This window comes from Adiantum capillus-veneris, chromosome 6 (genome assembly GCF_014529385.1).
Source record: "Adiantum capillus-veneris isolate H3 chromosome 6, ASM1452938v2, whole genome shotgun sequence".
In the NCBI taxonomy this organism is placed as follows: Eukaryota; Viridiplantae; Streptophyta; class Polypodiopsida; order Polypodiales; family Pteridaceae; genus Adiantum; species Adiantum capillus-veneris.
This window is the reverse complement of record NC_140936.1, coordinates 171,634,006-171,778,184: the sequence shown is the minus strand read 5'-3', so window position 1 is coordinate 171,778,184 and position 144,179 is coordinate 171,634,006. Positions and strand designations below refer to the sequence as shown.

General features: G+C 43.2%; 1 protein-coding gene and 1 non-coding gene across 3 annotated transcripts; both read right to left on the bottom strand.

The window, feature by feature from the left end:
- Positions 1–41,872: 41,872 nt before the first annotated feature.
- Positions 41,873–136,668, bottom strand: LOC147456708 (callose synthase 5-like). Of its 2 annotated transcripts, none has more exons than XM_086515151.1 (42): positions 136,336–136,668; positions 136,141–136,241; positions 135,842–135,963; positions 135,366–135,453; positions 135,166–135,276; positions 119,605–119,724; positions 119,386–119,478; positions 119,217–119,308; positions 118,974–119,112; positions 117,768–117,905; positions 117,605–117,681; positions 117,416–117,518; positions 117,213–117,332; positions 115,499–115,616; positions 115,066–115,391; positions 114,882–114,934; positions 114,748–114,808; positions 114,519–114,600; positions 114,346–114,395; positions 114,001–114,087; positions 97,985–98,065; positions 97,794–97,885; positions 97,604–97,700; positions 97,366–97,529; positions 97,148–97,271; positions 96,949–97,040; positions 96,708–96,882; positions 96,473–96,624; positions 82,772–82,881; positions 82,499–82,639; positions 82,332–82,400; positions 81,243–81,429; positions 81,047–81,158; positions 80,706–80,825; positions 80,511–80,626; positions 44,715–44,798; positions 44,499–44,611; positions 43,963–44,192; positions 42,905–43,702; positions 42,770–42,820; positions 42,517–42,702; positions 41,873–42,434 (listed from the first exon to the last, which is right to left on the bottom strand). In XM_086515151.1, the coding sequence occupies exons 1-42, from the start codon at positions 136,517–136,519 to the stop codon at positions 42,207–42,209; spliced, it is 5,787 nt and encodes a 1,928-aa protein (XP_086371277.1). In that variant the 5' UTR covers positions 136,520–136,668; the 3' UTR covers positions 41,873–42,206. The 2 variants fall into 2 exon arrangements, with proteins under 2 accessions (XP_086371277.1, XP_086371278.1); XM_086515152.1 differs by having other exon boundaries at positions 117,431–117,518.
- LOC147456709 (small nucleolar RNA J33) lies at positions 82,323–82,403 on the bottom strand. Its single transcript, XR_015188528.1, has one exon. It is a non-coding gene; the product is annotated as a small nucleolar RNA J33 (small nucleolar RNA).
- Positions 136,669–144,179: the final 7,511 nt, after the last annotated feature.

Sequence of the window (144,179 nt, the reverse complement as noted above, 5' to 3'; positions counted from 1 at the left end):
CTCTAGAAGCTGGTCCAAACGGCTCATCAAATGGAGCCCCGGTGCTCAAGATATTGTAGTTCAAAGTTAGAAGGTTTAGCAGATTCCCAACGGACAGGACAGCTGGGGACAGGTGGCCCAAGCTGATTTTAGTGGATGCATGTGTAGAGCTTGAATTATGGAGCATGCCTGTCTTCTTGGATTGCCAATCGGAGCTCTGGTTAGCAAGTAATGGTTATTTGAAGATTTTCCAGGGGCCGGGTCTGAGCCCACTTGGCCGCATCGGAAGATGCACCATCTGGCATTTTCTAGGCCTCGATAGTGTTCAAGCATATAAAGCATGTCGTGTGGAGTCCGCACGACGTCACGATTTGTCGATATGAGCCCCGAACGCCGAGTTACAGCCTGGGAAAAATGGGAGTATTTGGCGATGAAAAGTTTGGAGATGATTTTCTCTGTTTTTATGGCCTTGGATAGCGAGCTCAGAAGGATTAGAAGGCGGCGAGGTTTACACGGCCAGGAACCGACAAAGTGGGGACTCGGCATAGCTTTGCAGCTCGGTGATTGGATCACCGAGTGCCAATTGGCAGGCAAGCCAAGACAAAGGGCTGGAGGGAGTCAGGGACCAAAGCTAGGCCAAAAGGGCAGTGTAAGCTAAGCTCCCCAGAAGGGGTGAAAAATGAGAAAAAATAAAGGATAAAAAGGCATAGGGGCAATAGTGACATCACTAATGCCCCCCCCCCCCCCCCCCCCCCCCCTAAGTGCAAAAGAGAGCAGATGAAGCAAGGTGGTGCCCCCTTCCCAAAGATACCAAATTAGGGTACCAGATGGACCAATGAGAGGGCAATTTCCAAAATTGAAGATCCCCCCCCTATAAGAGTCAAATTTTCATCAAATTAGGGGCTTTTTGGGGTTTTTTTGTGTGTCGTTTGAAGCCTGCAAAGTGGAACTCTTTGACAAAGGAGTGTGCATGTCAAAGCCCTTTGTATTTTCTCGTAAAAATGGCCATGGTGATGGTGTTGCTAGCTTGTGTACATACCTTTTGAAGTCAACCAAGCCACTCTTGCCCTGTCTTGTTTTCGTTTCCCCTTCCCCCCTTCTCTTTCTCCTGCTCTGCTGTTTCCCCTCGGTGCCGGCAGTGTGGAAGTGTGTGCCCCTCGGACCGACGATGTCTTGTGTGAGAGAGTGAGATTGAGCGGCTGTGTGCATGTGTAAGGGTGGAGACAGACTGTGGCAGTAGGTGTGCATTGTGTGGTGGATTTTTGGAGTGTGTGAGTAGTGGAAATTGAGCAGGTGGTGGTCTGCTAGTGTAAAGTGTGTTTTTGAAGGTGTTTTCCGAGAGGATAGGGGTGCTGTGGATACCCTGAGCTATAGAGAGGGCCTTGTGTTGGTGCCGGGTGTGTTCCCCCATTCCCCCTCTCCAACGTGTAGGGTTTGCTTTCTCTTTAGGGGACAAATCCCATGCCACTAATGAGAGACTTGATATCAAAGTTTAGCTGCTCTTATTCCATGTTGATTTTGGAGATTGTAATTGATTGATAGGTCGCTCTTCCCTCCTTTGCAATTTTTATAACCTCCCATAATTCATTTGGCCATGTTTCCTCAATCTCTAGGATGGGTGCTATTTGGTATGACCTAGTACCATCGGTGGTGTTTGCAACCACACATTCATCAATTTGAGTTTTCGATTCAATCACTATTTAAGTTGGTGTGTTAATTTGTTCTTTGGCTCATCATCAATCCAAGGTTGAGTTTCTATCTCCATGGACCTTGTTTGGTTGTGGTTCTGGTTATATGTCTATTTGAAGGGATTTTTTATCATTATTTCCTTTTGGTATCTTGAGCTCAACTCTTTACCTTTTGTAATTGTTTTGTTGTAAGGTCTAGGTTGGGATCATCATGCTTGTACAATTTCTATATTTCTTACACATTTCCCACCTTTGTTTCTCAACGTTTTGATGTACATATGTCATCCATCTTTGCTATAATATTTGGTTGGGTTTGAACTCAGCCTCAAATGCTTCAAATATAGCATCTAGTGGTTTGAAAACTTTGTCTATGACCATTGATTCCTAAGCTAATTGGAGGGACTGTGTTTTTCCCTTTCTTTGTTTTGTCTCAACTGTCTCAAGCTTGTGAGTGATCTATAGCCATGATTGCCTCTTGTTTCTCTCTTGTAGCTTTCTTCTTCTCCCTCTTGGATTTTCAAGGTTTGTGTTCTTATGAACTTGGTGTCTGCTTCAGTGGAGTTTACCTCTACAGTTTTCTTCCCATTGTTCTCATCATCTTTGCATTCATGAGTCTGAGCTTTCATTGCTACATTGACGTGAGCAATCTATTCTGAATTTGATTTGCTTGATTTGGGTTGAATTCCTATTTTGTTTATCGGTGTCTTTCTTGCTTTATCATGATTTTTGGGACAGTGTAAAAGGACGTAAGTATTGTTTATAATTTGGACAAAATCTATGAATCTAAATATCTCTCCTTTGTGTGGATAGTATCTAGCCCAATGATCAACTCCACATCCAAAGAACGGTCCCACAAGATGGGGTCTCTGTGTCGACAACATTGGCTGTCCTTGCCTAGGTGACTAAGCTCTAGGTTTGTAGTTTGGATTGACTATGAATATCAAAGTGCTTTTGTTAAGGGGTAATGATCCATGTCGGTTGGTTGCTGTACATATGAGGGTTGGTGGTAGGTTTTAATGTTTTTCCATGGGGAATATGGTGCTTCTTTGTAGGATAAGGGTTTTGTAAAGATTGCTTGAGACACTCATAGTAAGTTGGACTAGGCACTAGTGCCTCACTTTCTTGGGGTTCATTTGAGACCCTCATAGTAAGTTGGACTAGGCACTAGTGACTCACTTTCTTGGGGTTCATTTGATTGAGCGTATCTCACAAAAAATCTATTGTCATTAGGAAGAGGTGACTATTATCTTAGCACAAGTTGCAATTTCTTGATTCCCAGTGAAATGTTATTTTCTCTGATGGGGTATCTTGATGGTGGTGATCGATTCATGGGTGAAGGATTGCACGATTGTTCCCTCACATAATTTCGATCTTAGTAGCACTCATTGTGCCCGTGACTGCTCCACTTTTGTTCAATGGTAGACCATTCTGGTTGTGTGGTACATTCATCACTACTGGTCTTGGTTTATTGTAGCATTGGGTGGTAGGTTGATCCCCCCATAGAGATCACACTTCCTCATTTGAGGCTATCGCGAATATTCTACGTTTGTTTGAAAGCTTGGTTCATTCTTTTCATCGCTTCTTTTGGGATTTTCTCCATGTTAGTCATCTATTGTACAATGTTTGTTCCTCTAGAAGTGTTTTTGCTTCTAGTAGAGTTTTAGGGGTCAAGACATCAATTTCTTCAGTAACTTTGCCATAGGATTTGTAGTTGTCCATAAGATACAAGGCCTCTTTCCTAACTCCTTCTAAAGAAGAAAATTGTTTTAAATGAAGATCTTGTTTAAGTGTTTCATTTCTAAACCTTCAATGAATATAATTGCTAGTCTATCTTGCTATGGGACCTCTCTCGACAAACATCTCTCAAGATATTGCTTGAATCACAAAGAAGCACTTTTCACCATCTCTGTTACCATAAGTGACGTGTGTGAGCACACTTAGGACTGTCAGGGCATTTTTTCCCTCACTAGGAGGTTTTTCCCACGTGCATTGTATATACGCCCATCACTCTAGGGCTATCTTATCTTTCCATTGCACACTAAGTAATACACTCTCTGTTGTGTGCCTTGAGCTTCATTCATCTTCTCCAAGTTGTGTGTGTTTCTCTACAACCCTAATTCCATAATTAGTATCAGAGCATGTTGCATCCTCCCAGGCTTAGTCATTAGCATCGCCAGCACATGCTTGCTCACTTTCTCAGATTTTAGTGAGCTTTGGTGAGTGTAAGCAGGTTGACAAGTACTTAGGGTAAGCTCTTAGAGCTTACCATGCTCAATCATTTTATTCGGACTCATTTTGACCTCTATTTCCACTATAGGTAGTGCTACATAGGCAATTTTGTCATTTTGTGCATAACTTTTATCAGTGCCGTTTTTTGCATAACACGTGCCTTACAATCTTCTACGGGTTGTGCTATATAGCACATGTTGGCTCCGCTTTGTTTCTCCTCTTTTTGGGTAGTTTTCACATCAGGTGCAGACATTCACTATGGCTGACAACAACACAGATCTTTTCAAGATGTTTGTTGCTGAGGATACATTGGATGGGGACAATTCCCCTACGTGGGCTTACATGATGCAATATGTCCTTCTGTCAAAGGGTGTTTGGAATATTGTTTAGGGCATTGATGTATGTCTTGGTTTTGAGGATGTAGGCGATGTTGAGGATGTTGCAGGTTTTGGTGGTAGGATTACTACTGTTAGAGTTGTTTTGCCTTGGTTAAGCAATCTTGCTAGGATGCAAGAGATGCACATGCTCATGCATTGATTGCATTGTCTATGAAGCGCACTATTACTCCTCACATTCATTCAACAAAATGTGCAAAACATGCTTGAGATATTCTGGCTTGTCTTTATGCAAGTTGCAAAACTGAGGCTAAAATTGCATTGTTGCGTAAAGAGCACTTGAAGATTATGCATGAGGAAGATGAGATGGACACTTTACTTGCTGGTGTCAAGGATATTAATGAGAAATTCATTTCTACAAGCAAAGTCATTTTTGACAGCGCCCTTGTGCAAATTGTTCTTGATGCTTTACTAGATTCTTACCAGAATTTTGCTAGTACTTGGAGACTTATGACCCAAGGAAATTCAAAAATTGTCAAGTTTGATGTATTATGCACATTGTTGTTGCAATAGTCACTTTCCAAAAAAAAAAGGACTAAACAATGTGCAATTGAACGGGCCTTTATTGCTCAAAGAAAAGGTGGTAACAACAATGTAGCCACTTCTCATGGTTCTCCTACAAGTGGTAAATCACATGTTCCTAATGCTTTTGTTGGCATCAATTCATTCAAGAATTTTGATGAAAAGGGCAAAAGGAATATGTGTTGCCATTATTGTAAAGCTAACGATCACTTGATCAAGTAGTGTCCTAAGTTGAAGGCAAAAGAGGCTGGTTCCACTACAAATGTAGCTATTGTTGAGTCTTGCTTCTGGTGCAGGGTGCACTTATGATCCTTCTATCCATGATTCATGTATGTCAGTTGTTGCAAATGCTCATGTGTGGTACTTTGACAGTGGTGCTACAAAGCACATTGTTTACATCTCTCAAGGATGTCCCTCATGGGAATTCATTCACTTGTGCCAACAATCCCTCTTATCCAGTCAAGGGAGTTGGAACTTTGACAGTGATTCATGTATGTCAGTTGTTGCAAATGCTCATGTGTGGTACTTTGACAGTGGTGCTACAAAGCACATTGTTTACATCTCTCAAGGATGTCCCTCATGGGAATTCATTCACTTGTGCCAACAATCCCTCTTATCCAGTCAAGGGAGTTGGAAATATTGTGATGACTGCTATGAATGACAGTTCTTTCACACTTGGTGATGCACTTTACGTACCTGGGATCAAGAAGAACCTTTTGTGTGTATTTGCACTTGCTAGACTTGGACTTGTTGTGAACTTTGTGGATGACAGATGTAGAATTCATGATCTTAGGTTTAGTGATGAGATTGTTGCATCATGCATTTTATGCCGTGGGCTATATAAGATCACTTTGTATGACAAGTGTGGGCAGAATTTTGCAAATACAGTTGTGGATCCTAAGGCTATTTCAAATGCAAAACTTTGTCATGCACATTTTGGGCATTTGAATTTTTTCAATTTTCTGTGTTTGCAAAAATTTGATATGGTTGCTTCTTTTCCGCCTCTTGAAGCACCTATTAAGCATGTTTGTGAAGGCTGTATTTTGGGTAAGATACAGTGCTCAAAGTTTCCAAAGGATGGTTCAATTAGGGCTACATGCTGGTTGCAGCTTGTGCATAGTGATGTTTGTGGGCCCATGCAAACACCGTCCTTGGAAAATTACCTTTACTTTGTGATTTTCATTGATGATTACTCTAGGCATGCATGGGTTATCCGCTTAAGGTGAAGTCCAAAGTGTTTATGTGCTTCAAGCAATTTTTGGCTATGACTGAAAATGTCTCTATATGTACTATGTGCACCTTGCGTTCCAATCCAGGGGGGGAAGTATATGTCTCATGAATTGAATGCATTTCTGGCTAGTCATGGGATAAAACACACCAATGTACTGTGATGTATATACCTCAATAAAATGGTGTTTCTGAAAGGAAGAATAGATCACTTACGAAATGGCAAGATGTATGTTCAAGAGTCAAGCTTTGCCACTTTTTTTTTGGCTTGAGGTCATCATGTGTGCCACTTATATACTCAACAGGTGTCCTACAAAAGCTTTGCAATCTATGACTCCATATGAAGCATGGCATGATAGAAAGCCATCTATTGATCACATGCACATTTTTTGGGTGTTTGGCTTATGCTTTGGTGCCACAAACGAAGCGTAGAAAATTGGATGATAAGGGTTTCAAGTGCATTTTTTTTGGTTATAGTGCTAAAAGTAAAGGTTACAGGTTGTACCATCCACAAACAAAGTGTATCTTGGTTTCACTGGATATTGTGTTTGTGGAAGATTTTGTTCAGCCCTTGTTGTCATATACTAGAGACAATAATGTAAGCTCACAGGACATTTATGACAATTTATTATGTAACATTTACTGGCCTAGTAACTTGTGTGTAGCGGAAAATAGCATGAACATAGTGAGCACTTCATAAAAAAAGATTCCTAATGAGATTAACAAGAGTGCTTGGGTGGAGAGAGCAACAAAAAGCATAACACCTAGTTAGATAGCATGAACAATACTTCAAAAAAGAGAGAAATTAAGCAATTGACAATAGTTGCGGGACGGGGATTTGCATGGAGCCGGTCCCCCCTCCAAAAGGCTTTGTATTACGGTTTCTCCCATCAAGAGAGACATTTTACAATACAATTTCTTGTGTTCCTTCAATACTAGCTAGTGCAATGAAGATGGAAACTTCATGCACTACGAAAAAAACTTATCAAACACAACATCAATTCCCTCACGGTCTCAGACCCAAGACCTCACACACCTTTGAAGATGGTGAGAGCTAGCGGGGTATGAGAGTAGATTGAGAGGAAGAAGGAGGATTCTTACGAGAAAGATATGCATCTCCTCACATAATCACTCATATTAGCATAGCTTAGCTTAGTAATTAGCATGGTAGAGGAGATGAGCATGCATTGAAGCTTGGATCTTGGTTGGATTTGCATCACAAAGCCAAGAGTTGTTTGTGTAGGCCTTCCTTCTCACAAGCTTGGAGTAGGTGATAAGCTTTCCATTAAAGCTTGAGAAGGAGAGAGAGTCTTCTTTACTTCACACATGAGATTATGTGAGTGTGTGAGTGAATAATTCCTTGCAAAAATCAGCCCCCTCTCTCTCTTGGTCGACCTCCCTTGCTAATTACTCATGCTACAGCCCTATTAGACCTCCCCAGGCCTAGCCAATGGAAATTAAGCAGCGTAAGTGATAGCCTTTTGACATGTGTCCCCTTTCCCCTTTTGTGAGAGCTTTGGGTAATTATTTAATCCAACTAAACTCTCATTGGACCCCTTTGCCTCCTGGCCAATAGGAATCAGGCAAACCATTGGGCTGCTGGATGCTCATTAGTCCCCTTGGGAGACTGTCCAATAGTCTTCTAGAGAGCTTAATTCTTATTGGTTCTTTTATTAAGTGTTTTTAAATTAATTAAACTAGATTTACTCTAGCTTAATTCTCATTGGTCCACCGCCAAGGCCATCCAATAGGAATTGGGTACACCTTGTGGGCATCAGGGCTAGGGAGCTGACATGTGTCCCTCATTTCCTTTGTGTAAAGGGAGCTTGTGTGTGTGTGTGTGTGAGAGAGAGTTTCTCTCTCATCCCCTACTTGCAAGGCTCGCCTCCTCCTATGTAGGGATTGACAAAGACTTTTTGTGACACACACTAAGCATCCAATTTCCCTAGTGTTTGGGCTTTGGACACAACCTTTGAATTTTGGAACCTTAGCATTTTGGAAGTCTTAATGGGCTGAACCTTAAGGTCTTTTAAGCCCATTGTTGCACATTGCTCTTTTGCAGATGGCCCCCCCTTTGGATCCCTATTTTCCCTCCTTTGGATCCCTACTGTGGCCCGATCTGCTAGCTTAATTAATATTCTAGCTTTTTCTCCCTTGGCACTTCCCCATATTAAATGATCAGTTCAACATGAGAAAATCATTTAGGAGAATTAGATATTGATTATTATGACATTACCTCTCTCTTCAAATCATAGTCGTCCTCGACTATGGGGTAGAGAAGATAAAGCATATTCATTAGTTCTTTTTCCTAGCAGTTAGAGGATCCCTATGTTACCCTACGACATCATTCCACAATGGATGACTAGTCCATTTGGTGCTTGAGAGCCCGAGGCTGCCACAAGCATGTCTGCACATTAGTCCTGTCATCTTCCATAGCAGAGTGACAAGCTCTACTTGGTGTTCGGGAGACGTCGTCTCCGCAAACTTGATCTAACCATGCATACTACTTCATTTTTGTGCACAATAAAGAAAAAGAGAGTCTTATAAGACAAAAATTTTGTTTATTTTTAACATTTGTACTTTTGCTTACTCTTGGGAAGCATTGTAAGCATTGACAAGGTTTAGGTTATCCTTTAATTGTATGCCTTGCATCCATCTAGCATCTTCAAAAGGATAATTCTTAAACTTAATAAGATATCATCGGATAGTCTAATTGCCTCTTAGTACCTTGTCTTCATGTTGGAGAATGGACTCGGGCTGCAGCACCTCTTCTTGGTCCTCGATCCCCGGTGAGTCTTCAATAGTTGGTTCTTGAGGTGGCTCTCCTTTGTAAGGCTTTAGTAGGCTCACATGGAAAGCATTGTGTATGAGCCAATGGTTGGGCAACTTGAGTTGATAGGCCATCTCATTGATTGGCCTAAGAATCTGGAAGGGACCATAGTACCTTTTTGCTAGCTTAGCATAATACTTTTGGTGTCCCGTAGGATTCTTGCCCATCGTGTGCCTTAATCGAGCCTTGGGAGATTTGAGTAAGACCCAATCATTTTCTTTAAAGGCTTGGGCTCTTTTGTGCTTGTTAGCAGAAGTCTTTTGCCTTTGCTGTGAGATAGAGATAGCATTCTTAATCTTTTGGAAAGATTCTTGTAGGTCTCGGCTATACTCATCTGTAGTGAAGATCTTCCCATGTACCTTAAGTAGCAAGGGACTTTTTGATCTTCTCTCAATTACCTCAAAAGGTGCTTTTCCCGTGGAAGTATGTACAGTGTTCTTGTAAGCATACTCCACTAAGGGTAAGTACTTCTCCCATTGGGATCTTTGATCTACTTCCGCTACATAGGCTTTTAGTAGATCGAGAATTGTTAGGTTAGCTATTTCACTTTGGCCATCCGTTTGCGGGTGATAGGCCGAAGAGAAGTTTAGCCTTGTTCCTAAATTCTCAAAGAGACCCTTCCAAAAATTACTGGTCATTCTAGGATCTCTATCCGACACTATGGACATTGGCAAGCCATGGTATTTGAAGATTTGTGAAATGAAGAGGGTTGCCATTTGATGGGATTTGATAGTTTTTTTGACAGGTATAAAATGAGCTTGTTTACTGAACCTGTCTACTATCGTCCATATTCCCGTATTCCTATGGATATACTTAGGAAATCCAAAGATAAAATCCATGGATATGCTCTCCCATGGTGAATTAGGGATTGGCAAAGGTTGAAGCAATCCAAGTTGCTTCCCTCTATCAAATTTTGTCTTTTGGCATACCGCACATTTAGAAATATACTCTTGTATGTTTGCTTTCATTGTACGCCAATAGAAATATGTTTCAATCCCCTTTAGGGTAGATTGAATCCCTCTATGCCCTGCATAAGGAGGAGCATGAGATTCATACATTACTTTCTCACGTAGTGAGCTAGTAACACATAGTCTATTGCCATAGAGAAGATAACCATTTTGTAAAGTAAATGGTTTCTCTTTCTTCCCTAGTGCAAGGGCTGAAATCAAATCTCTAAAATCGGGATCAATAGCATACTCATCTATCATAGAAGATAGATCATTGTGAGTTGCTATGGAAACCACATTCACTCTCGGCCGTCTGGAGAGTGCATCAGCTACTTGATTATGCTTGCCAGCAATGTGAGCAATATGAAAATGAAATTGCGAAAGGAAATTTTCCCACCTCATTTGTTTGTTGGAGAGCTTGGTCTGCGTCATGAAGTACTTAAGACTTTGGTGATCCGTTTGTAGAATGAAAGGAGTCCCCAATAAATAGTGCTTCCATGAGTCTAAGGCATGTAGAACTGCGAGGAGTTCCTTTTCATATATGCCTAGAGCTTGCTCAACAGGGTCGAGCCTTCGGCTTTCATAGCCTATGGCGTGCCCTTCTTGAAGAAAAATATATCCAAGGCAATCACCACAAGCATCGCATTTCCGTGGCTTTGAGAGATCCGGTAAGGTAAGCACAGGTTGAGAGATAAGCTTTTCTTTAAGCTTTTCAAAAGCATTGTTCTCCTTGGCAGACCATGTGTACCTAACATTTTTCTTTGTTAGGTCATTTAATGGTCATGCTATTAGTGAGAACTTTTCTATGAAGCGTCTATAGTATGCGCACATACCTATAAAGCTTCTTAACTCATGAAGATTCCTTGGTTTAGGCCATCCTTTTATTGCCTCTAACTTTGATGGATCCATTTGGATGCCATCTTGAGAGATAATGTGACCTAAATACTGAATCTCTTGTAAGAAAAATTCACTTTTCTTTCGATTAACATAAAGTTTATTCTCTCTTAGAACTTGAAATATTACCTGGAGGTGTCGCTTGTGTTCGTCTAATGAATTAGAGTAGATGATGATATCATCAAAGAACACTCCAGTAAAGGTTCGCTGAGGCTTGAATAGGTTCTCCATCAAGCGATTGAATGTGGCTGGTGCATTGGTCAAGCCAAAAGGCATGACAATGTATTCATAAAGACCAAACGTAGTGCAAAATGCGGTCTTTACAATGTCTCGAGATCAACTATCCTTATTTGATGATAGCCACTTTTTAGGTCAATCCTACTGAAGTAGGTGGACCCTTGTAGCTTATCAAATAGGTCTTCTACCCGTGGAACGGGAAACCTATTCTTGATAGTGATCCTATTTAGTGCTCTATAGTCGACACACATACGATATGTGCCGTCTCTCTTTTGCACTAGTAGCACAGAAGAACAAAATGGAGATGAGCTAGGCCTAACCATGCCCTTCTCAACTAACTCATACACTTGCCGCATAATCTCCTCTTGTTGAGCTTGAGAGACTCTATAAGAAGGTTTGTTAGGCGGTGAACTTCCTGGAAGAAGTTCAATTGCATGGTTATCATTACCTCGTTTAGAAGGTAGCTCACAAGGGATGTTGTCAATAAAGACACTGTTGAAACCCCTTGAGAAAATTGGATAACTCTAATTCCTTTTGATTGTGTATATTTTCTCTTGCTAAAACATTAGGTTCATTTTGAGAATCTTTAACAAAAATCATGTACACAGAAATAGAGCTCTTTATTGACTTGTTGAAAGCTTGTGTATGTACAATGGGTATAGTGTTACCCATTTCCTTAGCATCTATATACATATCTTTGTCCCCGAACTTAAAAGGAGATTCTCCTTTTAGGGAAATTAACATTGGCAGCCATGCGATCGAACCATGGTGCCCCTAGGATTACATCCTCATGCTTGAGAGGAGAGATAAAGAAGTCCTCTTTGTCCACATAGCTTTGGACATGGAGCCTCAATTTCCTGATTAAGGGAGTGAATGAAGCTTCTTGCCCCTTGAAAGCACCGTCTGCGGGTAGGACATCTCCCATCTTGTAGGCTTGTATGCCTAGCTTGGTGGCCAACTCTATAGATATAAAATTGTGAGTAGAACCAGGGTCAAAGAGAATAAAAGCATCATGTTCTCTTACCTTTCCCCAACCATGGCATAGAGGAGATCCTTTGTGGTGAGTTTCCTCCTCTTGGATTTCGACCAAGGTAGCTCTAGGAGGATCATGGCGGTTGTTCTTTTAGAACAAGCACATACGCATGCCCTTGTTTGCTGCACTTGAAACATCGGTTATCCTTGCCATAACCCTCAAGCTCTTCAGGAGAGAGTTTACTTTTGCCTTTGTAAACTCCCTTCTCCTTAGCTTTGTTGGAATTGCCCTTAGGAGATTTTTGGACATTGTCCTTCCCCTTAGGCTCATTGGAACCCCTGTTTTTAGGGGGCTTAGAATTCGTCTTAGCCCCTGTTTGGAAATTGATTCGAGAGGCCACCATAGTATGATGTATTACCGTCGATATGGTGCGTGGCCTTTGGGAGATGACATACTCCGCCATTTCTTCGGTTAAGCCCGCGAAAAATTGCCTCTTTTTCTCTCCAAATCCAAATTTTTGAAGATAGTGGCTTTGAGTTGTAGGTCCCAAAACTTGTCTACATATTTGTGGATGGATTCATAGGAAGAGAGCTTTAAGCTTTGCCATTCGGTGAGTACTTTATCTTTGGCATCGGTGGCCAAAAACTGCTTCATAATGGAAGCTCTTAAAGCTTTCCATGTTCGTGGAGCTTCAGCGTTGGCCCGTAGGCTAGACCTCTATTACCTGGCGGACTTTTGAAAGTGCATTGCTACATGGCATAGATTAGAGGACTCCGTGAAGCCCTCATCTCCAAACGCCGCATCGAACTGTTGGATAAAGGCCAAGACTTTGTCCATAGCACCAAAAGTGCCATCGTAGGTAAGGAAAGAGATGCTCTTCCCTCCCTCTTTGAACTTCTTGAGCTTGGATGACCTTTTCCACGCGGCATAGGATTTCCTATGACCTCTTCTTTTTGATGGTTCAAAGGTTGCACCATCACTTTCTTCAGAAGATGAAGAATTTGAGGAAGATGGAGAAGAGGGTGACCTCTTTCTTGCCTTTTTTTTTCCCCCTTGATCTTCTTTGTCTTCACCATCACTTTCATAAAAGGACGAGGATGAAGAAGATGGAGAAGAGGGTGACCTCTTTCTCGCCTTTTTCTTCTCTTGATTTTTGTCATCCCTCTTTGAAGTATGGTGTGGAGAAGTATACGATGGTCTTCTCCGTTTTGGAGGTGATGGAGAGCGTTTAGCCTGCCGTCTTTGTGGAGCCATCTCCGCCAAGGTGGCGGGAGACTCACTTCTTTCTCATTCCTTCAGTGGAGGCTCTTGAGTTCTCCTTTGAGAAGGATATGCATCATCAAGGAGCAAATTTCTGAGCCCTTCATAGGGATCCTCTTCTTCTGCCCGAATCCGAGAGAGACCTCTTTTGGAAGTCTCACAAGGAGGCTTCCTAGGTGTTCTCTCGTCATGGTGGGGAGCTTGGAGAATCCCATGAGCACGAAGTTGCCATTGCATTTCACTTTGGAAGAATGGATTGCCATGGCTTGTTGAAGCCTAGAAACAAGATAGTTAACAAGCATCGGGGCATCATTAGTAGCTTGCTCATTAGCAAAATCAAAGTTATCAACATTAATTTCACTCTCTTTACTATTGTCAACCATTCTAACAACTTTTAGGTGTAAACTTTTTTAGGTGTACTTTGGCACTTCAAGCCCTAGTTTCTACTCGTCTTTACCCCTTTAAAAAAAGCACTCAAGCTACTATACCCGTGGCTCGACTACCATTAATTGCAAGGAATAGAAGAGAGGGTCGTTCAACACCAAAAATTGGCTTCAGTTTTAAAATTTGAGCTGATCTTTCTAACATAATTTGGAAGGATTTGTCAGATGAGATGTTCAATAGACTTCCTTCCAAGATTGTTTCTATCTGCTCAGTCCCCTTGGTTTATACTCTCATTGGTGGATACAGTGTTAGCTCTATCTCCTTGGATTGGACTTCTAACGTGATAAAACCTTCCTGGCCTTAGAACCACACAAATTTATGCGGCAAAAATTCAAAGCAAAAATCCCAACCTGTTACTTAGGGTTTGAGATTTTGGTTGCCTTCTTCCTAGGGATACATTTTATTGAGAGCCTTGAATCCCAACTTGAAATGTACCCAACACTCAAGGGTTCTTAAGTTCTTTGTTAGTTACAACAAATTTTGAGTAGATTTGCAAATTTCAATTCCACGCTTTGAAATCTTGTTGTGAGTGGCTCAGACACTTTTATGAATCCAATTTCACTTCTAAAAACTCCTATGGGCTCCTCATGACTAGGCCTACTTCTGGAGAAAATTGGATTGTGATCCATCTTTTGCATTTGGGTTGACTTTTTGCCAGTGACTAACCGATGTAGCAGCTAGAAGATTCCTTTAAAGACTATTCCCCAAGTTTGTAGATGACTTGGATACCAAAACTTCAAACTCCTTTGTATTTTTCACTTTTCAAGTTGCTTTCCCAACTTCCTTGAACTGATGAGGATTTCATGATTTTTTAAGATTCAAAAGGTTGGTTTTTTATTTTAGAAATTTTGATGTGCACTCTTCTTTCCAAATTTTTGGTAAGAGGCACATGAATCATGTTTGAACCTTGGTCACGGTTATTTGTTTTTCCTATAAATGGAAGATTTTCCACAATTATTTGACTTTTTGTTGATGGGTCAAACCAAGAGTTCTATGTCTGCAAGGCACTTTTTGACTCCTAGTTGGTTTTTTGGCTCTTTACGTTGATGTTTGGTCTTTTTTGTTGGTCAATCCATGGAATTTTCTTGATATTACTCTAAATTTGCAGTGGGAAGCTTCTTGGTTCAAAACCCTAAAAAGGTACGTAAATCTCTATTTTATCTTTGTGGGGTTTGGGCACTAGATTTTATTAGCAACTTGGAGATAATGTTTGTAGACTATTTCCATACTTTGCGCTTGGTTTGGATACAAATTTGCATTTCCCTTATGTGTTTTGCAATTTTCAAACAATTTTTCTTCAGTTTTATTGTTTTGATGGGACTTTTGCAAATTTTTAGTGCTTAAAAGGTTGGTTTTGGTCTTGTCAAACCCCTATGATTCAGTATGAACTCAATTTTTCTTTGTTGGGATAAGGTATATGAATCACATTTCATGTTCCTCCATAGTTTGCATTCAGATTTTGTATTTTTGCTTTGTAGTGTATTTAGAAGGTGTAGATTCGTCACTTTTCCTATTGACCATCACTTCTTCAAGTTTCAATGAGCTATGGTAATTTTGGGCCACATGGTTTCTCCATAATTTTTCTTTGCCTTGCATAGCCCAAAGTGATGGTTTTTACTCTACTTAACCTAGTCCTCTGAATTGGAAATGACATTATGCAACAAAATGAATTGAATGTGAAAATATGGCTAGTGGGGGTGGTATGTACAACACTCTGAAAGTATCAAGAAAATTGAAGATTGAAATGCTTAAAAGTCACTCAATTAGAGCACTCTTGATACCAAATGAAAGATCTAGCTAGTCCTCGACTCCTATACTCTATCAAGTGACAAAACCTTGTTTTGCCACTATATTGCTAATGTGAATTGAGGTGTTTTTGAGGTGGTTCTTTTTAGAAAAGAGAATATGGTCACAAGGTCACTTGATCATCATAGGATCAAATCTTAGATAACAACACCAATTTTAGCTGATCACCATGATATAAAGTTATAGCATAGCTAGCTGGCAGTAACACACTCTATGTCAATACTTAGGGAAGCGACCAGGGTGGGGCACGGAGATGCATTGAGTTTGTCAAACCCAACAAATTTACGATGATTAGAGAATCCACTATAGCACAATCACACACTCAACTCAAGCAGTTTACACTACTTACACTCAATCCTTGCTCCTACCAACAAGTTGATAATTTCCTTAGCCAAACGAGCTCAAAACCCATGAAACTTTTGAAGACTATAGACAAGGACTAACATAACCTATTTGGACCATGTAAAATCATTTTTGAGAGGTACATAAATCATGTTTCATGGATTTGTAGGTGTGAAAAAATAAAGAGAAGTGATCTAATAACCACTTATTCCCTAGGACTAAGCTCCCATTGAAAAATCAGCATTTACACTTGATTGTAGTACCAAAAAAAAACGATTTTATGATCACAAAGCATAGTTGTGAACTTAAACAAAATTGAAAATGTATACAATCAAATGAAAGAGCAAGAGGATAGGAGCAAGAAACAATAGTTGGAACTTGATTCTAATTACCAGTGGAAGAGATATGTTGATTACAAGCTTGCACAAGTTTCCCTCTTCTCATACAATGATATCTTCTTCAAAAAATCCTCCTCACTTTTACATAAATGTCCTTTACATCTAAGTTTGCCAAGAAATGACCTTAGGCTCCATTGCCATGGGGTATAGCTTCAAAAAATGAATGTGGGTACAGATTATAAAATCAAAAGTGTGGCTTTGGTGATTTGATATTACATTGTTTTCTACAAGTAATATTAATCTAAAAGGGTTATTTGTGATGGAATCTCCAAACAATGATCTACGTAGTAAAGAAGTTTTGAAGGTATTTAATACTGGCCAATAATTTTACTTTTTTTGTGTATTACCAGGATCTCCTATACTTAGTGAATAAACCCTATAATACAAGACGCATTGTTTGATGGTTTTTAATACTACTGGAGTTTGACTTCATTGTGTAGTCCAAAAAAGTGTCACCCATCAAAGGGCCAACCATCTATCAAGGATGTTTCATGGTGAAGCACCTGAAGGCATATTTGATGATGTACCTAATTCTTGTCTATTCAACATTTAAAATCGCACCAAGATAGATTAAACAACTAGTGACCACAAGAGGTTGAGAAATTGTTACCATATACATGTAGTAGTGATGTGTGTGAACACACTAGGACCGCCGAGGCATTTTTCCCTCTTTAGGAGGTTCTTTCTCTCGTGCATTGTATATACGCCCATCACTCTAGGGCTATCTATCTTTCCATTGCACACTAAGTAATACACTCTCTATTGTGTGCCTTGATCTTCCTTCGTCTTCTCCAAGCTGTGTGCGTTTCCCTATAACCCTAACTCCAACAAGTGGAATCAGAACAGGGTGCATCCTCCCACGCTTAGTCGCTAGTAGCTCCAGCACACATCTCCTCACTTTCTTTGATCTCTGTGGGCTTTGGCAAGCGTTTGCAGGTTGACCAAAATTTCGAGGGAGCTCTTGATCTGAGTCTGCTCAAATTTCTGATTCGGGCTCATTTTTTCCTCCGTTTTCACTTAGGCAGTGCTGCACAGGCCATTTCATCATTTTGTATAGAATTTTTGTCAATGCCGTTTTCTGCATAACAGGTCCCTTACAGTCTTCTACGGTTTGTGCTATTTAGCACGTGTTGTTCCTGCTTCATTTCTCCTCTTTTCAGGTAGTTTTCACATCTAGTGCAGGCATTGTGACAATGGCCAACAACAACACAAATTGGACAGATTGGATGGGGACAATTACCCTATGTGGGCTTACATGATGCAACATGTTCTTGTGTCAAAGGGCGTCTTGAATATTGTGTAGGGCATTGACGTACGTCCTGGTTTTGAGGATGTAGGCGATGTTGAGGATGTTGCAGTCTTGCTCCAAGGATTGCTCCTGTTATAGTTGTTTTGCCTACGGTAGAACAAGCTCGTTGGGATGTAAAGGATGCACAGGCTCATGTGTTGATTGTGTTGTCTGTGAAGCGCACCATTACTCCTCACATTCATTCAACGAAATATGCAAAATAGGCTTGGGATATTTTGGCTGGTCTTTATGCAAGCCGCAATGAGGCAAAAATTGCATTTCTGCGTAAAGAGCTAGAGTCAAAGATTATGCATGAGGAAGCTGATATGGACACTTTCCTTGTTGGTATCAATGATATCAATGAGCAACTTATTTATGCAGGTGAAGTCATTTCAGATAGTTCCCTTGTGCAGACCATTCTTGATGCCTTACCCGATTCTTACTAGACTTTTGCTAGTACTTGGAGACTTATGACCCAAGTAAATCCTGAAGTTGTCAAGTTTGATGCATTATGCACATTGCTGTTGCAAGAATCACTTTCTAGAAAAAACAGGACTAGAGAGTGTGCAGTTGAATAGGCTTTTTCTGTTGCTCAAAGAAAGGTTGGTAACAACAATGCAGTCACTTCTTACGGTTCTCCTACGAGTGGAAAATCACCCGTTCCTAATGCTTCTGCTGGCAGCAATTCGTCTGGAAATTTTGGTGATAAGGGCAAAAAGAAGACGCGTTGCCATCATTGTAAAGCTAATTATCTCTTGATCAAGTAGTGTCCTAAGTTGAAGGCCAAAGAGGCAAAGAAGAAAGAGGGTGGTTCCACTGCAAATGTTGGTTCCACTACAAATGCAACTATTGTTGAGTCTTGTGTGAAAGGAGACTGTGATGCTGATGTTGATGTAGAATGGGCTTTTAGTGTAGAGTGTACATATAATCTGGTTGTCCATGATGCATGCATGTCAGTTGCTGCATATTCACATGTGTGGTATTTTGACAGTGGTTCTACAAAGCACATTACCTCACATCATGATTTGTTCACCTCTCTCAAGTGTGTCCCTCATGGGAATTCAGTCAATTGTGCCAACAATGCCTCTTATCCGGTTCAGGGAGTTGGAAAGATTGTGCTTACTGCTGCAAATGGAAATTCTTTCACACTTGATGATGCACTTTATGTACTTGGGATCAAGAAGAATCTTTTGTCTGTATCTACACTTGCTAGACTTGGACTTGTAGTCAAATTTGTGTATGAAAGATGTACAGTTCAGGATCTTAGTTTTGGTGATGAAATTGTTGCTTCTGGCCTTTTGTCGCATGGCCTGTATAAGCTCACTTTGTATGACAAGCGTGGACAAAATTTTGCAATTGCAATTGCAGATTCAAGGGTTGTTTCAGATGCAAAACTATGGCATGCACATATTGGGCATCTAAATTTTGCAAGTTTGCTGCGTTTGCAAAAATTTGATATGGTTGCTTCTTTGTTGCCTCTTGAAGAACCTGTCAAACATGTTTGTGAAGGCTGTAATTTGGGTAAAATGCAGCATTCTAAGTTTCCAAAGGATGGTTCAGGTAGGGCCACATGCAGGTTGCAGCTTGTGCATAGTGATGTTTGTGGGCCCATGCAAACTCTGTCCTTGGGAAATTACCTTTACTTCGTGACTTTCATTGATGATTACTCCAGGCATGCATGGGTATTTCCACTTAAAGCGAAGTCCAAAATTTTTATGTGCTTCAAAAAATATCTGGATATGGCTAAAAATGTCTCAAAATGTACTATGGACACCCTCCGTTCCGATCAAGGGTGGCAGTGTATGTCTCATGAATTTAATGCATTTCTGGCTACTCGTGGGATAAAACACCAATGTACAGTGCCTTATACACCTCAAAAAAATGGTGTTGCTGAGAGGAAAAACAAGTCACTTACGGTAATGACACGATGTATGGTCAAAATTCAAGCTTTGCCGCATTATTTTTGGCTTGAGGCCATCATGTGTGCCACTTATGTACTAAATAGGTGTCCCATGAAAGCCTTATAGTCTATAACTCCATATGAAGCATAGTATGATAGAAAACCTTCTATTGAGAACATGCTTGTTTTTGGTTGTTTGGCATATGCTTTGGTGCCACAAACACAGTGCAGAAAATTGGATGATAAGGCTGTCAAATGTAATTTTGTTGGTTATAGTGCTGAAAGCAAAAGTTACAGGTTGTATCATCCACAAACAAAGCGTATTCTGGTTTCATGGGATGTTGTGTTTGTGGAAGATTCTGTTCAGCCCTTGCTGTCATGTAGTACTAGAGACAGTAATGTAAGCTCACATGACATTTATGACACTTTGTTGCCTCTTTTTAGTGGTGCAAATACAAATTTAAATTCCAATATGGAAAATGTACAGTCTATGGGGGTTTCTGAAAATGTTATAGATCATCCTACTGATGCAGATGTACATGATGTACATGATGTACTTGATGAGGAAAGGGTTGAAAATGAGCAGGCTAGAGGTATGCCAAAATGGTTGGTGCATACTTTGTGTGGCAGTAAATTGGATGCACCTTTGTCTAGTCGTACTTGTTCAGGTTCCTGCCATACATCTTATGCATCGGATTGTTATGCTTTGGCTATGTCTAGCCTACATGAAGTTGATGAACCTTTGTCTTTTGAAGAAGCACAGAATTCAAAAAATTGGATGACTGCCATGCAATCAAAATATGATGCACTTATAGAAAATGACACATGGAATTTATGTGATTTGCCTCCTAGAAAAAAGGCCGGTACAAAGTGGGTTTACAAGTTGAAACGCAAGCCAGATGGTGAGGTTGATTGCCATAAGGCATGACTTGTTGCAAAAGGATATGCTCAACAAAAATGACATAGATTATGAAGAAACTTTTGCTCCCACTTGTCATATGACTACTGTTCGTTTTCTATGTGCATTGGCAGCTCATTTTGGTTGGGACGTACATCAATCAGACATTGTTACTGCTTTCTTGAATGGTGACATATTTGAGGAAGTTTATGTAACACAGCCTCGCGGTTTTGTCAAGAAAGGTCAAGAGGAAAAAGTGTGCAAATGTAAGAAGGGTTTGTATGGGTTGAAGCAATCTCCTCGTGCTTGGTATGAGAATTTTGACACTCATTTGGTCAAACGAGGTTTTTGTAACAGTCCATCAGAAAGCACATTGTATATAAAGCGTGAGGGCAATGTAATTCTTATTGTTGTTCTATATGTGGATGATTTGTTGATCACTGGTCCCAATGAGGCACATATTGTTAAATTTAAGGCTAATTTGAATGTCACTTTCAAGATGAAAGATTTGGGGCTGTTGCATCATCACTTGGGAATACAATTTGAGCAGTGTGATGATGGTATTGCCTTGTGTCAGAAAAGTTACATAGAGACATTGCTATGCAAGTTTGGACTTGAGGATTGCAAACTATTGCCACTCCCATGGAAACAGGTTTGAAGTTAAGTTTACATGATGTTGGTGATCCTGCTGATGTCACTCTTTATCAAACTGTTGTTGCCTGCCTCATTTATGTATGCAACATGAGGCCAGATATTCAGTTTGCAATCTCACAAGTAAGTAGATTTATGCATAGCCCAGGGTCTAAGCATTGGCAGGTTGTCAAGAGGATTTTCTACTACTTGATTGGCACCTTACATCTTGGCTTGTTTTATCTCAAGGGGGGATCATTGCCGCCAGACTTACATGCTTTTTCGAACTCAGATTGGGTTGGTTGTTTTGACACGCTGTTGGGCACATTTTTGACACCCCGTTTTTTGTAAATTTGTACATATGGACATGATGCCCGATGTCAAAAGGGCGTGTGGGATTTATTTTTGTGGGTTTTTTAGCTTGCTTTAGCAAGCACATGTACATGCACTGCAAGTCGCTAGTCTAGTGACAGCTGTCGGGCTACTGTAAGTGCCCGTGAGTGAGTTTTTTGAAGTGAGACTTGTATATAACTTAAACTCATGTACAAACTTAAAAAATTTCAGCCAAAGATAAGAAATTTTCAGGTTTTAGCTCGTTGTGTCTCCTTGGTGTTCTTGGATGCAGTTTTTTTGCCCCGACTAGCCTTCTCTACGTGTAGTCGTGTTGGGACAGCTTTCTATTCGCGTCAATTTTGCTCATGGCGGAGTATGGAATATAATTTGGTCATATTCAGCTTTCTCGCCAGTCATTTTTCAAGCTTTCTCTCAAGCTTTAAAGTGCCCCAATTGGAGTTGTGCTCATCAGGTTACGACTAGTTCTCTGCAGGGTTATGGCTATGGCAGCCTAGTGGCAAATTGTGTGCTGACAGAATTGGAGGGCATGTACGTATGAATTGTGGAATGGATGTTGAATTTGTGGGTTTGTGATGTTTAATTGTGAAAGGAGAGGCTCTTGTCTTCATATGCATTGGTCGGCGTGTGCTGTAAATCCATGATTTGGCAGGGTTTTGCTCCTATGTGACATAGTCTCTTGGGTGGGCGACGGCTAGTAAATTCCCAAGGGTCTACTCCTATTGGGCTTGTGGTGTTTCAAAGGGATTTTTCAAAGCTTTTGGTGTCTTGTGGTTATCTTTCAACGCTCTTGGGTGACATCACTATAGAGGTGTTTCAGTTTGCTTGTTTCCCAACAACGCGAGTGTCTACAAGTGGTTTTTGTTTCATGCTTGGCAGTTCATGTATATCATGGTTGAGCAAGAAGCAACCTATTGTGGCCACTTATAGTTGTGAGAGGCTGAGTATAGGGCAGTCTTCACAACTATGGTTGAGTGTGTATGGCTCAGACGCCTTATGGTTGATCTGGGTGTTGGACAGGACACTCCCAACACTATCTACACTGACAATCAGAGTGCATTGGTAGTTGCGAGGAACCCAGTTTTTCATGCTTTCACAAAGCACATTGAGGTTCATTACCACTATGTCAGGAAGAGGCTCTCAACATGAGAGATCAGCTTGGCTTATGTGCCAACACAGGACAACCTTGCAAATCTTTTCACAAAGGCATTGTCTCGTGAGAAGCTCAAAGCTTTCCGCAAAGTTCTGGGCTTACTCCCCTTTGTGGACTGATCATGTCCTCAAGGCATGGCACTTCCCTTTACTCATGTGCCAGCTCTCATTCACCGCATCACTCCAGGGGGGATTTGGTACTATATACATGTGATAGCGATGTGTGTGAACACACTAGGACAGCCGGGGCATTTTTTCCCTCTTTAGGAGGTTTTCCCCCCCGTGCATTGTATATATGCCCATCACTCTAGGGATACCTATCTTTCCGTTGCACACTAAGTAATACACTCTCTATTGTGTGCCTTGAGCCTCCTTCATCTTCTCCAAGCTGTGTGCGTTTCCGTGCAACCCTAGTTCCAACAGAAAATAAAAATTCTCTTCCTATTAGTAGGGCATATCTATAAACAAGGCACTGACCAAGTCATTTGTTTATGCATTGAAACATGGGAACAACAAATCTACTTAACTCAAGCACATGTTCATAGCCTAGAATTCCACAATGAACCTCAACAAACATAACAACGCTTGATGAGACTAGGAGTGTACTTGCCCCATATGCATAGAACTATTCACAAATATGTTAAGATGTGTGAGAACACTATGTTGTTCATTTGGCTAGTCTGAAGGAAGAAGAAAGGAGGAAGTCAGTTTTCGCTATGCTTTCTCATTGAACGTGTGGGTACCTGCATTCGCATAACTGGTCCAGTTAATTGGTAAGACTAATGAGGTTTAAAAACTCTCAATGAGTTGGTACATTGTCACACATTTTCTTAATATTAGCCTCATGCATTAAAAAAAGCATCGTGTGAGCAATAAAAAGGGAGAAGTCCTAGTATGCAAGGTGAGAAATGTGCAAGCAGTGTAGTTAATAGTAGAGTTGTGGTAGTTAGGGGCAACAGGGCTGGCCCAACAACTCGGTGGGGTTTGATGGCTCACCTCAAGTTGGCAAGGTGAGGGCATCATCAACACAACATACATGAAGTATTGGGTTGTGAGGGCATGCAAGTTTGAGCATGGTGACAATAGTAAAGGTGCAATATGTAAGGTGGTCAATCGTGAACATGGAATAACAAAGGGAGCATCGTTAAAGAAAGTTGATGAGTAGCTTCAAAGAGAAAAAAGCAGCGAGTTGCAAAAATAAGAGAGCACTGGCCTTTTTGCAGAGGAGGTAGCGAGCAAAGCTAAACTGGGCATCGAGCCTAAATAGAGCCCCCTTCAAATTTGACTTCCCCACTGACGCTTTAACAATTCTTTCAACTTAACTTTCAAAAAAGTCAACCCCAAGTCAGTTGCTAAATACGTAGAGCACGGAGTTTTGGATTGAGGAGAGTTTATTACCACTAAGGAGAAGCATCAACTTGGAAGAGGCAATGGTTCTTTTGAGCTTTTCAACACTTGTTGCATTCAAGTTGTTCTTAAATTCTCCCCACTAAAAGCAAGACTACATTGTTGGTTGCAATAATACCTCAAGATGTATGGGTTTTGTGCCTATTCTATACACCAATCCTAGCTGCACAGGCATTGAAACCAGGAGGGGGCCACAATTCATAGTTTAGGATTAAGCCATTGGGATGATGGCAATCATATGGGCACAGTCAGAAGTAGAATACATTTGTGGTAGTCTGAAGATTTCATACATGAATTTGATCAAGGTGAATGCATGATGTCTCCTGACAACCATGTATCTAAAGAACCTGCATTTTTAGTTGAGGTCATGATGGAGTGGCGATGAGCTTCTTGAGAACTTCATTAAATGTTTTCTCACCAGTATTCATGTTGCTCTTCTCCAAAACAAGATTACAAACAAGGAAAAACTCAAAAGGAAGCATTCAAATTCAGCCTTTCGTAGAATTTCTGTCCGTTGATAACAGAGAGAAACTCAAAGAACTACAAAAGGAGCTTGACTATGAGGCTAAGTTGAAAGATGAAAGAAAACACAAAAGCAGTGGTGGTGGTAGACATGATAGAAAACAATAATGCCATAGTCAACACGATGACAAAAGTCATAGAAGAGATGCTGATGTAGATTGTAGTAGACATGATCTACACGATGATGGATATTGCAATAGACACGATTGACAAAAGAGAAGGCATGAAAGGTGAAGAGAGCATGAGAGAATAAAGAAGGAATTATAGCCACTCAGAAAGAGCACGATGATTGTAGGGATATATACAATATATATGCTAGTAGTGATGATGATGATGAATGAAAAGATGAGAGCAAGAGGGATTTAGATGAATGTAGCTCATTCATGCTTTTTGGCATGCAAAAGGGTGACTCTGGGTTGAAACCTTAAGAGTACAAGTGTCCCTCGTTTTGAAGATCTTCACCAAACCAGAATTGGTTTCTCTGACGTAGGAGTGATGATAGCAAGTTTTGATGTGGTGATCCCTACATAGGTGAAGCTTCCTAGAAGCAAGCAGAGAGAGAGAGAGAGAGAGAGAGAGAGAGAGAAAGAGAGAGAGAGAGAGAGAGAGAGAGAGAGAGAGAGAGAGAGAGAGAGAGAGAGAGAGAGTTCTCATGGTTATAGAGGGAAATAAATGGAAACTCACAAATAGTGAGAAGCAAGAAAGGTTTGTTGGAAGCATGACAATGATGAACACAAAAATCAAAGCGAGGGTGATCGAGATGTAACCACGACACATTGCAAGGTCCGTTATCTACATCTAATTCCCCATGCCTATGCATTTTCTAGGTCCAACACATAAGCCTATAGGGTTGGGCATGGGTTCCGTTTCTTATCATTTTGGAGAGATCATAGTGCCAACTCTCCACCATAATTTTGTATGGCACTTTTGCATGACGTACACTGTATATAATTAGCATTTTCACTTTGTGACACTTCATTGCAAGATGAAATGTTTAACTATTCACATTGGTTTTATGTAGCTTGACACAAACATTATACCCAACAAGATTATCAGGTGGATAGTGCAATTTACTTTTTATAGTTTGTTGATTCTTTTTGTATTTTTTGAGTTTTTCAATGCTTTCTTTATTTTAGTTTAGCTACATGTTTTCCTCAGTAGTACATGCTCAATCTCGATCATCATATCTATATAACAAATTGATACACACTTCTTTTCTCATAAATGCTTGATGTCAATCTGTGCATGTATTTTTATGTTCTATAGATGCTCTATAACAATACCCCCAAGCAAGGCTAGTTTATTTTAGTATTTGTTGCTATTTTTTTTTCTTTAATAATGGGCCAAATAAAGTTAAACCTCCTTCATGAGATATTCATAGAGAGCTGTGGTAATTAGGAAGTGAGAGAATAATTTTGGCTAATTTTTGGGCTAATGATAATAATTCTCCCTTTAATCTTCTAATTGTTTGCATAAGAATAATAAATAAATGTTAAAATTAATAGTTATCACCAAAAAGATCAAAATCAAAAACTCCATCATAAAAATAAACAATCAAGATATAGAGTAATTAGGAAGCAATGTTAATGTTTTGACTAATTTTTGAACCAATAATAATAATTTTTAGATTAATTTTCTATTTTAATGCATAATAATACTAATTATCTGTCAAAAATCAATGATTATGACAAGAAGGTTGGAATCAACAACCAAAAGCAAATTGTCAAATCTACAAATCAAGCACTTTAAGCATGTCCAATATGGAAAAAAAATTGACGATGTCAAAATTTGGGCTCAGCCAAATTTGGCAAGAACGGCCAAAATGTTAGTATGCAGTCATCAACCATCAAAATACTAATAGTGGTAACATTAGGGTACTGTCAATAAGGAGGCATTTGAAAGGCAAACCATTGATGTGACCGAATAAAAACCCATCCCAAGACTTCCAAATTAAAAAACTCTAGGAAAAACATCGAGAATTTTAGCAATCATGGTCTCAACTCCCCAAAATTGGGATCACAAAAACTAATCATCAAGGCCCAAGAAGTACATGGTACAAGTCTGGTAAGCTTTGGTCAAGGAACATGAATTTTGATTCATGTACCTAGCCATCATTAATAGGAAAATTTCTAATTGGTCCAAGCAGGGTGCAACTAGCTAAAAAAGCCACCAAGTTATGAAAGAAGCCTTACTAACACTAACAAATGCTAGAATTTCCTAGGTAAGCTGCTAACACTCTTATCAAGGAATCCAAAAACCCAATTGCCAAGCTGAAAACTGGTACAGAAGAAGCTTAAGCACGCCTACACAAGGGTGTCAAGAAAGCCTAGTCGAGGAAAATAGAAAGTGCTCCAATCATGGGCAAAAGGAGGTGACCAAACAAAGTTAGTGGAAAAGGCACAAAAATATGGCGAGAAACACAAAATGGGACTAACTTTTGTTTTCTAAGTTCAACATTGTATAGCTTCTCCAATAGGCCTACAATGACTACTCATGAGTCTTACCCACAAAACCCAAAATTCTTGATTGCAATACATGTACCACCCCCAAACAAAAAATTGCTCACACAGACTAGATTCACAAGATGACTATATCAAAATTTCATGATCTCCCCAAAGTTCAAAAGCCAAACCCCTAGTCAAAGCCAAATTTTCCCTCTATAGCTTTGAAACTTGTAAAAACGAGCTTGAATTCCTAACTGTTGGAATTAGGGTTGCAGAGAAATGCACACAGCTTGGAGAAGACAAAGGAAGCTCAAGGCACACAATAGAGAGTGTGTTGCTTAGTGTGCAATGGAAAGATAGATAGTCCTATAGTGATGGGCGTATATACAATGCACAAGGGAAAAAACCTCCTAAAGAGGGAAAAAATGCCCCGGCGGTCCTAGTGTGTTCACACACATCACTACCACATGTATATGGTAACAAATCCCCCCTGGAGTGATGCGGTGAATGAGAGCTGGCACATGAGTAAAGGGAAGTTCCATGCCCTGAGGACATGATCAATCCACAAAGGGGAGTAAGCCCAAAGCTTTGCGGAAAGCTTCGAGTTTCTCACGAGACAATGCCTTTGTGAAAAGATCTGCAAGGTTATCCTGCGTTGGCACATAAGCCAAGCTGATCTCTCATGCTAAGAGCCTCTCCTTGACATAGTGGTAATGCACCTCAATGTGCTTTGTGCGAGCATGAAAAATTGGGTTCCTTGCAACTGCCAATGTGCTCTGACTGTCAATGTAGATAGTGTTGGCAGTGTCCTGTCCAACACCCAAATCAACCATAAGGCGTCTAAGCCAGACACACTCAACCGTAGCTGTGAAGACTGCCTTGTACTCAGCCTCACAACTCAAAGTGGCCACAATAGATTTCTTCTTACTCAACCATGATATACATGAACTGCCAAGCATGAAATAAAAACCACTTGTGGACACTCGCGTGTCAAAACAACTAGCCCAATCTGAGTCCAAAAAAGCATGTAAGTCTGGCGGCAATGATACCCCCTTGGGATAAAACAAGCCAAGATGTAAAGTGCCACTAAGGTAGCAACAAATCCTCTTGACATCCTGCCAATGCTTAGACCCTGGGCTATGCATAAATCTGCTGACCTGTGAGACTGCAAACTGAATATCTGGCCTCGTGTTGCATACATAAATGAGGCATCCAACAACAATTTGGTAAAGAGTGACATCAACATGATCACCAGCATCATGAAGACTCAATTTCAAACCTGTTTCCATGGGAGTGGCAATAGGTTTGCAATCCTCAAGTCCAAACTTGCATAGCAATGTCTCTATGTAACTTTCTTGACACAAGGCAATACCACCATCACACTACTTAAACTGTATACCCAAGTAATGATGCAACAGTCCCAAATCTTTCATCTTGAAAGTAGCATTAAAATCAGACTTAAATTCAGCAATATGTCTCTCATTTGGTCCAGTGATCAACAAATCATCTACATAAAGAACCACAATGAGAAGTACATCACCCTCACGCTTTACAAACAATGTGCTTTCTGTTGGACTGTTATGAAAGCCTTGTTTGACCAAATGAGTGTCAGCTTTCTCATACCAAGCACAAGGAGATTGCTTCAACCCATACAAAGCCTTGTTACATTTGCACACTTTGTCCTCTTGTCCTTTCTTGACAAAACCGTGAGGCTGCGTTACATAAACTTCCTCAAATATGTCACCATTCAAGAAAGTAGTAACAATGTTTGATTAATGTATATCCCAACCAAAATGAGCTGCCAATGTACCTAGAAAACGCACTGTAGTCATTTCTCATTAAATACTTGACTGCACCTTTTATAACATACAACAAGAACATAATGGTGTCTCCTCCGATGGGTGCTGTAGCAACGAGGCTTAGTAGCCTCGCTACAATAGTACATTACCAATACAAAATCTCAAGAGTTTCACAACATTTTTGCAAATCCATCAACCCTACTCGTGATAGGTTCATAGCCATCAAGGAGACATACATCATCATTATCAAAAAATATCCATTCTAATCACAATGGCTTTCAACATTATTGTCCAATAAATTGTCAACATCAATGGTGGAACTGTCTATTGGAACCATTTACTCATAAATTAATGCTACTTTTTGGAGACCTCACTCAGCTTCCCCCCATTTGCAAGCACTTATTGCATGATAACGGGATAAACACTCAGGCATGTTATGCACTTATTGCATGATAACTTGATCAACATATTTACAACACTCCAAAGTGTTGGGTTTTCAAGCCCTAGTGATCATTGGTCATCTAACACGTGGGAAACCGCTTCACCAACAAATTGGTGCACTCCGGTCATTGTGGAGTTTGCATGGGAAAATATAGTGACTATTGTTACTTTGCTCACTTTTATATATGTAAAGATTTCAATCAATCAATAGTAGTGTGTTCTTATTTTTGTATGTCGTAGCTCTTCTCGTTCAGAGCCCAGGTGAGCAGAGCTTCAAGACAGTGCTGGGGCTAGCCTCTTAAAATGCCCAAACACTGCACTAAGCCCATACGGGGCATGTACCAATGCCATCAACCTTGTTGGCAAAGCGCATGTGTTGGTGACACTAAGCAAAATGGGTGCCTAGCAAAACGTTGCATTGAAGAAAGTATGTTATCAAAATGCTGTCTTGCATAAGCCAAGGCATTGACGGTGCTAGGCAAGTGACGGCATCTCAAAACGCACCTTGATAATCTAGTTGGTATAGGGTAGCATCTTGAGATGCTCAAAGTTCTACTACTTGATTTGCAGCAGCATATCAAAATGCACGTTGTAACAAAGGGCAATTGCTTGTTGATATCAAGCATTTCAAAACGCCATGGCATGCGAACTAACCAAGGGAATTTTAATCACATGCGCACTTCACTTGCACCATGTTGACAATCTTCTGCTACATTCTAGCATCAATCTTAGTGTAGGACATAGCCTCACACCTTTGTGAACCTCTAGAAGGACGTGCATGATTAGGCAGGTCATACTTGCATACCCTCCCTTGCACAGTTACGTCACTTAAGCATATGGACATATGAACAGACACTTAAGTCATTTATTAATAAGTAACTTTGCATGACATTAATTAAAACAAAAGATGGCAAGTGGCTAAAAGACCTATAAAAGAAGCCCTTTGGGTGCTAGAGAAGGCAGAGGACGGAGTAGTTTTGACAGTACCCTCTTCTCAACAGTACCCACCAGCCATCAACGTTTTCACTTTTCAGCCTTATACCATCAGTGTTTTCAGTTTTCAGCCATCGCCGTCCTCGGCAATAGCAAATCAGTCCACATCCTCGTCGTCGTTCGCAGAACCAAGCATCTCCAGCATTACCCATTAGTACCTCAACAACACCGCAACACAAGTACACCTCATCGTCGTCGTCATCGTCGACGCAGTACCCGAGCATCTAGCCATCCTTGCATTTTGGCTTGACCCCTGTCTAGCTAAGGTAAGGATCATCAAGACCTCCGTGTCCTTAGCACCCAAGTACACACAAAGCGTAGAAGATGACATGGCACTTGTATGAATTTTTGCAATTCGCGCTAGCTTGGTTCTGCTTGGGTTCTTGGTGGTTCTTCCCTTGAGCTCACAAAGCTGAAGCACGCACATAGCTCTAATACCAATGTGAGGTGCATCGGAAGTGTTTAAGAATTTTGCTTGGATCTAGGACTCCATTCAAACACAAGGTACTTTACTTCACTTTACTTTACAAACACAAGGTTACTTTACTTCGTCATCGTGGAACCCAGCATCTTGTCACAGTTTCACTTCCAGATTTTCCATGTTCAGGGATAGAAGAACTTAGTGACAGATGCATGCATTGTCTCAGAAGCCCTTGGTGCTGGCTAGTTCCGCAATTCACCACCAAAGCTTCAAGGATCTGGTTGACTAGTATGCAACAGATCCTGACCATGCTGACATTTTCACCCGGATACAGAATGGGGAGACTATTTCAAGCTATTCCATACGGGACGACTATTTGATGTGAAAAACAATGTTATGTGTTACACGGCCTTTGAGGGAAAAGGTCTTGACAGAGTGCCATTCTCCACCTTTTACGGACCACCACGGCATAGATACCACCTTGAAATATGTAGAGCATTATTTCTATTGGCCGAGGCTCAAAAAGGATGTGGATGACTTTGTTCATAGTTGTTTAGTATGCCAAAAGGTCAAGTTTCACAGGCATAAGGTGCAGAGACTTTTATAGCCTTTACCCATTCCCTCCCGCCCCTGGGGAAGCATTGCTATGGATTTCATCTTTGATCTCCCCAAGACTCAATGTGGGCATGATGACATTTGGATAGTCATTGACAGATTAGCAAGCAAGCTCACTTTATTCCAGTAAAGAGAAGACGATCAAGCATGATCATTTGGCGAGACTGTTCATTGCTTAGATTTTTTGGCATGCCTGCGAGGATAGTTTTGGACAAAGATCCCCGATTCAGAGTTTGTTTTGAAGGGCAATTTGAGAGAACATTGGCATGCGGTTGCAGTTCTCATCATCATTCCACCCATAGACAGATGGGCAATCTGAGATAGCCAATTCAATGGTTTTGGATTTATTGAAGTCTTACATATCCAATCAGAAGACTCAATGGTAAAGTATTTGCCTTTGGTGGAATCTAACACGATTCACTCTTCGACAAGGAAGGCACCATTTGAGGTAATCAAAGGTGGTAAGAAGGTCCCTCCATTTCTAAGCACCAAGGACAAGATTTTCAAGAAAATCAATACACGACGATTTGCACAATGGTTTCGCCAAGGTTCGCAAGGCTCTAGAGAAGTCTCAAGCACGACACAACAAGGTAGTAGATACACATAGATGGGACTTGAGATTGAAGGAAGATGAGGGTGCTCCCACGTTTTGAGAAGGCACGCCTAAGGAAATGAAAGGAAAAGGAGTGGCTTTTCCCAAATCTCAGCATGACGTATTATGGCCCTTTCTAGCTTCAACAAAAGATAAATGATGTATCCTTCATACTCAAGTTGCTAGACACTTGGAAGATTCACAATGTTTTTCGTGTGAGTATCTTGAAACCTTTTAAGGGAGAGTGCCGATTGACACGGAGTCTGATGAGCATCTTGAAGTGGAAGAGAGTGAGGAGATACTCATTCCAAAACAAATATTGGTCCATAAAGAAACTAAAGTGAAAGGTAAAGTGATTTGGCAGTTCTAAGTGAAATTCAAGAAATATCTGGTATTGGATGCGAAGTGGATGGAGGAGGACCTAGAAAATTTCCTCAAATTTTGGAACTTTACCCTACGTCTATTCCAAAAGATCCCAGAGATCGACATGGTTAAATCTGGTGCATACAGGACTGCACAAGAGGGGAGTTTGCTCCTTTGGCACAGATTACTTGGACGAAATAAAGTCACTGGTTTCCCTTTGGATCTCACATATACTGCTTTGCTGACAGTATTCTGTTGTATGACTTTATGAATAAGCAAATTGAAAATGGGAATTTTTGAACTTGAATTTGATTGATACGTACTCTCTCATCTGATTTTGTTTGAGTGCAAGAATGAAAGACCAAATGACTGTAGCATTTTTGTCTTGACAATCTATAGACGTGATCGCAATAAGAATTAGATAATCAGGCATTAGTGAGATTCGATGTGAATCTAGATGCGATTGCTAAATACGCTGACAGGAATCATGGTCTTAGATGTGGAATCATTTTTTATGTGATTGATATGATATGAATGTGAACTTACTGAGTCGTCTTTGTGCAAGTACTGGATTTGTGTTGTCTAGTGCGATGGTAAGAGTCAGTGTCTACAGAATTGGTTTATGGCCTCTATCAGTTTTGCAGGCGTAATTGAGGATGGTTACAATTCTTTCAAGAGGGGGGTATGTCACAAACTGATGACATGGCATCCCTAAAGGACATTAACCAACTTTATAAGTTGTCCCAACTTATGGGCACCTACGGAAAGGGTCCTAGTGACACTAGACCTAAAAACTGGATGGGGGGTAGGCTGTACGGACTTTGCATATTGTGTTGGTTACTGATGTGGAATTTCGTACGGACTTTCACATTTGCACTGACAGGGCTGACCTGGAAGCGTACGGATTTCCAAATTTTGCGATGGGCTGATTTAGTGTTAGCTTTTGGGAAGCCAATTGTTTTTGAGTTAGGAAGCTTTTCATGTAATGCTTTTCCATGGCCAAAGGCCTTTAAATAAGTCCCCTGGGCCTCTCCGTGGCCCACTTTGTGCTGACGACTCAGTGAGCAGAGAAGACCTGCGAGAGATTGTACTTTGCTTAAGCATTAATTCAAAAAGAAATACTGAAAGGGGCACGAGTCTTTTGGGCCAATCCCTATGGGCACAGAACTACGTCGGGCCGTGTCGACTCAATTGAACTGTGAATTAAGTGTGAAGTATTTTAAAGTGATTCTCTCTCGCGTGTCCTATCGGATTCTCGAGTTGGGGTGCCCAAGTTGGTTACATTGGTTTTCTAACCCGCGAGAAATTGCTTTATCAACAAATTGATGCACTCTGGTCATTGTGGAGTTTGCATGGAAAAAGTAGTGGCTATAGCTAGTTTGGTCACTTTTATATATGTAAAGCTTTCAATCAATCAATAGTAGCGTGTTCTTACTTTTGTCTGTCAAAGCTCTTCTCGTTTTTACATTTCCTTTTCTGTTGCATGCTCAACCCGTCTTGATATGGTCACACCTCGTTGGCACCCACCATAGCTTGCATCCCTAATACAAATTACACAACTTTTTGACATTTTTTGTTTAACAGTCTAGGGATATTCCATTCCTTGAAGTGAGTGCGCACAAGAACGTTTCCGTGCCAGTGCAAGTGCGCTGCAGTGCAACAAAGATTGTGTGTGGTGGAGCTCTTGGTGAGAACATTCCTCACTGCTTCTTATTCTTTTATAATTCCAAAGAATAAGTGAATTGTTAGTGATGGGCGACCGGCCAATTGACCTGAACCCTAACAATCTCCCACTTGAAGGTTAACATGGCTCAAGTGGCTATAAGTGGAAAGGTAAGCATATACAATTATACAAGTGTGAAGTATGACCATAGCTTCACCCTATGCCCATCATGTTTGTGCAATGTGTAAACCACTCTAAAGATAGGCTCTTTGTCAGAGCATCAGTTCGGTTCTCATCCGTGTGGACCTTGGCTAACTCAATGCGTTTGCTAGTAGAAAACCCAGTATCACATGATACCTCACCTCGATGTGTTTTGATTTGGAATGAAACATGGGTTCTTTGATAACGCAATTACACTCTGGTTCTCACAATGTAACGAGATAACAATGTCTCCCACTAGACGAGATAACCACACCGCTTTTTTGTTGGCACTAGAAACGGCAACATACTTACCCTCATTGCTAGAAGACAAAGTGAAATTTTGGAGACATGATCTCCAAGAGACTTCCACTCCAACAAACAAGAAAATGTAGCCTAATGTGGATCTCCTAGTGTCCACACAACCCGCATAATCAGAATAAGTGTATCCATCTATGGATGCATCACTATTCCCAAAGCGTAAGCACTTGCTCTTGATGTATCTCAAGATATGCTTTACTACTTCCCAATTCTTTCTACCCGGGTTATCCAAATACTTGGTGACCACTCCCACTAAAATTGCAATGTAAGGTCGCGTGCTAACCATGGCATACATGAGACTGTCAACTACCAAAGAATATGGCACCTTTTGTATCTCTGCCTTTTCAGCCTCCGATTTGAGATAATTATTCTTGCTAAGTTTTTTTATATGCAGCGAGTGGGGTACGCAATTCTTTCCCCCCTTGCATGTTAAAATGTTGCAAGACCTTGTGAATATACACTTCCTCTAATAGGTTAGGCATTCCATGCGTACGATCTCTCTTGATACGCATACTAAGAAAATGATGTGCGTCGCCGAAATCTTTCATGGAAAACTGCTTGCTTAAGGCATCTTTGAGAAGTGCAATCTTATCTTTCGACTTCCCGAATGGAAAACTGCTTGCTTAAGGCATCTTTGAGAAGTGCAATCTTATCTTTCGACTTCCCGACTATAAGCATATCATCCATGTACAAAATTAGAATGATGAGGGAACCAACGTTCACCCTTCTTGTGCAGAAGTAGTGATCCTCTTGGTTCCGTACATAACCTTGGGATTGAATGTACTTATCAAACTTGATGTACCACTGCCTTGATCCTTGCTTTAGTCCATACAAATCTTTCTTGAGTGTACGCACCAGTTCTATCCTTGTTGGTTTCTCAGGCTTTATCTCAAAACCTTATGGCTACATCATATAGACATCTTCTTCAAGATCCATTTGGACCAATTCCATGTACTCTATGGATACTAAACCAAGCACAAGACACAATGTAGACATCTTGACCACTAGGAAAAAGATTTTATCAAAATCTACGCCTTTTTTCTACTTGAATCCTTTAGCAATCAATCTAGCCTCATATTTAGGCTCGGGATCTTCTGCCATGTACTTCTTCTTGTACACCCATTTCTAAGGCAGTGCTTGTTTATCCTCTGGTAACTCTGTCAATTTCCAAGTCTCATTGGCTAAAATCTAGTTATATTGAAATTGCATAGTCTGCTCTTGCTTCACACTATCTTTCATTTGAATAGCTTCTTTCTAACAAATGGTCTCACCGCAGTAAATGACTAACAAATAGATCAATCTGACTGAAAACGTTCAGGTGCATGAGATACATGAGTAGATCTTTCCTAGCTCTTGGATTCCGCTCTCTGGAGCAACATTTCTTTGTGTTCTACTAGAAGGTACTTTACTAGCACGTCCAACATTTTACGTCATAGTGGTGACACAACATCCTCAAACCTTACTTTGCAATATTCAATCTCTTTCACCTGTTGTCTATGCATCTTAGCCTCGTTGAATATTAACTACTGTGAGCTGGTATAACCTTCTTACATTCCAAGTGCCAGAGACGGTATTTCATCTCTCCATCCACACCATATCCAATGAAGATGCACTTGTGTGATTTGGGATTCAGCTTTTGTACGAGCTCTTTTGGCAAATGTGAGAATGTCTCACACCCAGATACATGTAACCTATCATAATTAGATTGTTTGTTTGTCCACATCTCTTGCAAAATCTTTTACTTAAGTGGTGAACTAGGCGGTCAATTTTGAACTAGGCGGTCAATTTATCAACTATTGGAATTTTATTTGAAGTATATTCGGAGCCCCATAGAGCTTTTTTGAAAGCATATTGATCTCACCAAAGAGCAGATAGAGCAAACCGACGCTTCCAAACTCTACTAGAATTTGAAGTATATTCGGGGTCCGACCCCGGGCCTATTAGCTACTCCCACCCTTCGTACATCGCACATCGGGCGCATTCCCATCTTCATCGCTCTGTCTTACAAGGCTTAAGCCATAAAGATCACTTGCGAAGAAGGATCAATGATCCTTTTCAAACAACTATTTTTCTCAGAGGCAGTGCCATGCAGTGGTGGATGTTTATATCTACCAAAACGCACACTCCAAGGACTCGGCAAGCTTTCAAGAAAATTTTTGCCCAAAGTTATATGGTTTCTAGCAGGTTCTGGCAGAGTGGGGTATCCTGAAATGCTTGCCATGGAAACCCAGCAGATTATAACTTGAAATTTCTCAACATCTCTCAATAGGTGTCTCTTTTCGAGCCAATAACCTTGGAGGTATGGTGTGATTTCTATGCTTGGGACTACCATCATCCCCAGAGGAACATCGTCTGTCCAAGAGTTGACGGACCATGATGTGGTCAGTCACACTACCTGATGGAAGAAATCTAATCCTAATTTTTGGTGCACGTTTCAGCATGGAAAGTGAGTCGACTTTTCAAGGTCGGTTGATGTCGAGATTGCTTTTTTAGTTTGAATTTTGTCTGAGAACTCATTTGGTGATCCTATTTGGAATCTATTTGAAATGGATGGTATCTGTTTTGAACTTGTCTTGTTGCCGATTTGAACTCCTTGACTCTGGTTTGAATGTTGGTCTCAATGCTTGGTGATTTACTCCCAGGTGTAGTAGTGAGAAATGATGTTTGAAAATGCTTGCACATACTCATGGTTCGGACCCTCGTGGTGATTTGCGGGGGAAGAATTGAATGCTTGAAAAAACAAACTATTATTGTTGTTGTTACTCCCGGCCTCGACTTGGATGGTTATGCGGGAGGAGTATTAAAAAGTTTGAGCAATGGTTACTCTCAGCACCTCCAAACCACGCAGGCTGCAAGATGCGGGGCGTTTGGTTGTAAAAGGCCTCTATATCTCCCGGCTCGGACCTTTTTAGGTTATGCGGGAGAGTGATAAGTTAGTCGTTGAATATCTCCCGGCCTGGACCTTCTTATGCGGAGGAGTGTTAATCAACAGGTTTATGTTTCTATTTGTCGTAACATGCATATGTGAGCATTTGTGTTGCATTGTGATGTGCCAACCACTGAATATTCCTTATTGGATGAGATACTTTTGGGAAGTCAACGACACAGGATATCCAGAGTTCCGATCTAGAATGAGACTCCTTATTGGATGAGATTCTTTTGGAAAGCCAACAACCTAGGATATCAAGAGCTCCGATTTGGATTGAGAAAATTGATTGTCTCTCGCAATCACCCTCGAAATTTTTTGAGCTAACTTGCGTTGTTCCGCAGATATGCTATAATCGCGGACGATTATTTTCTTTCAAGATGTGATTTCACAAACTGTTGACGTGTCAAGCCACTAAAGAACTAAGCCAACCTGCAAATCCTCACCGAGGGGCCTTAACCCTAAGTGAAGAAGCAGAAGCAGCAGAAGAAGTCTTACCAACTTGCAAAGTCTTGCCGACTAGCCTATTTTTTAAGAAGAGTTCCCACCAACTTATGCGACCCCGTCAGATGGAGCCAAAGTGACCTAAAGATGTTAAAATAAAGCAGGACGAGTACACACACACACACCCCATAGGGCTAAAAGCAGAGTTTGGTGGTACAAAAAAAGGATCAATTTTTTTCCCATCTTATTGGTACTAATGAAAAAGTGGGGACTGGTAAAATTTTTATAGTTTGTGTCAAAACATGTGAAAATTTATTTTTCTATGTTCTTCTTTTCAAGATATATCCCATGATATACAATATGATAAGTGATTTCTTTTGAGACTATGATAAATTGCATTACAATATTTGTCAATGGTACTGCCGAGGACAACCAATTTTGTACCACCATCTCTTGCTTTCAACCAAACACACAAGCTTATTTGCGTAGAAGCTGATGACGTGGAATGCTTCGGTGAGAAGGTGCAGAGCGTGAGTACTGACATTGTACTGAGTTCAAGTACTATAAAGAAATACCGAAGGGGATGCCAGGGTTTGAGGCCAATTTTCTCTGGGATGGGATTCCGCAACACCGTGTCACGTGTTCTCTCTCTCTCTCTCTCTCTCTCTCTCTCTCTCTCTCTCTCTCTCTCTCTCTCTCTCAGTTCAGATGTTATTGAAATGCTACTTTTGTATTGGCATGCGGTGCCCATCTCGTGACACCTTTCAAAGTAAGTTGCAAAAAGACATTGTTGAACTCATTCAAATGAGAGCTAAAACTGTTGTCTTCTACCATGTTCATACACATAGGTTTCTTCATGAGAAAAACCTTGTTCGAGACAATTTTATCATCCCATGATGCACATAAGGTATCCCATACTGCTAACACCTTGGTCTTATCCATTATTGTGAAGTAAATGGATACACCAAGGTGCAGAGGATTGGTCACTATAGCACGCTCATACAAATCCTCTCACTGATCATCAGTGTAGGCATTCTCTTTTCTTTCACGCAATGGTGCTATCAAGCCCTTATTGATCAGCACATCTTGCATACGCTGCTTCCAGATTGCGAAGTTTATGCCATCTTTTTGTTGTAGTACTCTTTCTTGTCCCAAACACTGCTAGCAGCCATAATTCAAGAGAATGTGAACAAAAACTTATGGCAAAATTTATGAAAGAATTTCGACAGAGATTCCGTTGTAACATGAGCAACACATCAACTTAATATGCAGCAAAAGCACTAAATGATCAATCAATAAAGTGTGTCAAGAACACATATGGATGACTCCAAGGAAAAATCCGGTAGTCTACTTTGTTTGGAGATCAAAATCTTAAGCAAAAATGAACCAAAAGTAGCGCATAAACCAAAAGAGTGTGATCAGTGGGCATAAACTGGCAAGAATTGCTCAAATAAACAAGTGGATGATTGCAAACTCGACATCAAAGCACCTATACTCTTCTATACATAACCTATGGCGAGGTCACAATAGGGATCTCTACATTGGGTAACACAACCCCTAGTGCTCCGCTTCAAAAAAACTCATGCAACCCTTACAAAAGGCTATGGAAACTCAAACTAACAAACAGTCTCAGAAAGGGCTCTTCCGTACCGAGTCTCAAAAATGACCGAGAAACTATATAGAACGAGCCAGAAAAATGGTTCCACAACATCGTACCCAAGGCTATATCCGCAACTTAACGTATATGTAAAGGTAATCATTGATAGTGTAGTAGGATATGCACTCAAAGAGGTGCCAAAAGAAAGATGCAAGGTAATCTGTTCTAAAGTCCCTCCCTACGGAGAGTGAATGCTCCCCGTAGGGAATGTTGCTCTCAACAGACCACACTAGCAGAAGTGCTAATCACGCATAAAGCAGCACATAAAACTCCTAGTGCACAAATCTACCAACCGTAGCCACATCTATCAATGGCATAAAGAGACAAACACTAAATGCAAATTCCGATTGAATTTCAATAGCATGATGGCATAAAATGACTCATAGAACAAAAAGACCACCATAATGAGTAACTCTTGAATTTCTTTGAGAACGACACCAAAGTTATTAGTGATCATTCTCACTGGTACTGGTTTGACCATACGTTGCACAGTAAGTACATCAAACCCACCCATCGATGTTGGTTCTACTTATCTTGTACACCAAGTTTTTTACTTTCCCCAATGACGATCTAGTCTTGAAAATTTCATTAAAAAAAATTAATCTCCTTGGTCTAAATTGTCCTTCATCTTCAAAGCTCTTAGTTTTCTAAAGTCATTCTCTATTTCTTAAGAGCGTCTCAAGTACCCTTCCTCGTCGAGGTTTAGATATTTATTCAGAATGCCTTGAATTATGCCCGACTGATTCATTAGTATTAATTGTTGCCTTTGGCTTGCCTTTCCTAGTAGTATGTCTGGTGCCGTGTGAGTGATAATGTCATTCAAATCTTATTAAATGTCCTCTTTTGGAATACTCAAAATTTCCTGAAGCTCTATGTGGTTCAACGTCATTGTTGCTTTCATCCGATTCAATTTCTTCACCTTGAGAGCAATGTTGAATCAGATTCCTACTTTGACCCTTCAACAATAATACTTCTCCAATTTTCCTCCTCAACAAATACCATGGTGGTTTTCCGATCTCCTATTGGATGTCGTGCTCGCATAGTGGTTAAATAACTAAGTCTGCAGATGAAGGAAGAGTCAAGAGCTCTAAGCTCACCACCATGATAGCCAAAATAGAAAGACCTGGGACTCGACAACTCTTCCAAAGATGACTTCGTGCTTCTTTATCATAAAATCTTCAACTGGTAGAATTAGATAGTAGTTCAGATTCTCAACTATCACATGGTCAAATTAAGTGGAATCAAACAAGGCAAGGATTCCGCTACAGATCAAACAAAATCAGATAAGTCAATCATCAAACTAGTAATACTAATGACCTGAAGCATGGAATCTCGTAGTACTAAATTAGTAGAGTAACCGAACGAATTCAAATCATAAGTCACTAAATAACAGTAGGATTAAAACATGACTCGGATTAGAATCGTGATGATATATAAACATAGCTCACTCAGAATCTTACAATACTCTCTTTCATGCAGTTTTAAAAAGAACACAACAGCTAAGAGACTCTCACTGAGAATAACCAACCCTCAAACAAGATTGTGGACCCAATTTATAGGTTTTCCTCAAGGGCTCTCATTGATGCCACCCACGTACAATTTTTAGCCCTTTATGAGGATACACCCACATTGTGTTGTCTTGACAGGATTCTTTAGTAGCCCAGACATCGCTATACCTGACTCATCTTGACTAAATATAGTGATGTATACTCTCTTCCAGATAGAGATGCACAACAGACTTTTTTTTTTTCCAAAAGAGAATCTTTCTATTAAAATCACCTAAAGGGTACAGACCCCAAGGTAGAATTACATCAGAATAATACAAAGAGCACACCATAAATGGTATCGCCAAAAGATAAAATCCTAGGGCAGTCTAAGATACAAGATTGCCTCAAATCAAGGCTAGATATGGGGGTTAAGTCTTGAAGACCTCCTAGGCATCATCGACTCAGCAGACTTCTTAGCACTTTCTACCAAAGAAGGAAAATGCCGCTCATAAGCGAAATTTATGCCTTCAGAACCGCTGTTGGTATCCAAATCATTGCCCTGAGAATCAACTGGCGGATCATGAAGAGCTGGTGAAGAAGTATCCGAGGAGAGAGGAGAAACATTTTCTCTTCTTCTATACACAAGCTTTGTAGCCTTTGTCCTCCTAGCTCGTCATCTTCTTTTCTTTCCTTCCTTCCTCCTAGCTTTCTTTGCTTCACTTCTTCTCCTTACCAAATGATCTTCCAATCCCCCATTCGCATGAAGTGCCTCTTGTTTTGAAGCTTGCTTCCTTTCATAAGGAGAAATCCTGCGTCGAGTACAATCTGCACCAACATGGCCTTTTCTGCCACAAACAAAGCAGTGACCAAGAAGACCAATGAAGAAAACCCTTTGTAAAATTTCTCCCCCATGAATGGTCGGGAGCGAAATAAATTGCGGAGGGTTCTTCGCCAAGGATGGGAAGAGCACCATCCTTATGGAGATTGTGCGATCCTCATCATCAGGAGATGCACAGCACACTTGAAGAGCAATATTTCTGATTTAGCATCCTGGACACTTGCTTTGCTAAAATTTATACCAAAGGGCTGAAGTTCTTTGACATCAGACACGACGACATTCAATCAATTTAAATTCACAAAACTAAAAGCAAAGTATAGTGCCCACACAAGAAACAACTCAGGATCTTCATTTGCAGAATCCTCATTTTACCAATAGTATTAACAACATTGTTCCAACTAGCTGCTCAAAGCTGGTTCAACCCCAGGATTGGACAGTAATACACCATGACTTGTATAAATCATACAGAACCTTGTTTGCCAAATTAGCTCATTTTCCCAATGTACAGGGTATTTAAAAAGACCAAATTTACAATACCGTTACAACACCTAGGTGGTGCAAGCAAGTACGTTCGTTCTTGAACACTGAACCAAAAGCCTCCAATGGCTGGCAATAATAAGAACCACAAAAAAGGGACTTGCACCGAAAGAGATAATGCAGAATCCTTGACAGAAACTTATGATCATCAACCTTTTTTGCCACCAGCTAAAATACGCGAAATCTGAAGTCCTCTGCTAAATGCTTGATTGAACAAAAGGCGCGACTGGAACTCTGAGACAAAGGGAAACCATGCCAAAACTGCAACAGGAGCGAAGAGCAACAGTCCCATCATGTACTCATACCCCCTGGCAAGCGCCTTCACAGAATCCCAAAATCCAGATACTACCACAACTGGTTTACATGCTTGAGCGATCTGCAGCATTTCACCCGCAATGCGATGTGTAAGTGTTCAACTTTGGTATGACCAGTTAAAGAGCATGAGACATGAGGCATACCTGTAACAGGGCCCAACCTGTTGGCAGAAATGCTAGCAAGCATGTGACAATATCATTGAAAGAAAATCTCAATACAAAAAATAATCCTGCAAGTATTGATACAGAGACCAGGAAAAGCCCTGCTTTTAATAGCCTAAAAAGTAACTGAAAATCGGCCCCGAACCGCTGCCTTCCCATTGATACTACCTGTAAAATTAGCCAACAGAAAAGCTCAGAAAATGCTTCCATATTGCCACCACAATCTAAAAATTACCTTCAACAGCATGAGTAAAACTGCAACGACAAGCCATGACAATCCATATATCTGATAAAAGAAATGCCAAAACCTGTAAGCAAACTCAAAAGAAGTAGAAGCTCCACAACACTAACAATTATATCAGACACTTGCCTCTATCTGTCTGTGGCCTCTGACAATCCGGAGGTGATAGATGAGCCCATATTGATACAGCAAAAATCTAAGAGCAAGAACGGCCTCCCATGTCCGTCCTGAAAACCCAGTATATTTCAGATGCTCCTGCTCATCATTCCACCATGATTCCCAGCTCTTGGTTGATGGAACACCAATGCCCCCACGACTCTTAATCCACTGGTTCCAGTCCTCCCAATCCTCAACAATCTTTTGCCAGTCAAATCCGGATGGATTGAAGAGAAATGGACCGAACAACCAAGATGCCACCAAAAACCACATGGAGAATGTAACAAGAATGTAAGGGATCAAGCCTTTGTTTGATGCTCCATAAAGGTTATAGACGAGGAGAAGCACCAGCAACTCAAGGCCCTTTGTAAAGTGACTCCGAGAATATAGCCGATAGTTTTCAGCAAACTTCTCATGTCTCACTACAAAGCCACGCCCTGTTGCACGATACTTTGCTCCACCATGCAGAATTGTCCGACCGAAGTAGTGAGTTTTGGTACCCAGAGAAAATGTAAAGAATACAGAAGAAAGTTGCAACTGCATCACGATAAAATCGCTCACTGCTTTCCAAAATCCACCTTCCAACCCAATCTCCATGACCATAGGGAGTGCCATAAGCAGACCAAGCTGCACAAGCGATTGTGATGCCAATGCTGCCTCAAGAGGTACATTGTTCTTAAGTTCTGCCTCTGCCACAAGTGATGCTTCTAGGCCACTTAAAGCCAAGTATAATCGACCATATAAGAACACATAAACAGTAAGGACAACAATCTGTGAAAAAAAGCAAACAATCATGAAGGACACGCAAACTGGCTAAATTACTGTTTTATACCTCACTGTTCCAAAAGAATAAACAAAATCAACTCATTTTCCTCTTGAAAATAAATAGAACACCACCAAAAAAGTATCTCTCTTTTGAACAACATATCCTAGCATCACAGAAATCAAGTTTCTAAGAGAAACTAGCACAACACTGCATAAGTTTTTTCCTCTGAAGAAATTTTTGGAAGTATTTGAGGAAGAATACTTACCATTGAACTAAAATAGAAACCTACAGTTGTAAAATAACATGTCAACATCCGGAAGAAATCAAACCGATGTCCAAGTCGATAAATATCTCTGCTCAGTGCTTGCTCTCCATTGCCATTCGCAACCTTTGCTTCAAACATTGAAATCTGATTCAGACCTACATCCCGTCCTTTCCCTACTTGGATATATTCATGATGGGTGATGTTTCCTTGCCGTAATGTTGAGTTAAAACCTGGCCCACGTTTAAAACTGATCCTCAACACATAAAGACCATATGAAGAGGATGTGCATTCCAAAAAACAGCATCGAAAAAATGAAATTAAAGATTGCAGATAATGCAGCTCTCAGTCATCATCAGAAGAAGTCAAATCTTATATACGTGGATGCATATGTATCCCATAAGCTCTTTACCCCGTAGCCACTTATATTTTTGGCCTCCAATATACGGACATATAGTGACCCATTTAGCCTTATTTAATTTTTCCAATAAAAAACGCTTGATCAATATCAATATGTAAGATCACAGCACAATCTTTACCTGCAAAAATATCCTCACTCAGATTAATAACTCGTGAAGCTTTGCTTATGCCACCTCTAGTTATGTGAAATAACCTGTCAAAAACATCTGGGTGCCCATAATGGAATCGAGTTCTGCATAGTACAAATTGAACAATTCGTACCACATTAATTTGGATTTTCATAACCAACAGAAGGCATAGAAGTAGAAGCTCGTAAATATAAAAACAAGAATTACTTTAATGGTTCTGCCAGCACTCGTTGCCCTATCGTCACAAAGCTTGTTTCTTGCATCGACATAAACCATGCCAATGATGAGACACTGTTTCACAGCCCAACATAATAAGTCTCATTTCTTAACAAACTAGATCGAATTCATGACCGTAGCAAACCAAAAAAACAAAAAAAACTCTCATTAACTAATTATTAACAAAAACACAGAAGAAGGTGGACGAGGCTGAAAAATGGATTGAGGTCGCCAAGAAAGGGAAAGATAAGGCGACGCTTATCAACATGACCCTCGAAGAGGAACAAAGAAGGCGGATGCGGGCTCTACATGTGAGAGTGACCGGACTCAAGGACAAACAATGTGGAGAAAGAGGTCACAAGCCTCACATCCGTGAAGGGGGTGGAGAAGCCTTTGCACACAAAGGCATGCAGAGTAGGCAAGAAAAGTGATGGCCCGGCAGAGTCTTCAAAGGAGAGAGCTCCCTTGAAAGAGAAGAAGGAATTCTTGAGGAAGAGGCCTACTCTCAAGAAGACGGGTATTTTCCTGGGCGATGACCTTACTCTCTCACAACTCGCACATATGAGAGAGGTAATGCCAAAGATTACAACTGTCAGCGGCAAGGGAGAAGGGAAAGATAGCCTTCTACAGAGATGGTCCGGTGGTGATTTGTAGAGCGGCGTGTTTCATGACGGTGCGAGACCTATGGGACCACACTAAAAATTCCTACTTGGAATTGTAATGGGTCTATGAGGTTGGACGTTGGTGCATTTGAGGACAGTTTCAGAGACAGGGACATTGTATTCTTCTCAAAGACTCACTAGGCCCCTGGACAGGTGATGCCACATGTGGTGGGATATAGATGGGAGACAGCCAACAAGACAGCTATGAGACCTGAGCATGGGAGTAGAGGTTCAAGAGGACTTGGAGTGCTATTTACAGAGGAGCTATCGCGACTACTACATATTGTACGGAGAGATGAGCATGCATGTGGGTGAGACTGAGAGTTGACACTTTCCTCCCAATACGTCAGTATATGCTGCATCCAGAGGGCAGTCGCCTTTCTCTATACTAGACGATGACATATGGGAGTTTTCTAGGGATGGTGATATCATTCTCCTAGGCAACTTCAATGCCCGAACGGGCAACTCTCAGACAGTCTTCTACGACACTTTAGATGAGATGCTTAGGGAGCTGGATGTGGGTGAGTTGGGGCTTAACAGATGCTCACATGAAAGAGAGCAGACGCAGTATGGGAGATACCTCATGGAGATGACGACTACACATGGGTTAGCCATACTTAATGGCTTACAACGATTTCCTAGAGCAGCCGGTTTCACATGCTTTCCACGCAGACATGGAGCCAGTACAATGGACTATGTTATGACACAGCCGAGCTTTGTCCCTTGCATTCACAATTTCACAGTGGGAGCCAGGCCAGTGGACGTAGCAGTGGATTATGCTCTCTTGACACTGTCCATTTCATTTCAATATAGTACAGCACAGACATCAAGAGGCAGGTCACATACCCGTTATACATTTACACCAGAGACTGATTCCGTTTATACAAAGGAGATATGGGACCGTCTATGGGAAGGCACAGCTCGCACAATTAGTACAGGCCTCTCAGTGGAGGAGTGCACCACTCTACTGACTAAGACATTGCATGGTGTTGCATCAGTGGCATACCCACACTCAGCCGGGAAGGAGACGACATTCTAGGAGCATGTCCCAAAATGGTTGGTATGATGAGGAATACAGAGAGATGAGAGCCCAGCTTCAGAGGGATCTTCTTTTAGGAGTCATCACTTACAGACAATCTCCGATTGCTTCCGGCGCCTTGTGCGACGGAAGAAGCGAGCTTACCTTGCTTAGATGGAACAAGACTTATATCAGATGTTCTTGAGAGGCGACTCAGGAGAGGTATAGCGACTCTTTCATGACCACTCCCCGCCCCCAGTGATTATTCACCTGATGTGTGGGACCAATATGCGACATCGCTATATACGGTTCCTGGATAGGAACCCCTTCCAGACCCTACAGAGTCATGGCCAGCTACGAGCACCTTCTTAACCGTTGGGATAGCACAAAGGACCATTAATAGGATGAGGACTAGGAGGGCATATGATCATGACGGTCTAGTAGCGGAGCACTTTAAACATGCTAGGGATATGTTGAAGGAGGCTCTTGCAGTGTTGTTCAATCGTGCCATGTGTGGGGTTACCTGATACTTGGAGGTTGTCTCCTATTGCGCCTATCTTCAAGGAAGGTGGTCCTACAGAACCTGGGAACTACCGCACTATTAAGGTTGGACACACATTGGCACGGTTGTATGCATCCATTCTTGAACAACACTAGAGTAATTGGGCAGAGGGTGAGGGTGTACGAGCAAAGGGTCAGGCCGGTTTCAGGAGGGGTTTCTCCAATCTTGATCATATTCTGACACTCAGAGCCATCATTGAGGAGGGCAGGTCACATGGAAGACGAATTTATTGTAGCTTTGTGGATTTCCGCAAAGCATTTTGACATGATACCGAGAGCTCGATTGCTGCGCAGACTACAAGAGATGGAGGTGCCCATAGAGTTGATTTGGGGGATTATGGCTTTGTACATATCAGTGATGGGACACATACGCACTCCAGAAGGGGTATTTGATTTAGTTCACTCTACTATTGGAGTGAAACAGGGCTGCCCATTGTCTCCTACTCTATTTGGTATGTATGTTGATGAGGTGTGTGATTACATTGACAAAGAGGGTGACAAAGGTGCCCAGCTAGTGACGTGGATCCCATTGTTGTTATATGCTGATGATATTGCGTTGATATCTGACTCACCAGAGGGTATGCAACGACATTTGGATGCACTACATAGTTTTGCAGAGGATAGTGGATTGTGTGTAAACCTTGGTAAAACCATGGTTAAGGTGATCAACACCTACTTTCACATATGGTCAGGAGATTGTGGAGTATACAGATGCATACACTTACCTGCGGGTAGTCTTTACTGGGCCGAGATTATCTTTGAGAAGAGCAGCAGAGACTAGATTAACTAGAGCTTATACGGCTTTGGGAGGATTGGAGAGGATGTGTTCACAAGTTCAGTCCAGGAACCTAGGACAAAGTTATGGCTTTTTGATACTTTGGTTGCCTCTACTATGCTATATGGGGTGCAAGTTTGGGGATCTTCTGTAGGCCAGGATGGTTGGAGACGTATGGACTCTGGAGAGGCCCTTGGTATCTATGATCTCTCAGCTGATTAGAGCCAAGGCCTCCGTACGGCATGATATCATTCAAGCACATTTAGCTGCCCTCCGTATGGAGATTCAGGCGCTTACCAAACCAGTCTCCTTTGCACACAACCTATGGGATACTACCAGAGATAGATATGCCAAGTTGGCCGTAGAGTCCTCCAAATAGTTAGCTCTACACGGACATACATCATGCTGGTATGCAAAGATGACATCATGGTTTCAAACACATGGCTTCACCATGGACAGGCTGCCTCCTTTTCAGTACTCTCTACAAGCACCCTTTTGTCTCTGACACGGGTGGAGATTAGTAGACTCATTCCTCAGGATCTGATCCAACTAGACACGAGGACATGGATAGAGCCGGTACAGGAGTTGGGCACGAAGATGGCTTTTTATAGTGAGCATCTTCTCCACCTCACAGGGTTTGTGATTCGACCTAGCTATATGGATACACATCTTTCTCATGGTTTGTGTTGTGCCATTGGCCAGATACGCACATCCTCACATCAGCTCCAGATTGAGACTGGCAGATTCAGAGGGATACCAGCACATAGCAAGATATGCCGCTTATGTCATCTAGAGCCAGAGATAGAGTTACATTACATATGTCATTGCACAGTGTACTATGAGATACGAGGCCGTTTTCATTGTCTATTCAGAGAGGGTTTTGGGCCTCTATCTAGGGTCATGAGTTATGAGGATCAAAGATGTCTTGGATTGTATCTACTTGAGTTACACAGGCATAGAGACACTTTCCTGAGGAGAGCTGGAGAGAGACAGTCCCAAAGACAGATTACAGATTTCTTTACACTAGATATTGGACACCCAGAGGAGCAGCCACCATTGCAGAGCTCTACCCGCACTCATACTACCACTACTGGCATTCTCACAGACCGAGCATTGAAGCTAGGGAGATCTAGACGACCGCGATTGAGGAGAGGAGCTACGCAGTATCGACAAAGACTATAGCAGAGGATTCAAGCCATACTTTCTCGACGTCCAGATTGCAGATGAGGATGGATCTCTACCATATCTTCTCTCCCCCCCCCCTCCTTTCTCTCATTGCTCTACATATTGTACTGGGCACCTTTTGTATTAGCTGGCATACTCACACAGTCCCATCTTGTAGTAATTGTATTTCTTATAAAAAAAATCAATACTTTTTTATTCCGGACATGGTATCAGATTCACTATGTTGTAACAGCTTGGTCTCATAGGTCATTTTGGCCTTTTGGCATGCTTTTTTCTTGGTGTCAAGCCTCTTCTCTCTCTCTCTCTCTCTCTCTCTCTCTCTCTCTCTCTCTCTCTCTCTCTCTCTCTCTCTCTCTCTCTCTCTCTCTCTCTCTCTCTCTCTCTCTCTCTCTACCCCTGCCCCCTCTCTCTCCCGCTGTCCTCTCGCTACCCCTCATGCCACACTCGCACTGCCCCTGAACCTGCCCCTGCTACCTGCTCCCTCATGCCAGCCCAACGCGGGGGGGACGTAGAGAGAGAAAGAGGGAAAAAATCGCGTACAGATAATGAGGGAAAAATCGCGTAGAGAGAGAGAGAGAGGAAAAAAAGCCAATAGAGAGAGAAAACCTACACGCGTAGAAAAAGAGGGGAGGAAAAACCTGCCCTTAGAGAGAGAAAACCTACATGCAGAGAGAGAGAGAGAGAGAGAGAGAGAGAGAGAGAGAGAGAGAGAGAGAGAGAGAGAGAGAGAGAGAGAGAGAGAGAGACGGGAAAAAAAGGGAAGGAAGTTGGTGTGCATAGTGTGGGTCCCTTGTGCGGTAACTGAGCATGAAGAAGCATAATGCTAAAGTCGACCCCTTAGAGGATGACATTTGAAAGTGCAAAGAAGAGATGACGGAAACCATTAGTGTAACAAATTGCTGACGTGTCAAAGCCTAAAGAATAGAGTCAACTTACAGAAGCCGGCCGAGGGGCCTAAACCCTAAGAAGAATAAGTAATAGAAAAGGAAGTCCTACCAACTTATGGGGACCCTGTTTGATGGGGCTCCAAGTGACATAAAGGATTAAAATAAAGCAGGACCCACACACACACACACAAAAACTGATGACGTTGCAAATTCTCAAAAATTGCGCTGACATGATGACGTGGCAAGCTGTACGGATTTCAACGTTTTCCACTGGCTAATGACGTGGCAAGCTGTACGGATTTCCGTGATTTACGCTAGCAGCTTTTTGGCTTTGGTTTTGGCCCAGAAGCTTTTGAGTTTGAAGGCTTTTCATGTAAACTGCTTTTTAGGCCAAGGGCCTTTAAATGTGAGGTTAGGGCTCATTGTCTGGCATATTTCCTGGAGAAGGTGGAGAGTCTGGAGTACCGGCTTGTACTCTGTTGATGCAATATAAATAAACACCGAAAGGGGCGCCAAGGTTTGGGGCTAATACTCTCTGGGGTGGAATTTCGCCACTCCGTGTCGCGTGTCGTCTCACACTTTCAATTCAATTGTTATTGAAGTGCTAAAAGTCTGTTCAGTCTGTTCTTTCCTATTGGCACGTGGTGCCCGTCTTGTGACACATGAAGATGCAAACCTTTGCTTTGAGGTGCTAAAAGTCTGTTCAGTCTGCTCTTGAAGTTTAGTTGTTATTGAGGTGCTAAAAGTCTTTCTCTTTAAGTTCAGTTGTTATTTAAGTGCTAAAAGTTTGTTCGGTCTGCTCTTTTCTATTGGAACGTGGTGGCCGTCTTGTGACCATTACCATGAAGAAAAATGCAAAGAAGAGATGACGGCACAATACAAATGCTCGAAGGACGCGTGTTAATCCAAAAAAGTAAAATGAATGCACTAGAAGATCGTGTGACAGCCAAGATGAAGCGATCGCGCCACTCAAGAAGGATCTCGATGAAGCACGATAAAGTAACATGCTTGAAGAAGGAGAATTGCAACCCTCAGTGATAGAAGAACTCAACACGATCAAAGAGCAAGTACGGGGCATCAAAGAAGCGGAAGAGCAACACAAAGAAATGACGACCTCTTGGTTGGATGTAATTACCAAGACCCATCAAAAGGCGGACGAAGCCGAGAAATGGATCGAGGTTGCCAAGAATGGGAAAGGCAAAGAAATAACATCCACGCCCACGCCCACTATTACCAATCTGACACTAGAGGAGCAAAGAAAACGTGTGCGCGCTGTACATGTAAGAATCTGCGGCCTTAAAGACAAAGATAATGTGGACGAAGAAGTAAAAGAACTCGTGGCTCTCATGGGGGTTCATGAACCGCTCGCTGCACACACGAGCTTGGAGAGTGGGCAACAAGAAAATTGGAAGCAATGGGGAAACCTCAAAAGAAAGGGCACTCATTCTTCGATTTCCATCCATGGAAGCAAAGGACTTTTTGAAAGGCCAACTCTCAAGAAGACAGGCATCTTTCTCGGGGATGATCTTACCCTCTCGCAAATCGCTTATATGCAAGAGGTAATGCAGGAGCAACGAAAAAAGGCAAGATTGCTTTCTACCGACATGGAAGAGTGGTAATACTAGCGACACGCGACATGCGGTCCGAGACCTATGGGACCACACTAAAAGTTGCCACCTAGAATTGTTATGGATCTATGCGCCTTGATGTGGGTGCCTTTGAGGATAGTTTTAATGGGAGAGACATCATCTTCTACTCTGAGACACATCAGGCTCCTGGGCAATCTATGCCTCACATTAGTGGATACAGATGGGAGACAGCCTGTAGAGGGAGACACGATCAGAGCACAAAGGGCGGGGCTCAAGAGGAGTGGCAGTGTTATTCCGGGAGGGTTTGCAACCATTAATACATATAGCTCGCAGGGATGAGCAAGCTAGGTACATGTGGGTGAGATTTAGAGGAGAGACTTGCAAATATCTCTACATTGCTATTTGCTACTTTCCCCCGAGTACGTCCATGTATGCACCACCCAGAGGACAATCCCCCTTCTCTATTTTGCATAATGACCTATGGGAATTCTCCAAAGATGGCGACATTATCATTCTAGGGGACTTCAATGCTAGGACTGCACATCATCAGTCAGTATTCTATTATACTTCAGAGGAGATGCTAAGAGAGTTAGATGTTGCAAAAACTGGCATATCCAGACTATCACAAAAAGGGGAACATACTGAGTATGGACAGCACCTGATAGACATGGGGATTGCACATGGATTGGCCATCTTGAATGGCCTACAAAGATTTCCCGATGCGGGAGGCTTCACATGCTTTCCACACAGACATGGAGACAGCATAGTGGATTATGTCATGGCACAACCAAGCCTCATGGCTAGTATCCAGGATCTCATAGTTGGACGCAGACCCGCTCGGGTGGCAGTGGATCATGCTATTGTGTCGTTGACCATCTCTTTCCACTTCAATGTAGCACACAGTCCACGGGTGGCAACTCCTACTCGCTATACCTTCACGCAGGAGACGGATTCGGTATACATTGACGGGATCTACAGACCCCTACGAACTGAGGAGCCAGCGCGACCTCTGGAGGAGCTTACAACTATACTGACATAGACATTACATGATGCAACAGCAGCAGAGGCATATCTACACACCGAGCCCTTGAGCATAAAAGCCGTTTTAAGAGCATGCCTCAGAACAGCTGGTATGATGAGGAATGCCGCCAAACCAGAGCTAGACTTTAGAGGGAAGTGCTTTCGGGGGACATCACTCACAGACATTCACAGATTGACTTCTGACGCCTGGTACGGCGGAAAAAGAGAGCATTTTTGGCCCAGCTAGAGCAAGATCTCTACCAACTATTCTTGAGTCAGGACTCACGTGAGGCATGGTGGCTTTTTCATGAGCTGTCCACCCCCCTGCCATTACCTCTACAGAGACTTGGGGTCAGTACGCATCAGCTTTGTACACAGTTTCTGGACAGCACCCCTTCCAGACCCCCCAGACCCATGCCCACACACATGTGCTTTTTTCAACGTCGAGATGGTGAAGAAGGCTATTGACACGATGAGGACTGGGAGAGCATATGATCACAATGGCTTGGTGGCTGACCATTTCATGCATGCCAAAGATCTACTAGCAGAGCTTCTAGCAGTCATGTTTAACCGTGCCATGTGCGAGGGCTTGCCTGATACTTGGAGCCTATCTACGATTGTACCTATTTTCAAATCAGGAGACCCTATGGAGCCTGGAAACTATCGCACTATCATGATTGGACACTGTTATGTCCCGCTCACAAGAGAGGGGATCTAGCCCAGATGCCGTCGAGATAGGTGTCCAGTGTCCGGGCGGACGTAGTGTGAACATGGCTAGTGTGGCCGGCCATTATTATAAAAGGGAGGCCAAGGCCTCATTTGCAATTATCAACCCCCACTGGCAATACCAATGGTTAGCCCGCAAGACTAGGAGTGCGTGAGGTCACCTCGAGGAGGTGAGGCCGGGTGGTATGGGACGTCGGGTCTTATAGGTGCACGCCTACGTCCTCGGACCTTGGCCCGAGCATGGGGGAGCTGCCGGATGGTGGCTATGGTCGGGTGGTGAGTCCGACACGTGTCTGTAGGCCGTCCGTGTAGCTAGGAGATCCATTCTCCTCGTTTGTTTCATGGTATCAGAGCCGGCTTGGCTGCACGAAGGACTGTGTGCACACCTACAAACTGGTTTAAGTCGGATAGTCTTTATTTCATGCACCTTTTTATGAATTGGTTATTTAATTGATCATTTTTCTTCTCATTAGTGTGGGTGCAGGTGGAATCCATCATTTAGCGTACAGTTCATGCACTAATTGTACTTTTAGCACCAGAGTGTTTGATAAGGGCGATCTTCTCCGTTTCCCTGGGAAGTTCAATTGTCACGACGTGTGACCGTACTCCTTCATAATGGAAGCTCACACATTTTTGTGGATACAAAATTGGTGCAGAAACTGAGCCTGCGGACGCAGGACAATGACCATGAGTATCGCGTGAAGATGGCTCGTGGCGAGGATACGGATGTATGGAATCGGATGGTTCCAGACTTGTCGCTCGAGCTAGCTGATTACAAAGAGAACCTGGATTTCCACATCATGCGCCTGGACAAAGCAGATGTTATTTTAGGGATTCCATGGTTTTATGATAAACAAGACTCATTGTCTATAAACTATGTACATCACTCTCTTCTTTTTGTTAAGCAGGACATGCCTCATGTATCTGTGTCGCTTTGTAATCAGAAGTCTGCAAATAATGGTTTTGCAATACCAGTTGTTACTGCTTTGAAACAAAGTCTTCTGATGTTGACTTTTATCAATGTGTACCATTTGCTTGGTTTGATTCATTAGTGCTTCATACTTCTGTCACTGAATTTCGTAAAAATGTTTCATGTTCTTCTGTTGAACTTGGGGATTCCGACGAATTCAACCTTATCCGAGAAATCATGACTGATTTCAAGGATGTTTTTCGTGATGATCTACCTCCTGGCTTGCCGCCTTCGAGAGGAGTAGATCATGGCATTGAGTTGGTGGCTGGTAGTCAACCCCTCTCAAAGCAACCGTATTCGGTTTAGTAAAACTAAGGAAGACGAGATTCAATGGCAGTAAAAAGATTATCTCGACCGTGGTTTTGTTCAGCCAAGTAAATCCCCGTGGGGAGCGCCAGTGTTACTTTCTCGAAAGAAGGATAACACTATGCGCTTCTACGTGGATTACAAAAGGTTGAATAAGCTCACTGTTAAGAACAAGTATCCGCTCCCACGCATGGACGATCTGATAGATCGACTCCATGGAGCATTGTATTTTACGAAGATAGACCTGCGATCAAGCTATCATCAGATACGGATCAAACTGGAAGATATTCGTAAGACAGGCTTCTATACGCGTTATGGTGACTAAGACTTTTTGGTCTTGCCTTTTGGTTTGACCAATGCTCCAGCTACGTTTCACATGATGAATGATCTGCTGAGACCATTTTTAGGCAACTTCGTTATTGTATTTCTCGATGATATCTTGATCTACAGCCGAAGTTTGTCTGAGCAACTAGCGCATATACGCACTATTCTCGAAGTACTGAGAACTAGGAAGCTTTACGCTAAGGCTTCTAAGTGTGAATTCTTTAGAAAGGACCTTCTGTACTTGGGTCACATCATTACTAGCGATGGAATTTGAGTTGACCCTGAAAAGTTGGATAAAGTGTCAAATTGGCCCATTCTGAAGAATGCACGCCAAGTACAGTTCTTTTTAGACTTTACTGGATTCTTTCGTAAGTTTATCAAGGATTACTCTAAAGTTGTTGCTCTGCTTACACAACTTTTAAAAGGAGGGGTGAAAGGGCTAAAGACTTCGGGTCCTCATCGTAAAGGTAATCCCCCTGTTGTCTGGAATGAGCGTCTCGACGAGAGCTTTCGGACACTAAAGCACTTGGTGACTATTGTGCCAGTATTGCACATTGTGGATCCTAGCAAACCGTTTGAAGTTATAATGGATGCTAGTGATTATGTTATTGGTGCGGCATTATACCAAGATGGACGTCCTTTTGCGTTTGAAAGTAAGAAGCTTTCTGACGTTGAGATGCGTTATCCAACGTATCAAAAGGAGCTTTACGCCGTAGTCAACGCCTTAAGGAAATGGCGGCACTACGTTTGTTGCATGGACAGATCATCTCTCCTTGCGCTATATCTGTGATCAGGGTAATCTCAGAGGCCGGAAGGCTAGATGGGTTGAGCTTATGCAAGAGTATGACTTTGAGATCCTTATAGAAAATGATCCACCAATCGAGTTGCCGATGCACTCAGCCGGATTCCTGAGGTTAACACCTTGTCTATGGCTGAAATCTCGACGGATTTCTATCTCTCTCTCCGAGGGCTCTGTCGTTCCGATGGCCACTTTGGCAAGATATGGAACAAGGTCGAAGCGGGGCATGACTCGCATACAGGCCTGGGTGATCTGGAGACCCAACTGAGTCGTCCTGGACAGACGAGACAGCGACAATATTCCATTAGAGGTGGACTATTATTCAGAAATGGAAAAGTTTGCGTGCCGGAAATCGATGAAATTCGACAAAGGATTTTGTGCGAATGCCACGATGTTCCTAGCGCTGGGCACCCAGGCATCCAAAGAACTTTGGCTTTGGTGAAGCGATATTTCTATTGGCCAAGAATGCGCTCTTACATAGAGAGCTATGTAAACAGATGCGCTCAGTGTCAAGTCAATAACGCAGAGCGCCTTAGGAAAGCTTGCCTGCTACATCCATTGGAAATCCCAGATGCCAAGTGGCAGAGTATTTCCATGGACTTCATCGTTGGTTTGCCAAATACTAGTCAGGGCAATGACACTATTTGGGTTGTGGTCGATAGACTCAAAAAAATGGCAAAGTTTATACCAACGAAGTAGACAGTAAAAAGCCATAAGTTGGCGGTTTTATTTGTCGATCAGCTTTATAAGTTGTATGGTCTCCTAGAAGATATCGTCAGTGATCAAGATACTAAGTTCACTGGCCGATTTTGGCGAGGTGTCTATGCTCACCTTCCGATGAAGTTGAGTATGTCAACTTCTGACCATCGTGAGTCCGACGGACAGACTGAGAGGATGAATCAGACGTTAGAGGACATGTTGAGAGCCTATGTCTCTCACAGGAAGTCTCATTGGGAAAGGTATCTTCCACAGTTAGAGTTTGCCTATAATAGTAGCAAGCATTCTGCTACTGGATTTTGCCCATTCATGCTGATGTATGGATTCGAGCCTAAATCCCCAATTGCTATTGGCTTAGAGAAAGTTAAAGAACCCCAAGCTCGTGATTTCTTGTATGATATGCAAGAAATAGTATAAGAACGGCTCGTGATCGAGTCACTACTTATGCTAATCAAAAGAGATCTCCAAGGACTCTTGATGTGGGACAATGGATCTATCTAAAGATACCCAAGGATTCCAAGACTTTGCGAACAAGAAAGCATTATAAGCTTTGCATTATAAGCTTTCAACTTGATATTGTGGTCCATTCGTGATCACAAAGAAATTGGCCAAGTTGCCTACAAACTGGCTCTTCCTTCGGATGTTACTGTACATCCAATGTTTCATGTCAGCCGCCTTATGGTGAAATTGGACGATGCCGACGTTGTTGTGCCTATCAATGAAAATGTATGGCAAGATATGCAGATTGAGTATATTCCTCGAGAACCAAAAGCAGTTTTAGATCATCGTACCCGTCATTCACGTCAAAAGGCTTATGACGCGTACTTAATTAAATGGAAGGGTCAATCTGAAAGGTTTGCTACTTGGGAACCTGTTAGAGCTTTGAAGGCTCAATATCCCCACTTCATTGATGAGGACATCAATGGTTCTTAAGGGGAAAAGTATGTTATGTCCCGCTCACAGGAGAGGGGATCTAGCCCAGATGCCGTCGGGATGGGTGTCCAGTGTCCGGGCGGACGTAGTGTGAACACGGCCAGTGTGGCCGGCGATTATTATAAAAGGGAGGCCAAGGCCTCATTTGCAGTTATCGACCCCCATTGGCAGAGTGCCAGTGGTTAGCCCGCGAGGCTAGGAGTGCGCGAGGTCACCTCGAGGAGGTGAGGCCGCGAGGTATGGGATGCCGGGTCTTACAGGTGCATGCCTACGTCCTCGGACGCTGGCCCCAACACGGGGAGTTGCCGAATGGTGGCTATGAATGGGTGGTGAGTCCAACGCGTGTCTGTAGGCGGTCCGTGTAGCCGGGAGATCCACTCTCCTCGTTTGTTTCAGACACACATTGGGACGGTTGTACGCATCCATTCTTGAGAAGAAGCTAAGTAGATGGGCAGAGAGAGAGGGACTGCGTGCAACCGGGCATGCACGATTCAGAAGAGGTTTTTCTACTCTTGACCATATCTTGACACTCAGGGCCATCATCGAGGAGGACTGATCCCGAGGGAGACAGATCTATTGTAGCTTTGTGGATTTCCACAAAGCATTTGACACAGTACCCAGAGCTAGATTGATGCGCAGATTACAGGAGATGGGAGGACCCACAGAGCTAATTTGGGGGATCATGGCATTGTACCGATCAGTAGCAGGGCATGTACACACTTCAGAGGGTCTTTCGACAGTGGTTCACTCTACTATTGGGGTGAAGCAGGGCTGCCCGCTCTCTCCTACCCTATTTGGTATGTATGTGGATGAGGTTTCTGACTACATTGAGAGAGACGGTGATAGGAGTTTTTTGGTTTGAAGTTTGCCAGCACATGTATATATGGTGTGCCGCTTTTTTCCACTTTTGAGGTGCTATGGTTGCTTGTACAATGCTGAGCAATGCCAATCTTTCATGTATGCTCATGTTGATGCAAGTATTAAAGCTGCTTCGAGGCGCATCTAGGTGGAACCTTAAAAACTTGAGCTCATGGGCCGGTTTGATCGAGGATCGACGCATTTTCAAGCTTGAACTTGGTCATCATGCAAGGCAAACCCGGGCACCAAGTAGTCGAACGAAGTGGGTGAAATCTAAGATAAAATAAGCTGCCACGAGAGGTGAGATGCTTTGTAGTGGTGAAGAGGCAAAGGCCTTGACTCGAGACCTCGAAGAAGGGGGCGGGGGGGGGGGGTTAGTGAGAACCCACCCTTGACTGAAAATTGTAAAAAGGCTGGCTGCAATGATTGGGGGAATGGCCTGCACCTGAAGGAGGCGGCGCTGTCTGAGGACGGGTGGCCAGGACGATACTGGCCAGCAGGGGAGAGCAGATTGGGAAAAAGGGCCCGAAGCCGCCGTGACAAGGAGGTGAATCAGGGGGGGCTCGCTTAAGGAAAGGAGTAGGAGCAGAATCTGTGGGGAAACTCACACCTTGCTGCAAAGGAGCTCTGAGAGGGGGGCAGAGCACGAGCCGAGCTTGAGGAAAGAAGGAGATAGTCAGGAGGAACTCAACCGGCAGAGGGGTCGCCATGTTCAGCACGTAAGGAGGGAGTTTCCATCAGAGAGGAGAGAGGCCGGCTACACAGAGGGACCACACCAAATTGCAGAGATAAAGGGCGCAGTGTAAAGCCGAAAGCCAGGAGGGAGCACTTCTCTCAGACAGGGGTGGAGAACCTCAAGGTGCGCCATCTGGAAGCCGAGGACCGGCTGTGTTCAAGGCCGAACTCAGGGAGGCAAGGGGATGAAGGCCATGACCTGCTACATGGGGACCAAACGAAGCAGGACAGAGAAGCACCTAGCACTACAAGAGAAGGGAGAGCCGATTTTAAGGGCAGGGGGCCTTCTCAGGGCATGTAGACTTGCCATTTACAGAGTGCTATCTGTCACTGGTTGAAGGGTGGTATAGAGGAGCGCCAGTGCATAGGGAACGTTGGCTGGAGTTGACTATCAGGTGTGGTGCTTGTCAAGGGCAGCTCAAGATTCAAGTGTCCTCAAGGCTACATGAGAAAAGGATGCACTAGGAATAAGTGGTGTTTCTTGTAGCCCATGGTCGAGGGCTTATGTTGACAGCTGGATACGGTCTTTAGAGTGGTAGTTGCAGGTAATTGAGCGGATAGATTTGTGATCCTGACTGGCGGAAAGGCCAAGCAATAGAGGTGTTTTGCTTCGGCTTTTCTCTGTCAACGGGGATAGAGGAGCACCGCTGGCGGGGACATGGATCCCGCTATTGTTATACGCTGATGATATTGTGTTGATCTCCGACTCTCCAGAAGGGATACAACGTCACTTGGATGCTTTGCATAGGTTTGCCCATGAAAGTGAATTTAATACCACCCCACAGTGAATCAGGAGGTCAACGCCTGCATTCATATACGGCCAGGAGAAAGTGGAGTATACAGATGCTTACACTTACCTCGGAGTGGTTTTTAGTGGGCCAGCATTCTCATTAAGGAGAGCAACAAGGACTAGATTGACCAGAGCCCATTCCGCATTGGGTAGACTGGAGAGGATGTATTCACAGGTTCAGTTTCAGGAGCCTCGGCAAAGCTCTTGCTCTTTGACATGCCAGTGGCCTCTGCATTGCTCTATGCAGCTGAGATGTGGGGGCCTTCATTGGATCATCACGGGAGGATGGGTCGCACAGAAGGATGGGGAGACATGGAGAAGCCCCTGGTCTCTATGCTCTCGCGGCTCATTAGAGCCAAGGCCTCAATAGCACGTGCCATTATTCGAGCAGAGCTAGCTTCCCCCCACTAGTAGTTGAGGTGCTCACTAGATCCGTCTCCGCATGTGGACACTTCCCAGAGACAGATACGCCCGCCTTGCACTTGAGTCCGTTAGCCATGCAGGGAGATACGGCAGGTTGGTATGGGGAGATGACATCCTGGTTCCAGGCGCATGGGTTCAGTATAGACGGATTGCACCCCTTCCAGTACTCACTGGGCGCACCCTCCATGACTCTTACACAGCCCGAAATCACCAGGCTCATCCGCCAGGACCTGATTCAGCTAGACACCAGGAGGACATGGATACAGCCAACACAGTAGCTGGGAAAGAAGATGGCTTTCTACAGAGAACATCTTCTCCAGCCTACAACTGACGGTTTTGTGCCGAGGCCCAAATACATGGACACCCACTTATCTCATGGGCTACGATGCGCTATTGGCCAAATACGCACATCTTCACACCAGCAACGGATCGAGACTGGGAGATACAACGGAGTACCAGCAGAGGCCAGGACGTGTCCCCCTATGTGACATGGAGCCTGAGACAGAGTTACACTACACATGCCACTGCCCCGTCGACTACGACATACGAGGCCGCTTCCACTGCTTGTTCAGAGTGGGCTTTGGACCACTCTCCAAAGTCATGGGGTACGAGGATCAGAGATGCCTGGGTTTATTTCTGCTCGATCTCCGTAGACACAGAAAGAGCCTACTGAGAGGAGAGGTCAGCCAGTCCCAGAGACACATCCCAGACTTCATTGGAGCAGACACTGGACACCCAGAGGAGCTACTACCACAGCAGATTTTGTTGTCTCGCACCATAGGCACACTGATCGACTGAGCAACTGAATTGGGGAGATCCAGACGCCCACGAATGCGGAAGACTACACAGCATCGACGGAGGCTACATCAGAGGAACCGGATCACTTTGGCACGTTATGCACGACACTCGATCAGACTGCTGACCATGGAGGAGATTGATGAGATTCGCCAGCAACCAATGTTGGATCTCTTGTGACTCGTGGTTTAGCTATCCCGGCTAGCTGCTTATTTTCACACCTACCAGCTTAGGATTTCATAGTATTTATATCTCATTCTTTTGTCATTTCATTTTTGCGACTTTGTATCATATCCACCGCACTGTAACGCTCTCGTCTCATAGGTTATTTTGGCCTTTTGAAGACGTTAATATAACGTTTCATTTCATTTTCTCCATCCAGAGTGCAGATGAGGATGGATTCTAGTAGTAGTATCTTTGTTCTAGTTCTTTTGTACCCAGACATGGTATTAGACTCACCATTTTGTAACAGATTGGTCTCATAGGTCATTTTGGCCTTTTGAAGACGTTAATATAACATTTCATTTCATCTCTCTCTCTCTCTCTCTCTCTCTCTCTCTCTCTCTCTCTCTCTCTCTCTCTCTCTCTCTCTCTCTCTCTCTCTCCTCTGCACCCGCCCTTGTTGGCGCGCCTCTCTGCACACACACACACACACACACCCCCCTGCTCGCGTTCCCGCTTCCTCTCCCTCTCCCTCTCTCCCGTTATTCCTCCCCCTGCTCCCGCTGTCCCCCCCTGCTCTTGCTGTCCCCCCCCCCCCCGCTCGCGTTGCTCTGCACCCGACCTTGCGCGCTCTCTACTCCTGTCCCCGTGCCTCATTTTCTTGCAACCCTAACCCCACCCCGCAGAGAGAGAATGGACCTTTTTGCACAAGCGTAAAGAGAGGAGGAAGTTGTAGCGTAGAGAGAGAGTGGATGGATCTTTTTCTAGCGTAGAGAGAGAAGGAAGTTTAGGCGTAGAGAGAGAGTGGATGGATTTGAGGCGTAGAGAGAATGCGTAGAGAGAGGAAATCGGAGAGCGTAAAGAGAGAATAGGTCTGCCCGCGTAGAGAGAGAGAGAGAGAGAGAGAGAGAGAGAGAGAGAGAGAGAGAGAGAGAGATAGAGAAAAGAAAAAAACTCCGATACCCCCTTTCCCTTCCCTGTCGCGGCCTCTCAATCATGAGAAAGCCGAATAGCAAGGAGGACCTAGTGGAGGATGCCATCCAAAAATGCAAAGAAGAATTGAGCGAGTCCATCTGCAAGTTCAACCGCCACCTCTTAGGTACTATTAACGGACTCGACGCACGCGTGGCAACGCACGAAAGCACGATAAGTACACTCGAAGATCGCGTGAAGGCCCAAGATGAGGAAATCACACTACTCAAGAAAGAGCTTGCAGAGGCGCGATCGCAGAATCACCTCGAAGAGGGAGAACTTCAACCCTCAGTCATTGAAGAGCTTAACACGATTAAGGAACAAGTACGGGCCATCAAAGAAGGTGGGGAGCAATAAAAAGAAATGACGACCTCGTGGGTAGATGTCATCACAAACACCCAGGAAAAAGCAAAAAAGGCCGAAAAATGGATCGAGATTGTCAAGAACGTGAAAGGCAAGGAAATAACTCCCACCCCCACACCAACCATCATCAACTTGACACTAGAAGAGGAGCAAGGGAGACGTGTGCGGGCCTTACACGTAAGGATATGTGGCCTCAGAGACCAAGATAATGTAGATAAAGAGGTGAAAGAACTCATGACTCTGGTGGGGGTCAACGAGCAGACGCATACGAGGGCATGGAGAGTGGGCACTAAGAAAAGTAGGAGCAATGGAGAAACCTCGAAAGAAAGGGCACTCATTCTCCGCTTCGCCTCCATGGAAGTGAAGAAAGACTTCTTGAAGAAGAGAGCGACTCTAAAGAAGACGGGCATCTTTCTTGGAGATGACCTCACCCTCTCGCAGATTGCTCATATGCAAGAAGTAATGCCGAAAATAAGAGCAGCAAGGGAAAAGGGGAAGATTGCTTTTTACAGGGATGGAAAGGTGGTGATATTGGAGCGACGCCCCGCATGACGGTGCGAGACCTATGGGACCACACTAAAGATGGCAACCTGGAATTGTAATGGGTCACTCCGTCTTGATGTAGGGGCCTTTGAGGATAGCTTCACGGGGAGAGACATCATTTTCTACTCTAAGACGCATCAAGCACCGAGACAATCCATGCCACAGGTGAGCGGATAAAGATGGGAGACAGCCTGCAGACAGGAGACCAGATCGGAGCATCGAGGACGGGGCTCAGGGGGAGTGGCAATTCTATTCAGGGAGCAACTACAGCCAATGATATATATAGCACACAAGGATGAACAGGCTAGGTACATGTGGGTGAGGCTTAGGGCAGAGACGGGCAGATACCTCTACATTGCTATTTGTTACTTTCCTCCTAGTACATCGGTATATGCATCACCTAGGGAACAATCCCCCTTTGCTATTTTGGATAATGACATATGGCAGTTTTCCAAGGATGGTGACATTATCATAGTAGGGGATTTCAATGCTAGCAGACAATATTTTATGATACTTCCGAAGAGATGCTTAGGGAGCTGGACGTCACAGCGATGGGTCTATCCAGACTATCACAAGATGAGGAATACACTGAATATGGCAGATACTTGATAGATATGGGAACTGCACACAGATTGGCCATTGTGAATGGCCTACAAAGATTTTCGACAGCTGGAGGTTTTACTTGCTTTCCACACCGACATGGTGCGAGGACAATGGATTATGTTATGGCCCAGCCAAGTCTCATTCCTTTCTTTCAGGATTTCATGGTGGACACTAGGCCAATTGGAGTAGCAGCTGATCATGCTATCGTGTCTTTCACCCTGACCTTTCAGTTCAGCACACACACTCGGCATACCTTCATAAGGGAGACATTCAATGAGATATACAGGCAGTTATGCACCCAGGAGCCAAGACGGCCACTAGATGAACTCACTCAGATACTGATAGAGACGCTCCATGATGCAGCATCAGAGGCATACCCCCACAGCCAGCCCACACGGACACGATCTGGGAACATGCCCCAGAACAGTTGGTATGATGAGGAGTGCAGAGAGACGAGCATCAAACTACAGAGGGAAGTGCTCACGGGTATTACCACACATAGACAGTCGCGTATTATCTTTCGCCGCCTAGTGCCACAAAGAAAAGGGCCTATCTATCTCAGCTAGAGCGAGATCTATACCAGCTATTTATAAGTCAGGACTTAGGCGAAGCATGGAGGCTATTCCACGAGCATTCACCACCACCCGCGGTCACCTCCACTGAGACATCGAGGGAATATGCCACATCGCTCTACAACATCAGGGCAACCACCTTTGCCTTTTGCCGAACCCACTAGAGACATGCCCAGAGACATGTTCCTTCTTTACTGCCGAGAGGGTAAGGAAAGCCATTGACAAGATGAAGGCAAGAAGAGCACACGATCATGATGGTCTCGTAGCAGAGCACTTCATCCATGCCAGGGATATGCTTGCAGAGCTCCTGGCTATGATGTTTAATCGAGCCATGTATGAAGGCTTCCCGGAGACTTGGAGTATGTCTACGATTGTGCCTATTTTCAAGTCAGGAGATCCCATGATTCCCGCGAATTATCGCACCATTATGGTTGGCCACACATTAGCTAGGTTGTATGCATCCGTTTTTGAGCAGGAGCTGAGTAGATGGGCAGAGCGAGAGGGAATAAGAGCACCAAGGCAAGCACGTTTCAAGAGAGGTTTCTCCACTCTTGACCAGATTCTGACACTCAGAGCTATTATTGAGGAGGGCAAACACCATGGCAAGAAGATCTATTGTTGCTTTGTGGGTTTCCGCAAAGCTTTCGATACAGTGCCGAGAGCCAGACTCATACGCAGATTACAGGACATGGGTGTGCCTACAAAGCTGATTTGGGGGATTCTGGCTCTATATAGGACAGTAATGGGGCGGGTACGCACCACTGAGGGAATGTCGGACATGGTCCTCTCCAATATTGGAGTAAAGCATGGATGCCCCCTATCCTCGACTCTTTTTGGGATGTATGTGGATGAGTTTTCGGACTATGTAGAGCGTCAGGGGGACAGGGGGGCCCCAACTAGCAGGGACATGGATTTCGCTGTTACTGTATGCTGATGATATTGTGCTGATCTCTGACTCACCGAAGGGTATGCATCGTCGCTTGGATGCTCTGCATACATTTGCTCGTGACAGTGGATTGTCTGTCAATCTGGGGAAAACCAAGGTTATGGTGTTCAACACCACACCACAGTGGGTCAGGAGGTCGGCATCCACATTTATGTATGGCCAGGAGACTGTGGAGTACACAGATGCATATACTTATCTTGAGGTAGTCTTCGGTGGACCGGTGTTTTCACTAACGAGAGCATCAAAGACTAGACTGACGAGAGCATATGCAGCTCTGGGAGGATTGGAGAGGATGTGTTCGCAGGTTCGGTTTCAAGAACCGCGAACAAAGCTTTGGCTTTTTGACACTCTAGTGACTCCAGCTATGCTCTATGGAGTTCAGGTATGGGGACCCTCAGTAGACCACCATGGGAGATCTCGCAACACAGATGGATGGAGATGTATGGAGAGGCCTCTGGTCTCTATGATCGCTCGGATGATTCGGACTAAGGCCTCAGTACCACGTGAGATTATCCGAGCCGAGCTAGCCGCATCCCCCCTCGTGGTGGAGGCGTTGACGAGATCAGTTTCTTTTATGCACGATCTATGGGATCTCCCCAGGGACAGATACGCTCGGCTTGCCTTGGAGTCATCTCGACAACTAGCTCTACAAGGCGATACAGCATGTTGGTGCGGACAGATGACAGCATGGTTTCAGTCGCATGGTCTCAAGATGGATAGATTGCCTCCACTTCAGTACTCTCTGGATACACCCTCCCTATCTCTCACACGGACAGAGATCACAAGACTCATACGTCAGGATCTGATTCAGCTAAATAGCAGGAGCACATGGATACAGCCGACACAGGAGTTGGGCACGAAGATGGCCTTCTACAGAGAGCATCTTCTCCAACTCACGGAGGACGGCTTTGTGACTAGGCCTGCATACATGTACACACACTTATCTCATGGGATAAGATGCGCTATTGGAGAGATACGCACATCCTCACACAGCTCCAAATCGAGACTGGCCGATTTAGAGGGGTGCCGGCAAGAGCGAGGATATGTCACCTATGCAACTTAGAGCCAGAGACAGAGCTGCACTACACGTCACTTCCCGGCATACTATGAGATACGCGGCCGCTTCCATTGCCTGTTCAGAGAAGGGTTTGGACCTTTTTCTAGAGTCATGAGATACAAGGATCAGAGGTGTCTCGGATTGTTCTTGCTAGAGCTGCGCAAATTTAGGGAGAGCTTGCTGAGAACATCAAAGGAAAGACAGTCTCATAGACGAATCACAGATTTCTTTACACCAGCCACAGGAGAGCCAACGGAGCAGTCATACAACAAATCTCAGAGCCTACTCATACTAGAGGTACACTACTTGATCAAGCCACGGAACTTGGCAGATCCAGACGTCCACGACCTCGGGGGGTCTCCCACTACAGACGAAGGCTGCAACAAAAGATACAGATCACTCTAGCTCGACATGCAAGACGCCCTACCAGGGTACTGACCATGCAGGAGGTCGATGAGATCCGACAACGACCAATGATAAATTTCATCTGAACCCACAAACCCCCCCCCCCCCCCCAATTTCCTTTCTCCTTAGCGTCTTAGTGTTAGTTCTTTGTACCTTTGTAATGTCCATACTCAGACATGGTATCAGATTCACCAATTGTAACTTTTTTGGTCTCATAGGCCATTTTGGCCTCTTGAAGACGTTAATATAACATTTCATTTCATTTCTCGCGCGAAGTGAGTACTGGCTGGAAGACTCTCTCTGAAAGGCCGCTCTATGTAGCATGCCAGTGCGAGCAAGTCTGTAACCCTAAAGAGGTTCAGGCGACCACAGCACAGCAAACGAGCAGAGCAGCGTGCAGGCAAGTGTGAGTGAAGGAGTCGCTTGCAGCAAGCAGGTAGGATCGCAGAGGCCTGAGGGCATCACACACAAGATGCGAAGGTTGCACGCGCAAGAGCAGCCTGTGAAGGTCGCGGGGTTTCGTCACGCCACAAGCAACTACAAGCGTTTGTGTTTTTGGAGCAGAGCACGCCAGAGAGGTAGCTCTAGCCTTCAGCAGACCAGATCGTCGGCCTCACCTCTCCATCGCTTGTCTCTCCCTGCAAACGTTTTCAGACAAATTAGCCAGTGTTTTGCTGAGTCATTGCCACAGTACCTCACCTCGTATAACATCAACATTCATACAGTACCGGAGTGGAAGGGGAAGTCGAAGAACTTCTCCGCATTGATGGGTAGTGAGGCTACTCATACAAAGGCATGGAGGGTAGGGAAGAAGACACAAGGCAATGGGAAGACTTCAAAAGGAAGAGCTTTAATCATCCGTTTCCCATCCATGGAGGCAAAGAAGGACTTCTTGAAGCGCCCTACACTAAAGAAAACGGGCATATTCCTTGGAGATGACCTCACTCTCACACAACTTGCGCCTATGAGAGAGGTAATGCCAGAGATTCAAGCGGCAAGGGAGAAGGGAAAGAGTGCCTTCTACAGAGATGGCCGGGTGGTGATTGTAGAGCGGCGCTCCACATGACGGTGCGAGACCTATGGGACCACACTCAAAATTGCCACATGGAATTGTAATGGATCTATGCACCTTGATGTGGGTGCTTTTGAGGAGAGTTTTACGGGAAGAGACATCGTCTTCTACTCTGAGACACATCAAGCCCCGGGGCAATGTATGCCTCACATTAGTGGATATAGATGGGAGACAGCCTGTAGATAGGAGACACGATCAGAGCACAGAGGGCGGGGCTCAGGAGGAGTGGCAATGTTATTCAGGGAGGAGTTGCAACCATTGATACATATAGCCCGCAGGGATGAGCAAGCTAGGTACATGTGGGTGAGATTGAGAGCAAAGACAGGCAGATATCTTTACATTGCTATTTGCTACTTTCCCTCGAGTACGTCAGTTTATGCACCACCCAGAGGAGAGTCCCCCTTCTCTATTTTGGATGATGACGTATGGGAGTTCTCTACAGATGGTGACATCATCATTCTAGGGGATTTCAATCCTAGGACTGCCCATCATCAGACAGTATTTTATGATACTTCAAAGGATATGCTGAGAGAGTTGGATGTTGCAAAGACGGGCCTATCCAGACTATCATAGGATGGAGAACACACTGAGTATGGATGACACTCGATAGACATGGGGACTACACATGGTTTGGCCACCTTGAATGGCCTACAGAGATTTCCCGCTGCGGGGGGGGTTTACATGCTTTCCACACAGACATGGAGCCAGCACAGTGGACATAGTCATGGCACAGCCGAGCCTCATCTCCAGTATCCAGGCTCTCACGGTTGGACCCAGACCTGTTGGTGTGGCAGTGGACCATGCTCTTGTGTCGTTGACCATGTCTTTTCAGTTTAGTGTAGCACACAGGCTACGAGCAGCAGCCCCTACTCGCTACACCTTCACGCGGGAGACGGACTCTGTATACATAGATGGGATCTACAGATGTCTGTGCACAGAGGAGCCAGGGTGACCTGTGGAGGAACTTAATACTATACTGACACAGACACTACATGATGCAGCAGCAGCGGCATACCCACGTACCCAGCCTGAGCAGAGAGGTCGTTCGAGGAGCATGCCCCAGAACAGTTGGTATGAGAGTAGTGCCAGGACACTAGAGCTAGACTTCAGAGGGAGGTGCTTTTGGGGGACACCACTCACAGACAGTCACAGATTGACTTTCGACGCCTTGTGTGGCGGAAGAAGACGCCTTGTGTGGCGAAAGAAGAGGGCATTTTTGGCTCGCCTAGAGCAGGATCTATACCAGCTACTCTTTAGTCACGACTCACGTGAGGCATGGCGGCTCTTTCATGAGCACCCCCCCCCCCCCCGGCCATCACTTCTACAGAGGCCTGGGGCCAATATGCATCATCTCTGTACACAGTTCCTGAGCAGCCCCCCCTTCCGGACCCCCCCGATCCATGCTGACACACGTGCTTTTTTAACCACTGAGATGGTGAGGAAGGCCATTGACAAGATGAGGACTGGGAGAGCATATGATCATGATGGCTTAGTGGCTGAGCATTTCACGCATGCCAGAGATTTACTAGCAGAGCTTCTACCATTTATGTTTACCCGTGCCATGTTTGAGGGCTTGCCTGATACTTGGAGTCTATCTACTATTGTACCTATCTTCAAGTCGAGAGACCCTATGGAGCGTGGGAATTATCGCACTATCATGATTGGACACACTTGGCACACTTGTATGCATCTATTCTTGAGCAGCAGCTGAGTAGTTGGGCAGAGTGGGAGACGATACGCGCAGCCGGTCGGGCAGGCACGTTTCAGGAGGGGTTTTTCTACTCTTGACCATATCTTGACACTCAGAGCCATCATTGAGGAGGGCAAATCGCATGGGAGACGGATCTATTGTAGCTTTATGGATTTCCGCAAAGCACTTGACACAGTGCCCAGAGCTAGATTGATGCGCAGATTACATTAGATGGGAGTACCCACAGAGCTCATTTGGGGGGTCATGGCATTATACAGGTCAGTAGTGGGGCATGTACATACCCCAAAGGGTCTATCCACACCGGTTTACTCCACTATTGGGGTGAAACAGGGCTGCCCGCTCTCTCCTACTCTATTTGGTATGTATGTGGATGAGGTTTCTCACTACATTGAGAGAGATGGTGATAGAGGTGCACAGCTGGCAGGGACATGGATTCCACTATTGTTATATGCTGATGATATTGTGTTGATCTCCGACTCTCCGCAGGGGATGCAACGTCACTTGGATGCTTTGCATAGGTTTGCTCAGGAAGGTGGTTTGTCCGTCAACCTTGGTAAAACCAAGGTCATGGTATTTAATACCACCCCACAGTGAATCAAGAGGTCAGCAGCCGCATTCACATACGGCCAGGAGAAAGTGGAGTATGCAGATGCTTACACTTATCTTGGAGTGGTTTTTAGTGAGCCAGCATTTTCATTGAGGAGGGCAGCAGAGACTAGATTGACCAGAGCCTATGCAGCATTGGGTAGATTGGAAAGGATGTGTTCACAGGTTCAGTTTCACGAGCCTCGGACGAAGCGCTGGCTCTTTGACACTTTGGTGGCTTCTGCATTGCTTTATGAAGCTGAGATTTGGGGACCTTCAATGGATCATCACGGGAGGACAGGCCGCAATGATGGATGGGGGGACATGGAGAAGCCTCTGGTCTTTATGATCTCGCGGCTCATTAGAGCCAAGGCTTCAGTACCACGTGCTATTGTACGAGCAGAGCTAGCTGCCCCCCACACTAGTGGTTGAGGCGCTCACAAGATCTGTCTCCTTCATATACCGCATGTGGGAACTTCCCAGAGACAGATATGCACACCTTGCACTTGAGTCCTCTCGACAGTTAGCCATGCAGGGAGATACAACATGCTGGTATGGGGAGATGACATCATGGTTTCAGGCGCATGGGTTCAGCATAGATAGATTGCCTCCCTTCCAGTACTCACTAGATGCACCCTCTCTGACTCTTACACAGTCAGAGATCACCAGGCTCATCTACCAAGACCTGACTCAGCCAGACACCAAGAGGACATGGATACAGCCAACATAGGAGCTGGGCACGAAGATGGCTTTCTACAGAGAGCATTTTCTCCAGCTTACGGAGGATGGTTTTGTGACGAGGCCGAAATACATGGACACTCACTTGTCTCATGGGATACGATGTGCTATTGGCGAGATACGCACATCTTCACACCAGCTGCGGATCGAGACCGGGAGATACGGCGGAGTACCGGTAGAGGCCAGAACATGCTCCCGGTGTGACATCGAGCCTGAGACAAAGTTGCACTACACATGCCACTGCCTCGTCCACTACGAGATACGAGGCCGCTTCCATTGCTTGTTCAGAGAGGGCTTTGGACCATTCTCTAGAGTCATGCGGTACAAGGATCAGAGATGCCTGCGTTTGTTTTTGCTCGAGCTGCGCACACACAAAGAGAGCCTGATGAGAGGAGAGGCTAGCCAGTCTCAGAGACAGATCACAGACTTCTTTAGAGCTGCCACTGGACATCCGAAGGAGTTACTACCACGGCAGAGCTCGTCGCTTTAGACCAGAGGCACACTGATCGACCGAGCGACTGAGCTAGGGAGATACATACGCTCACGACTGCGGAGGACTACACAGCATTGACGGAGGTTGCATCAGAGGATTCGGATCACTTTGGCTCGACATGCACTACGCCCGGTCAGACTACTGACCATGGAGGAGATTGATGAGATCCGCCAACGACCGATGCTGGATCTCTTGTGATCTAGCTATCCCAGCTAGATGTTTAGCTGCTTAGTTCACACCTAGCAGTTTTTGATTCCATAGTATTTTATTTTGTCATTTTGTCATCTTGTTACTTTGACTTTGTATCAGATCCACCACATTGTAACTTTCTGGTCTCATAGGTCACTTTGGCCTTTTGAAGACGTTAATATAACATTTCATTTCATTTCTCTCTCTGTTGTAGCCACTGCCCCCGAGCCCCGTCCCCTTTGCACTCTCCCCTGTTGCATGCCCTCTCGAGCCTCCCCCCCCCCCCCCCCCCCCCCCCCCCCCCTACAGCCCTGACCCCTCGCGCTCTCCCTCTGCAGCCCCGACCCCTCGCGTTCCCCCTAACGCTCCCCCCTTTTTTGTTGCCTTGCCCCCCTTGATGTCCAGTACGTAGAGAGAGAGAGCAAGGAAACAGAACGGAGAGAGAGAGAGAGAGAGAGAGAGAGAGAGAGAGAGAGTGGAAAAAAATACATAGCGAGAGAAAGCCTGCACGCGCAGAGAGGAAAAAAAAATCCGATTTTTCCTCTTCTCAATTATGTGAGTGCGGGTTTTTTTGCAGTGTATATCCACCCAAGTGATTTTTCCCCCCTCTTCCCTTTCCCCACTATATCTTCTTCTCCACTTCATTCTATTTCTCTTCCTCTCCTTTTGCGGCCTTCAATCATGACAGAACAAAATGGCAAGGATGATCCTATGGAGGATGCCATTCAAAAATGCAAAGAAGACATGAGCGAGTCCTTCAACAAGATCAATCGCCACCTCCTAGCTACTATTAAGGCAATCGACAAGCACGTGTCAGCACAGGAAAGCACGATACTTACACTTGAGGATCGTGTGAAGGCCCAAGATGAGAAAATCGCACTACTCAAGAAAGAGCTTGCAGAGGTGCGATAAGCAAAATGTTCTCGAAGAGGAAGAGCTTCAACCCTTAGTAATTGAAGAGCTTAATACGATTAAAGAAGAAGTGCGGGCCATCAAAGAAGGTGAGGAGCAACAAAAAGAAATGACGACCTCGTGGGTAGATGTCATCACAAAGACCCAAGAAAAAGCAAAAGAGGCCGAGAAATGTTGATCGAGATTGTCAAGAAAACACGGGCAAGGAAATAACCCCCACCCCCACACCAACCATTATTGACCTGACACTAGAAAAGGAGCAAAGGAGACGTGTGCGGGCCTTACACATACGGATATGTGGCCTCAGAGATCAAGATAGTGTGGATAAAGAGGTGAAAGAACTCATGAGTTTGGTGGGGGTTAACAAGCAGACACATACCACGGCTTGGAGAGTGGGCAATAAGAAAAGTGGGAGCAACGGGGAAAAGGGCACTCATCCTCCGTTTCCCCTCCATGGAAGCGAAGGACAACTTCTTGAAGAAGAGACCAACTCTACAGAAGACATGCATCTTTCATGGAGATGACCTCACCCTCTCGCAGATTGCTCATATGCAAGAGGTAATGTCGAAAATTAGAGCAGCAAGGAAGAAAGAGAAGATTGCTTTACAGGGATGGCAGGGTGGTGATATTGGAGCATGACGGTGCAAGACCAATGGGACCACACTAAAGATGCCAACCAGGAATTGTAATGGGTCACTCCGTCTTGATGTAGGTGCCTTTGAGGATAGTTTCACTGGGAGAGACATCATTTTCTATTCTGAGGCGCATCACGCCCCTAGAAATCCATGCCACAGGTGAGACGATATAGATGGAAGACAGCCTACAAACACGAGACCAGATCAGAGCATCGAGGACGAGGCTCAAGGGGAGTGGCAGTTTTGTTCAAGGAGGAATTGCAGCCATTGATATATATAGCACGCAAGGATAAACAGAATAGGTATATGTGGGTGAGGCTAAGGGCAGAGACTAGGGGATTTCAATGCTAGGATTGCCCACCACTAGACAATATTTTATGATACTTCCGAAGAGATGCTTAGGGAGCTGGACGTCACAGAGATGGGTCTATCCAAACTATCACAAGAGGAGAAATACACTGAATATGGCAGATACTTGATAGATATGGGAACTGCACATAGATTGGCCATTTTGAACGGCATACAAAGATTTTCGACAACCAGAGGTTTTACATGCTTTCCACATCGAAATGGTGCTAGTAAAGTGAATTATGTTATGGCCCAGCCAGGTCTCATTCCATTCTTTCAAGATTTCATGGTGGACACTAGGCCAGTTGGAGTAGTAGTTGATCATGCTCTCTTGTCTTTCACTCTTACCTTTCAATTTAGTACAGCTCCATTAGGAGAGGTCCCCATGCACACTCGGTATACCTTCATGAAGGAAACAGATTCTATGTATATGGATGAGATATACAGGCAGCTATGCACTCAAGCGCCGGGACGGCGACTAGATGAACTCACTTAGATATTGACAGAGACGCTCCATGATGCAACATCAGAGGCATACCCCCACAGCCAACCTACACAGAGACGATCTAGGAGCATGCCCCAGAACAGTTGGTATGATGAGGAGTGTAGAGAGACGAGAACCAAATTACAGAGGGAAGTGCTCCTAGGCATCACCACACATAGACAATAACGGATTATCTTTCGCTGCCAAATGCAACGTAAGAAAAGGGCTTATCTATCTCAGCTAGAGCGGGATCTGTATCAGCTATTTATGAGTCAAGACTTGTGCAAAGCATGGAGGCTATTCCACGAGCATTTACCACCACCATCGGTCACCTCCACAAAGACATGGGGGGAATATGCCACAACTCCCTACACAGCATCAAGGAAGCCACCTTTGTCAGACCCACTAGAGACATGCTCGGAGACATGTACTTTCTTTACTACCGTGAGGGTAAGGAAAGCCATTGACAGGATGAAGACAAGGAGAGCACATGATCATGATGGTCTGGTAGCAGAGCACTTCATCCATGCCAAAGATATGCTTGCAGAGCTCCCTGCTATGATGTTTAATCGAGCCATGTATGAAGGCTTTCCTGAGACTTGGAGTATGTCTACGATTGTGCCTATTTTCAAGTCAAGAGATCCCATAATTCCCGGGAATTATCTCACCATCATGGTTGCTCAAACATTGGCTAGGCTATATACATCCGTTAATGAGCAAGAGCGGAGTAGATGGACAGAGCGATAGGGCATACGAGCACCAGGGCAAGCAGGATTCAAAAGAGGTTTCTTCACTCTTGACCAGATTCTGACACTCAGAGCTATTATTGAGGAGGGTAGACCAGTAGACACCATGGCAAGAGGATCTATTGTAGCTTTGTGGATTTCCGCAAATCTTTTGACACACTGCCGTGAGACAGACTTATACGCAGACTACGGAACATGGATGTGCCTATAGAGCTGATATGGGGTATTCAGGCTTTATACAGAACAGTGATGGGGCAGGTACGCACTACTAGGGGAATGTGTGACATGGTCCACTCCACTATTGGAGTGACGCAGGGATGCCCCCTATCTCCAACTCTTTTCGGGATGTATGTGGATGAGTTTTCACTATGTAGAGCATCGGGGAGACAGAGGGGCTCAGCTAGCAAGGACATGGATTCCATTGTTACTATATGCTAATGATATTGTGTTGATTTCTGATTCTCTAGAAGTTTGCTCATGACAATGGATTGTCGGTCAACCTTGGGAAAACCAAGCTTATGGTGTTCAACACCACACCACAGTGGGCGAGGAGGTCAGCACCCACATTTACATATGGCCAAGAGACTGTCGAGTACACAGATGCATATACCTATCTTGGGGTAGTTTTCGGTGGACTAGTGTTTTCACTGAGGAGAGCATCAGAGACTAGACTAACGAGAGCATATGCAGCCTTGGGAGGACTCGAGAGTATGTGTTCGCAGGTTTAGTTTCAAGAACCGCAAACAAAGATCTGGCTTTTTGACACTCTAGTGACTTCAGCTATGCTCTACGGAGGCCTTGAACGGCATACAAAGATTTTTGACATTCGGAGGAGTTACTACCACAACAGAGCTCGTCGCCTGACACAAGAGGCACGCTGATCGACCGAGCGACCGAGTTGGGGAGATCCAGACGCCCACGACTGCGGAGGACTACACAGCATTGACGGAGGTTGCATCAGAGGATTCGGATCAATTTGGCCCGACATGCACGACGCCCGGTCAGACTACTACCATGGAGGTAATTGATGAGATCCGCCAACGATCGATGCTGGATCTCTTGTGATCTAGCTATCCCAGCTAGCTGCTTAGTTCACACCTAGCAGTTTAGGATTCCTTAGTATTTTATTTTTCCCATCTTGTTCCTCTGACTTTGTTTTAGATTCACCACGTTGTAACTTTCTGGTCTCCTAGGTCACTTTGGCCTTTTGAAGACGTTAATATAACATTTCATTTCATCATCTCTCTCTCTCTCTCTCTCTCTCTCTCTCTCTCTCTCTCTCTCTCTCTCTCTCTCAAGCTTCACCTATGTAGGGATCACCACATCAAAACTTGCTATCATCACTCCTACGTCAGAGAAACCAATTCTTCTTCTTCTTCTTCTTCTTCTTCTTCTTCTTCTGCTTCTGCTTCTCCTTCTCCTTCTCCTCCTTCTTCTTCTCCTTCTCCTTCTCCTTCTCCTTCTGCTTCTCCTTCTGCTTCTGCTTCTCCTTTTTCTCCTTCTGCTTCTCCTTCTCCTTCTCCTTCTCCTTCTGCTTCTCCTTCTTCTTCTCCTTCTCCTTCTCCTTCTGCAGCTCCTTTTTCTCCTGCTTCTGCTGCTCCTTCTCCTTCTCCTCCTCCTCCTCCTCCTCCTGCTCCTCCTCCTTCTCCTTCTCCTTCTTCTTCTCCTACTCCTCCTTCTTCTTCTTCTTCTCCTCTTGCTTCTGCTGCTCTCTCTCTCTCTCTCTCTCTCTCTCTCTCTCTCTCTCTCTCTCTCTCTCTCTCAGCCCAGTCCCTCCCCCCCCCTCTTGCACATTCAGATTTCAAACCTGTTTTCAGACTTTTTGAAATTCAGAGAGGCAAGAAATTCTGAATTTCCAAATTTCCAAACTTTCAGTAATGTCGGAAGTGCAGAAATTCTCAGACATTCAATAATTTCAGAATTGCAGAGAATGTAAGTGGGTGTGAACCCTCCCTCCCTCTCGCTTTCGGCGGCTATCAAGCATGAAGAAACAAAGTGACAAAGATGACCCCTTAGGAAGATTCAAAAGTGCAAAGAGAAGATGACTAAGACCATTAACAACATCAACCGCAACCTCTTGGGCACAATAAAGATGCTCGAAGAACGTGTGCTGGTCCAAGAAGGCAAGATAACCACACTGGAATACCGTGTGAAGACCCAAGATGAACGACAATTGGGTATATTGGGTATGGACGACAATTGTTAGACATGGGGACTGCACATGGATTGGCCATCTTGAATGGCCTACAGAGGTTTCCCGCTGCGGGAGAGTTTACATGGTTTCCACAAAGACACAGAGCCAGCACAGTGCATTATGTTAAGGCACAGCCGAGCTTTATCTGTCACAAACTAGTGATGTGGCAAGCCCCGGGACACACCCTGCAGAGCAGTCCCGTCAAATGCGTCAACAGGCTGACATGGCAAGGTGTACGGACACCCGCAATTTGCGCTAACTGCTGACGTGGCAGATTTCCACAAAACGCGCAGACTTGCTGACATGGCAATACGTACAGACTTTCGGAAATTACGCTGGCTGCTTTAGCAGCTTTGATCAGTTGCTTTTGGGAACTTTGCTTTTGAAACTTAAAAGATTTTGGGGCTCTGCTTTTGGGCATCCCTTGTAAGAATAAATGTATTTCATAAAACAAGTACCCTAGGAGGGGCCATAGGTGTATTCAAAATAAAAAAATGACACGTCCTAATTCAAAAATTTCAAACTTAAACACAGAAACGGTAAACCTACAACTTACAAGTTTGCAACTTACCACCTCTTAGATCGTTTTCAAACGAAAAACTAGTACTTCATGGTGTGACTTGTCAAACCAAGATACATGATACATGTAAGTTTGTAACATGTGACGTGTCAAAATGTCAAGAGTCATGACTCATAATCCATGATCCAAAACATATATGTCATAAAACATAGCAAAATGTGACTTATCACTCGGTCAAAGGTGAGAGTCCTAATGTTCTAATACATATCATAATCACTGCAAACATAAGATAGGGTCACAGAAACCTTATTTCCACACAAGTTCGCTCCCAAATTCACCCAAGCGTTTCTGTTCGCAAAAAGATGCCCTCACGATTTTGCCCCAAATTGAACCTTTAAAAAAAGTTGCATGCCGACACACCATTTCGGCAGATCTAAAACGGAAGAGAAACTCTGTTTCCATTTAGCCCCCCCAAAACGCCGTTTCGTATGACTATGGTCGACAGGGCTTCCATCATGAGACCTGCACCAAAATAAGGGTTAGATTTCTTCCATAAGTTGTAGCCAACCGTGGCATGGTCCATAAACTCTTGAATCGTCGAAATTGGCTTGGACAAACAGTGTTCCTGTGGTGGTGATAGTAGCCCAGAGCTATAGCAATCACACTGGACCTCCAATGTTAGACACATGCTAAGAGATGTCCAGAAATTCCAAGTTGTAATCTGCTAGGCGTTTTGTGGCAAGCATTTCAGGATACCCCACTTTGCCAGAATCTGCACTTTGAAGGAAGATGCCCAAAAGCATGTGACTTTGGGCAAAAAATTTCTTGAAAGCTTGCCAAGTCCTTGGAGTGTGCGGCTTGGTAGCTATAGACTTCCACCACTAGATGGCACTTTCTCTGAGAAAAACAATGGCTCGAAAAAAAAAATCGATTCTTTTCTTGCAAGTGATCTTTATGGCTTATGCCCTATAAAACAGAGCGATCAAGACGGGAGTGCGCCTAATGGGCGATCAAGTAAGGGTAGGAGTGCCTAATTAAGTATGAGGTTGGGGTACGTAGATATTTTAATAGAATCCCCTGTAAAATTAAAAAGCACCAACTTGCTTTGTCTGATCTTTGGTAGGACCAGTATGCTTTCAAAAAAACAGACGCCTGAAGCTCTCATACCACTGTCATGGGGACGAGCACCACGTGCCAACGAAAAATAACAGACTGAACAACTTTAAGCACTTCAATTAATACTGAACTGAAAGAGATGCACGACACACGAGACGGGGAGTAGCGGAGTTCCACCTCGAGAAAGCAATGGCCCCAAATATTGGGCTCCTTTCAATTTTCTTTATATTGCTTGAACTCAATACAATGCCGATACTCCAAGCCCTACCTTGCACCTCCACATTGAAGCATGCCAAAGTATGAGCCCTCTGCACATATATATAGACCCTTGGCCTATGAAAAGCAATTACATGAAAATCTTCAAACACAAAAGCTTCCAGTCCAAAAAGCTGCCACTGAAAAGCTGCCCAACGTAAATCACGGAAATCCGTACACCTGCCACCTCAACAGCTATTAGCGAAAAACACGAAAGTTCGTACAGTGTGCCACGTCAGAAGTTTGTGACAATCTTCACACTGTAGACAAGGTCTACATCGGAGGCTACGGACCATCATTGAGCCACATCGGGCACGACCGCCCAAAAAAGCTGACCATGGAGGACATTGAGGCCATATTGCAGAGACACATGAGAGAGCTCATGGGATGATCACCATTGTCTACTTCCCCCGATGTGCACCTCGTTAGCCCTCATGTGATTGTACCCATCCCCAAACGTTTTGAGCTGATGTATTATGTGATGAGGACATTGATGATAATGAGGATGTAGGTTAAGCTTACATACCTACCCACTCTAGGTACCCTCATTATTTTTATCTTTATTTTTCCCCGACATTGTACTAGAGTCACACGTGGATGTACCCTTTTGGTCTCATACATCATTTTGGACATCATTGAGCCACATCGGACACGCCCCCCGGAAAAGCTGACCATGGAGGACATTGAGGCCATATTGCAGACACACATGAGAGAGCTCATGGGATGATCACCATTGTCTACTTCCCCCGTTGTGCACCTCGTTAGCCCTCATGTGATTGTACCCCTCCCCATACGTTTTGAGCTGATGTACTATGTGATGAGGACATTGATGATAATGAGGATGTAGGTTAGGCTTACATACCTACCCACTCTAGGTACCCTCATTATTTTTATCTTTATTTTCCCTCGACATTGTACTAGAGTCACACGTGGATGTAACCTTTTGGTCTCCTACGTCATTTTGGCCTTTCGCAGACGTTAATATAACATTTCATTTCATTTCTACTTAGCAAAGGTTCGTATGGGCCTTTGTCGGTTCAACCCATCGTCCACACTCACCTCAACTTCCAAATCTCATTTGTATTACACACAACAGCCCTTACCTCCTTTCCACACACTACTCACACCGACCCGCTGGTATGATGATAAGTGCAGAGGGCTTTACCACAATCTACGAGCGTAGAGAGCTCTTGGGAAAGACTACAGAGCAAGAGGCCATACAACAGGTGAAGACCCTCACATGCCACAAGTAGCGAGCTTTCAAGAAGGCAGCGGAGCTTGAGCTTTACCACCTATTCAAGACTATTGATAGTGCGATAGCATGGCAGACTTTTAAAGAGCCCCGCCCAACCTCACCCATTGAGGGCCCACAAGCATGACATGATTATGCAAAGAGGTAGAATGAGGTCCATGGGCAACCTGGTAACACAAACCATACATTCACTACGGCACCCCAAGTCTGCTCACCACACAGGACTACAGAGTGAACAAGTATGATATGCACTCTAGCTACCTCCATCGTGTACTATACTGGGGGTGAAGTATGGCATACATCAAAGATGGGAGGTGCCAGCAGCTCCCTGAAGAATGTGCCTGGGTCTTACCTGAGCTGAACCGCGCAATGCGGTCTCCCAGTCTCGCTAGTCTCTGATCTTTGTCATCTCTAGGTGGCCGGCTCTCTGTCTTCTGCTCCTGGCTTTGAGTATCGTCTCTGGAGGGTGACACCCTGCTTTGTGGGTGCTGGGGGTGGGGCGGATCTCTAAAAGTATGTTGTGATCTGTGTCTGGCACCCCCTCCTTGGTAGAAAGAGAGAGGGAAAAAGAGTGCCACACAGATTTGCGCGCGGGCGCGCGCACACACACACTCACTCACTCTCACACAATGCACTTTCAGGTTGAGCACTTATTATGCTCGGGTACAGGCAACCTCGACTTCCAATAGATAACCTAACATGAGACACAAGCTAAGACACCCTTACTGCTCAAAACACCTGATGATAACCAAAAATGGATATGAAATCGTCCTCTACTAGTAATGACTAGGACTTCAAATAAAAATGGTCTTCCAGTTTACACCTCAACAAGATTGATCACCTGCCAGTAAATATATGTTCTCTCACTCCCAGAATGGTTGGATCACGAACACCATGATCCTCCCTAAATTCTTCAAGAAGGTTCCGCATCTTCAGAGCCTCTTCAAGATAGTTATCCTGTTAATTGTTGATCATCCTCTCCGAAAGTTAAAAGAGGCATAAAACTGCTTTTTCATTGAATCTAAAATGAGCTCACCTGGTTCATATCAATTGCTTGCAAGGCCTCCCCACGTGTAAAAATAATCGCATGGTTCTGGTTCTCAGGCTTCCCTTCCCCCAGCCTAACAGGGCCTGGAAGCTTTATTCGATAGACTTCCTGTTGAGCATGGACGCAATTTCGATGCTTTAATGAGTTAATAGAAAGAAATAATCATGATTTCTGGGAATCATGAATCGCATATGTATATTGACCATGTCCCATACAAAGAATGTCTCAACAAAACAAGCTAGAAACAAGTATCACTTACCCTTTGACTGCACGAGGGTTAGTGAGCAAAAATCAACAAACAAGAGCTTAACTATTGGATTCTTTTATACCTCATCCAACCCATTCAGGGTTTTCACAAGCACAGAATAGTATTCTTTCTGTATTTTGTCTTTCTCCCTCACCTCCTTTTCATCGATGTAAGCAACCCTCAAAGATGGGTACCTTCAAGTATTTCAATAAAATTGATGTATAAAACATTTGGACTCTTAATAGGGATTTTTGACATCAAATTGCTATATTGCCTACCTCTCCATCAGACTCAAGATATCTGCAGCACGTTGATCTCCTAAACGTTTTTGTGCCCCATAGTTCTGGCAAGACACGACATATGTGAACTTCATATCAACGATGGCTTCAGAAACTGCATTTAATGATCTTTGGCTTTTATCTCCCTCTGCTGCAGCAATACGTGCTTGGGAACCCTCTAAGATCTCTGTCTCAAAAAAAAATTATATAATGATTATAAAAGAAAGAGCATGGTGAATAAATTGCAAAAGTCCAAATGTTGATCAGAACAGGACGGAAAAGAGAAGTGATTAGTAACAGGGAAAAAGTAGAGCAATTCATGAATTTGGAAGACTGCTTACTAAAAAATCTAGCTACCAGGCTCCCAAACATGCTATGAGGAGCAAGCTCACTCCAATTATTAATATTTGCAATTGTCTGTCTGCATGTACCCAGTGAGTGACAAAACTGGCACAAGAAACTCATGAAGAAATATGTGTTGCTAAACTATCTTCCACACCTAAAACTCCTTGACTTTGCTGGTTTTTAGGGGTATCTATTAAGGAGATTGGTGCCTCCTTACCCGAATTTCTATTTGTATATTTTGTAAAATCACCTGATGAAACAGTGTCTACTTAACCCACAAGATTGCTTTAAATAGTGCACCACCCAACCACACACATCATCTCCATGTACACCTCAAACTACGATATATTTCTCCCACGATCTAGCAGATACATATGCTCACCATGTCTATGAGGGCATCTATTGGCTGGATCCATCGAAACCTTTGGAGGCACTCACCTATTAGCCCTCCTCTATACTATATACATATAAAGACTGTATAATTTTCAGTTCAATTCCCAAGTACACATTTGCAATAACATCAGGGATTTACCACCTACACACAAAACCGTATTGAGCGAAATGTGAACCCGAATGATGACCTATGGACGATTGACCAACACTTTATTAAGAACATACATCAGTGAGATAAGTCTCCAATCACCAAGTGTTTGGCACTACTTTTTCAACCAAAATTTCAAAATTCCTTATTTCCATAAAGCCAGCCCCTCATCCAAATCATCACCTGAGTAGCTAGAGTAATACCTTGATCTGAGGCGATGTCAAGATATGCTTGCAGCTTTAATGCTCGCCAGTAATACATCATTCCCTTTACTGCCACAGAGCCACAAAGGCTATATTTTAGTCTTGAAAGTGTAAAACATGCTTGTCACACATTTGCTTGGATAAGAAAAAACCGTGGGCTCAACGACCTGTTCGAAATAAGGTTTGCCCTCGAGTTGATGCCCAATGTCTTAACTCAAGTTCCTTCTCATCTGTCCAAAAGCTCTCATTTTTCCACTCTTCGCCCTCCTTAGTGCATCCCAAACGCTCCACAAAATTATCCCACTCATCTACTCATGCATTCCAAACAAGCACCATCCACCACAAGCAGCAGTCAGAAAGAAATCCTGGATTGATAGACTAAGAATATACAAGAGAGCCTCTGTAAAATAAACTGATTACTCTTGACAAATGACGTCTACCTGGGTATATTTTTTGCAGATAAAACAAGATAGACACACCATCCTCATTTTCCATGTTGATGTGCTCCTTTGAATAAATTGTATCCTCGGCATAATAAGGAGTCAAGACACTAAACAAGTCAGAACACCAGCACACCCATCAGAGAATGCCCAGCTCAAAACAAGACATAGACAGCACATCCCACAAGCCCCAATATCATTGTGAACCAATACCAAAAAACACAAGCTACAGTCCTAGAAGATCCAAGAATGAAAATTACAAAGTGACTTTGTGTTCATAATCAGGGTGGCTGCTACTGATAAGAAACGCTCCCAAGCTTCATGCTACTGCATAGATTTTACAGGTTCATTTTGACTGACTAATCAGCAAAGTTCTTGAAAATTTAAGAGCGCCTTCCTCTACCTCAAAAACGACAAGACTGGGCGTTCCAATAGGCCAAATCATTCGGTGCAGACTTCTACAGCTCCAAATGATGCCAAGGCCATGATTTCTTTCTAGCTTCTCTTAAACTTGGGCAGAAAGACGGCAAATCAAAAATAGATTGGAAATATTACAGACATGATCTAGGCCAACTTCAACAAGGGATTCCAATAAGCTCATGTGCCTTTTCTCTCACTACCTTCTACGATTCTGCATTTACATTAAAATCAACTACATAATTAGGAAAAGTACAAGCTATAGACTCAAGATAGTCAACCACAAGATAAAACAATCATAAGTGTTGAGATAGGCATGCCCTTCTTTAGCGACTATGGGAAACACCTCTACATGTGCATACCTTTTGATATTGACATCTAGCCTATGAGTTGTAAGCTTCTAAGAAGGGCTACATGGAGAGTTATCAGCCGGATAGCCACTCCAACTTTATGCATAAATAAAGCCCAAGCCTATGTTGTACATACTACATACACTATGCAAAAGTATTGCTCACCACTTTTTGTGTATTGAGTCCACCTTTTCAAAAGGTGTGTGTTCTTCTCTCTCTACTGTATGAAGCTATGGCTACTCTAGCCTTTAAGCCCCCTTGAGCTCTCTCGCCAATCACACCTAACAACTGGTATCAGAGCTACTGCTTCGCTCTCCGTTACTCGCCTTGTTTAAATAACCCAGCTAATTATTTGTATATTATTAGGTATGCGTATGAGAGTGTCTTTTGTGTGTACTTTAATTACATTCTAAAAATTAGGTGCGTGTGTGTGGCCTAGAAGCCAAAGAATTCTTCCAAAAGGCCTTTTACAATCAGTCGACTCTGGGAACTCGTCACAACAAGACAAAAGAAGTTTCTTTTGCATTATTGGAGCTCACGTGCTTCCTCCTCTTCAGCTGCCAACATATTTGCCCCCATTAGCATGCCAAGCATCACGATACTCGTGGCACTCTGCTTGCTCTAGTGCACATCAAAACCTTGTCATTCTGCTCGCAAGCCTGCACTGGGATTCTTCCTTCCTTTTTTTTCTTGTATGCTCAATAAGCACTTCAATCTTATCCTGCAAACATATCTTTGCTTGTATATTAGCGTCATTCACTGCCACAGTCACGTCTTCTAATTCTCCTTTTGCATCTTCAGCTCCTCAAAGCCCTCACCCTCACTGTTTTGCATCTTCAGCTCCTCAAAGCCCTCACCCTCACTGTTTTGCAGCTTCAGCATTGTTTAGCTCATCAGAAATTGTCCTACATAATCTTCCTTCCATTGTGCTCGCGTGCTCAAGCTTAAGCGGTGCCTCAGGCGGAGAATCTCTTGCAATTCAAGGACGTATTGTTTGATCCCTCATAAGGCCGATACCTCGCCAACCCCATCTGGAGTGCACTTTGTCGTCATCTGGCGTGCGCCACCTGCACTCATCATCATCTTCTAAATCAGGCCAGTCCGACTATCTGGTATGCTTTTGCTTTGCACAGTGCACTGCTCATCATCGATTGTGCTTGCACTCAGCTACTCAAGATTGGCCTCACCACAGGCGCTGCAAGCCTATCCAATAGAGCCCTCTGGAATCAGCCTCAGAGCTACCTCCTCCTCACGGGCTCGCTGAACGCTCAGTGTTGCGACAGCTCCTCGACGGGCCCTCTCAGTCACCCACGACCAGTTGACTTCTATTTCCTCTTAAAATTTTATAAAAAAAAGGGGGTTTTCTTTTTTACCTCTTTAAAGGTTGAATCCCGCGCCACTCACTATGACACTCCCAGGCCCAAGCGGGGATTCCCACCACTGCAAGAAGCACCAAGGCTTACAGGCCAGCCTTTAGCTGATTACCAGAGCAGCTCATCAAAGAGGGAATTCGACTTCAAACCTTCATCTCGAGCTTCAACAAAGAGCTTGACTTCGCGCATTCTCTCAAGTTTCAACGTTTCGAAAGCTATCAAAACATTGCACAAGCTTATTTTGCATTTGTACAAAAGCATTGCATACTTCTCGTTTCATTATGCATTTTATTTTTCCTTCCACTCAAGGCATGATAACAAAGCCTTGCTTTACATTATGTCAACCAAATCTATCTTCAAAGGATGTGAGAGGACTAGACACTGCCCCAGTTATATCTCGAGGTAAGACCTTCCTCGAAAGAAACCTTTGTGCTCACATCATTTGCACGCTATTATGTATGCCAAATATCTTTGTCAACAAAAAAACCAAAGGTGAAGCTATCGTCGACAGAATATGCACAGCCTGCAACGGTGGCAGCAGTAAACCATATCATAGAAAGGACGACTAGGAGCAAGGGGAGGTGCTATTAAGAGTAGACACTGACAGTTATAGATATGGTTATCTTTCGCCTTTCATGTTTAAGGGGAAGAATCCTTAAAGTCTGTGTGACAACATGTCTGTTTGAGACCATGATTTAGTCTGTGTGATTGCCATAGTCTATGTGATTACCCCACTCTGTGTGACTGCTTGTCTGTGTGGCATTGAGTCTCGACCCAGCTTGCTTCAATATAGTCCATGCCTAAGGGGAGGATTATTGAGATAGGCATGTCCTTTAGCGACTATGGGAAACACCTCTACATGTGCATACCTTTTGATATTGACATCTAGCCTATGAGTTGTAAGATTCTCAAAAGGGCTACATGGAGAGTTATCAGCCGAATAGCCACTCCAGCTTTATGCATAAATAAAGCCCAAGCCTATGTTGTACATACACTATGAAAAAGTATTGCTAGCACTTTTTGTGTATTGAGTCCACCTTTTCAAAAAGTGTGTTCTTCTCTCTCTAATATATGAAGCTATGGCTACTCTAGCCTTTATGGACCCTTGAGCTCTCTCGCCAATCACACCTAACAATAAGTTCTGTCCCACAGAAAGTGGACTAAGCGAAAAAACATTCCCACTAACCTCGTAAACTCCTAATAGTGGATGTAAACTAGGTATAAAAACATGTTCCGACACACACACTCCCCGATGCACATACCATTCATGATGTAACAAGAGATTCACCAAGCCAAACCCCTTAATGGGAGCTGAAAAGCAGCTTGCGAATGACACTGCAGTGAGGCACCTGGCTGGGCACACGTTTTGGCGACATCTTTTGAAAGATTTGACTTTGAAAGCTTTTGGGGCATCTGTTTTTGAGCAGCATTCATTACTCCATCCTGGTTGTAATTCCATAAATTATAAATATCAAAAGAACTACCTATGTAACAGACTTGGACACTCCAAATCGGGAATCGGGAATCCACCACAACACACGTGAGAAAACTGAAAGAACTGAATGAAACTGAGAGAGAGACGACATGGCACAGCGAAGTTTCACGCCCAGAGAGATTGGCCCCAAAGACAGGCGCCCCTTTTGATATTTCTCTTATTATTAATGCTTCACAAAGTACAATGTCCAAGGGTCCTCATTATGCAGTGCACTCAAGCTTGTTTGCCTAAGACCAAGGCCCTAACACTTTATTTAGGCGGCCCTGGCCTCCCAAAAGCAATGTACATGAAAAGATTCAAGTGTAAAAGCATCTGGGTCCCAAAAGCTAGCCAGCACAAATAACAGATTTTACGAAGAGACACAAATGAAAAGACAAGTCTCATGGTGAAGAGACATGACTTTAGACGTAAAGACACATCCTTTAGACGAAGAGCTGCAACCATTGGACGAAGAGTCGCAACCATAGAGCGAAGGAGTGTGAGCAGTCGTCGAAGGAGAATGGCTTTTGACGAAGAGACATGTCTCTCAAGCAAAAGGTCGTGACCATCCAAGCGTAGGGGTTTGCCTTGGCATGGCACTTTACATATCTGCAACTAGGAGTAGATATAATACTGTAACATAGTCACAATCGTGACATTCCCTCCCATTTAAAATGAGAGCCTCGGATAAAGAAATGACTTTTGATGTTGATAGAACTTTAGAAAAGCATTGAATCTTCGAAAATCTTCAGTCTTTGAGTTATCTGAAATCTTTGTCTTGAACTTTTGCTTATTGAGAAACCTTTTTGCTTTGATTGTTAAATCCCATGTCATTGCATTGTTCACAGACTTTTTAGAAGAATCTGGCATAATCAGGTTGATTGCAACAAGAGATTGATCTTCAAAATCCTTCATACGATGTAAGATTTTTGGTTTAAGATCTTCGGATAACTGCAAAACATTTGGCGAAGGTTAATCTTCTCAAGACATTCTTCAACGGGGTAACTTCATCTTTACGAATCACTGATGAGGATTTTGGATTGAGACTGTAATCATTTTCAAATAACGAATTCCAAAATTCTTTAGAATCGTCTGCCACTTCATGACTTGAAACTGACATACCATCAACCAACAAAGAATCAAAAGGAAGCATAATCATCTTCTGACTCAGAATCCGCAACTATGTCCTTATCTTTGTCCGATAACGAGGTATCACTTGGAAAAACTTTTGCCTCAAAATCATCTTTGTCTTCCTTGATTGATTCAAGAGAAGTTAATGAATTCAAAAATTCATCAATTATAATCTCTGCATCTGCATCGGAAATCATATTCGTTCATAATCCACTGTATCATGATGTTTGATTTTTACACGTGATGGCTAATTTTACTACGCTGGAATATCAAGAGTTCCAATCTAGATGAGAGGAGAGGCCAACTCCTTGATCAAAAGAGTCGAAAGGAGAAGCCAACTCCTTGATAAAAAGAGCCAAAAGGAAGAGTTGGTAACAAAAAAAAAGCTTTCGATATTTCTTTTTGTATTAATCTATGTTCAAAGTACAAGAGAGCAGGTAACTCTCAGACTCTGCGTCAAGATGCTCTGAGAAGGTGAAGCCCTACCTACTTATTTATAAGTACAAGGGATGCCCTAAAAGCAAAGCCTCAAAATCTCTAATAATAAAAGCTTTTCAATTTCAAAAGCAGTTTGCTCACAAGCTGCCATTAAAAAAATAATAAAAAACGTAATTTCAGGAAATCCATTTGTTGCCACGTCATCAACGCTGCAATTTCCGCCGCAAATCCCGGAATTCCGTACGGTTGGCCACGTCAGCCTATCAACGCATTATGCGGGGGTTCCGTATTGCTACCACGTGTCAACCTTTTCGGTGTGTCCGGGGTTAGCCATGTCACCAGTTTGCGACAAATGGCATTTTGTAACTAAGTCAGACTTTGTAAATAATTAATTTATTTATGAGAAAAGAATTATCTAATTAGTTGTGTGCACACCAGAATAGACCTAGCAGTTCTAAGGCCTCAGGTGAGCCTAAATGCGGGCTAGAACACCTCAGAGGGACCTTAGCAGAAATTACCCTGAAGCCCTAGTGATTGGGAAATCGGGTCTTCATAAAGGGGTAAGCAGTAGCCTCAGATTTTAGGCTCAGAAAAATACGCGCGTCAGTACAAGCACATGAATGAGATGGGGTCCTTAGAAGAGTGACCCTAAGGCTAATAAAGCTAATAAAGCCTTAGGGTAAGTTTCGTTAAATTAAATTTAACGATCCGTGGCCGGGCGGGCGATCGGACAAGTGTGAACAGGTAAAGGCGGTGCAGTGCCGGTGCGGCATTGCGCCGACAGACCTTTGGTGTTCTCATAAAAGAATCATTGGTAGCAGTTGTTAGTTAGTTGCACATTTTTAATTAATGAGCTAGAAGTTTTTAAAGTCAAAAGTTGAATGGTTTTTAAGTTTTTAAAGTAAGTGTGCCAAGTGGCCCACTTACCAATGCAAACTAAATCTCTCTCACTCTCACTCTCACCCTCTCTCTCTTCCTAGCGCCCCCTCTCCCTGATGGCTATTTAGGAGCCCCCCCTCCCCCATTTTCAGGGCTGGCAGTGCACCTACCCCCCCTAATGTGAGCGTGCTCTACGCGGTGGAGCCCTCCATTGAAGCTTGAGAGCAGCCCCTTGCGACATATGTGGTAGCCTTGTGCTCCCATTGTCAAGAACAAGGGATCTCACAGTCATAGACACCTTCTGGTGAAGTTTCATCGCGAGAAGCTGCCGTAGACGCTCTCTTAGCAGAGTGCGGCTGCTGTAATTCTCTGTTTTCAGCCCCTAATCACCTCGATTAGGGCTGTTTTCAGCAAATCAGCCATAGAAATTCTCTTCTCTTTCCTTATCCTAAGTCTACAGCAAGTTTGGCGCGATTCCATCGCGAAGAAGACCTCTGTTTCGGCGTAGGGGTGTGCAAAAGTAAGAATTTCAGGTTATGTACAGAAAATTACAGCAAGCATGTGCGTGTGCATTTTGCTTGTTTTCTCTTTTGTGTTCGATGCATGAATGAATGAGCATGAAGGCAATACATAACGGAAGATGGACTCTCCTCTGTGAGAGCTTCCGATGAGCTGTTTTGGAAGATAGACTCTCTTTTCGAGAGCTTCCAACCAGTCTCGCAGAAGATGGGAAATCCCCTAAGCAGAAAGAAAGTGGAAACACTTTCTCAGTCAGTAGTCAGAACAGAACAGAAGAAAGAATAGAGGACGGGCGTATGCCCCGTTCCTGTGCTTGTAAAGATTCTCCCTTAGTAATAAAGATATTCTCTTTATGGGGGGGGGGACCAGCCCATCTTCTGGTCCCCAATGAAGTGTCAAGTTTTCTCGCTCCCTCTAATTCTCGAGTATTTGAAGTGCAATTAAACGTCAGTTTACGCTTCCGTATCTTTGTGACACATTTTGTCAAAACCTTATTCATCAATGCTTGTGTAGCACACAACAAGTTCTTCCATATCAAATAGTCGTCCTTAAGGGAATGGCCCGTCACTACGAGACAAGAAAGAAACTCTAATGATCGGTGAACACTGTAAAATCGACTCTGAGTAGAAACTGACGCCACTGAGTAAGAGCATGGATAATTGCCAACATCTCCTTCTCATAAATCAATGCAACCCATTCTGGTCTAGAAAACATTCTGCTCTCATAGGCTACATCGTGGCCTTCCTGCATCAATACCGCTCCCAAACCCACAGGCATCACAGCATACCTCAAAGGGCTTTTGCAAGTCTGGCAAAACAAATATTGGGCCACTCGTCAACCTCTCCTTGAGAGTCTTGAGGGCTGCAATCTCAGATAGTCCCCAAGTGAAATGAACCCCTTTCTATGTCAAAGCATGTAGAAGAGAAGTGATCTCCACAAACTTTTAAATAAACCGCCGATAGTAAGAACACAAGCCGTGAAAACTGCGAACCTCGTGAACGTTCTTCAAATTTGGCCAATCTTTGATGGTCTCAACCTTGGACAGATCCCGGATCCATTTTGACACCGTCCGCAAAGACGATGTTTCCCCAAGAGTAAATCTCTCATAAAAAACTCACTCTTCTTTCCATTCACCACCAACCGAGGTTGCCTTAGTGCCTGAAATACTTGGAGCAAATGTTTTAGATGCTCTGCCTCATCCTTTAAGAATACGATAATGATGTCAAAAAAAGTGCCCACAAATGCTTATACTCTCAAAAAAGCATTTCAATCATCCTATTAAAGCTTGCAGGAGCATTAGTAAGACCAAAGGGCATCATCAAATACTCAATTCAACTAATATAAAGAAATAATGAAAGGAGCACCAAGGATTGGGGTCGGTACTCTCTGGGGTGGAATTCCGCCACTCCGTGTCGCATGTGCTCTCTTTCAGTTCAGTTGTTATTGAAGTGCTAAAAGTTTGTTCAATCTATTCTTTTCTATTGGTATGTGGTGCCTATCTTGTGACAAATGGTATCACAGCATCAGACGTGTGCTTTTCTAAAAGCATATCGGTCCTACAAAAGAGCAGACAAAGTAAACCGGTGCTTCCAAAGGCCACTCGAATTTTATTTGTAGAATCTTCGTGCTTCGACCCTGGGCTTATTAGTCACTCCCATCCTTACTTCATCGCGCATCGAGCGCGCTCCCATCTTCATCGCTCTATCTTACAGAGCATAAGCCATAGAAAAACCCAAGACATGGCGTTCATGGATTCAACAAAATATTTGCAGTCTCTTCTCGACGAGCTTCGCGACATTCTTTCAAGGCATTCTCAATAGAATCTTCCGATGCTACAAAGCTTTCAACAATTTTTGAAGTACATGTTACCCCCTCTGATGCCCAAGGTGGTACCTCCTCCTCCAGCACAAGAAAGTAAGAGAGCTTCCAACCGGCAACCTTCCCAGCCGTCTGCTCCCATCGGGGGAGTCTTTAGGAATATGGTGCATATGGGAATCATCAATCATCATCGTCATCCAAAATTAATGATTCTTATCTTGAATCGTGATCGTGTTCATTCTTGAGTTGTCATTGCTCGCAATTGCTTTCATATGCAAATTCCACACCATCTCATCCTCAATTTTACCTGCAAAACAAGCAAAATTTCAAGGAGATGGCTCACCTCGTTGCAAAAGAGTGGATGTCCGGCTCCATGTTTTCCAATGCTTACTGATGCGAGTTCCTCGCTCCTATTACATGTTATCTGTATATAAATAACAAGATCTTCCAAAAACATTAATTCCATACACGCTGAAATTTTCTACAAAAACCCTAATTTTCCAAAGTTGTTGGATATAAAATCTCTTCTTGTCGTCCCAAAAGAGTTAGTCTAATGGTAGGGCTTTGGCCTCTCAACCTACAGGTTGTGGGTTCAAATCCCCCGTTGGGTCACACTCTAGAGGGACACCTAGTGCTTACCTGGTGTTCACGTTTGTAGGGCTCTTTGTCACAAGACGGGCACCACGTGCCAATAGAAAAGAACAGACTGAACAAACCTTTAGCACTTCATTAACAACTGAACAAAAAGAGAGAGAGAGAGAGAGACGACACGCGACACGGAGTGGCGGAATTCCACCCCAGAGAGTATTGGCCCCAAACCTTGGCGCCCCTTTCGGTATTTCTTTATATTGCATCAACACAGTACAACCCGATACTCGAGACTCTGCACCTTTGCCAAGAAGCATGCCAGAGAATGAGCCCTAACCTCATATTTAAGGCCCTTCGACTAAACAGCAATTACAGTGAAAAGCCTCAATCTTAAAAGCATCTGGTCGAAAAAGCAATGCCAAAAGCTGTCAGCGTAAATCACGGAAATCCGTACAACCTACCACGTCACCAATCAACGTAAATCACGAAAATCCGCTTGCTGCCCTTAGGGTTAGGGTTAGGGTTTTTGCAGTTTTAGGAGTAGGGTTTCCAAATTAGGGTTTACAGGTTTTAGGGTTAGGGTTTCTAGAATTAGGGTTTCAACAGTTAGGGTTTCTAGCAAAAATTAGGGTTTAGGCCCCTCGCCCACATCTGTAAGTTGGCTCAATTCTTTAGGCTTTGCCATGTCAGCAGTTTGTTGCATCTCCCCTTCTTGAAAGGGAGTAATCGTCCGCGATTACAACATATCTGCAAAACAACTCAAGTTAGCTCAAAAATTTCCAAGGGACAATCAATTTGCTCTTTTTATTAAGGAGTTAGCTTCTCCTTTCTGCTCTTTTGATCAAGGAGTTAGGTTCTCCTTTCTGCTATTTTGATCAAGGAGTTAGCTTCTCCTTTCGTCCAGATCGGAACTCTTGATATTCCGACGTAGTAAAATTAGCCATCACACCCAAACCGTACCGATCTTCCACGGGTGTCTTGATGCACTAAAATTACATACCCAGGCAATATCATCCAATTAGGAATATTCAGTAGTTGGCACATCACAATGCAACACAAATGCTTACATATGCATGTTACAAGACATAGAAACATAAAGCCGCCGATGCACACTCTCCCCGCAAATAACCATCTAGGTCCGGGCCATGAGCTGTACAACGACTCCCTTATCACTCCTCTCGCAAATAACCTAAAAAGGTCCGGGCCATGAGATATAGAGGCCTTTTACAACCCGACGCCCCCCAGACCGCACCCTGCGTCGTTTGGAGGTGCTGAGAGTAACCACTGCTCAAACTTCTTAATACTCCCCCCGTAAATAACCATGCAGATCTGGGCCATGAGTCACAACAACAATACTCCCCCTGTAAATAACCTCAAGGGTCCGGGCCATGAGTAACAACAATACTCCCCCCGTAAATAACCACAAGGGTCCGGGCCATGAGTAACAACAACAATACTCCCCCCGTAAATAACCACAAGGCTCCGAGCCATGAGTAAAAACAACACTTTCCAATCATTCAATACTCCCCCTGTAAATAACCACAAGGGTCCGGGCCATGAGTATGAACAAGCACTCTCAATCATCTTTTCTCACTACTCCACCTGAGAGTAAAATCACCAATCATTGAAAACATTATTAAAACCAGAGTCAAACAATTCAAATCGGCACCAAAACAAGTTCAAAACAGATACCATACATTTTAAACAAATCCCAAACAGGATCACCAAACAAGTTCTCATACAGATTTCAAACTTAAAAAGCAATCTCGACATCAATCGAGCTCGAAAAGTCGATTGACTTTCCATCTTGAAACCTGCACCAAAAATTAGGGTTAGGTTCCTTTCATGAGATCGTAGCCGAGCACAGCATGGTCCATCAGCTCTTGGACAGACAGTGTGTTTCTTTGGCGCCGATGGTAGTCCCAAGAGATAGCAATCACACCAAACCGCCAAGGTCATCTACTCGTGAAGAGACATTTACTGAGAGATGTCCAAAAATTTCAAGTTATAATTTTCTAGGGTTTCCATGGCAAGCATTTCAGGATACCCCACTCTGCCAGAAGTTGCACTCCGAAGGACGATGTCAGAAACCATATAACTAAGGGCAAAAAAATTTCTTGAAAGTTTGCCAAGTACTTGGAGTATGCTGCTTGGTAGCTGTAGACATCAACATCTGCATGGCACTGCTTCTGAGGAAAAACAGTGACTTGAAATAAATCCGGATCCTTCTCTTGCAAGTGACTTAATTGGCTTATGCCCTGTAAGACACTGCGATGAAGACGGGAGCGCGCCCGATGCACGATGAAGTAAGGATGGGAGTGGCTAATAAGTACGGGTTAGAGGGCCAAGATACTTCCAAAAAAATTCCAAAAGCTCTGCTCTTTTGTAGGACCGGTATGCTTTCAGAAAAGCACACGCCTGATGCTCTGATACCACTGTGACAAGACCGGCTCCACATGCCAATAGAAAAGAACAGACAGAACAAACCTTTAGCACTTCATTAACACTTGAACTGAAAGAGAGAGAGACGACACGCGACATGGAGTGGCGGAATTCCACCCTAGAGAGTATTGGCCCCAAACCTTGGCACCCTTTCGGTATTTCTTTATATTGCATCAACACAGTATAAGCCGGTACTCGAGACTCTACACCTTCGCCAGGAAGCATGCCAGAGAATGAGCCCTAACCTCATGTTTAAAGGCCCTTGGCCTAAAAAGCAATTACAATGAAAAGCCTTCAAACTTAAAAGCATCTAGTCCAAAAAGCAATGCCAAAAGCTGCCAGTGTAAATCACGGAAATCCGCCTGTTGTCCTTGGTGTTAGGGTTAGGGTTTCTACAGTTTTAGGGTTAGGGTTTCCAGAATTAGGGTTTGCAGGATTTAGGGTTAGGGTTTTCAAAATTAGGGTTTGCAGGTTTTAGGGTTAGGGTTTCCATAGTTAGGGTTTTAGCAGTTAGGGTTTTAGCAGTTAGGGTTTCTAGCAAAAATTAGGGTTTAGGCCCCTATGCCACATCTATAAGTTGGCTCCATTCTTTAGGCTTTGACACGTTAGCAGTTTGTTACTCTCTTGCCCTTGGACACTCAAGGAGGAGGCTCCTAGCTGGTTGCAACGACTTCTCTCCGTCGTTCTCAGAACGTGGTGCATCAATTAGGTGGCCATGGTGATGCCTACACGTGGCTCTTGCCCGTTGGTATGCGGCCCTTGCCCAACCATGTAACATGGCTAATATTTGGAAGGGATAAGCACCTCTCTCTGTGGACCCTCTGGTGTGTAGGAGGAAAAAAAAAATATCTTCCTGTCAATGCGTAGAGCTTGTTGAGAGGATCAACTTTGCCTTCTGTCACAGATCCAAATTCTCAACCGTCAATGTCACAAAATGATGGCGTGGCATGTCCAAATGAATAAATGACTAATTTTATAAGTTTTTGGGGTCCCATCCGATGGGGCCGAGAGGACACATAGGCAAAAGAGAAAGAGTGGAGAAGAAAAAAAATCGTGTGGGACTGCTGATGTGGCTGACTATACGGACACACCAGAACGCTTCCATGATCGACGCCAAGTGCTAGCTGTAAAAAGCCGTCTAGAGCTAGTCCAAGACTACTACCAGCCGACCTGTAAAGTGCCCAAACTAACCCACCTGGTCCACCAACTGGAACATTACACTGTACTTGGGCTACACCTGCCTTAGGGGCCAATGCAATTGGGTAGAGAAGTACGCTTTACCCTGTCTTGACTACAGTTGTTTTCAAGTTCAGTTTAGTTGGTTGTTTGATGTTGATTCACTGCCTTGCTAATGGCTTGCTGGTTCGACTCCCACAAACACAAACCCCCGCACACCCCCCCCCCCCCCCCCCCCCCCCCCAACACACACACACACACTTTTTCCGATGAGAACAAGTTGTGTTGAATTTCAACAATGTACGAGAGATGGACACTCCAAGAGGTCAAAGGAGCTGAGTACAAAACAGCTACAAGACAGCAGACTGTTATTCAGTAGTCGATAGCCGGAGGTATGTATAGATGGGGTGAAGATGAGCACTATCTATGCAGATGCCCAGCATATTAGAGCATATGGGACCAATATACAGCACGTTTGCAGGACAGCCCAAACTTTAGAGTACTGAAAAAGACGCGAAACCCAAGACAGCTGGGTCGCTTCTTGCTAGAGATTCAATGACATTGAGAGACACTCATCCAGTCAACCCACACACCCTAGTGGAGGGTGACAATCACAGCTCACATACTTAAAGAGCCGCCCCAGTACCACCCACTGACGTTCATAGAGACTTCACTCCCAGCTAGCTATGCATGCCATACTACACTCCCAGGAGCTCAGCTGCAATCCACACCAAAGTTCCCTTCAAAGAACTTGTCTGTCACATAATATCTACTTTACTTTGTAAATAATTTAAACATTATAGTTACTGTTCTTGTTTTCCATGTGTTAGTGGCCTAGGATGCCTTGGCTACCCAACTCTTGTTAAAACATACCTTTAAATGTTGCAGAAAAGGCATGCCTAGCTCTGCAAGGTAAATAGCACCAGCACTACTTTTTGAGAATCTCATGTTCAGGCAATCCCCTTTTCTTTGTAAGTGATGAAGGCAAGGCAATTCAATAAAAGCACAAAGCTTGATAATGTACTATGATTGTTTTGCATGCAAAATGATCGTATTATTTTACAAACACTGGCATTACAGAAAACACCCAGCTCACCTGAAGGATAACATATCAGACACCGCAGGAGCTTTGGGCATGCCCATAAAAAGAGAGTTTGTGAAAAATGCTATCCGACGACGTGCTCCAAGGTTTGCAGGAACGTCCATAGCAGACTCTTTAAGGGTGAGTAACAAGTGTAGGCGCTTTATCTAAAATTTATTGAGACCAAAGTGATTGAGTAGATCAGAAAATCTTCAAGAAGTTTAGTTTCTAGCATGTGAGACATTTGTACCTGCTCCCTCCATGTTGAAGTATCAGGAAGAGAGGATTGGACTGCTGGAGGCTCTTCAGAGGCAAAGAGTTGATTTTCATTTTGTCTGTTTTCCCCCAATTTTGTTGATAGCTGAGTGCTAGACCGCTGTTTTCTCACAGATGCAATTATATTATGCAAATGCTCTTGCAAAGCACTGCACAGAAACTCTGTCAGCATTTTACAACTTAGGGTACTTCAACTTTTTCAATTTGATACATACTCATCGATTATTATATCTTCTGTCACCACTTCATACATATCCTGAAGCAGGATAACCACTGTGCTATGATTTGAGCCATCAAAGCTTTCTTGCTGTAAACATAGCAGATAAAAACACCAAGTAACACTGGCTTCATAATCCCACCTTTATCCAAGTTTGAAACATAAAAATCAACCTGTAACTATCCCTTACATCTTACCAAGGTCTCAATGAGGGCGACAAACTTTGAATGCAAGAGAGGTAGCTTTTTGATACTAAATTTTTTAAGAAAGGTTCTTTCGGTGATGCTCTCATTTACAGCTTCCAAAACTCTTGTCAAAATCCTGGAGTATGCAAGCAGTAAGTTTCATGCATATAACTGGCCTTCAGCAAACAGCGACTCCTTGGCACAAAACTAGAAATTCAAAACCAACGTACCTAGCCTCGGTGTCTCCAATAATTAAAAAGTTCAGAATTATTTGAAACAACTCGTAACACTCCTCAACAGCAACTTTTCTGTATTCATCAGCCGATATACGTTTCCAGAGGTCCTGATCTTTTGAGCCCTCAAATTCTGCTGCCATATTCAGTGCTATGGGCAGCTGTGAAAGATAGTATAAGTTCACCATAGAGACACCGATCACATCATGAAAATATTAACAAAATGAGATAGCACCTTGCTTGCAAGGAGAAATGGTGGCCACTGTACTGAATGCATCATCAACCTTGAATCTGACAAAGATGAGGATGGAACCAGCAGCAAAACCAAGTCCCTACAACAAGAAGATAAAAAGAAGATAAGGAATGGACAGCCACAATCTCGGTAGGCCCAAAGGCTATCTTCAGAAAAATTCTAAAAATGATACTTGTCGCTGATAATGTCTTCTTCTCTAAAGCTGCGAATAATTTCATTCCAAAGCTGTGCAAACTTGGCATGTTTTGTCTTCGTATCACAAGGCTAGATTCAAGAAATAAAACGACAAAATTTTTCAGAACAAGCAGCAGGACAGAGAACTTTCAAAAAAGTAGACACAATGTACCATCTGGGCAGGCATACCTTTTCAAGAGGTACAAGAGCATGGTTAAAGGCCTCTGGTAGATCTCTGAATCTGGAGCGCAGCATCCCCAGTGTGCGAATCTGCAGCTTAAAGTCATTATTATAACTACCGAAATTTTGGTGTGCGTTATAAATTCATCTCCACTTATTCCCATTACATTCAATCTCTTATAATTCTCTATAGATATAGCCATGGGATAAGATGCATGCAGACAACATCCCAGAAGAAAATCAAAGCAAGAAAATGGGCTGCTTATACAAATGGATGCTGCATGATCAATAAGAGTGAAGACCAGGCTGCATGGGATTTTGGTAAACTGTGTAGGATCAGTGAGAGAAAGTTCAGAGAAGCCAATCAAAGCAAGAGGAGGTGGGCGCCAAAACCAAAGACAAGTCAAGGACCAAGGGGAGTGGTTTTCCTTGAAAAGGATGTAACAAACTTGGACACCCCAAGTCTAGATTCTGTAGCGACACATAAGAGATTCACTTCAAAACAATTCACAATTCAAGAGTCGACACGGCCAGGCGTAGTTCCATGCCAAGAGAGATTGACCCAAAGACTGGCGCCCCTTTCGGTATTTCTTTTAAAATTGATCTTTGAGCACAGTACAACTCCCGTCAAGAGCCTCCGCTCTTAGACTCTACGTCCAGATGCTCTAAGAAATGAGGCCCTTAGGGCTCTTTTATTCCGACAAAGGATGCCAAAAACAGAGCCCCAAAAGCAATAAACTCAAAAGCAAAAAGTCCCAAAAGCAACTAGTTGCAAAAAACTGCCAGAAAAAGCACTCAACGCAACCTACGAAAATCTGTACAGGCTGCCACATCAGCACATGTCAACGCAAAACAAGAAAATCGTATTGTCTGCACGTCAGCTTGTCAGCACAAATTCCGGAAATTTGTACTCTGACACGTCATCATCCGTACCAGTGTGACATAAAACATTTCGCGGTTTCTTGCGTTTCGGGGTTTCGAGGTTTTTGAAACGTTTCGTTTCGGAGCTCAAAGAAAGCGAAACACAAATTTTGTTTTACATGTATGTACCTATAATCAAGGTAGTTTTCGTCCGACGTACGGAACGTCTAGTACCGTATCAAGGTAGTTTTCGTCCGACGTACGGAACGTCTAGTACCGTTCGGTCTGACCTGTTCCCTTTAGTTCGTTTAGTACGTTCCGTTTGATCGAAAATTGTAGCCATTTATGACCGTTGGCGGTAGTTTTTGAACGTTGACACTGAACGTTAGTGGGCGTTTAGGGAGCCGTTTTGGAGCATGTTTGCAACCATGTGGCATGTACCAATGCCCATTGCTCTCCCTCTCACATGCATAATGGCCCAGGCTCTCCCTCTCCCATGCTCTTCCTCATCCTATAATCTATTTAAGCAACTCCTCCACCTTGTTCTCCAACACAACTTACAAGCTACAAGCTCTAGCCTCTCAATGCTCTCATCATCCATGTGCTCCCATTGAAGCTCTCAAGTGACCAAGCTCAAGCTCTCCATCTTCTCTCCCTTTGGTCTCTCCCCATCAAGCTCCCATTGAAGCTCTCGAGTCTCAAGTGACAAGCTCTCCATCTTCTCTCCCTTGGGTCTCTCCCTCTCAAGTGACAAGGCTCAAGCTCTCCATCTTCTCTCCCTCTCAAGTGACAAGGCTCATTGAGCTCTCCATCTTCTCTCCCTTGGGTCTCTCCCTCCCAAGCCTTAGACTTAAGAATTATTTTATTTTTTTTTAAGAATTACATAACGTCATCGTACATCATGAAAAATTTTAGTTCGTTTAGTACCACACATCGTCGTACGTGTACAAAACGTACGGGACCGTACGAGACCCCTATGCCTATAATTATACATTGAATGTATATACAAATTCACCGGTCAAGACATTGAACATACATAAATTAGATGTGCGTGAGGGTCAAAAAATCTATCGATTTTTTGAGGCGGCCTTTGTACATGGTGTAAAAAATCCCCAAACGGGTGGTTTCAAGTCAATTGGTCAAAAGAGCGCCGGGGGGGGGGGAGAATTAACTCGTTTGCCTGTCTCGACGAAACATTTCGTCCGTTTCGCTGTTTCAAGGTTTTGGAGGGCCGAAACGGGGTTTTATGTCACTATGATCCATACTGTCTGCCATGTCGATGGGTGGTCAAGCCACGTCATCACTTTGTGACATACCCCCCTCTTGAAAGAATTGTAATCGCACTTGATTACGTTATAAACCATTTTAACAGACACTGATAGTGCCGACGCACCAGACACGACACATCTAGCACTTGTACAAAGACAACAGTCACATCACTACACATGACATCACAGGACATCACGTGACAAATCAGTCACAAAAAAAATCATTCCAAATCTCAAACCATGACTGCCAACAACATATTTAGTAACCACATCTAGATCCATTCCGGACCTCACTGATGTCGGATTTACTAATCCCATATTGCGATCATGTGTATAGAGATTTTCGACTCAAGCACTGTCGTGTGCGGATAATCATTATTCGCCTCAAGCACTATCGTGTGCGAGTAATCATTTTTGGGGATCCCATTCCATCACTAAGTTCATACTGAAGAGAGTGGTCCAATCATTCAGTTCCAGCTGTATGGCCATCTCATCCCGCGGAAAATCTTTATGTGCGCACAACAGTTCCATTGAATCAGTTGTGATTCAATTATCAGGTTAATTGGGGAGTTGTCACAACTCCAAAATCATCATCATCTCATTCTTAATCCTCTTATTTGTTCACAAGTAGTAGGTTCTTTCACAAAACATTAGTTTCATTCAAAATTCATGATACTTATAGAATTCATTCTGGAGCGGCTGTTGCTCCCAATTGCATTCATCATCATTGATTTCACCTGTTATCTGTACACAACTAGTAAGTTCTTCCAGACAACATTAATCTCATATATAAATGAGATTTACCTTGGGAAATTCATGTTTCAAAGTTCTTAATTCATACTGAACACAGTGTGAAACCGGCCTGTTCAATCCAAAAAGGGCGGTAGACTTTACTTCAAACCTTGATTTAGCTTTCACCCATTATTAGTCGTCTATTTTACCTACGCTTTAGTGACACAAGAGAGGGGAATGGGATACAGATGCTAGAATGCACTTGTATGAGAAGATCGACACCAGATTGACCCCTAACTTAGGCGCCCCTTTCAGTATTTCTTTATTGTTCAAAAGAGGGAATAAACGCTGTGGTTCCCTACAAGCTGCCCCGCACAAACTCGGCTGAATTTCCACTGTTCCAGCCCGATTTCGGCAACATAACTGTACTAGAACCCTTCACAGTCAGTATTCCCACGCACAAGCTCCTACAAGCTCCTAGTCAACATTGATGTATTCAACACCTGTCGACACATGTACGACACATACATGCTCATTGTCAACCCTGGTGTATTCAACACCTCGTCGACTCATGTATTGCCTGCGTGGGAACCCTGTCCCAATGACATAGTGGTAGCTTCGCACTCTGCCATTGCTTTGAGTCACTAACTTTCCAATGACAAAATGATAGTTGCACATTTTGCCACTGTCTTATAGTACACGTTGGATCCCGTAACACTTTCGAGCATACCCAAACCGACAGTTTAAGAATGCAATTACACATGTACTCTTTAATAGAAGCAATCACTGTATCCTTGACAAACTGACAAGAAATACTCACTTCTATAGCACTAACCAAACTTTTGGACATTCCATAAGAGCAATTGCCAAACTGACAATCTGTACAGCTCTAACATTCATGTAACAGGTATTTGATTTGAGCTCACTTTAAATACCATGTACATCATTTGTTTCAGAAGCCATTGTCACACTGACAATCCATGTAGCTATGAAACTCAAGGGGTCAAGGTAGGTTGCAAATCGAAGGCTTCCAGGTAAAGTGATAACACAGTTGGTGACTCTGCAAGTTCACCTTCTTCCATCCACTTCGCATCCATTGGTGGATAGTTTCTGAACTTTACCAAGTAACGCCTAGCAACCTTGCCTTTCACTTTCCTTTCTTTGTGTGCCAAAATCTGTTCAAGGACCAAGATCTCGTCAAGTTCCTCGACTTCCGGCTGATCTTCAGCTGGCATATCTTCTGGCACATCACCCACATAGGATCTGAGAAGACTCACATGAAACGCATTGTGAATCTTCCAACTGTCAGGCAATTTCAGCCTATATGCAACATCACTGATTATGTCGCACACTTGAAAAGGCCCATAGTAACGCATGATGAGCTTTGGAAACAGTCTTTCCTTGCCCTTCATCTTCTTTAACCTTGCCTTTTCAAAGCGTAAAAGCACCCAATCACCAAGTGAATATACCACTTCACGACGGTGACGATCAGCTGCTTTCTTTTGCTTTGCCTGAGTCCTTTCTAAGGCCACTTTGACCTTCTTGTACATTTCATCCATGTCCTGAACATACTTATCTGCTTCAAATATCTTGTTCTTTGTATGCAGTATGGGAGGAACTTTCTTGCCACCTTCAACTATCTCAAAGGGTGCCTTGCCAGTTGATGAATGCACTGTATTATTGTATGCATACTCCACCAATGGCAAATACTACTCCCACTTTCCTTTATGTTCTGACACATAGCACTTCAGCAGATCTAGGACAGTAGAATTTGCCTCTTCTGACTGCCCATCTGTTTGAGGATGAAATGACGAAGAGAATTTGAGCGTGGTGCCCATATTCTCAAACAAACCTCTCCAGAACAAACTTGTCATGCGTGGATCACGGTCGCTAACAATCGATTGTGGCATGCCATGATACTTGAAAATATTGCTCATAAACAAGCGTGCCATCTGATCTGGCTTTATCTTCTTCCTGACAGGAATAAAATGAGCCTGTTTGCTGAATCTGCAAATAATGGTCCAAATACCATCATTTCCTGTCTGCGTTCTCGGAAGATCAAAGATAAAATCCATAGCAATACTTTCCCATGGTTTATCTGGAATAGGTAGTGGTTGCAATAACCCTCGTGCCTTTTGCCTGTCAAACTTGACCTTTTGGCATATTAGGCATTCTTGCGCAAAGGCATCCACATCCCTTCTCAATGTAGGCCAATAGAAAAATGTCTCAACCGCTTTAACTGTAGCATCGATACCACGATGCCCTGCATACGGTGGGACATGACTCTCTTCCATAACTTTGCGTCGCAATGGCTTTGTGACACACAATCTGCCATGCATCATCATGAAGCTGTCTTTAAGAAGATAGTGTTCATGACGTTGTCCATCCATTAGTTGCTCGAAGACCCTTGCAAAATCTTCATCATTTTCATACTGTTCTCTCATATCATCAAGTTCATGATAATAAGGAATTGACACAGCTGAAATTTGTGGCTTCCTTGACAAGGCATCAGCCACAACGTACTTCTTGCCTTCCACATGCACAATCTGAAAATGGAACATGGACAAGATATTTGCCCATCGCATATGCTTCTCAGATAACTTTGTCTGTGTCAAGAAGTATCGCAAGGTCTGATGGTCCGTTTGGACAACGAAATCTGCACCTAGCAGGTAGTGTTTCCAACTTAAGAGCGCATGCATAACAGCCAGTACCTCTTTCTCATAGACCTGCATGGTCATCTCTGGCCCTTGCAAAATTCTGCTCTCATAGGCTACTACCCTGCCATCTTGCATTAGCACTGCACCAATGCTACTACCACAGGCATCACACTGGACCACAAATGACTTCCTAAGATCTGGCAACACAATGACTTGATCTGAAGTCATCTTTTCCTTTAAGAGATTAAAAGCTGAAATCTCTTTCTGTGTCCATCTAAAGGTGACTGCCTTCTTTTGAAGAGCAAGTAAAGGTGAAGCAATCTCAGCGAAATTTCGGATAAACCTTCTGTAATAGGAGCATAGTCCCAAAAAGCTTCGAACATCATGCACCGTCTTCAAATTTGGTCATGACTTGATCGCTTCAACTTTTGCAGGATCCATTCTGACACCATCCTTTGAGACAATGTGTCCCAGAAAGTGAATCTCTTCCAGAAAAAACTCACTTTTCTTTGCATTGATGAGCAACCTATGACTGCGTAGCTCTTTGAACACAATGGCCAAGTGATGCCTATGCTCCTCTTCATTCTTTGAATAGACTATCATGTCATCAAAGAATGTACCAACAAACTGCTGGTGTGGACGGAAAATTCTGTCCATCATCCTATTGAACGTAGCAGGAGCATTTGTGAGACCAAAGGGCATCACTAAAAATTCGTAAAAGCCAAACGTCGTTCTAAAAGCAGTCTTGTGCACATCCTCTGATCTAATGCGGATCTGATGGTACCCACTCTTTAGATCTATCCTGCTAAACATAGCTTCTCCCTCTAATTTGTCCATAATATCATCAATTCTAGGTATAGGGAACCTATTCTTGATGGTATTCTTGTTCAGTGCACGGTAGTCGATGCACATACGCCATGAGCCATCCTTTTTCTGCACCAACAACACTAGAGAACAGAATGGAGATGAACTGGGCTGAATCAGCCCCTTTTCTAACAGCTCCTGTACTTGGCCCATTATCTCTTTCTGCTGAGCCGCACTAACCCTGTACGGAGGCTTATTTGGGGGGCTACTGGCACCAAATCTATCGCATGGTCCTCGGGTCTCTCTGGCGGTAATTGAGACGGTAATGAATCGGAAAAACAGTCACTGTACTGTTGTAAAAACATTGACCTTTCTTTATCTAGCACAGATAAATTTGATTCATCACAATCTGACACTTCAAGTGCAAAAACCAAGTACGCAGAAAGATGCTTTTTCATTACAGAAGTAATAGCAGAAGCAGATACAGTAGGAATAGACTCCCCTTTAAGCTTTACATCCAGAATGTGAGTCTTTCCCCTCCTCTGTACAGTGATCTTTTTGTTGTAGGCATCCATGATTCCCTGTACACGAAACAACCAAGGAATACCTAACAACACATAACATCCGTCCAGTGGCATGATGTAAAATTCTTCAGCATCTACATAGGACTGGATATGTAGACGCATCTTTCCAATGATGGGTGTCACAGTCTCTGTATGGCCAGGACATGCCAAACTTGCCTCTGCTGTATACCCCATCTCTTCAGGTCTGATTTCCAACTTTGAAGCCAATTCTGGGGAAATAAAGTTGGCTTTGGCACCTGGATCGTAGAAGATAAGCACTGTTTGATCCCTGACCTTTCCCCATGCTCTGCAAAGCTCACTTGCATCTGAATTTGGCTTGTCGCCCACCATATCTGGCACTAGACCAGCCATGGGCTTCTTTCCTTTCTTGTCTTCTTTGTCATCAGAATCAGCTGGCCTTTTCTTTGTAGGACAATTGTAAGCAATGTGGCCAGGCTGCTCACATATAAAGCATTTGTTCTCTGTCCTCAGGACCTTCTTTTGCTCTTCTGACTTGTGAGGAAAACGTCTTTTCCATTTCTTCACTGGTCCTTTTTCTGATTCAGCCGTAGCTTTATCTTTCCCTGCGTTGGCTGACTCCTGAGTCCCTTTAGGAGCCTCATTGGGAACGTGCTTCTTGGCTGAATTTTTCTTGCCTGATCCTGCCTTGACGCCAGTGTTAAATTCACAATCTTCTCCCTTGAGCAAACCATTGCCAGTGTTTGCTACCTCGATGAGCTGCGTCAAAGTAGTGACTTTTGTCTTCGTGCAGTATTTTCTCAATCCTTTAGGTAGGCCACAACAGTATTTTTCAATCTGTTCTGTCAATGGCACAAACCTATAGGAAGTTACTAGAAGTAGAGCTTTCCAAAACTTCCGATTATAATCATCCAGATTTCTACAAGTGGCAGCATTTAGCTGGTGCCATTCTGTCATGACATCTGCTTCGAAATCATCAGATAACCATGCTGCTGCAAAAATCTGCTTCAAGTAAATCCATGTGGACGGAGCTTGCCCTTGAAGCAATAAAGTTGTCCACCATTGTCCCGCATTCCCTGTCAAGAAAGTGGCTGCCTTGCGGACCTTTGAAGCCTCTGTAAAGTTTCCCCCTGCATAGGCCTTGTCAAACTGCTGGAGGAATGAGAGAGCCTTCTTCCTGTCATCAAACCCTGTAAAGGTCATGAAAGACACACCTTTGCCACCTTCTTTGTACGGAGTTGGCCTCTCCAGCGGCGTTAAATTGTCATATCGAAGTGACTGAAACATGGGAACACTATTAGGGTTCATCTGTGTTCCTTGGCCGCTATTAACTTGACCTGGAAATGCCATATTTGGCTACTGATTTGTAATTCCAGCCATACCAAAATTTGCCTGTGGCATCCCAAATTGGCCCTGAGTGCTCTGAAACCCTGGTAGCATGCCTGTGACACCATACATGGGGTTAGGCATCATCGTTTGAGCACCCCCGAACACTGTTCCTGGCGTGTAAAACTGATTTCCAGGTGCATGACCAGCCATGCTCTGGAATACGGATCCACCTCCAAAATAGCCAGGGTGTACTGAAGGTGGTGGGAAGACCTGTTGCATAGCCTGTAGGTTGCTTCCCTGCCCTCCAAAATAGCCAGGGTGTGCTGAAAGGTGGCGGGCTGAACTGGTACAGCTTGAAAAACTGGCATCTCAACCACCTGTTCTTGCACCTTAGGCATAGGTTGTGGAGACTGCATGTTCTCCATCAAGTGTACGGGTGTTTCCATTAACTGTGCGGTATGAATCACCTGTGCTTGAGCCTTAACAGGCTTTTGAATATGATCCAGTGACCCAACTTGCTGAGACGGAACAGGAGGTTGCAGAAAGGCTAAAAACCTCGGGTTCTGCATTACTTGTGTGAACATAGCCACAGCAGTAGCCAACTGGGTCCTGAATATATTGTCATCTGTCTGTGGTGGTCTTGAGGACTCACCCACTTCATGTGTCTGTTGACCCTGTGAAGAGGAAACCTCTTCAGTCACATCATCTGGTCTGTCAACCATAATTGCAATTCCCTGTGTCTCGTCTATGATCCCCTGTGTCTTCAAGCCCAAAACTGACCAAGGCTCACTTCTATGGGAAAAAGTGATTTAGTCCCGTCGATGGAACCATGAAACCGGCCTGTTCAATCCAAAAAGGGCGGTAGACTTTACTTCAAACCTTGATTTAGCTTTCACCCATTATTAGTCGTCTATTTTACCTGCGCTTTAGTGACACAAGAGAGGGGAATGGGATACAGATGCTAGAATGCACCTGTATGAGAAGACCGACACCAGATTGACCCCTAACTTAGGCGCCCCTTTTGATATTTCTTTATTGTTCAAAAGAGGGAATAAACGCTGTGGTTCCCTACAAGCTGCCCCGCACAAACTCGGCTGAATTTCCACTGTTCCAGCCCGATTTCGGCAACATAACTGTACTAGAACCCTTCACAGTCAGTATTCCCACGCATTGGCCGACTTTCCCGACGCATACGGGCACTTTGCAAAACCTGGCGAGAATCTGCAGCACGCTGAATTCTCTGTTTTCAGCCCTGAAAATGCGCCACATCACCTGTACAGCGGTCCCCTTGCGTCCCCGAACCTCCTAGGGGTATTTGGGTCCGTTTAGGGCCAAAACCCTAAACCTGCAAAAATACACAGCAGGTTGTAATTTACTGTTTCGGGCTCCGTTTCGCGTGCCGGTCACATCCGTAGCAAGTCCTCGAGCTCCCGCACCTGTAGGGCTACTTGCCCTTTGAATCGGACGAGATTTCTGGCGTGAAACCTCTCCGAATTCACCTGTACCTGCGGGGGGATTAGCCGCTAGCTAATCCAGTACCTGTGCAATCGCGCATGAACCCACACAACTGTACATTGGTCAAATGAAGAGCCCACTAGAGGGGCATAACATACTGCCAAAGGGGAGAGAGAGGGCAGTGCGTAGCGTGCAGGGCATCACTCCTGGCACCGCACTGTGCATAAGAGGGAAAGCAAGCACTCAATAGCTCTTAACCTGTGACCAAACTGAAAATGAGGCTCTCCCCTCTTCAAATTCAGCGCCACTTCTTGTTGCATGAGGCAAGTGCACCAGAATGTGCCACTTGGCACATTTACAAGCATTTTCCCGTTTCGGGGTTGCTGCCTAAAAATATCCCAACCTGTTGCCCAGTTGACTTCACGGCTGAGTAAGAAAATGTTCCCCTTGTCATTCCGGCGGTAATGACGTCAACACATTTTCAGGTCCCAAAATAGCAGTCCCCTAAATTTTAGGAGATGCTGCCATTGTATCTTTCTAGGTCATCCGACCCTCTTTGTACACTGCGGCCACATCCAGAACTGAAATGTAGCCTCTGTAACAAAGGATTCCACTTTGGCTAGTCACTGACCCCACTTGGCTAACCATAGTCCTTGTCCAACCTTAGTGCTCTCTTGCCCTTAGGCCTGGACTCCCTCTGGACAGTTCCACACTAGCTATGCAATGCAGGGCAGTTAGATTTCGCGAGGGGTGTTTCCAAAAAGTGAAAGTAAATAGATAATAAGAAAGAAATCAACAAAAAGGATAGATAGTAGTCACATGCTGGTGACACAGTGTTTCAATCATCTAGTCATCTCATCCGTCCAGAAGTCTTGATGCACCTAGGTCCTTGTGTAGCCATCTCATCCCGTAGGAGCTCTTGATGCGCTCACCACAGTATCCAGTTATCTCAATCATATGGGAATCTTGATGCACTAGAATCATTCAACATGCGTCATCATTCGTTCATTCAAATTCATCATTCTTATCTCAAATCGAAAGGATATCCAATTCATTTTTGAGCAGTCCTTGCCCTCGATCTCCCCATCTCATCCTTGATTTCACTTGCAAAACTGGTAAGGAGTTGGCTCATCTCGTTGCAAAAGAGTGAATGTCCAGCTCCATGCTTTCCAATCCATACGGAAGAGAGGTCCTTAATCCTTTTTCCGGTTATCTATCACAAGCAACCAGATTGTTAGTACATCAGTATCTCTTTCAGGTGCCCGATGCGTGATGTATGAAGTTTGGGAGTGGCTAATAAGTCCGATGTCGGGATACGAACGTGGAACATTCTTCAATAACAATTTTCAAAATTGTGCCTGAAACTAATTTGACTATTTTGTTTCTAATTTCTATTTTCTAGAATTAGGACTTTAATAAGAAATGTGCACAAGTTAACTAATAAGTTAAGGAATCACAGATCTGTAAGAAAAGCCATCAGGAAACAGACAACTCTGGTGTGTCATATTATGGGTGACAAGAAGCACCGTGAAGGAGTTGGCTTGTTAGTTCGGTGAAAGAAGACCAGGTAATGGTGGTCCCTGATGAGTCACAAGATGGGTGACAGGTTCATCAGTAAGGGGACACACTAAGGGTCTAAGGAGGAAATCCGAACTGAGTAAGAAAGTATGCGTAAGAACGCAAGCACAAAAATAAAGATGGTTTCAATGAAGCTTTTTACGAAAAGCAGGAACAATCGCAGGAGGGCAGATGCTTTCCCGCGAGGAGTCTGTGTCTGCATTGCATCTGTGTCGTGTCCTGCACCCAGGGACGCCTGGAATGTGTCCGTGTAGCTGAGTGAGTTTTTAAAGTTTGAACAGGTTCACACTTTATTTTATAAAGTGACCAGTCACTTTTAAATGACCGGCCCCTTTATTAATAAAATAAAGCAAGCAGGGCTCTAATAAAAAAAAGCCAACGCTAAAACTAAAGCAAGGGGCTGAATTGCGATCTCTCTCTCTCCTCTTTCTAAAAAACGTGATTTTCTCTCTCCTCTCTCTAGGAGCGCCAAGCTCTGCTTTTGGACCCCTATTCCTGTCGGGTGCCAGACCCTATAAAAGGGTAAGCCAGCGTTCAGTTTTGGAGGAGCCGGAATCAGCAGAAAAGCACCAACGCTAGGGTTTTGGAGCAGAGTCTGGCAACGGAAACTGCAAGTATTCGCGTGACGACTGAGTACGGAGGTCGATTCTCCGAGCAAGAAGCAACAAGTATAAGGTGTCGATACGCTTTGAGAATTGTTGCTTTGTGTGGTTTGTTTTGCAGGAATCTCCCGTCTTACGGGAAGGCCCTTTACGGGAAGTACGGCTTCACGCCTAAGTCCCTTACGGGAAAGTACGGCTTCGCGCCTAAGTCCCTTACGGGAAGGAACGGCCTTGAGCCTAAGTCCCTTACGGGAAAAGTACGGCTTCGCGCCTAAGTCTCTTACGAGAAGGAACGGCCTTGTGCCTAAGTCCCTTACGAGAAAGTACGGCTTCGCGCCTAAGTCCCTTACGGGAAGGAACGGCCTGGTGCCCAAGCCCTTTACGGGAAAGTACGACCTTCAGGTCTAAGATTACGGAACGGAGGGGTTTCCTCGGGTTCTCGTGCTTGTATAAGAATTCTCCCTGAATAAAAGAATACTCTTTACGGGGGGGGACCAGCCCATCTTCTGGTCCCCAATACTGTGTCGATCTTCTCCCTTCTCTCATGTTTTCAAAGAATTATAATTTTCAGATTTTCTAAGTGCTCGTGTACGCTCCCGTTTTGTGACAGTGCCCAAGTGATGTGTCTGCTCTTTACTAGGACCGGTATGCTTTGAGAAAAGCACACGTCTAATGCTCTGATACCACTGTAACAAACTTGGACACCCCAAGTCAAGATTCTACCGTGACACAGCAAAGATTCACTTTAAAACAGTTTACAAAAGACGATACTGCCCGGTGTAGTTCCGTGCCCAGAGAAATTGGCCCCATAGACTGGCGCCCTTACGGTATTTCTTTTATATTAATGCTTGATCAAAGTTACAACTCCCGCAGGGTCCTCTACTCTCAGACTCTGCGTCCAGATGCCCCGAGAAGCGAGGCCCTTAGGGCTCTTTTATTCTTACAAGGGATGCCCAAAAGCAAAGCCCCAAGAACAATGAGTCAAAAGCAAATTGCCCCAAGAGCACCTGATCCTCAAAAACTGGTAAAAAGGAGCCAGCACAAATAACGCAATTCCGTACAACTGCCACGTCAGCATGTCAACGCAAATTGCGGACGTCCATACAACTGCCACATCATCAACTTGTCAACGCAAATTCCGGGCAATACTGCCACATCATCCATTTGTGACACGTCATCATGTCAGTGCAAATTCCGAAAATCCATATTGTCTGATACGTCATCATCCGTATTGTCTGTTGTCACAAGACGGGCACCACGTGCCAATAGAAAAGAACAGACTGAACAAACTTTTAGCACTTTCATAACAACTGAAACTGAAAGAGAGAGATGACACGCGACACAGAGTGGCGGAATTCCACCCCAGAGAGTATTGGCCCCAAACCTTGGCACCCCTTTCGGTATTTCTTTATATTGCATCATCAAAGTACAAGCCAGTACTCCATCCTCTGCACCTTCATCCAGAAGCATGCCAGAGAATGAGCCCATGGCCTCATATTTAAAGGCCCTAGGCCCCAAGAGCAGTTTACATGAAAAGCCTTCAAACTCAAAAGCATCTGGTCCAAAAGCAATGCCCAAAAGCTACCAATGGAAATCCGTACAACTGCCACGTCAACAATCAGCACAAAACGCAGAAATCCGTGTAGTTTGCCACGTCATCATGTCAGCGCAAAATCAAGGTTTTTCATACAGCTACCACGTCATCAGATTCTACGCTTTGTGTCTGAGGGTCCAGCTTTATTTTAATGTCTTTATGTCACTTGGGCCCCAACGAACGGGATCCCCATAAGTTGGTCAGACTTCTTCTTCTGTTACTTGTTCTTCTTAGGGTTTAGGCCCCTCGACGGTGATCTGAAGGTTGGGTCTGTTCTTCAGTGACTTGACACGTCAACAGTTTGTGACAGTCTGCCATGTTCGCGGGTGGTCAAGCCATGTCATCACTTTGTGACAAAGGAGGAGCTTCAAAACATTATTCATATCCAAAGAAGGACAAACATGCCCAGTTTACTTGAAATCGGATGATCACGATTCATGGATTAAGTCCAAAAGTTTTACATGACCATGTCTCCCACTTTCTATATAATACAAACACAATAAGCTTTATCACCTTTCTTTTGTCTTTAAGGATATAATACACCGATACGGTTCTTTAATTGAGCAGACATTACCCTCTATAGAGACATTGCGCATCCCTAACTAGAAAGACCTCTACAAGGCTAGAGATTCAAAACCTTTTAAAGGCTACATATTTGATGGAAAGAGAAGTGGATAAACAGTGAATAAGGTAGGTTATGTACGGGTATCGGGTATTGTTTGTAGCACTCGCATAGGAAACGTATGTTTCTTAAATAGCAACAGTATATAAAGTACAAATAAACATTGGGATCTTTTAACAAAAATGTATTGATTTTCATTCACAAATGCATAGATTTTCTTATTCTACATCCACTACTCGGTATTCACAATACTATCATGGATGTCATATTAATAATCCAATGCCTTGCATTATGAAGCTGTGATTATATTGTCTTGTGGGTAACCACCAGGAGTCTATAACTTGCAATTTCTTTTATAGCCAAACCTGGTTTTTCCAGAGATTCATATACGTACATATCTTAAGCACCAAATCTATCCAGTGCTAATGACAATCCCCTGAAACCCTTTCTCAGAGAAAAGCATGCAGCTGTTGCCCATACAGGTCTATAAAAAACCTACAGTTTGTACGAGAGAAGATTTCGTGTATGCCATATGAATGCCAGACCTGTTTGGTAGCCTCTTCTTGAGTGGAGGGCTTGTTGGAATTGACACCCAAGCAGGCTCTGTGTAGGCCTACCATCCTAGTATAAGACAAACACCAATAGTGTATACCCGCCGCCCGGACTTTCTGCGTACTTGGCAAGGGAAACTTGCCCAGTAGAATTGCAAGACCACAGCACAAAGGAATAAAGATCCAAACCACAAGAACCAAACACATTCTTGTTTTCCCAACAATTTAAAGATATACGTGCATAAACACGACAGATATTTAAGTATGAAGAATCACGTTCATGGTAATAATAATGTGAGTCAAGGTCCATTGTCTCAAGCTGTGAGCAGCAATATGTTGCTGCCTCTAAGCGGAGTCAAACGGTTGTTGAAGCACGTTCATGGTGATAATAATGTGAGTCAAGGTCCATTGCCTCAAGCTGTGAGCAGCAATGTGTTGCTGCCTCTAAGACGTGGAGTCAAATGGTTGTCGAAGCAGTGAGAAAAGTGTCAGTCTTTAGTGTATTTATTTGTTTTGTCGAATCAAGAAATTAGCCCACTTTTGTATGACTGCTGGTAAGGACAAAAAATATGGTGTTATTGTTCCCAAACCCGTTTTATATATGAAGTTTCCAACAATGAAAACTGACACTATTTGAATACACCTAATTATGTGAAGAGAACATGTAGGAAGAAACAAATCAATATACAGTTGGTCCCAAAAGGAACATAATACCTTCCCCATAAAGCTTATAATTGACCTCTCTTTACTCTTGTTTTCCCTTCATCCTTTTGAGCATGGCTTTGATTATTAATGGAAACTCTGTATCAAGTGGCCTAGCGAATTGCAGTAGGCAAGCAACCAAGTTTAAAATTTAAGCATGGCCCTACCTATAAATTTGAATATGCTTTGATTGGAAAACAACATGGCTGACATGTTGTTGAAGGAAGCAATCTTGCTACAAGTGTTGATGGCAGTGGCTGCAGATCAATATCGGACAGCTACGCTTATGTGTGGGTTTTGTGGCAGGCCACTTTGCTTTTTAGACATGCCCAGCATTAGTTCAAAAATTAAACATGTGTGATGGTCAAACCCATCGTGCAGGCGGGATGGTTACGTCACCGGACTCGTATGTGGAGGTGAGGAGTTCAAGCACCAAGCATTGCACAGTCTGATTGAATTTTTGCTGTAACAAGCTATACTGGTTTAATCATTGCACTTGCTTAGGCACCTGTTACAAACCGGGAACCGGCTGCGGCAACTGATATGTATCCTGAGCCGATGGCAGTGGGGACTGTGCATGAAAACTGCACTATTTGTTTCCAAAAAGCAACGACTATAAATAACATTTAGCAAATTGGGTCTAGTAATTAATGTTGGCCAAGTGGCCAGATTGTGAAGAGAAGTGTGTGCAAGTAGTGAAAACCACCTAGAAAATGAGACAGTCTAACCTCGCCAAGCCGATGAAATGCACCAGCCACACCTCCCACCAATGTAGAGTAGATGGCATACCAAATTTGAGTATCCATAAAATAGACCTGCAAGTGGGCAAACTCCTACGATCAGTGTGACAATTGAAAAATCTTCAGACAAATAATATGTTTTTAAAAATTCGAATGTCATCTTTAAGTTCAGAAGCAGCCTTGCCAACCAACCCCTACCCCCAAAAAAAGAAAATAATTCAAAAAGAAACTCAACAAAAACATGTAACAGTTTAACTGGTCAAAAAGTTGTTAGTATTAACAGATAATTGTTGAATTACTCTCGTGAAAGAAGTGCTGTTAATGATTGCATACCAATATAACTGGCACCCATACACAGATTATGACTCCAATGTTGCCTTTTGCTACGATCAGACAGCCATAGTGTAAGTTAGATACTCCCGTTCCAAAAATATCCATATTTTTAAAAAGGACCCTGGACAACATCACTGTGAGCACAGAATTGAATTGAACAAAAAAATACAAACCATGGGGGAAGAATTCATGCCACTGATACTGAATGTTTGTTACACTCTTAATTTCTCTAGTAAGTTCCACCAAGGGTCTTATCTGTGGCAAAGAATTGCAGGCAAACCAAACATAAGCTCTTCGGTTCATCCAAATACACACACACGCACGATCGAGACTGGAAGTCATTCTTCAAGATATGTACAAGATTTAACTGCGACTGTAAAGCAAGATCTTAAAATAGCATGCCTGGATGTAGTAGCTGAAAGTGAATTTGCTGATAAGAAGAACGACCCAAAAAATGGTGTACCTAACAGAAAGCAGGACAGTATAAGATACTTCTAAAATACAAAACTCAGCATCATAAGAAAATTAGTCTGTACTTGAATAGCGCAAAAAGACCCTCATGCATGGCACGCCCGATATAAAGGCGGGGCTGCAAGCCAATGAACACAACAAAATTCAATAAACTATGAAAGCATGCATATTGAGAAAAGTATGAGGAAAACACTTTTCAATCAAAGCAGCTTTGTCTAACAGCTCCTAATCTTTTGCTGAAATATATACCTGGGACCACCACAGCATATAGTGGAATATTCTCCAGTTTGAGTTTTCTATCCATCTTCTCAAAAATGGCAGAAGGAACAACAGGGCACCAAGAACATTTGGTAGTAGATATACGATAACCGCCGTTATATAGAGGGAGGGTATTTTCCCTGTCTGTTTCAGCCATGTTTTTATCACTTTCAAAATACCATTTGGAGTGTCCCATGAATGCGCATAGCAGACCGGTAATGCAATAACCCAAGCAATAGCCACAACTAGCTTCAAGAACAATCTCAGCTTGTTCACACTGCTGTAGGCTTTGAAATTCAGCAAAACATCAAGAACAACTGCACAGTTAAAAGATCCACAACAAATCGTTAAATTTAAAGTTCAAAAAAGAAAACTACACTTGCTAAATCCACAAAACCACTGTCCCCTGGGAGGTCTCATATACCTTGCAGTAGGCGAAGTATTGCAGCTGTTATGAAAATGCTCAGCACATTTTCAAACACCGACAACTCGAAGACATCAAGCGGATTCCCCTTGTGATTCCATGACAAAATTATCATTGCCTGCAGTGAGCCAACAATATGATCAGATGACACCATAACTGATATGGCTGTAGAATTATGGAAGAAAATGAAACGAAATAAAATGATATATTAACATCTTCAAAAGGCCAAAATGATCTATGAGACCAAATTGGTGAATCTGATACCATGTCTGGGTACAAAAAGGAGGTATATAAAAGAGATACTATGAATCTCAAAGTGCTAGCTGGAACTGTGTGGGGTGTATGTGGGTGCCCAAAATAAGATGGTGATATAGTGGGTGGTGAATCCATCCTTATCTGCACTCCGGATGAGAAAAGCTTGTGTCAATGAGCTACATAAAATGAGGAGACAGCCACCTTTCACGATCACTCAAGTGATAGCCATACAATAACGCTAATTAACCTAAAGCCGCTCAGAATTGTTGTCAACTAATCAAAAGCCTCTCGCTGCATGGAAGGAGAGACTGGATCAGATATTACAAAATTTGGACACCACTACATTTTAGCTCTTACCTATACAAAAACGTTCACACATTCTCTCAAGTCCCTGAAAGTTCCACATCCATTCTATACAATAATCTATTTGATTTCTATGTTTTGTTCAAACTACTGCGATTACAATGGTTTAAGGAGAAGAGCATACTCCTAAAAAACACAGACATTGATTACAGAGAGAGCAGTAAAGCTACCAAAGGACAAATTATTTTTGGACACCTCTACATTTCAAGCTCTCATCAATACAAAAAAGTTAAAAGATTCTCTCTAATCCATGAAAGTTTCACGTCCATTCTAGAAAGTATTTGATTTGTACGTTTTGCCCGAACTACTCTTACCAGGCACTCTGATGTTAGAAACAGTTAAGATTGTCAAGGTATCTGTCTTTGTTTCATAAGAAGAGCATAATATTTTCGTATACTAATAAATACTTGGATTTTCACAATGTACAAAAAATTTAAGCTTGTAAAAAGACAATGATAAGAAAAGCGTATATCTCCATAAGTTTAGAAAAATCTGAACTTACCAACTGAAATAGACGCTATATCACTAACAAGAAAAACACAGAATCAAGAAAAGGCATTGAAGCATTGACTAAATAACTAATCATCATATTTGTTCCGAAAAAAAACCAAACCAACAAAGGTTGATGCGACCTTAACTTCACTGCATGTGCCAAACAGGAACAATACGATCATCAACTTTATCATGCATAGCTTTGAAAACAGCGATGACATTCCTACTCACCTCATCAATGCCCGAGGGTAGGTATAGCTTTCTATCAATTATAGAATGCTTGCAGGTTTTTCTTTCAATGCAACTCATACTTAATTTACCAGACATATTTCCATTTCTCGTCTGCCCAGCCTTGATCACAAGCTAGAACTCACGTCGCAAAAACCAAATTATCTCTCCGTAATCACAATGGCTGACACCTCTTGTGAACAGACAAAGCACCCTACATTAAGTATATGCCATCGTCATATCCATTGAAGCTTTAATCTTGCATTATCAAAATGTCTGTAAGGACAAATTTTGTCAACCATGACAGAAGTTATGAAAAAAACTCATTAGTAAGTAAAGAGACTTTTGCACCAAATATCCTTCTGTATGCCTATACCTGCAGAGCCAAAATGTAGAAAGTCCACATTCGATCAAAGCTTCTAAAAAGATGCCAAAAGCTTCGAACTTCAACAAAATTTACTTTCCGTACACTATTAGATGCATTTTTTCTATTCCCCTGCCACAAAAACCTGCAATTCAGAAGGGTTGCCAAAGCATACAATTCAGAGAGCTTGTAAAGAATGTAAAGAAGATTGATACAATGTTCAGAAAAACCTTGGACAAAACTTCATGATGCGGGTGAGATTGAAAAAATTCAGAATCTTCTTTCATAGGCCAGCTCAATTTGAAGCAGCGTTCAGACCTGCATGGAGGGTAGTGAAATCGGCTGTCAAGTTCAGTCTTTATTGAAGCACTCGTTGGGTCTTAACAGTAGGTGTGCATACAAACCAAAAAAATTCATTTAAGTCATCATAATTCCTCCATGCTGAATGTGGAGCAGTGCCATTTTTGTTGTTTGCCACTTCCTGACCAGCATACCATCACGTAAGAAATGTGAGTGTGAATCACAACAGGTACAGACCAGTACCGAGACAACCGACATTGATCACACCTTCTGAATGATTTCATAAATAGGCGTTACAATCTTTCGTAAAAATGCATGTTCGTCTCCACCATAGGCAGGCATAATGCTTCCTCCTGTGACATTGCTGGTAGAAGGAGCAAGCATTCCATCAAGTTCTCCTGCCATCTACATCAAGCACAACATACTTCACAAAAATGACATCTAAAAAATGAATATAACTTGATCGAACCGAAAATAAATGTCTTTTGAGTTTGCTGAGACAGTGGATTGTCCTTCAGAAAACAGCAAAAATGGCCAGCTCACAATAATCCTCAGCAACTACTAATAGCACTTGGACATGATGGTCATCCATTTGTGCATAGTCTGTAAATCCTCTGTGTTCTGGGGATGTGTGCAACTCCGTAAGCCTCTATCTCTAATTTGTGTGATAATAATCTCAGCTGGCCAATCGCCACTAGGGCATTATGTCACGATACATATGTTCGTAAAAGAAAGATTTTATCAACGTCAACAAAAGGTCACAGATGTCTATGGGAAATAAACAGGGTGTCCATGGGTGCCCAATGGTAACAGCATTGTCTACCCAGTGTAACTTACTTTCTTAAAAAGAGCAGGTAGCAAATGTTCACAAAAGTAGCTAAGAGTAGTCAATGGTAGGCATGCAAAGGCAGGGTACTTTAGCCAGATTATAGACGTGAGGCAAAACAAGCTCATCAAGGAAACATCTATTTTAAACAGGTAATGAACTTTATAGAGGCAATAAACTCAAACCACTTAAATTAAAAGAAAACAGGGAATTAGTCAGAGTTGGGGAAGCTAGAGCTAGTGAGAAGTTGGCAGTTTACAAAAAGTTAACGGAATCAGGTATCCAAAAGGAGAAGATAAGAAATTACACAACACAAGAAACTTGACACCTAATCTCCCTCTCTTGTTACAAGTGACAGGCTTTAAACATTAAAGGAAGTGACCTTGATCGTGATTATTTTCAGGAGTAACCTTAATAAGCATCAAAAGGCCACCACAAAGATAGTTGATTAATGTGGTGACTTACTTAGTACTATATCATTAGTCTAGTGAACACACGTAATACTCATGGCTTGAAACTGTTTGCAACAGTACATGCATTCTGCGGCCTGCCCTTGAATTATGCATAAACCATATCTTCAACATTATCAGGACGATATACATTAGAAACCTAAATCACAACATATTAAATAAAAGAAATTGACATACATTATGGAAAATGTAGCAAAGACACTCTGGCATAAACCGTAGATTAGCAGCTTCCCCCCAAATCAAAAGGTAGAGCCCCATGTACAGTAGCTTGCGCTGTTGAATTTTTTCTTCTGCCGCCTCTTTAGAGCTTGGGATCCTGAATGACACCCGCAAACTGCTTATTCTAATTGTCCTGGTAAAAGAAACTAGCAACTTGAATGCTGGACACTTGAAACAAACAGTCAGCCTTTATGACCATACCAAATAGCACTTTTGCGAGGCAAAAACTTGCACCATTTGACATAATTTTTGAATAATGAGTCCATAAGTTTGTCAACAGCACGATCATCTAGCTGCACATTTTCCCATCAAAAGCTGTCTAGACCCACAAAAGTTGAGACACTAATACTTCTAATTGTGTAATAACTACCTTACGCTTGAATGCAGGTTGTGGGTCCAGCCGAAGATGAATGTTTGCAAGCAGAAGAATAAGATGTTCTCTCTGATTGGCAACATTGTCTTTCTGCATACAAGCAGAAGAAATCAGCTCAACAGCAGACAAAATTTCAGCTATGTTATTCTCAGAGTACACCACTAAAAATCATAAGTTGCGAATCTGCTCAAGATTATTCTAAAAGAAGAACAATACCTGAAATCCGAATGTGACCTGCAACCAATCCAAAATGTCTGCCTGCTTAGTTTTTGTAGAACTTTTGCTGGGAAGCTGTAGCGTGCCTAGATACCTCAGAGCAGCAACTGCAGCACAGATCTGACAGAGAGGAAACCACAACTTGAAGTTGGTATAAACTCAATGAGCTTATGAATATGAGGCAGCATGTCTTGTAGATTGAGTAACTTCGAAGCTTCCACTACTCTTACGACTTGGGAGCCAGAATCCACTTTATCAATTAAAACTATACAAAATTACAAGCAAAACCTGAAACACACAAACAAATCTACTTACAGAAGCAACCTCGTTCCTCAATGAAACAAGTGAGCTTCTGTCAGGAACTATTTGAAACAAACCGCAATGAGCCCGCACTACCCTTTCAGCAATCACTCCTAGTAGTGAAATCTTGTTAATTAAACATCTAAATTGATTGGATAAATGAGCAAATCTACCAAGAGCTCGAAAATCTAAACCATATTATTGGATTAAAGTAACTCTTGCAAGTCCATATCATGACTAGACCTCCTCAAATACTTTGAGTTGCAGATTGATACAAAAAGAAATACCGAAAGGGGCGCCAGTCTTTGAGGCCAATATCTCTAGGCACGGAACTCCATCGGGCCGTGTCGAATCAATTGCGAACTGTGAACTGTTTTGAAGTGAATCTTTGAAGTGAGCTACGTCATCAAGTCGACACGAATTCTGAGAATCCGTACAACTGCCACATCATGAGTTCTACGCACGCGTGCGTGTGTGTGTGTGTGTGTTGGCTTGCTTTATTTTAATGCCTATATGTCACTTGGGCCCCATCGAGCTGGGTATTATAAGTTGGTGGGAACTCTCCTTTAAAAATAGGCCACTCGGCAAGACTTTGTAAATCGGTAAAACTTCTTCTACTGCTTCGACTTCTTTTGCTTCTTCTTCTTAGGATTTAGGTCCGTCGATCGGGATCTGCAGGTTGGCTCCGTTCTTCAGTGGCTTGACATGTCAGCAATTTGTGACATCCCTCCTCCTTGAAAGAAAGTAATCGTCCAGGATTACAACATATTTGCAAAACAACTATAGTTAGCTCAAAAAAAAATCCGAGGGTCATTCCGAGAGACAATCAGTTCTCAATCCAAATCGAAGCTCTTGATTTCTTGGGTCGTTGGCTTCCCAGAAGAATCTCATCCAATAAGGAGTCTCATTCCAGATTGGAGCTCTTGATTTCCTGGGTCGTTCGCTTCCCACAAGAATCTCATTCCATAAGGAGCCTCGTTCCAAATTGGAGCTCTTGATTTTGGGTCGTTGGCTTCCCAGAAGAATCTCACCCAATGGTCGGCACATCACAATGCAACAAAAATCCTCACATATGCATGTTACAAGACATAGAAACATAAAGTCGCCGATGAACAACCCCCCTCCCCCCCCCCCCCCCCCGCAAATAACCATCCAGGTCCGAGCCATGAGCTGTTCAACGACTCCCTCATCACTCCTCCCGCATAACCTAAAAAGGTCCGGCCGTGATATATAGAGGCCTTTTACAACCAAACGCTCCCCAAAACACAGTCTGCGTCGTTTGGAGGTTCCAACATACAACAAAACGCTCCTCAGACATCCCGTCTGCCTCGTTCTAAGATTTTCAAGCATACAATGAAACGCTTCCGAGACATCCCTTTTGCGTCATTCCGAGGTTCAAACAATACCAAAACGGCATTTCTCACTACTCCACACGCGAGCAAATCACCAAGCATTGAAACCAATATTCAAACCAGGGTCAAACACTTCAAATTGGCACCAAGACAGGCTCAAAAATACCATCCATTTCAGACAAATTTTAAAAAGGATCACCAAACAAGTCCTCAAACAAATTCAAACTTAAAAAGCAATCTCAACATCAGTCAAGCTCGAAAAGTCTATTGACTTTGCATCCTGAAATCTGCACCAAAAATTAGGATTAGGTTCCTTCCATAAGGTCGTAGCCGATTGTAGCATGGTCCATCATCTCTTGGATAGACAGTGTCCCTGTGGCGATGATGGTAGTCCCAAGACATAGCAATCTCACTAGACCTCCTAGGTTATTAGCTCGAGAAGAGACACCTGTTGCGAGGTGTCCAAAAATTGCAAGTCGTATTCTGCTAGGGTTTCTATGGCAAGCATTTCAGGATACCCCACTCTGCCAGAAGCTGCACTATGAAGAAAGATATCAGAAGGCATAAAAATTCGGACAAAAAAAAATTTTGAAAGCTTGCCAAGTCCTTGGAGTGTGCGGCTTGGTAGCTATAGACATGCACCACTGCATGGCACTGCCTCTAAGAAAAACGGCACCTTGAAAAAAAGTTTTAATCCTTCTCTGCAAGTGATCTTTATGGCTTATGTCTTCTAAGATAAAGCGGTGAAAACGAGAGCACACCCGATGCGCGATGAAGTAAGGATGGAAGTAATGACTCGACGGGCAACACGTGCCAATCAAAAAGAACAGACTGAACTGACTTTTAGCACTTTAATAACAAATGAACTAAAAGAGAGAGAGAAAGAGAGACGACACGCGACACGGAGTGGCGGAATTCCACCCCAGAGAGTATTGGCCCCAAACCTTGGCGCCAATTTCGGTATTTCTTTATATTGCATCAACACTGAAACGAACGAAGGGATTGGATCTCCCGGCTACCACAGACTGCCTACAGACACGCATCGGACGAACCACCCGACCATAGCCACCATCCAGCAGCTCCCTCGTGCTGGGGCCAACGTCCGAGGATGTAGGCGTGCACCTGTAGGACCGAGCGTCCCATACCACCCGGCCTCACCCTCCTCGAGGTGACCTTGCGCACTCCTAGCCTCCCGGGCTAACCACTAGCACTCTGCCAGTGGGGGTCGATAACTGCAAATGAGGCCTTGGCCTCCCTTTTATAATAATGACCGGTCACACTAGTCAAGTTCACACTACGTCCGCCCGGACAATGGACGCCAATCCCAACGGCATTTGGGTTAGATCCCCTCTCCTATGAGCGGGACACAACATACTGCACCCCCCCCCCCAAGAAACATTGATGTCCTCATCAATAAAGTGGGGATACTGAGCTTTCAGGGCTCTAACTGGTTCCCAAGTGGCAAAACTTTCAGATTGACCCTTCCATTTAATTAAGTACTCGTCATAAGCCTTTTGGCGCAAATGATGGGTACGATTATCTAAAACTACCTCTTGTTCTCGAGGAATATACTCAGTTTGCATATCTTGCTATACATTTTCCTCGATAGGCACAACAACGTCGGCTTCGCCCAAATTTACTCTAAGGCGGCTAACATGAAACATTGTATGTACACTCACATCCGAAGGAAGAGCCAGTTTATAGGCAACCTGGCCGATTTTCTTCGTGATCAAGAATGGACCACAATATCTAGCTGAAAGCTTATAATGCTTTCCCGTTCGCATGGTCTTGGAATCCTTGGGTATCTTCAGATAGACCCATTGTCCCACATCAAGAGTCCTTGGAGATCTCTTTCGATTAGCATAAGTAGTGACTCGATCACGAGCCGTTCTTATACTATCCTTAGTCCATTCGAGCATTTCTTGCATATCATACAAGAAATCACGAGCTTGGAGTTCCTTGACTTTTTCTAAGCCAATAGCAATTGGGAATTTAGGCTCAAATCTATACATCAACATGAATGGGCTAAATCCGGTAGCAGAATGCTTGCTACTATTATAGGCAAACTCTAATTGTGGAAGATACCTTTCCCAATCAGACTACCTGTGAGAGACATAGGCTCTCAACATGTCTTCTAACGTCTGATTGATCCTCTCAGTTTGTCCGTCGGACTCAAGATGGTCAGAAGATGACATACTCAACTTTGTCTCAAGATTAACAAACATATATGGCCAAAATCACCCAGTGAACTTAGTATCTCGATCACTGACGATATCCTCTGGCAAACCGTACAACTTGTAAAGCTGATCGACAAATAAAACCGCCAACTAATGGTTTTTTACTATCGACTTCGTTGGTATAAAGTTCGCCATCTTTGTAAGTCTATCGACCACAACCCAAATGGTGTCATTGCCTCGATTAGTATTTGGCAAACCAATGATGAAGTCCATGGAAATACTCTGCCACTTGACATCTCAGGTTTCCAATGGATGTAGCAGGCTAGCTTTTCTAAGGCGCTCTGACTTATTGACCTGACATTGAGCCCATCTCTTCACATAGCTCTCTATGTAAGAGCGCATTCTTGGCCAATAGAAATATCGCTTGACAAAAGCTAAAGTTCTTTGAATGCCTGGGTACCCAGCGCTAGGAACATCGTGGCATTCGCACAAAATCCTTTGTCGAATCTCATCGATTTTCGGCACACAGACTTTTCCATTTCTGAACAATAGTCCACCTCTAATGGAATATTGTCGTTGTATCGTCTTTCCAGCACGACTTACTTGGGTCTCCGGATCACCCAAGTCTATACGCGAGTCATGCCCTGCTTCGACCTCGTTCCATATCTTGCCAAAATAGCTATTGGAACGACATAGCCCTCGAAGAGAGAGATAGAAGTCCGTCGAGATTTCAGCCATAGACAAGGCATTAATCTCAGGAATCCTACTAAGTGCACCGACAACTCGATTGTTGGATCCTTTTCTATAACGGATCTCAAAGTCAAACTCTTACATAAGCTCAACCCATCTAGCCTTCCGGCCTCTGAGATCACCCTGATCACAAACAGCGCAAGGAGTGATGATCTGTCCATGCAACAAACGTAGAGCCATACAAGTAGTGTCGCCATTTCCTCAAGGCATGAACTACGACGTAAAGCTCATTCTCATACGTTGGATAATGCATCTCAGAGTCAGAAAGTTTCTTATTTTCAAACGTAACAAGACGTCCATCCTGATATAATGCCGCACTAATGGCATAATCACTAGCATCCGTTTCAACCACAAACGGTTTGCTAGGATCCACAATGTGCAATATTGGCGCAGTAGTCACCAAGTGCTTTAGTGTCCGAAAGCTCTCGTCGAGACGCTCATTCCAGACAACAGGGGGATTACCTTTATGGTGAGGACCCGAAGTCTTTCGCCCTCTCACCCCTCCTTTTAAAAGTTGTATGAGCGGAGCAACAATTTTAGAGTAATCCTTGATAAATTTGCGAAAGAATCTTGCAAAACCTAAGAAGGACTTTACTTGGCGCACATTCTTCAAAATGGGCCAATTTCGCACTTTATCCAACTTTTCAGGGTCACCGCGAATGCCATCGCGAGTAATGAAGCTCTCTCTTGAAGAATTCACACTTCGGAAGCCTTAGCATAAAGATTCTCAGTTCTCAGTACTTCAAGAACAGCACGTATATGCACTAAATGCTCAGACAAACTTCGGCTGTAGATCAAGATGTCATCGAGAAATACAACAACGAAGTTGCCTAGAAACGGTCTGCTGAAACGTAGCTGGAGCATTGGTCAAACCAAAAGGCAAGACCAAAAACTCATAGTGACCATAAAGCGTATAGAAACCTGTCTTAGGAATATCTTCCAGTTTGATCCGTATTTGATAATAGCCTGATCGCAAGTCTATCTTCGTAAAATACAACACTCCATGGAGTTGATCTATCAGATCATCCATGCGTGAGAGCGGATACTTATTCTTGACGTGAGCTTATTTAACCCCTTGTAATCCACGCAAAAGCGCATAGTGTTATCCTTCTTTCCAGAAAGTAACACTGGCGCTCCCGACGGCGGGGATTTACTTGACCGAACAAAACCTTTGTCGAGATAATTTTTCAGCTTGCCCCTGAATCTCGTCCTCCTCGGTTTTACTAAACTGATAGGGTTGCTTTGAGAAGGACTGACTACCAACCACCAACTGAATACCATGATCTACTCCTCTCGAAGGCGGCAAGCCAGGAGGTAGATTCAGTTACAGAAGTACCAAGCTCTAATGAATCAAACCAAGCAAATGGTACACAATGATAAAAGTAAGCATCAGAAGACTTTGTATCTTTATACATTTCCAAAGCAGTAACAGTTGGTATTGCGAAACCAATATTTACAAAAATCTGATTACAAAGCGAAACAGATACATGAGGCATGTCTTGCTTAATAAAAACAAGAGAGTGATGTACATAGTCTATATGCAATGAGTCTTGTTTATTGTAAAACCATGGAATTCCTAAAATACCATCTGCTCTGTCCAAGCGCATGATGTGAAAATCCAGGTTCTCTTTGTAATCAGCTAGCTCGAGCGACAAATCTGAAACCATCCGATTCCATACATCCGTGTCCTTGCCACAAGCCATCTTCACGCGATACTTATGATCACTCTCCCACGTCCGCAGGCTCAGTTTCTGCACCAATTTTGCATCCACAAAATTGTGTGAGCTTCCATTATCAAGGAGTATGGTCACGTCATGACCATTGATCTTCCCGACGGGGAAACGGAGAAGATCGTACTTATCAAACACTTTGGTGCTAAAAGTACAATTAGTGCATGAACTATGCGCTGAATGATGGATTTCAACTTGAATGACATCAGAGTTACTTGAGATCTTGTGAATTTGAACCGGAGGACGGCCTTGCAGGGTTTCTTTGTCTTCTTCTTGGACCATCCGAAGATGGTTCCAAGCAGTTCGTATGTCGCGTTCATACTCTCGAGTCAGCCAAGAAGAAATAAAAAGCCTCTTAAATTTCAGCCATTTAACTCGCGATGTCTTGTTTAATAGAAGCATGGACCACCAAGTTCGAGCATTCCCCTTGAAGTAAGAGGCAGCTCTCCGAATCTTAGAGTGCTCTGAGTAACGCCCTCCGGAGAAAGCGATGTGAAACTGCTGTACAAAAGACAAAGCCTTCGAAGCATCTCTATAACCAGCAAACATGTCAAATTTAATTGACTGTCCACCTTCCTTAAACTCTCGGACTTTCTTGCTTTTGTCTTCCAAAAAGTCATACTGGTTGGCTTTATAAAAATTATTCTTCTTTGCGTAAAAGCTGTTGTCATCAGAGTCAGAACTATTTGAAGACGAGCCCGCTGTAGAACTGTCAACCACAGGGCGAGATTTAGGCTTTTTCTTGCCCTTTCCGAAGCTTTGCTTTTTGCTTCGCTTTTTGCCCTTTCTGTCTTCTTCGCTTGAGTCAGAGGAGCTAGAAGACTGTCAAAAGAAGAAGAAGAAGAAGAAAAAAAAAAATTGGATACGCCTTCAAATCGAACACGCTTCTTCTGATTTCTTGCCGATTCAAATGTAGATTGACAACCCAAATAACTCAGGAAGTCAATGCCTTTCTTCTACTTTTTGTCGTGCTTTTTAGCTTTGTTTTGCGCGTCAAAAAGCTAAGCAATTCGTGCATCAACCACCTCTTCTAATTCTTGCTCTGTGTACATCCTTGGAGTAGGAGGTTTCTTCAGTGCCGGTTTGAGGGGTGGTTCTTTGGTCTGCAGCCACTGTGCATGCACCTCGTCGAAGGAGTTCTAGCTCATAAATTTTGCAAATTTCAGGTCCTTCACAAACTTTAGCATCATCATTGTTGCATCGTCGATCAATCGTCGACGCTCCATCTCTTCGATCTCCCCCTGAGTAGGCCGAGGCGGGCCGTACTCCTCGAGTGCATCTTCGTTGTGATCTCTTTCCGCATCTCCGGATGCAGAGGAAGTCGACTGATCTCTGTCAGAAGCCATAAGTGCCGCGTAAAAAGGATCGCATACCATTGTAACAAACTTGGACACTCCAAGTCGAGAATCTACCACGACACCACAAAATAACCACTTCAAACAGTCCACAATTCACAATTGATTCGACACTGGCCCGACGGAGTTCCGTGCCTAGAGATATTGGCCCCAAAGACTGGCGCCCCTTTTAGTATTTCTTTTTATATTAATCTGCAACTCAAAGTACAAGCGAGCCTTCGGGACTCACTCTCAGACTCTGCGTCCAGATGCTTTGCAGAGTGGGAGCCCAAAGACCCATTTAAAGAGTTTACAAGGGATGCTAAAAGCAGAGCCCAAAAGATTAAAGAGTTGTCTATAAAAACTGCCTCTAAAATAGGCTTACAAAAATAAAGCACTTCAAAAAACTTAAGCCTTCTCTCTCTTGCTGCCGAGCGTTCAATAATGCAAGGCCAAAAATTGCATAGACTTTTAATCCAGCCTTTGCGTAGGCTTTTCCCAAGCATAGCGTAGAGTTTTACGTAGCCAAAAAGCAACGCCAAAGTCTGCCGTTGCAATCCGTACAGCATGCCACGTGTCCACAGCTTCGCCATTCCTTGGTTCTGCGCCGCAAAATGCGGAAGCCGTACGTTACCTGAAAACTTGCCCTGTCAGCACTGAAATGGGGTTGTGTGTTGGACTCTTTTCAGTAGTGCCAAGGCAGCTACATCATCTTTCTCAGCAAGGCAGGTGTGTGTATATAGCAGCCACGTCACCAGTTTGTGACAAATTTAGTCTAAATTCAGCAATTTAATAAGAAATTTACTGATGTTCGTCGAAAATCGGCTAAACCAATAAGAAAACTCCAATTCTCAACACTTCCACCTGCTAGTATGCTGATTTTTGTCAAAAATCAGCAGCCGAGGATTAATTTTCGTTTGTAAACATACTCATGAGAAGAAAATAATTAATTAAAGAATCATTTCATCAAAAATTGCATGAAACAAGTATTGTCCGACTCGAACCAGTCTATAGGTGTACACACGGTCCATTCCGTAGCCAAGCCGGCTCTGACACTATGAAACGAACGAAGGGAGTGGATCTCCCGGCTACACGGACCGCCTACAAACACGCATCGGATGAACCACCCGACCATAGCCACCATTCGGCAACTCCCTCGTGTTGGGGCCAGCGTCCGAGGACGTAGGCGTGCACCTGTAAGACCGAGCGTCCCATACCACCCGGCCTCACCTCCTCGAGGTGACCTCGCGCACTCCTAGCCTCTCAGGCTAACCACTAACACTCTGCCAATGGGGGTCGATAACTACAAAATGAGGCCTTTGCCTCCCTTTTATAATAATGGCCGGCCACACTGGCCGGGTTCACACTACGTCCACCCGGACATTGGACGCCCATCTCGACGGCGTCTAGGCTAGATCCTCTCTCCTATGAGCAGGACATAACAAACACAGTACAAGCCGATACTCCACGCTCTGCACCTTCTCCCAGAAGAGTGCCAGAGAATGAGCCTTAGCCTCATATTTAAAGGCCCTTGGCCATTAAAAGCAGTTTACATGAAAAGCCTTCAAACTTAAAGCAATTGGCCCAAAAACAGATGCCCACAAGCTACCAACGCAAAAGCAGAATTCTGTCCAACTCTGCCACGTCACCAATCAACGTAAAACGTGAAAATCCGTACAACTCTGCCACGTCAGCATGTCGGCGTAAAATCCGGAAATCCATACAAGCTAATAGCGTGAATTCGGAGCATCCGTACAACTGCCACGTCATCTTCTCCGCGTGTGTTTGTGTGGGCTTTCCTTATTTTAATGTCTTTATGTCACTTGGGCCCCATCCGACGGGGTCCCATAAGTTGGTGGAAAGTGCAGCTTCTTCTGCTTCTTAGGGTTTAGGCCCCTCGACCAAGATCTGCAAGTTGGCTTAGGTCTTCGGTCACCGGTGGCTTGACACGTCAGCAGTTTGTGACATCCCCCCTTCCTGAAAGAGAGTAATCGTCCGCGATTACAGCATATCTGCAAAACAACTCAAGTTAGCTAAAAAAAGTTCCGAGGGTCATTCCGAGGAACAATCAGTTTGCTCTTTTTTTAGTTAAGGAGTTGGCTTCTCCTTTCGTCCAGATCGGAACTCTTGATATTCCAACGTAGCAAAATTAGCCATCACACCCAGATTGCACTGATCTTCCACGGGTGTCTTGATGCACTAAAATTACATACCCAGGTAATCTCATCCCACTAGGAACATTCAGTGGTTAACACATTACAATGCAACACAAATGCTCACATATACATGTTACAAGACACAACGAACAACGTCGTTGAGCACTCCCCCAAGACAAACGGTCTGCGGCATGGAAGCTACTCAACGACTACCTCGTCACTCCCCCCGCAAATAACCTAAAAAGATCCGGGCCATGAGCTCAGAGGACTGTACAGCCAAACGCTCCCCAAACTGCAGTTGCGTCGCTTGGAGGTTCAAGAATACAACCAAACACTCCCCAGACATTGGTATGTGTCGTTCGGAGGTTTTCTAGCATACAATGAAACGCTCCCCGGACATCCCGTATGCATCGTTCCGAGGATTTCAAGCATACAACAAAACGCTCCCCAAACATCCCCTCTGCGTCGTTCCGAGGTTCAAACAATACCAAAACATCATTTCTCACTACTCCACCCGGGAGTAAAATCACCAATCATTGAAACCAGTAGTATTAAAAACAAAGTCAAACAATTCAAATCGGCACCACTTCAAACAAGTTCTCAAACAAACTTCAAACTTAAAAAGCAATCTCAACATCACTCAAGCTCAAAAAATCCACTGACTTTCCATCCTGAAGCTTGCACCAAAAATTAGGGTTAGGTTCCTTTCATAAGGTCGTAATCGACTGCAGTATGATCCACAAACTCTTGAATAGTCGAAACGAGCCTCAACTAGCAATGTTCTTGTGGTAGTGATGGTAGTCCCAAGACCTGGCAACCACACTGGACCTCCAAGATTTTTAGCTCAAAAAGAGACACACACTGAGAGATGTCGAGAAATTTCAAGTTATAATTTGCTAGGGTTTCCATGGCAAGCATTTCAAGATACCCCACTCTGCCAAAAGTTGCACTTCAAAGGAAGATGTTAAAAACCATACAACTTCGGGCATAAATTTTCTTGAAAGCTACCAAGTCCTTGGAGTGTGCGCTTGGTAACTATAGACTTCTACCATTGCATTTCTCAATACTCCACCCGGGAGTAAAATCACCAACCATTAAAACCAGTATTAAAACCAGAGTCACACAATTCAAATCGACACCAAGACATGTTCAAAACAGATACAATCTATTTCAAACAAATTCCAAACAGGATCGCCAAACAAGTTCTCAAACAAATTTCAAACTTAAAAAGCTCCATAAGGTCGTAGTCGATCGCAGCATGATCCACAAACTCTTGATAGTCGAAACAAGCCTCAACAAGCAATGTCCCTGTGGTGGTGATGGTAGTCCCAAGACCTCGCAATCACACTAAACCTCCAAGGTTTTTTGCTCAAAAAGAGACACCTACTAAGAGATATCGAGGAATTTCAAGTTATAATTTGCTAGGGTTTCCATGGCAAGCATTTCAGGATACCCCACTCTGCCAAAGGTTACACTTCAAAGGAAGATATCAAAAACCATATAGCTTCGGGCAAAAATTTTCTCGAAAGCTTGCCAAGTCCTTGGAGTGTGCGGCTTGGTAGCTATAGACTTCCACCACTGCATGGCACTGCCTCTGAGAAAAACAGCAGCTCGAAACAAATCTTAAATCCTTTCCTTGCAAGTGATCTTTATGGCTTATGCCTTGTAAGACATGAGCGGTGAAGATGGGAGCACGCCCAATGCACAATGAAGTAAGGGTGGGAGTGGCTAATAAGTCCGGGGTCTAGACCCGAAGATACTTCAAATAAAATTCCAATAGTCTCTGGTTTTCTCTATCTGCTCTTTTGTAGATCGGTATGCTTTCAGAAAAGCACACTCTGATACCATTGTCACAAGACAGGCACCGTGCCAATAGAAAAGAACAGATTGAACAGACTTTTAGCACTTCAACAACAACTGAACTAAAAGAGAGAGAGAGAGAGAGACGACACGCAACACGAAGTGGCGGAATTCCATCCCAAAGAGTATTGGCCCCAAACCTTGGCGCCCCGTTCAGTATTTCTTTATATTGCATCAACACAGTACGAGCCAATACTCCACGCTCTGCACCTTCTCCCAGAAGAGTGCCAGAGAATGAGCACTAGCCTCATATTTAAAGGCCCTTGGCCATTAAAAGCAATTTACATGAAAAGCCTTCAAACTTAAAAGCAACTGGCCCATAAGAAGATGCCCACAAGCTCCCATTGCAAAAGAAGAATTCCGTTCAGCTCTGCCACATCAACAATCAATGTAAAACGCGAGAATCCGTACAACTCTGCCACGACAACATGTCAACGTAAAATTCGAAAATCTGTGCAGGCTATCAGTGTGAATTCCGAGAATCCATACAACTGCCACGTCATCTTCTTTGCGCGTGTGTGTGTAGGCCTTCGCTATTTTAATGTCTTTGTGTCACTTGGGTCCCATCGGACGGGGTCCCATAAGTTGGTGGGAACTTCAACTTCTTCTACTTCTTAGGGTTTAGGCCCCTCGGCTGGGATCTACAAGTTGGCTTAGGTCTTCAGTGGCTTGACACCTCAGCACTTTGTGACGAGTGATTCTTTGATAAATTTCTCTGTGAAACTTGGAAGCATCATCTTGCTGTCTGCTCTTTGGTAGGATTGGTATGCTTTTAGAAAAACACACGCCTGAAGCTCTAATACCACTGTCACGAGAGATGGGCACCAAGTGCCAATAAAAAAGGACAGACTGAACAACTTTAAGCACTTCAATAACAATTGAATTGAGAGAGATGCACGACACAAGACAGGGAGTGGCGGAGTTCCACCCCAAGAGAGCACTGGCCCCAAACCTTGGCGCCCCTTTCGTTATTTCTTTATATTACTTGAACTCTGTACACCGGCAGTCTCCATCCTTTGCACCTCACACGAAGCATGCGAGAGAATGAGCCCTTGGCTCATATTTAAAGTCCCTTGGCCATAAAAAGCAATTACATGAAAAGCATTAAACTCAAAAGCATCTCGCCTCAAAAGTTGCTTTCCCAACCTCCTCAGCATAAATCACGAAAATTCGTACACCTGCCACGTCATCATGTCAACGAGAATTCCGAGAATTCCGTGAGTTCTCCACGTGTGTGTGGGGGGGCTTGCTTTATTTAAATTTTTAATGCCTTTATGTTACTTGGGCCCCATCAAACGGGGTTTTATAAGTTGGTGGGAACTCTTCTTTAAAATAAGGCCACTTGGCAAGATTGGGTAGGTCGGTAAAACTTATTCTGCTGCTTCGGCTTCTTTTGCTTCTTCTTCTTGAGGTTTAGGTCGCTCGAGGTTTAGGTCGCTCGGCCAGGATCTACAGGTTGGCTCCGTTCTTCAGTGGCTTGACACATCAGCAATTTGTGACTCTCTCCACTAAGCATGAAAAAATTTTGCCCACTAAGCCTTATAAGCTTGTGTCACGCACTGTGGAGGATAAATAAAAGTGACATCAGATATCACGTAATATATACCAAGATGAACCCAAGATGAGCCCAGATTCACCCTTAACGGAAAGTGCAAGGTATAGACTCATGATAGTCACCCACAATACACTATAACCATCAGCTCCATCATGCATAGTATTGACAAAATACTATGACATCCCAACTAATGTCGTCGGTGCCATGAAGTGCTTAAAGTTGTTCAATCTATTCTTTTCCGTTGGCACGTGGTGCCTATTCCCGGTTCAATAGACCTTCTCCTTGGCTTTGAATGCTTTGTTCTTAAACTCATCTAAATTTGAGATGTTGAGACTCTTTATGGATGCTCTTGGGCTACTTCCAAGGCCAAAGAAGGGACTGGAGAGTGGAAACAACTATCCTGGGCTGCTCCTTGCTGCTGCGGAAACACAGAAATTAGGGCTGAAAATTGGAGGTTCTCCACGACAGAAGTGCTCCCCAATTGGTCCCCCTTGGCTGCGATCTGGCTACCAATACCAAAATGTTGAAAGGGAGGGAGGTAAGAAGAAGGCGATGTCTGCCAGAAACTGGTCACTTGGGGCTGGGGATTCTCGATCACCCCGATTGGGGCAGTTATGTGCCTAATGTGAAGGTCTAGAGAGGAATGCCAACTATGGCTGAAAATGCCAAGAACTCCTCCTTCGTAGAATGGGGCGCCAAGCTGTGCCTTATTCTCCTTCTATCTACTTTTGGTACTCTGCACTTTTGTGTCAAATGAAGCCCAATGCCTTTCTTTAAATCGGTTTAAAGATTTTGTTGGCTCATGGGATAATCAGCAAGTCACATTTTGATATTGACTTAACTGCTAGTGCCAAACATCTTCGTTGACCTTGTGTCACAAACTACTGACGTGTCAGGCACTGAAGAACGGACCAAACTTGTAAATCTCGACCAAGGGGCCTAAACCCTACAAGAAGCAATAGAAGAAGTTTTACCAACTTGCAAAGTCTTGCAGAGTGGCCTATTACTAAAGAGGAGTTCCTGCCAACTTATGGTACCCCATCCGATGGGGCCCGAGTGACACAAGACATTAAATAAAGCGGGACCCACACACAAAGAATTGTATGGAGGACAAATGACATGGCAGACCTGAACGGACAGCGCGCGATTTCTACTGAAGTGGCATTGTACAAACGCCCACATTTGGCGTTGCAAGCTGCTGACGTGGCAGAACTATACGGATTCCCATCTTTTGCACTAGCAACTGTTTACGCTAGCTTTTGAGCACCAGATGCTTTTAGAACTGGTAGCTTTTCATGTAACTGCTTTTGAGAGGCCAAGGGCCTTTCAATATGACCCATGTGCTCTCACTCTAGCAATATACCCGCGGGGGATGCAGAGCAAAGCCATGGGAGTTGTACTAAGTTCAAGCAATATAAAGAAATACCGAAAGGGGCGCCAAGGTTTGGGGCCATTGATCTCTCCGGGTGGAACTCCGCCACGTCCTGTCTCATGTGTCGTGCACTCTCTATCTCTTTCAGTTCAGTTGTTGTTTGAAGTGCTTAAAGTTGTTTAGTCTGTTCTTTGCCGTTGGCACGTGGTGCCCATCCCTGTGACACCTTGCACAAAGTGTGCCAGCAAAGATACACCGGTTAGACATGTGCATGCCCTCACACCACAATTCGGGCCGGTATGAAGCCATGAACAAAGGCCTGCTAGCCTAGAAATCTGCTGCCTATCTTCGACATTGCCTCAATACAATATTAGTGCAAAGAGGGTTATTGGAAGTTAAGTTTTATTCATGACAATTTACACCTAAAAGTTGCAGTCTACATTTAACAAGATGGTATTCATCAACAAGGGTAATTCTAGCAATCAGAAAACAAAAAAAGAAACAAACTAGAGAGGATTGGAAGAAAGCCTTAAACAACTTCATTGGTTTGCCATATGGATATGTAAACTACGATTGCATCAATCAAGGGTTTGAAGTGACAAGAACTTGTCTCGAAAATTATACCTATTGAATAATAACGTTGGAAAATGTCTAAATGATCATTGATCACCTTGCATAGAGCATAGCATCATTCATAATTGTAACCTCCCATATTTTAATTCCTTCATTACAATATTACAATTACATTACATACTAAAGGGGATCTTTTCCATTGATCTTCCTCCTCAATGTTGTGCAGAGCCATTGTCGATTCCTAGAACAATACTTGTATTATCTTGTGTCGGTGCTCTACTAGACCAAGCTTGACTTCCATGTTGATTTTGCCCATATGTTTTTAACAGATGTCATGTTTATTTGCAGTGAACCTCTTCATTCGACTTTATTCTAGTAAATAGCAAACTAGATTCAGTAGACCTCTTCCACATTCATTATTGGCACCGACGCTCCATCTTCATCCAAAGGAAGAATGTTGTAAGCACCATAAATCTCCTTCTTCTCATCCACATCCTTGCTTGCTGCAATAATCTGCAAGTGAGTCACTTTTTTACAACCCTGACACGGTGAAGAACAAGGTAGGACAAGGTATAGCTAGAAAAGAGCCACAACATTGATACCTCTGGACCAACACCTTCATCGTTGTTCACTGCACATAGAACTTCAAACAAAACTCCTGCAATTGAAAATGCTTTGGCTAATTCAGCTCTGCAAAACACATAAAGATCACTTTTAAAACAAAGAAAGACCCCCTGAAATTGCTTCCAGACTGTGAAAACTGAAGTGAAAAAGCGGAGGGTTCACAAACTTTCACATAGACAGGAACAAGGAGAGATGCAAAATTAGGCATGAAAGTTGGAAAAAATTTGTTGTCCTCAAGCATCTGCAGTAGTTTCATACAGAAACGGGCAATGATAATCAGCGACAATGAAAACATAAGGATACCCTATCAAGAAGGAGCCAAGCCCTGGGCCAAAATGTGATGTATAGAAGCAGTCTCATGGAGAACAACCATAAAGTAAGGCACTCAGAAGCCCAAAATTGCTGGCTGTTTTGAAACTATTCAAACCTTTCCCAAAATGCATCACAAACATACCTGTCTTTCTGCTCAGCTCCACTTAAAGCCTTCACATAATCCTCATAATAAGATTGATAGAATTTGCGCATTTCCTTAGCATCTGTTGGCTCGGACCTCAATGAAGCAGTTTCTTTGTCGTCCTAAAATGCAAAGGTTTGCTTCAATTCATCTTTAAGAGGGAAAATGTTTGCACTACTTGTAATGGTTCAGATGATCCTTTATCATATTTTTGTTATAATTCGTGCACTTTGGAGTAACTCTCTTCAGAGAAAAGTGATGGTGAATGTGAACCGCCACTTAAAAAGCCCCATGCGCACCTTCTCCAGTCTCTGAATCAACGCAGTCTTAAACTGGCGAACTCCTCTACCTTTGGAATGAGGATCTAACCGATGAGCTTTCTCAAATGCATGGAAACGACCTGTGAAGACATGTAGACAAGAAAATAGGCTCTGTAGATATTTGGAGACAAAAGCCCCGAGAAACAATCAGATGAACATGTGAGGTGGGCATACACAAGTAAGCGACCCGAGGATTCCTTGCTTCGATCTCGTTTGCTGCCCTTAAGATATTTGCAATCTGTGACAAAGATGAGGGTACTGCTTCACTGTCCCTAAAATCTGCTGAAAACTGCCCAGTCGTAGTGAGGGAACGGGTCATGCGCCTCTGCTTCGGAAGGGACCTTTCTGTTGTCTCCATGGCAATGCCCAGCAATTCACTTACAACTGCTAGCTACAACAAAATGCCCCTGACGCTCTGTATTGTCAGAGAGGCTGTTCGTAGCTTTCTTCCATCTTAAAAGCAAGAGCGATGCAACTCAAAAGATCGGCTGCAAAAAAATACCAGAGCTTTCCGAGCATCAACAGAGAGAGCTGCAAGCATGCGAAGTGAAAAACAACTGTTTTGCGATAGGAGCTTTCCCTTACAGCAAGATGAAGACCTACACGCAAAAGCATGTCATGACAAATAGCAGGCAGTGAGAGTAGCTGAGCTAACCTGGATGGTTGGCGATGGCGAGTCGAAGCTCCTGAGAGGCTTGGCTGGCAGATCGCTTCAAGAAAACGGAGTAGGTCCTATGAGCTTTTGATTCCCGCACTTCACTTTCTTTCTTCGGCGGGAGGGGGGAGAGTGACGTTGGAGCTACATTCGGCTCTATTTTGATTTTGGGTTCACAAAAGAAAAGAACCCTTTCACGACTTCGAGGTGGACCATACACAAGTCCAAGAGTGAGAACTCTTTGATGATAATAACTACATTAGAGGCAATGGCTGCACCCTAAGCTTTGTGGCTTGTTAGTGCATAAGCTAAAGTTTAAAGGAAATGTGAGCTTGTGGAACCAGAGTCCGTTGATTGCCTTTCTCACGTACCTCTAGGCCTACTCCTTTTAGATTTGTGTCTTCCCTTGCAAAACATCTCTGTATTTTTTTAAAATTTGTTTAGTAGTTCCCTTGATTGTTGGTTTCAGATATCTATTGATTTTAATGATCTTAGGTTTTGTTTCACTTACAAATTCCATTCATCAACCTATTGGTCATCAGGCTGGTAATAGCCAGTTAGGAGTTCCTCCTCACATCCTTGTGGCTAACAACTTCGTCTTTTATTTTGTAGAGAATCTAAACTTACTTGTACATGATTTCTTTATGACCCTTTCCCTCCGATGACTACATTTTGGATTCTCAATTCCGTGCTAGCATTGTTTGAATTGGCCATTCATGGTGCTTGATTGATGATGCTCTACCATTCAGGTATACTAATCTCTTCCTTGAGCTCATTTCTTTAAAATTTCCGTGATGTTGTTGTTGTTTTTGAGCCCTTTTTTATGCAAAAGGACAACGTATAGATTTATTTTTGCTATTGGAAATATTTTCATAGAAGCAAACATTTTTTAAAGTTTCTTTGTTCTATGCTTTTTGCAATATTCTTTTGGTCTCATTGCATTTCTTTAGGTTATAGTGTTATTGGTTTGAATCTGTATTCTTAAATGTGGCACCTATAATGTAAGTGCTTGGCTTGTATAGTCATGAATGCCTCCGACCTTCCTTAACCAAGGTCTTCGTAGAAACATGCTATAAGCTCCTTGTCATCCATGACTAAACACTAGTATTAAAAGTTTTAGATCCTACCTTTACCTAAAGGTTCTATATGGTTCCAATGGCCTACATGATTCTTTGATCAGCCATCCTAATGGTTCAAAATGACGGTGGCTTCATTTCGTGAATTCTCAGGATTTGCTTACAGTGTACTCCCAAAATAGTCACACCAGCTCTCTCGTTCAAATATTACTCCAGACAATGACACCAACTGTTTCATTCCCTTGTAATCGGTTGTATGATTGGCACTTCATCATCTTTGATGTCTGACCAGTCTACTATCATGACTTCATATTCCTTCTCCATATGTTTTCTGAGAAATTTCTTTGCTTCACACAAGGTCTTCGTTATATCATCTAGTTTTATTGATAGTTTTTGAATTATCTTACAAACTTTAAAGTATACATAATCTTGTTCATTCCCAAAAATTTTGGGATATGTTACAAGACATTTGTCCACATGTTTGCTGCAAAAGCACTACCTTTATATAAAGTATATGCTTTCACGAGTCCCGGAAAGAAAACACTTGAAGATACTTTGATTATCTACACCTGACATGTTCATACCCATGCCCCATCTTTTGTATACAGATAATTAGATGTACCTCTACTCAATGCTATTTTCACCATACTTTGTTCTTTGACTTACTCTTGACATTTAGAATTTCACATTCATTCTCAACATCTATGTGTATATATGTAGTTTTGCAACTATTCAGGCAATTAATTTTGCTTTGTGCAGCTGCTAGTCTATCAACGACACTTCTCTACATCATGGACAATAAAAAGGTAAGTATATTCTACAATTTCTCATATCAAAATTTATTGGGTGTTCAAAACTAATTTGATCAATATTGTAGATTTTTGCTCTTTTTAAGGAAAACGTAAGAGCAAAAATGACAACACAAGAACAAAATCCATCAGCTTATCACCTTACATATGCAGGGAGCTCACCGCCCTAATACCGTATTCACACCATGCGGTAGCCATATGTGTTCCCTTTGTTTGCATGGCAATGCTCTATAGGCTGGAGAAGAAAACTGTCAGGATGGAAGTGCTCACCAAGGGGGGGGGTCGGAAGAGAAAAACCTTTTTCTCTTCCTTGAAATGGTTGTCACATCAACAGCTTACATCGCCCTATGTGAATAGTGCAGGGAGAAAGAGAGTTTTTTATTAGCTCGCAACAAAAGCTCAACTCTTCCATCACGCGATGTGAACCCAGCCTTAGTGTGTGTTTGCAACAAGGCATGTGTCTACACACGCCTTGAGAGAGAGAGAGAGAGAGAGAGAGAGAGAGAGAGAGAGACTCTAGAAATTAGAGAATAAGAAAATCAAATAAATTAGTATGTCTTGATTTCTTTAGTGTTGAATATCATGAATGGATGATGATAGTAGAAGAGAAAAAAAATAGAAAAAGAAAAGTGAAGATGGCATACAGAAGTATTGAGGGGGGGGGGGGGAAGTGAGAGAGAGAGAGGGTGATGAAAATAAAAATCATGTTCTCTGAAAGTTGATCTAGTCCAATAAAAGAATATATATGGCATTGCAAGTAATAAAGAACATACCTAGAAAGGTGCCAAGTATGTTTGGTCTCCAAAATGCAAAGCATCTTACCAATAATTGAGAACAACAATTAGTATAAAACACATACTTGGTCAACCAACTTGGAAGTGATTTTTTATGTGCATGTTGACGCATCTAGAATGGCAGTGGGTGGAATACTCGTACAACCTAAAGATAGAGTGGACTATCCGGTGTATTTTGCAAGTAGAAGGTTCAACAAGGCAGAGTAGGGATACTTGACCGCAAAGAGGGAAGCCTTGGGAATGGTTTTTAGTGCAACCAAGTTTAAAAATGATCTACTAAGAAAATTGTTTCTATTTGATCAACAAAATAGTCATCCAAAGAAGGTTATCAAATGGATGATGTTTTATTGGAGTTTGAATTCAAAATATTTCATAGACCTAGAAAAACACATTGTGGGACTGATTTTCTTTTAAGAAGCACTGAGAGAGTCTCATCAACATCACTAATTGCAAAGAACAACAAAAGCAAAATGGTCAGTCCTGAATGGCAAGAAATTTATGATTTCTTGTAACACTGGAGCCTACCAGAAGAGTGGTCTTAGGCGAATAAGAAGGTGCTCACACTCAAAAGCCTGAAATTCACACTAATTGGAGGATGTCTCTATAGATTTGGAATAGATGTTGTGCGAAGTAGATGTGTACCAATTTAAGCTAGAATGCAAATTATCAGTGAAGCTCATACTGGGAGCTCTAGAGGACATTTTTCCACTCTAATCACTCATAAGAAATTCTTCTAAGGTGGACTATGATGGCAAATCATAATGGAAAATATCCAAACTTTTTGCAAACCTTGTGATATTTTCCAAAGGATGGGCATACCAACAACAATAGATACGACACCCTTAACTACCTTTTAGCCCTTTGTAGATATACCTTATGATTACCCGATAATACAATTTAGCAATGACAAGAATGACATTGTGTAACAGATGATTATATTGCCACCATCTAGACAAGTTGGAACATTTGTAATCAATGTTGTGGCCAAATTAACTGAGTCCCAAGCCCATAAAGAGTCTGATGAAATTCACCACTTGCAAAAACAACTTGAAAAAATGCGTGTATTAAATAGAAGTGGAAATGGGAGGTTCAACATAGTAGAAGGCCTGCTAAAAGAAGAATAAGAAGAAAGATGATAACGAAAGAGCTAGAACAAGAATCCAAGGAATTGGAGAATGAGAACACAAAATTGATAGCGCAGAAACTAATCATGCAAAAGAGCTTCAATAGAAAACTATAGAATCTAAGGAATGGGAGTATGAGAATAATCTAGCATAAGAGCTTCAACAAAAAACTACAAAATTTGAGTTAGTTTTGAGCCTTGTTTTTTGCGAACGATTGCACTTGCGACATGCACGGTGTCGTGCCGTGCCGCGTGCATGGTGGGAACGGAAGCTAAGCCCTACAATATTATGGATTTTATGTGTATAACTTAAGTGTGCATAAGTATATGCATTTTTCATTTAGCATGCCAAAAGCTAGTCAAAGTCTGATGTGTCACTCTTGTTGGGAGTGGGCTTCGATCCCGGGCTTCTTTGTGAACCTCTTCTTGGAGCCATGATGAAATGAGTCTATAAAACATACCTCCTATCTACTAGGCATCCTAAGTGGCATATGACATGTATAGCATGACCAAAAGTGGCCTTAGTCATAGTATACCCCATGAGATGTCGTTCTATACATAGTAGGTGCACTTTGGAGTGATTATGGATCTAGAAAAATCCCTTAGAAAAGTGGTTACGAGTTTGTTTGATGTCATCCATGATGTATGCCAAGCTCTCTCTCAATTTTTTATGAAGCTACTTTATGCACACCATAGCCCAACAACTCTTCACATGTGGCGGCAAGGAGAAGATATTTGGAGAAAGATCTAAAAGAACCTCTAGATATTTCTTGAAGAGAAAGATCTAGAAACATTGAAGATAATTTCAAGATATTTTGAAAAGAGAGACACTTGTCACACAAATCCCTTGGATATTTCTAAGCAAATATCTTCTTCGAGAGGAAACTTCACCTATAAATAGAGCCTCTTGCCCCACTTGGGCATCAAGCAAACCATCAAGCAATAAAGCGCTTAAGCAATCCCCATAATCAAGCCACTCTATCAAGCCATCACCCAACCTCCTAGCCATCTCCTTGAGGAAAACTTTCTCTCAATTTCAGCTCAAGACATCTTGAGCTTGCTACTTCATGCCTCAAGCCTTCTATCTCCTCACTTGTAATACTCATACACTCTATGTAACCTTCTTTCATTAATAAAGACGCATTGTTGGTGGCTTGCAAACGGTGTTGGGGACTACTACGCATCATCTCTTCATCAAGTTGGCTACAATACCACAAGTCTTGAGTCTCCCCACAAACCCTCACAGCTAGAGGCCCGGCGCCTTCCAGGCAAGACCGCCAACTCTTGACAACGGGTGAGGTGCCTCTCCCACAAAAGAGTGATACACGGCATTGGCATTGAGCGCACCGATTTTGCTCTACGATACAGTTTTCGGTTTTGACTCTTTTGGGGGCTAATCTACTAGCACATTTTCATTTGACGACGGAAATTGACACTGACACGCAGGTACACATGGGGTTTTTTGAGCTCATCTACACCAGTTTTTCCAGGTTTCTAGCCATTTACATGCACAACGCTTTTCAGGCGATTCTAACAGATGCATGTTCTTTTGAGTACACATAGTGCTATTGAGCTCTTTTGAGAGCAAACATGCCCGTTGGAATACTTTTTACTGCATGAAACAATTCTTGGCGCCTATTCGTGCGCAATCACTCATGTACGTCGAGTTGCGGACATTGCCTATTGTACTTCGTGTGGAGCCATTTTTTTGGCTATTTTGGTAGTTTTTCTTGGTTGTTTCTGAGATTCAGACCAGAGAGCCCTTTCTGAGACTATGGCTAGTTGTTTTGTGTCTTGTTTAGCCTTTGGAGGTTCGTTGCGTGAGGTTTTCTTTGAGCTGGGGTTCTCAAATGTTGAGATATCTTCGATGGTACAGGTAGCTGGAGTTCTCCTCTTATGGTACCCTCGTCATAGGATATGTATCTAGGCGGTTTCTTGTGCTTTTGACACCAAGTTGGCGATCACACAACAATGGTTTTAAGCAGTTTATGTCCAATGGTTGTTTTGAGTACTTTATGTGCTTACTTTTGAAACTTAGCAAACAAGATTGTCCTGTGTCTGAGGAAGAAAAGGCTGAAATGGATAAGATTCCATATGCGTCTGCAGTGGGTAGTTTGATGTATGCAATGATTGCTACACGTCTGGATATTACATTTGCAGTGGGAGTGGTTAGCAGATATATGTCAAATCCCGGCAAGAAACATTGGGAGGCAGTGAAAGGTATCATGAGATACTTAAAACATACAAAGAGTATGCGCATATGCTATGGTAGTCAGGATTTGAGTGTCAGAGGATACACTGACTCGGATTATGCAGGAGACTTGGATAAGAGGAGATCTACATCAGGCTATGTCTTTACATTGGCTGGAGGTGCCATATCATGACGATCTCGATTACAAGATTGTATTACGTAGTCTACTACAGAAGCTGAGTATGTTGCAGAAAATGAGGCATGCAAAGAAGCTATTTGGCTTGGTAGATTGGTAGCAGACTTGGGAATCAAAGTAGATATGCCAGAGTTATATTGTGATAGTCAAAGTGCTATACAATTGGCAAAGAATCCAGTGTTCCATTCGAAGACTAAGCATATTGATGTGAAACATCACTTCATTAGGGAAGTACTTGAAGACAAGCACATACAACTGCTGAAGATCCACACCAAGGACAATCCTGCTGATCTACTCACAAAAGGACTTCCAGGAGAGGGATTTGTGCATTGTCGTTAGTTATTGGGCATTGGATAGATGGCAGCCATGTAAATCTTTATACATTTATGTTCATAGATTTACAATTACTTAAAGTGCCACATTGGACTTTAAGTGGGAGGTTGTTGGGATTAAAGCCCGAGTGGCCTCTTATACAGATATGGCTGCCCGCCCGCCTAACTCACTTATCACTAACTCTTTGTATATACTCACATATACTTTTGTGGATAATAAGGTTTTGGGAGATAACCCTTCAAACGATTCTTTGCGTACTGTGTAAGCTCTCTGTGTATCTGTGTGTGTGTGTGTGTGTGTGTGTGTGTGTGTGTGAGAGAGAGAGAGAGAGTCGATCTACGCTCCGCTCCGCGATTTCACATGTAATGTGCACAGTAATCCCTCAAACAAGGAGCTATTGTGAAGAGATAATGAGCAAGAAGCATAATAAAGAAGCTCTCCTTCAAAGCACTCTACAGAAGTGCGAACACTCTCACACTACGCATACCACAAAACGACGGCTTCACTTATAGCCATAGCTCTTCAAAACAACTCAACGGACGATGAAAATGGCTTGTCCACGAGCTGTTTGTGCATGTGAACTTGCAAGAACATGTAGCTCAGGTAGCTGACACTAGGGCATGGTTGTACCTGAATACGAGGCAAAGGGGTTTTGCCCACTACATGCATTGCCATGTAGATGTGGGTGTGCAAATTTTTTGTACCCACAAATATAGGCATTGACCAATAAAAACAAGATTATAACCCAGTGGTCCTGATCTTTGTGCACCTCTAGACCGAGGTGTGTGGGGATCGGGCATGGCTAGAGAATTTAAGGTAGTTTACAATGTGATCTATGGTT

Excerpts from the sequence above, each read along its gene's own strand:
- LOC147456708 (XM_086515151.1), bottom strand. The coding sequence starts at position 136,519 with ATGGAGACAACAGAAAGGTCCCTTCCGAAGCAGAGGCGCATGACCCGT. Across the intron at positions 115,392-115,498 it reads AATACTTCGCCTACTGCAAG|TTGTTCTTGATGTTTTGCTG; the intron begins GTATATGAGACC and ends TTAACTGTGCAG. Across the intron at positions 82,882-96,472 it reads TCTGATATGTTATCCTTCAG|TGTCTTGACTCCTTATTATG; the intron begins GTGAGCTGGGTG and ends TGACTTGTTTAG.